The 120,765-nt window shown below is 35.1% G+C and overlaps 3 protein-coding genes, 1 long non-coding RNA gene and 2 pseudogenes across 4 annotated transcripts; 3 read left to right on the forward strand and 3 right to left on the reverse strand.

The window, feature by feature from the left end:
- The first annotated feature begins 5,045 nt into the window (after positions 1-5,045).
- On the forward strand, positions 5,046-34,370 carry LOC120169184 (putative disease resistance protein At1g50180). Its single transcript, XM_039177396.1, has 6 exons — positions 5,046-6,113; positions 8,250-10,063; positions 19,326-19,420; positions 19,493-19,571; positions 34,101-34,195; positions 34,268-34,370. Exons 1-6 carry the CDS (start codon positions 5,078-5,080, stop codon positions 34,368-34,370), a joined length of 3,222 nt encoding a protein of 1,073 aa, XP_039033327.1. The 5' UTR covers positions 5,046-5,077.
- A 24,660-nt stretch (positions 34,371-59,030) lies between these two features.
- LOC120169185 (probable disease resistance RPP8-like protein 4) lies at positions 59,031-72,552 on the forward strand. The gene is made up of 3 exons (XM_039177398.1): positions 59,031-59,092; positions 68,337-68,626; positions 70,706-72,552. Exons 1-3 carry the CDS (start codon positions 59,031-59,033, stop codon positions 72,550-72,552), a joined length of 2,199 nt encoding a protein of 732 aa, XP_039033329.1.
- Positions 72,553-75,690: 3,138 nt separating this feature from the next.
- LOC120169190 lies at positions 75,691-79,115 on the forward strand. Its single transcript, XR_005520641.1, has 6 exons — positions 75,691-75,838; positions 76,878-77,732; positions 77,907-78,262; positions 78,404-78,505; positions 78,595-78,762; positions 78,855-79,115. It is a non-coding gene; the product is annotated as an uncharacterized LOC120169190 (long non-coding RNA).
- Positions 79,116-80,508: 1,393 nt separating this feature from the next.
- On the reverse strand, positions 80,509-82,843 carry LOC120169189 (ras-related protein RABA1f). Its single transcript, XM_039177401.1, has 2 exons — positions 82,561-82,843; positions 80,509-81,234 (listed from the first exon to the last, which is right to left on the reverse strand). Exons 1-2 carry the CDS (start codon positions 82,779-82,781, stop codon positions 80,802-80,804), a joined length of 654 nt encoding a protein of 217 aa, XP_039033332.1. The 5' UTR covers positions 82,782-82,843; the 3' UTR covers positions 80,509-80,801.
- Positions 82,844-85,077: 2,234 nt separating this feature from the next.
- Positions 85,078-96,866, reverse strand: LOC120169186 (annotated as a pseudogene).
- A 17,536-nt stretch (positions 96,867-114,402) lies between these two features.
- On the reverse strand, positions 114,403-120,581 carry LOC120169207 (annotated as a pseudogene).
- Between the last annotated feature and the right edge of the window lie 184 nt (positions 120,582-120,765).

Here is a 120,765-nt window from a genome sequence, read left to right on the forward strand (position 1 = left end):
TTATCGTTTCCAACCCAACAAGATATCTACCCCTTATGCTTTATCTGAACATTAAAACCCTAACCGCATGATACCTAATTCAACCTAACCACATGATCTCTAGTTCGCATGCATTTGCTCAGAAAACGCAATTAAATAACTCAAAAAGCTTTTTCTTGTGTACCCTCCTCACGGGACTCCTAAGGTTCGGGTCAGGCTCGACCTAAGTTTGGGCTCTATGTTCACTATATGCTGGGTTAGGTTCTAAAGTATTAGGTTCTCGAATTATCCTTGCCGGTGCCCCTTTGGGCTGCCGAACCCTCAATCCTGGCCCATCACAGGCTTTAGTAGATCGAGTTCAATTTCGAGGGAACACACCTCCTTATGTCCATGCGGAGGTGAATACCATCACGAGGACCATAAGGCGTGAGCTCCAGGAGCGATCCACTATCCCATGCGGAGGTGAAAACCACACGAGGGAGTAGTCTCTCACTCCTACTTAAATAGGACAGAGCGGGGTTTTAGCTCATGTTATGCAAATGCAGCTGTGCAGTGTGTGAGGAAAAGCAAAAATAAAACAACACATATTCACTTAAACACTCAAAAGATCAAACTTCTTTAAACACGTAATTAATCTGAAACCATTAACAAACAGATCAGTACAACTATTTATTGGTTAATCAAATTCTGAACAAACACATTAAAACCAAATAGGGGATCAAAAACCAAATTAAAAAGAATTTCTAACTTTCATTTGCAAAGATAATTAATTAATCGACTATAGGCCTGACTCTCTAAAAGTCCCCAGCGGAGTCGCCAAGCTGTCGAAACGATTTTTTCTTCATGTGCGAGATTTTGGAAAACCGCATCATTTTTAATTATTCTCTTAAGATTACAATTTTTAATTAAAAACAATGTGATTTTAGAAAACCTCTCGTTTCAAAAAATTTGAGAATTCATTCACGATAAAAAACAGGTTCGAAGAGTCGCCACCAATCTTTGATTAGGGTGTGATTGGACACCCAAAAATGTTGTCATTTTAAATAAAAATTAATTTTAATTAAAATAACAAATTTAGGTTTGCGTTACAAGAGAATAGGTTCGGGAGTCGGTTACGCGTGAGGAAGGATTAGCACCCCCACAACGCCCTAAATCGGTACCTCGTCGATTAATTAATGTCTTTGCAATGAAATTTACAAATTCGATTTTAATTTGATTTATGATCCCCAACAAATAACAACACATGAATTCCACCATATTCAAAAGCAACAAGATTGATTAAGTTAAAATTACCAAGCTTTTAGAAAGATAAAGAATATTCGATTATTTACAAATATCGAGACCAGATCTTAAATAGTTATAACGACCTTTTCTCGATAAATTTAAATAGCCGAACATTTCTTTTTCTTCTATTCCCAAATTTTAAAGTGATGGATCATTTTTTAGGTGTCACTAATGGGATACACTTCTAGTTTAAAATCGTCAAAAGCGGATATCTAATCAGTTAAGACAACCCACTTAAAACAATTTTAAATTAAAAGAATATTACCCTTAATCAAATTATGTAATAGTGTCGAGTTATGTACATGGGAGTATCATGCAAATCATACCAAAATGATATCATGCCAGAATTAATTAAATAAATATTATGATAAAAAAACTATGTCATGTGATATACAAAAATTATATACATATATTTATTAATTATAATATACCATATATGTATATATATATATATATTACATTACTTATGAATTCATGAGATGCAAAATACGTAAATAAAACAATTGCAGTGGTACCCTACGTTTGTCGGTTGGTATTGGTGCAACTATGGCAACAAGGTCAACAGATAACATGGTAAAATAAATGTTTAGCAGACAATTCTTGACAACATAATATTAATAAATAAATAAATAATTAACTAAAGAGTGGAGAGCAAACATGCCACGCCAAATTATAAGTATCTCATGCATTCCAATAATTGAAATATATATATATACTAATCCATGTTACTAAATGATTTAGATAAATAAGACAGAAACAACACTGATCATAATACTGTTATATATAAATGTATACATGCACACAAACAGGTTAACACCAAATTATACTTTAAATATATATATACATATATATATATATATACATATATATATATATATATATATATATACACACAATATAGCATAGGCCTGCATGAAGCCCACCTAATCAAACGAAACTTTGCATACAAATATGTTTACAGGTACATAATGAGTTTAGCAAACTTATATAAAAATGATGTCGTGTAAAAATTAATTAAACCAATAATATAATTAAATATCATGCAATATTATTTTAATACAAACAATTACACGCATATTATATTTCCACATATTATACCCAACATATATATATAATGTAAACCAATACGACTAAAATGCAAAAAAAAAAAAATAATAATAAATAAATAACAAGTTAAAAATACAAACTTCAGAAAATAACCATTCTTGTTAAAATAGGGATTAAATTATATTAAACCAAACTTCACTACTGTAAATACAAACATAATAAGAATTAAAGTGTTCATGAAAACATTACCATATTGAATACCAACAACTGAAATAAATTACTATTATCATTATGGATTAAAACGAGAATAAACCTAATATCTACAGGACCAAAACATAACATACAATAACTTGGAGCTCTAGTGTATAAATAACAAAAATAAAGTAATCAACATTTATGACTAAAATTAAATAAACATGAAATACAAAGACCAAATTAAAATACAATAAATTAGATTTAAAGGACAAAACACCAATTAACCAAAATTACATGCTAAATACGTAAACCAACAACCACAAAAAAAACATAAACTAATGACTAAAAAGGAAACAATGACAAATGTGAAGATCAAATTATAAAATTGGAAACTTTAATTTAGTGACAAAAATTAAATGCATGCAACAATTGAAAACTAAATTAAAAAAAATTAATTGAGGACTAAAATATAATCTGCAAAAACTTGAAAACCAAATGTGCAAACTAAAGAAAACACATACACTAGCATTCAGGACTAAATCAAACTCGTATGAAATATAAATACCAAATTAAAAAATAGAAAAGACTCGATTCTAGGACTAGAATGAAAATATATGGCAAATGTGTAGTGACCTTAAAGCAATTAATCCTAAAAACTTAATATAAACTTACTTTAGACTAAACCTAACCCTCATTATACCATCTCCCTCAGCCGTTCTATCATGTTTACCCCTCCCCTATCTTTTCATTCTCTACTTCTCATATGTTTAAACTTTAATTTCTCTTCTTCAATAAGGGAACCAGAAAGACGATTAAAGGGACTCAACAAGACCCATACACGTTCGCACAACCCAGGTAATTAACAATCTCTCTCAAATTTTAATTTAAATACTAATAGCACAAAAAAAAAAAAAATGGAAAACACAAGAAATTGACGAAGGATACCTCGAAACAAAGATATGTAGTTCTCTTATTTTCCGATTTTCAGTAATGGGATTACACTGTCTTTGTTTTAGAGGAAGAAGACCCCCCTGTTTACAATGAATTCCCCAATCGTTCCTCTTTTTTCTCGAGTTGATTTCTGATTGTGGTTTTTGCTAACTCCTGTATTTTTTTTTTTGATGGCCTTCAGTCGCTGCCCCCCTTTTTGTTCCTCCGATTGTTCATTTTTATTCATTTCATTCCACCGAAAGCCCCTTGTCCTTTTGTTGATTTTCTTTGTGTTTGGTGAAGTTTTGATGGGTTTAGTTGGGATTAGTTGGAATTGACTTGGTGGCTGCTTGAACGTTCAGTGGATGATTACAGGTTCCACATGAGATGAATATGGCATGATTGGCGGTAGCTCATACGCATGGATAAGAGCAGCAATGAAGCACACATGCATCTCTGGTGGCTAGCGGGTCGATTCTGGATTCGGGTCTTGTAATTTGAGTTTGTAAATTGGGTCTGCAAATGTAAAATAATAAATATTAATAATAATAATAATAATAATAATAACAATATAATTAATATTTATAATATTTTTAAGCCCGGTCAAAAACGGGTGTCTACAATATCAATAATTAATTCAAAACAATCTCATCTTTATTACTTGTTTATTCATCTCATAAAAATAATTACTTAAAAAATCTTTTCATTTTTTAAAGTGATATTTGAAATTACCATCACTTCTAGATTTTTGCAAATAAATCACTCAAGTTTAATTTCAATTATTTAAAGAAAATCTATCTATTTAACTATATGAAATTCCATCTCAATAAGCCTTCCTTTTCCCAATTAAATAAGATTGGTTGTTCGTCTTCCTAGTTTTCACACCTGAATCAATATTCTTTATTTTTAAAAATATATTAAAAATAACTCTATTTCGTACGAATCAAATTATATCAGTGATTAAAGAAATATATGTTATTTCTAAAAATTTAAAAGTACTATATATTTTAGATTTTTTTATGTATTTTCTATTGAAAAATCTATTTTCGCTTCTTAAAAATTTATAACTTTATTCATTTCTAAAATTTTAAAAGTTCGCTCTTTAACATAAAATTTTGTGTTCGTCAATGTGATTAATGCTATTTTATGTGCATATTAATTGAATTCTTGCCGCCAGGAGTCTGAAACATTTGAGCTCGGATTTCCAATTGTTTTACGAAAATTGTTTTCTTTCCATAAACATTTTAAAGGTTTTTCTGAGCGTAGGTAAAGAGTTCACTATCATGGCTTGGTCATACGTGGCGTCTGCAATGACAACAACTATAACCTTAAATAATAGTATAGATCAATATTTTCTAATATTACCTCGTCACTATGTATTATTTTAATCCTAACTTTAAAAGGATAGTCCAAATATTTGAATTAAATAAATTTGTTCACTTTCAAAATTTTAAAAGTTCGTTTCTTAACATCAAATATTACATCCCTTCGTCACGTGAATACTTTGTGTATATTAATTGACCTTATTGCCGTTAAGAGTCTAAAACATTTTATCTCTGATTTCCAATTGTTTTACGATAATTGCTTCCTTTCCATAAACATTTTGAAGAAATTTCTGAGCACAGGAAAAGAGTTCACTATCATGGCTTGGTCAGCTGTGGCATCTGCAGTGACAACAATCGGCAAGCTGCTAACCGACGAAGCAGTCTACCTATGGGGCGTGGAAAAGCAAGTCGATCGTTTGCAAACTAAGCTCAAGTGGATGCAAAGCTTATTGCTGGAGGCCGATGTTAAACAGCATGACGACGAGAGGATTCGTCTTTTGGTTGCTGAAATCAGAGAGCTTGCCTATGATGCCGAGGATGTTATCGAGGATTTCGCTCTCAGGATTGGGTCCAAAAAGAAGGCTGGTCTTTCCGGTTGCATCAAAAGATCCGCCTGCCTCTTGAAAGATGGATGGACGCTCCACGAAACACGTTCAAAGATCGAGGAAATCTTTGAGAAAATACTCGACTTGATCGGACGATTACAAGTGTATGGCGTGAAGGGATTGAGGGATGGGGATGGGTCGAGTTCTTTCATTGCAAAGCAGGAGTTAAGGCGGCCTTATCCTCATATTATAGATCAAAATTATGTTGAGCGAAATGATGGTGACATAGAGAAATTGGTTTCAGAACTTGTCGAGGGAACTCAATTCAAGGTTGTTTCCATATGGGGAATGGGTGGTCTGGGGAAGACCACTCTTGCCAAGAAACTATATCATCACAGCCGAGTTACAAGCCATTTCGAGCACAGAGCTTTTGTATTTGTCTCTCAACAATTCCAAACTAGAAAAGTTTGGAAAGATATTATATCTGATTTGGGAGAATTGGGTGAAAATGACGGGAAGCTGACCGACGTGGCATTAGCAAGCAAGTTGTTTAACTTGTTGAAAGATGAAAAATGTTTGGTAATACTGGATGATGTTTGGAGCAGCGAGGCTTGGGATCGCCTCAAACCTGCGTTTCCAGTTGCAAGGGGCATTCATAGCAATAGTAAGATATTGCTCACCTCTCGAACAGAAACGATAGTTTCCCATGCAGATGCAGGCGTTTATTCGTATGAGTTGCCAATTTTGAACCCTCAAGAAAGTTGGGAATTGTTCGAAAAGATTGCGTTTCCTCCATCAGATTCTACAGGTACGTATGTGTACATTGCAAAGTTATTAACCATCATATACGCATATAACAACATTCTACTGTTGAAAAAGGCAAGTTGGCCACATGGCCAAAACAACTTTCGGTGCTATAATTAATGCACCGAAATTTTTGGTTGAATTTGGACAATGGTTAAATCTCATTTTAGTCATTATAATTTAGGGTATTTATAAATTAGTCCTTAAACTTCAACTATAAATATCCTAGCTCATCTAGTTTCAAAACCATCATAAAGCATTCTAGCTTTCTTCTAATACTAGAGAATTTAGAGAGTTTCTTGAGAGTTATTTTCTCCTTTTTATCAAGAGAGAATTATTATTATTTTCTCCTTGGTAGATCGAGAGAAGTTGTAATTCCTATTTTCTTATAGTGAAATTCTTCTACCGTTGCCCGTGGTTTTTACCCTATATTATTTAGGGGTTTTTCACGTAAATTTTGTGTCTCTTTTATCTTATTTTTTATTTTCTCAAATTATTAGTTACAATTTTGCTCTATCCGATAGTCGTCTTCCGCAACAATTGGTATCAGAGTCAGATTAGAGTGTGTAATATCTACTTATTGATGGCTATCGGATAGAGCAAAATCTACTATATACCTTATACTTATTTTTAGGTTGTTTCATTAGATTTTTTTGCAACAATTCAATTTATTTTTAAATAATACAATTTTTAACAAAATTAAACTTGAATAAACATGTCATTAGTGTAGATTAAATAAACAAGGCCTTATAAATTTAATATATTTTATATTATATTTTTTAAAAATAATATAAGTGATATTGTTATAAATAAGTAGTAATAATAAATTAAAATATTTTACATAGATACTTATACATAGATAAATTTTTTTGACAAATTTTATATATAATCCTAACCCTACCTAAACGGAAACACTCTTAGTGGGTCTAGAACTCATAAACTAAGAGAATATGAGGATCAAAGATGAACAACTTGATCAACCGACTAAATATGCTTGCTCCCGTAAATAAAAATTCTATATCATTAATCCTTGATATATATATATATATATATATATATATTATGCTTAGTTATTAAGTAGTTTATGCGACTATGTGTTCATGCAAAACAAACATATAAATTATAGCTTGATTTGGACATATTTTGCAATAATTTCAATATATTTTCTAGCTTCAAAGATATTTAACAATGATAACAAATACGCATAATTAATTGTTTGATTGGGATAATAATTAATCATATGAGAGTGTAATTAATTATACTTTATTATAATTATTATGTGGCGTTCAAATACATCATTAATATAAATTAAATAATATAAGTGATACTATTAGAAATAAGTTGTAATAATAGATTAAAACATATTATATAGATAATTATATCAGTAATCATTGAAGTATATATATACGACTATATGTTCAAGCAAGACAGACATATAAACTATGCTTGAAAATTCTTTTTTTGACATTTGCAATAATTTGAACATATTTTCTAGCTTCGAAGATATTTAACAATGATAAACATATAACTAATTGTTTGATTCATGTAATAAACTATGCCTTGGGTTTTGTTGAAACCAAAAAACAAAGTCTACTGTTTGCATGCTTAACGTATATAATATAAAGGAAAAAATCATAGATAAGTATTATTTTCTAAGAGATTATCCTGGAAACTAATCAACTTCGCTGCCGTTTAAAAAATATATATTTCTTTATCATTAAATAATTTTACATGCGTAGGAACTTCTTAATATCTCTTGATCATCTACTTTCTAATTCCTCCTATTATTTAAAGAAAATAAAACTATAGGTGGACCACTGTTATTCTAGGTGTTCAAAACAATGTTCATTCCAAATGTATTTATAGAGATTTTTACCTATGAAAATCTATATAAAAAAGATGTTCATTCCTGATTTTGAGGAGTAATCATTGAGCCCTTCATATTGTGCAGATAAAACGGTTTATGGTGAGATAAAGGAGTTGAGACAAGACAAGGGCAAACGACGTGCAGATGATACGGTTGATGGTGAGATAAAGGAGTTGAGACAAGACAAAGGCAAACGACGTGCAGATGATACGGTTGATGGTGAGATAAAGGAGTTGGGACAAGGCAAGGGTAAACAATGTGCTGATGATACAGATGATGATAAGAAAAAGGAGTTGGGAAAAGTAATGGTTGAACAATGTGGAGGGTTGCCATTAGCCATACTTGTGTTGGGAGGAATTTTGGCTACAAAAAGCTCATTGAATGAATGGGATAGAGTGAGTGAAAATGTTAAATCATACTTGAACAGAAGCAAAGTCCAAGGCCAAGGAACCATGGAAGTGTTAGCATTAAGCTATGATGATTTACCTGCCCATTTAAGATCATGTTTTCTTTATTTAAGCCATTTCCCAGAGGATTATCAGATAGAGGCAGAAAGATTGATTCAATTATGGGTTGCTGAAGGTATAGTTTCATCAACGGAAGAAGGGGACGGGGAGTGGGGAGTCGCAGAAGATGTGGCAGAGCATTACTTAACGGAGCTTGCGGAAAGGTGCATGATTCAAGTACGAGACAGAGACGTTGTAACCTCAAAGGTCGAAACAATTCAGATGCATGACCTAATAAGAGACCTTTGCTTGTCAAAAGCAAAAGAAGAGAACTTCGTCTTCATTGTAGATGAGTCAAATGCATTCTCGTTGTCCACAATTCGAAAGGTTCGCAGAGTTTCTATGCACGAGCTCTTTGAGACAAAGTACATTAGATGTCCAAATCTTCGATCACTTTCCTTCTTTAATACAAGTGAACTAGAAGAGTTATATGAGGTAGAAATCCCTTCGGCCTGTGTAGAAGGCCCATTCAGTCGGCTGCATTGTTTCTGGGATATTTTGTCTACATATATTCGTTTTCTAAAAGCTCGGGGATTTTGGGTACATATATTCATCAATTTGAAATTGCTCAGAGTTCTAAACTATGAAGGGAGGAAGACATATGTGGATTGCAAGTTAATCGGTGATATCGGGAATCTCATTCATTTAAGATTCTTGAGTCTAAAAGGACTCAAATTCACAAATTCAAAATTGCCATCATCTCTGGGAAACTTAAGATGCTTGCAAACCTTGGATTTACGACTGAATGAATTTTGTGATATCCACGTACCTGACGTGATATGGAGGATGGAGGAACTGAGACATCTATATCTCCCTATCATATGTGATGACACAACAAAGTTGAGATTGGATACTTTGGGAAACCTCCTCACATTAGTGAACTTCAACACCGAGAATTGTTATATGAAGGATCTTAGCTACATGACAAAGCTTAGAGAGTTGCTGATTCGAGGGGCCTTCAAGATTGAAGATTTTAACGAGGAGTTGAAAATACGAAGTAAACATCTTCACACCTTGATTATTAGCAATTGGGGAGAAATGATAGATCCAAGAAGTTTGACACACCTCCTCTCAAGCTGCGGTAGCATTTGTAAGTTGCTAATGGATGCGAAGATAAGAAAGTTGCCAGAGCACCACTACTTGTCTTCAAATCTCACTTACATATACTTGAGACGTTGCAAGCTTCAGGAAGATCCAATGCCAACACTAGAGAAGCTGCCTAACTTAAGGTTTCTTGTGTTCGGTGATGATTCTTTCAATGGAGAGCGAATGTGTTGCTCTGCAAAAGGTTTTCCTAAACTGGAGTCTTTGAGCCTTACTAGTCTTGGGAAGCTGGAGCAGTGGAAGGTGGATAAAGGAGCCATGCCTTGTCTTCGACGATTGATGATTGGACCCTGTAGAAAGCTAGAGATGCTTCCAGATGAATTGTGGTTCATTACAACCCTCCAAGAACTGGAGATTAGATCAATGCCATTGGAATTCCACGATAAAGTGGTGCAAGGAGGACAAGATTTAGACGGACTCCAAGATATTTCGTCATATTCAAGGACATACAAACGGCGATATACCACTAACTCGGAGGTAATTTCTAAATCTCTGTTATAGGAAATGCTCAATCCGTTTATATTTATTCACAGCTATATGCTTTGCACATTTAGATCCTAATTTGAAGCACATAATTCTTCTGGTAAGATTTAGCTTTTGTTCCTATCCTCTGTTTTAACTCCAATTAAGCAGTTATAGATGACACCTATGAGCTTAGACAAATTCTCATTGTCATTCTCATTCTTGTTAAGATCACTCAATTTTGTAAGTCTGAAATCAAATCTGAGTTTGGTTTTTTTTTCCCTTTTTTTAAAAAAATTTTCAGGGAGGAGACGGGTCGTGTATTTGGATTTGATCCATGGAAAAGGTAATCGTCTGTTTTCCAACCATTAAACATGATTCATAGCTGCTGCAACTTCAATTTTTCTTCTCAATATTTGAGTGTTTACTTTCCAAAACAAATCTGTATCTTTTTGTATTCTAAATCTTTAATGTTTTTCTTGACAATTGAATAAATTTTCTTCTGAAATTGACTTTTTCCCCCTTTGATGTTTTCTTCTTATTTTTCTACAGGGAAAGAAGGCATTATATGGAAAATTGTGGTCGTTTGTTTAAGAATTGGTGTGAGATTATTATTTTGTAAGATTGTGTTGTACGGTGTGGATTCTATTGCTTGTTGACATGAGATTGGTTTTCTGTTTCAGATTCGATTTGGGTGTTGTGGTGTGTTATTTTCAATTCCTTTGAGCTTTGGATTTGACTGTTTGAATTATAATTCATTGCTTGTAATAGAGCATGTTGCCTTGTCTGGTCTCATGAATTGGTTGAATGGTGTTTTGATATTGTACCTTGTTAGATCCCATTCATAATAAAGAGAGATTATTTTTTAATGAAGAGGAAATGTTAAATTAACATATCAGTCTCTAATGCGTGAGTTTAGTCATACGATTATATGTTTAATCTATACTATTAGTTAGCAATAATATATATATTTAATAAGAGTAATTTCAATAATAAAAGAGAGTGTTGTTCTCTTTGGAAGACTAGAGTTTTAACAGTTGTATATGTAAGATGTATGTGCATTATGACAAGTTAAGAAAATTTTTTGAATAAATATTCTCTTATAATCTATATATTTAATAAAAGGGAGTGACATCAATGATAAAAGAGAGTATTATTCTCTCTCGAGGATCCATAGTATTATTCTCTCTTGAGGATCCATATTCTAACAGTAGTCTTTGTAAATTGTGTGTACATTATCATAAATTAGGACAAATTTTAAACAAATATACTCTTTTAATTACTCCATACTACTAAGAAAATTATTGTGTTTATATTTAACTCAACTCTTGTTATTTAATTGTGATTAATGAAAATATATTTATTTCATCTTCACAATTTTCTAACTAGAAAAATATTATTGTTATTAAAAAAAACAAAGAACTATTTCACTCTCTTTTCATTTTCTCTCTCTCTTGTTATAAACGATTTTAATTCTTTCAGATTTCTGTCTCCCACTCTTTTTCTTTTCCCTGAATTTGTTTCAATTCGATTTGTATCTCTATTGTTTTGTTTCTTTTCCCTAAGTTTCTGTTTCATAAATTTTATTTTTAAATTGCTTAATATCTTTGTACCTTTTCTCCCGAATAGGTGCCTACAGTATTTTTGGACCATTCAGGTACCTAACGTTATAAACGTTAATACTTCGACCCACCGGTCGGATTTTGAGCGGAACCGGCTGGGGAACACAAGGGGAACGGTGGTGAGACTCAACGCTCGTCGGTTCGCCCAGAATTGCTAAAAAATTGGTCGACGATGTGTCTATAGGTGGCGTCTGAGCGACGAAAGGTGGCCGGACGGCAGCAAATTATGGCTGCAAAGGGAGGTCGACGGGGAGAGGGATTTGATTAAATTTTGGGGGGGGAATAATTTGAGTTTACCCAATCGGGTAATATATTATTTTTCACTGAGTCTAGAAAATGGGCAAATTTTGGTTAGTCCTTAAATTTTCCTTCACTTCCAAAAATGATCTGCTAGCTTTGCGATTTTACACTTTAATCCTCAATTTCTTCCAAAATATCACTTTAATTTATTACTTTATAATTTCTAAAACTTAACCCCTAAATTAAAGGTGTGATAATAACATCTTATAGTTAGGTGATCATTTGTATACTTTACCCTTTTTACTAATAAACCTCGTTCTAGATTCACCGCACCATATTTTAGTGAATCATTTTATTCCAGTAATCATAGCCTGATCTTTAACAAAACTTCAAAGCCCAGCTTTTTGTATTTTCGGTTCGATTTTTTCATTTCTATTTTCGTGTCCTAACTCTGTTTATTGAAGTTGAAATCTTTTTTTTTTCAAGAGAATTCTGTGTTTGTGTTCTAAATCACACCCAAATTTCAGACCAACGCTTTCTTCTTTTTGCGTCTTCAATTCCATACGCTGAGGAATTCTTTGAAACCATCTCCATCACACCATTTTCCAGATCTGAAAATTCAAGATTTATTGCTTTATTTACTTTAAAAATTCAATTGCATCTTCTTTTAAATTGCTTTCTGTTCCTTCTTATTAATCATTATTGTTATAATCTTCTTAAGTTTCCAAATTTTAAATGCCATTATCAACTACATAGGTGATTCTTCTATTGACAAAAGACGAAGAAGAGAAAACACGCTCGCACTGCTTCAGTTCAAATTTCATTCAAATTGTTGAAGCTTTTCTCCGATCTCTTTCAGTTCTGTTTCTGGTAACTTTAATTTTTATTTGTTTGTCATAGATCTAGTTGGATTTCGCTCCTTTCTTTCGTTCGTTACTTCCAAGGCACTGTTTTGACTAGATTCGGCTGCTTCCGACTGTAAATTTGGAAATATCTAGTTACATGCTTCGTAGTGTAGTTTCTACATACTACTGTTTTTTATTAATCTTTTAGATCTTATTTTGGCGTCTTTTTTAAAATTTCATTATATTACTTGATATCAAATTAAAAATCTTTTTAAGGATATTATAGTGTTTTACGCATTTTATCTTATAATTGCTAATAAACTTACTAGCAATAAATTAAAACCCTACTTAGTAACCAACTAGGCTTTTTAGTACCCTTCAATTCTCTAGCGTTTTATTGGTGCATCTGTTGTCTTCTTTGGATTCATTTTTCATAGTTTCTTATAGCTTCGACTATAGATGATTTCTTGAGGTCATGTCCTTCTTTTAGAGCCCATGGGGCGTATAGGGGGAGGGCTCAACAGAGTGGTGACAAGGAGACTAGACTTAGAGTTTGCTTGTTGAATGTAGGCGCATTAAATGCTAGGCTGCTGGAGCTGACCGACGCACTTAATAATATGAAAATAGATTTTGCATGTATTCAGGAGACTAGGTGGAAAGGGGCTCGCGCCAGAGAGTGTAATGGGTACAAGTTGTGGTATTCAGGCGTAGATAATGCTAGAAGTGGGGTGGGTATCTTGGTATCCTCTAGGCTCAAGGAAAATGTAGTTGAAGTTTTTAGATACCGGGATAGGATCATGATGGTTAAGGTTATTATAGGAGAGGAAGTGGTGAATGTCCTTTCAGTGTACGCCCCACATGTTGGCCTAGGGGAGGGGGAGAAACGTTGCTTCTGGGATCAGTTAGATGATGTACTTAGGAGCATTCCGGAGGACCAAAGAGTTTTCATAGGGGGAGACTTCAATGGCCATATAGGTAGTACAACCGACGGGTATAACGGTGTTCATGGGGGTTTCGGTTATGGTAGCATGAACGATGAGGGGCGTACGTTGCTTGAATTTGCTACTGCTCACGATTTGGTGGTCACTAACTCCTTATTTAATAAGAGAGATGCGAACTTGAATACGTTTCATAGCGGGGGACATTGTACCCAAATCGACTACATCTTGGTTCAAAATCGGGATCGATGGGCTTGCATTGACTGTAAGGTGTTCTCTGAAGAGGCATGTGCATCACAACAAATTGTTGGTTTTGGTGTTCCGCGTACCGCACGGGCGAAACGCTCATAGGAGGGCTAAACTAGGTAAACCTAGGATCCTTTGGAAGAAGTTACATGGAGCGACAACTGATGACTTTAGGAGTAAGGTTTTGTCTAATATAGGTTTTGGAATTACAAACTCAATAATGCAGATTGTTATGGAAAAATATGGCAAATTCCATCAGAGAGGTAGGCAAAAACACCTGGGGTTGTCGACAGGAAGCCAAGGAACATAAAGAATCGTGGTGGTGGAACGACGAAGTCCAAACTAAGGTGAAGACAAAGCAAACTTGCTTCAAAGAGTTTTTACAATGCAATGACGACGAAGAAAGGTCGAGAGCTAAACAAAGATACAAGGAGGCAAAGCGGGAAGCCAAGAAAATGGTGGCTAAAGCAAAAGATAAGGCATACGAGGAAATGTACAAGAGATTAGACACCAAGGAAGGACAAAACGACATCTTTAGGCTTGCAAAATCTAGGGAGAATAGGAAAAAGGATCTAGGTAGCATTAGATTTATTAAGGACAACAATGGTTTTTATAGCGAAAGATCATGATATTAAGAGGGTTTGGGGTAGTTACTTCTTTGGCTTATTTAATGACGGTGCCTCTCCCTGTAGAGATAGTACCGTTGATGGGTCATCCGACCATCATACTTCAGCCAATGACTGCCCTACAAGTAGGATTGGGTTTGAGGAAGTCAAAATGGCTCTTAGAAAGATGGGAAGGGACAAAGCTGTCGGTCCAGATCAAATTCCTATCACTGTGTGGTTGGCCCTAGGAGAAGAGGGAGTTAAGTGGTTGACTAATATCTTTAATATTATTTTAGAGACTGCCAAGATGCCAGAGGAGTGGAGAGAGTCCACGGTGATACCAATCTATAAGAATAAAGGAGATCCCCAACGTTGTGGTAACTACAGAGGTATTAAACTACTAAGCCATACCATGAAGCTATGGGAAAGGGTGATAGAGGCTAGGTTGAGACAAGTTACTAGGGTTTCGAAAAACCAATTTGGCTTTATGCCAGGCAGGTCTACCATGGAGGCGATTCATCTACTTCGACGACTTATGGAGAAATATAGGGAAAAGTCTAGAGATCTTCACATGGCGTTCATTGATCTTGAGAAGGCTTATGATAGCGTTCCCCGCGATACGATCTGGAAGACTTTGGAAACGAGACGGATCCCAACTATTTATATTCTGGGCGATTCGTGATATGTATTGTAGATCTACTACATACGTCAGGACTACAGTTGGCGACACCGAGGCATTCCCGGTGGAAATCGGACTCCACCAGGGGTCGGCTCTTAGCCCTTACATCTTCGCCTTGATTAGGACGACATCTATTGTGCGACACCCAGACGGTGTACCATGGTGTATGCTTTCGCTGACGACATTGTCTAGTTGCTGAAACAAAATCTGAGTTGAATAGTAGACTGGCTACCTGGAAGACTGCTTTGGAAGAAAAAGGTTTAAGGATCAATATTGATAAGACAGAGTATTTATGTTCAAACTTCGTAGGGACCAAAACGAAGATGTAGAAGTATGCATAAAGGACACGTCTCCCCTCAAAGATTGTTTCAAGTACCTAGGGTCTATGATACATAAAGATGGGGGTGTACATGATGACGTTACACACCGTATAAAGGCGGGATGGCTAAAGTGGAGGGTCGCTACTGGAGTTTTTTATGACAAGAAGGTGCCTCTAAAACTTAAGGGAAAATTTTATAGAATGGCAATAAGACCAGCACTGTTGTATGGATCAGAATGTTGGGCAACCAAGAAGGATCATGTAAGGAGGATAGAGGCCGCAGAAATGAGAATGCTTCGATGGACATGCGGTAGGACTCTGTGGGATATGACAACAAACTCTGCTATTAGGATGTCCTTGGGGGTGGTGCTTGTTTCCGAAAAATTGAGGGAAGGAAGACTACGGTAGTTTGGGCATGTCCTTAGGCGACTACCGTCAGATACGGTCAGGAGGGTAGAGTCGATTACAGTCGACGGTGCCAGAAGGAGAGGACGACCAAGGCGGAAGTGGGAAGACTGCTTGAGATGATTGATGGATTTAGCCCTTACCGAGGACATGACCTCTGATAGGAAAGTATGGAGACTTAAGACTAGGATAGTCGAGTAGTGTGGGTCACATCTCTAGGGTGTATCATCTCTGTCTTCTTTTAATGCCTTTGTAGTAATTTCCATGACTTCTACTTTTTATTCATTTTTGTTATTGGTATTTATGAAGGCTTAGAACTGGGCTTGCTATCGTTTGACCTCTGTGTATCATTCTCTCCACTTTTAATTTTAGTCGGGTCTTACGTATATGATATTAATGCCCATTACAGATGCGCATATGATATTAATGATATTAATAACTGCATATGATTACTGTTCAACTATGTATTTTTGTATTTATTTATACATGCATTGCATTTATCTATATTTTTAATTTTCTGACTGCCGGAGGTTCCACGGAAGCTACTCTCAACCTGGCGTTGGGGGCAGCCTACTACCCTACCTCCCCTTACCCCATTGCATATGAGAATTGGGTTTTGTTGTTGTTGTTGTATAGCCTGATCTTTATTGCCTGTTAGGCTGTTAATGCAGCTCACTAAGTTAATTGTTTAGTGTTCCCCTAATTTTCTAAGTGGCGCCTTTTCAATTAAATATCTTTCACATTTGATAAATTTTGAATTAAATATAAAATTTATATTGTATTGAAATATTAATTAATTAATTATGATTACCTAAAAATCATAAAATAAATTATTAATAAACTACAACTGTGTCCTTTACTAATACAACATAGACATGGTTGATGTCATCATATTTCTATAGCATGACCTTTATTATCTGTTAATCATCTCACTTGAGTTAATTAAATAAGACAAATGATTGTATCTCTTTTCTAAATAAATCGTTTTTATTTTCTTAGAGTGGGATTTGGAATCATCACCAATCTTATTTCTTATTTAGTATTTGATTTATTTTCAAATAAATCTTTGAATTTTTTGTTTTCAAATAAAATATATGTGTCATAACCATTTTTTTTATAAAACCTTTTTTATTATTTAAAAAACAATTATGACTTTTATTTTGGAAAATGGGTGATTTTGAATTGATTTGAATAAAATTGAAAAGAGTCGCCATCGACCTTTGGGTTAGGTAGGTCGAATACCTAAAAACGTCTTTTAAAACAATTTTAAGAAAAATCATTTTTTTTAAGACAAGATTCGGTCTGTGTTACCAAAGATTCATTTAAACGGATTCGGGAGTCGGTTACGGACGGGGGAAGGGTAACAGGGTAAACACCCCTCACAACGCCCAAATCGGTACTTAGTCGTTATATATCGTCGTAATAGAACTTAAAGTTTGAATCAGAAGTAAAAATGATCTATTTATTGAATATTGTTAAAATAGAAATACTTCACTTGGTAAGAAATCTCAAGATTGCAATCCCCATCGGGAAAGCTATCTCATCTATTTCATCTATAAATATATTCTATCTTTGAATTACTACCAATAATCGACAAGAGATAAAATATCATACTTAATTTATCTAAAACATGTATTGTTTAATATTAACATAGAGATCATTAATACAATAAAATTATAAAAATAGAATGATAAATCAATTATGATTATTTATTGAATATTACTTAAAATAATAGAAATACTTAACTTGGTGAGAAATCCCGAGATTTGCAATCCTCCATCGGGAAAGCTATCTCGTCTATTTTTCATCTATAAGTATATTCTATCTTTGAATTAACACCAAATTATATCGAGAGTATAAAGTAAATCATACTTTGTCATCTAAAACCTAATAGTTATTATTAAAAAATACATTACATATTGAACGTTATAAAATAATAAATAAAAGTATAAATATGAAATAAAATTTTAAAGTACTATTAAGTAAAGTGAACGTCTATAACATAAGTAAGCTTAACCATATCACACAATAACATAAATAATAGTGACTATTAACCAATATATATATATATATATCTCTATAATATTTCCTAATATTAACTCACTAAACACAAATATAAAGAAATATAATAAAGTAAAACAATAACATAAGTAAAAATAAATTATACATATATTTAGCAAAAGTATCTAAACAAACCTAAACAAAATGACCATAACCAAGCAAGTAAATAACCCATACAAAATTTTACACAGTGACTATAAATTGTATTCGAAAAAACTTAGGTTTTAATACGTAAATTAATACTTTCTATGTTATGAACAAACTAAAATAAACAATGAAACATACAATGCAATTCGGTTTTAGCCAAACAGAAAAGCAGTGAGCAAAATGTGAGCATTATAAACACAGAGTACAAATGTTGAAACTTACAAAACATTACTGCAAGGTGACCAATACATAAACATTACAAACTTGAGGTATAAACAAAATATAAAAATACAATAATGGCTACATCATAAACGTTCAAAACCTGGGAGCCCTTTTACACGTTTACCCTGATGAATTACAACCGAGTCCTCAACCTAACGGCGCCGTTTTGGACTCGGTTTATAAGGCTAAAACCCAAGACCCTTCCCCAGTGACATCTCTCATTTCTCACATCTCCTCCTCTCTCCAGAAAACAGAGAACCAAAGAGGCTCTCCACCTCTCTCCCTTATCCTCCGCCTCTCTCCGCGTGGAGAAAAAACAGAGGTCACAAAGCCCGTAAATCGGCGGCGAAAGCCCTAGAGAACCCCAAACCTTCCTTCTTCCCTCTCCTTCTAGAGACAGAGAGCCAAAAGGCTCTCGACCCTCACCTCTTCGCCTTCCTTCTCTCATCCTCAATCGGGGATTTAAACCCTAAACTCCCCGGCCACCGTAGATCGGTGGCCACGGGGAGTAATCTCATCTCTCTCACCTAAAAAATCCTAGGTGAATCATAACCCCAAAACCCACTGCACTCCAAACCCTAACTACCCTAGAAGAGGAAAAGGCTTTACCTTTAGGATGGTTCCTCACTGCTCGAAGATGGGTAAGGCTCGATTTTTTTTGCAGGTATCGTTCTTTTTTCCCTTTTCTTTCCTTCTATTTCTCTCTTTTTTTTTCTGTAAACCCGAATCTTCTCTCTGTATTTTCTTTTCGTTCCCTCTCTGGTTTCGTTCCCTTGATTTTTGTTGAGTATTTGGTGAGATGATGATACCTATGTAGGGCATGGCTTTTTATGATTTGGTGGATAGAAATCCCGAATATTTAGGGATTTATTGGTATTTTAATTTGGAGTTTAGATTTTGTGAGATTTGAACTGTATATGATATTTTCTTGATTGGTTTTGGCTGTAGATGACAATAGTGAAACAGTTGGGGTCAGACCGGAACAGTGATGGTGGCAGCGTCAGAGGAAGATGGAAAGCCAAGAGGCGGCTGGTGGCTGAGCTGTTAGGGCTCATAACTAGGGTTAGGGTTTCAGACCTAAATGGCCTTTGATCTGGACCATTGGATGGGTCCAGATCAGACGGTCTTGATGGTGCGGCGCTGAGGCAGAGAAGGGGTAACCCTAGCGGGTTTGGGTCGATTACTGGGCCGCAGGTCTGGGTGGTAGTTGGCTTGATGTACCTGCTGGGCTTCGGATTAGGCCTGCTGAGTTGGATAGCTAGTGGGCTCCAAATTTGGTCTTATAGTGGCCTACAAAAATGTAACCTGTATATTAATAATAATAATAATAATAATAATAATAATAAAATAAAGAAAAATAAATATAAAAGACCCGGACAAAAACGGGTGTCTACAGCTGCCCCTCTTTGCCATACTTGTGTTAACAAGAATAGGGCAAGACGACAAGACAACACGTTTTTGTCTGTTCTCCCCTTTTCTATAGAAATTGGATAATGCTGGTTGTTGGGGACGACACTGCTCATACATGATGAAGAGGTCTGGTCGTCTAAGGGAAACACGATTCCTACGTGATGAGGAAATCTGGTCAAGGGATGACACGGCTCATACGCGATGAAGAGTTCTGGTCATCTTTAAGAAGGGTGATAACTAGGTTCCTACGTAATGAGGCGGCTGATATCTAAGGTTGACACAGCTCCTACGTGATGAGGAAGTCTGGTCGTCTAAGGGTAGATGACATGGTTCATACATGATGAAGAACTCTGGCCATCTTTAGGAAGGGTGATAACTCGGTTCCTACGTGATGAGGACGGCTGGTTATCCTAATGTTGACTCTCCTACGTGTCGAGGAGATCTGGTCAGTTGATGTTGACTGATTCATTGCTTCAATAATGAAATAAATCTTGAAGATCCTGTAAAAATGGTCATATGCCATGATTTCATGTTATCAATATGCTCTAAGAATGATCTAATGCATGTTTAAAGAGTATGTTCAGTTCGATCCTGGCATTGAGAATCTCATACTCTTTGATCGGAACATGCGATATTTATGCGTTTATCCATGCCTGGTTACTTTCTTGACCTCTCATTAAATATTCTTTGACTTGGTCCCTCCGATCTACCTCGAGAGAGTTTATCTTGCATCTTTGATTCTTTGGTCATTGATTGATTTTCAGAGAAATTCATTCAGAATGGCCTCTCCTTGTTGCATGCCTTTAAATTGGGACTTCTTTGCTTGGGAAAAGTATGATTATGTTGAAACTGATTTCTTTGATTTAAACCCTTTTTTTTCAATGATTTGTTTAATGATTGATGGGAGCGTGCCTTTGTATGTGCTCTCTGCGAACACCTGTTTCAAAATCCCCATACTCTGACACTTTTCAGAGTAAGGCATAATAATCATAATTTGGTGAATATACAAGGACAATGAATCAAATTTGACAAGTTTCATGGAAAAGAGGCAATGAGAAATATAATCTTTTGGGGACAAGAAACAAGTAAGTACAAAGGAAGATCAAGGACAATATAGTGAATATCAAATGCTGAATCCTTTTACTTCTTCACCCCAATCTTTCTTGAAAGTTGACATGTGTTTCGAAGATTCAGATCGTACAAAAGATGTGTGAGCATGAGAGTCTTTCCCTGAACTGTCAGGCTTCCGAGGGAATCCGCCATTTCAACTTCTGGCTATTCGAGCCGTCCATTACGGATTTTCAACTCGAATCCTCCTTTGGTTTCAAGACGCCCATTTTGGGTTTTCATCTTGAACCCTCCTTTATTTAATTTTTTCTTTTTTTTTTGATTTTTTGATTTTTTTGATTTTTGATTTTTTTTTTTTTGATTTTTTTAAGTGTAATATCGTTTGACCGAATCGGAATTCACGGGATTAGGCAAATCTTCTCCATCCATTTCTGTAACACCAAAGCTCCTCCTGAGAATGCCTTTTTTTACAACATAGGGACCTTCCCAGTTCGGCATCCACTTCCCTCGAAAGTCTTTTTGCATAGGTAGGATCTTTTTTAGCACCATATCGCCTTCACGAAATTCTCGAGGTCTGACTTTCTTGTCATATGCTCGTATCATCCTTTTCTGGTACATTTGGCCATGGCAGATAGCTCTCAGCCTTTCTCCTCAATCAAATTAATTGATCAAACCTACTTTGTACCCAATCAGCCTCGTCGAGTTTCAACTCCCATCAACTCTCAAAGAAGTATTACACCTCAACAGGTAAAACTGCTTCCATCCCATATACCAAAGAGAATGGTGTTGCCCCAGTAGATGTGAACAGACGTGCGATAAGCAAGCAACGCAAAAGGTAATTTCTCATGCCAGTCTCTATATGTTTCAGTTGCTTTTGTGATGATCTTCTTGATGTTTTTATTCGCTGCCTCTACTGCCCCATTCATTTTTGGGCGATAAGGAGCCGAATTGTGATGTTTGATCTTTAACTTTTTGCAAACTTCCTTCATTAAATCGTTGTTCAAATTCAATGCATTATCTGTGATGATCCTTTCAGGGTGTTCTATCTAAATGATTCTCTTTTTAGAAATCTGCACACTGCTCCTTTTGTGACATTAGCATAAGAGGCAGCTTCAACCCATTTGGTGAAGTAGTCTATAGCCACTAAGATAAAACGATGTCCATTGGAGGCCTTCGGTGAAATTGCCCCATGACATCGATGCCCCACATTGAAAATGGCCAGGTGCGTTCATTACATGGAGTGGTGAAGGAGAACATGTATTTGGTTATCATGAATCTGGCATTTATTACATCTTCGAGCAAATCTGATCAATTTATCTCATCAAGGATAACCATTGCTATCTTCTTAAGGTTTTTCATTTCAGTTGCCTCCGCTGGGTAAGCCCGATACTTCACATACTGGAGAATATCATAATACCATGGGAGACTATCATCCTCTTCTTCCTCTATGCAACAATGAGCTGGATTTCTCTTATACTCATCCGAATAGGCATCATTCGAGATTGATCATCGCCTTAAACATAGCTGCCAACGTAGCCAAGGCATCTGCCATTGATTTTCTTCACGAGGAAGATAAGTAAAAGAATTTCTTCAAACTTTGATCAACTCCATCACCAAGTTCTTGTATTCTACTTAGAGTCTCGAGTCATCCATTCCCGCGAAGCTGATAAATAACCAGAGCAGAATCGCCGAATACTTCTAGGCTTTTAACTTTGCGCTCAATTGCAGCTTGAATACCCAAGATACATGCTTCATACTCTGCCATATTGTTAGTGCATTCAAAGGCGAGCCTACTAGTAAAGGATAATGATCTCCCTCAGGTGAAACTAGTATTGCCCCAAATTCCATGTCCCACAGCATTAGAAGCGCCATCGAAGTTCATTTTCCATGCTTCATTTTTCGAGTATCTTCTTCAGTAACAAATATAATCATCAAGTCCTCATTCGGAAAATCAATTTTACTGGCTCATAGTCTTCTAATGCTCTGCTTGCCAGGAAATCTGCAATAGCACTCCCTTTAACTGATTTCTGGTTCATGTAGACTATATCAAATTCGGACAAACAACATTGCCATCTCGCCATCCTTCCAGTTAGAGCCGTTGATTCCATCAGGTACTTTAACGGATCCAGTCTTGATATCAACCAGGGTATTATACACAAATATGTCTCAGCCTTAGTAGTCCATACTAAAGCAACACAGCTTTTCGATAGAGGAGTACGAGTCTCACAGTCAGTGAATTTCTTACTGAGATAGTAAATAGTTCTCTTCTTCCAGTTTCGTCGTGTTGGGCCAACACATCCCATTGACTTCTCAAAGACAGTCAAATATAAAATCAATGGTTGTTTGGGATTGGTGGCATCAAGACAGGAGCATTAATTAAGTAACCCTTAATTCTATCGAAGCATTCTTGGCAACTATCATCCCATTCTCCTGGGTTTCGCTTTCTCAGTAATCGGAATATTGGATCACATTTTCTCAGTCAACTGAGAGATGAATCTGGCAAATAATTTAACCTCCCCAGAAAACCTCGTACTCTTTTTGCGTTCTAGGGGGAGGTAATTCCAAATTGCTTTGACTTTATCAGGATCTATTTATCCCATTCTCATTGACTACAAATCCAATAACCCTGAAGTAGCTCCAAATGTACACTTGGTTGGGTTAAGCTTGAGCTGGTATTTTCTTAATCTTAAAAAAGCTTCCTTAAGACTTTTACATGTTCTTCTTCAGTTTGTGATTTAGCAATCATATCATCCACGTACACTTCTATCTCCTTGTGCATCATATCGTGGAACAACGTAACCATTGCTCTTTGATATGTTGCCCCGGCGTTCTTAAGTCCGAAGGGCATCACCTTGTAACAAAATGTACCCCATATTGTCACAAAAGTGTCTTTTCCATGTCTTCTGGGTCCATTAATTTGATGTAACCTGAGAAACCATCCATGAAAGAGAAAAGAGCTGACCAGCCGTATTGTCAACCAAAGTATCGATATGTGGGAGTGGAAAATTATCTTTGGGGCTCGCTCGATTGAGATCCCGGTAATCAAACACATCCGAACTTTGCCATCTTTCTTTGGAACGGGCATATGTTTTGCTACCCTTCAGGGTACTTGGCCACTTGTAAAAATCCAGCATCGAATTGTTTCTTCACTTCTTCCTTGATTTTTAATAGCATATCGGTCTCATTCTTCGAAGTTTTTGTTGAACAGGCTTGCATTCCGGCTTATTGTAGCTTGTGCATCACAATGTCAGTCTCCAACCCCGGCATATCTTGATAAGACCAAGCAAACAATCCCTATATTCTCGAAGAAGGCTTATAAGACCATCTCTTATTTTGGTGAGTGAAGTGCCAATTTTAACTTCCTTTATATCCTCTTTGTTCGCAATTTATTGTTTCAGTTATCTCTTTGTGGGGCAATATTTGTCTATCTTCTTGCTCCATCATTCTAACAAGCTCAGAGTTTAACTCACATTCCTCTTCATCTTTATAATCCTCAGATTCTTCGAGACACATGTCATTTTCAAAATTAATTTGTGGTTCAAAAGTATCATTACTTGAACAGTTGATATCTGAAGCCCTGCGAATCAAAAAGGAGTATTTGGCTGTGGACAAAAATTTTACTAATATTTATCAAGAAAATAATTATCAATAAAGAATAAAGAATACTCAAGAAATGAATAAAATACTTGCTAAGATTAGAATGAAAGAATAACACGTTTCATTAAAGCAATGACAATAACAATTTGTCTTTTACAAAAGCCCTATATATTTGGGTCAAAAGGAGACAGATTTGTTATTATGCATTACTTTGAAGAGTGCTTATAGAACACAGGGAGTTCTTCAACAGTGTAATTGTTCAAAACATAGCCAGGAGGACACAGACGGATTGATGCCAATGAGCATTCTCCAGTAGAATCATCTGTGATAACGTTGATGCTCAGGCTTCCAATAAATCTTCAACAAATTCTGTATCTTCAATATCCCATGACTGTTTCAGCGTGTCAATCACAAATCCTCCAAACAAAAGATTTGGAGAAGGCGGAATGAATGGGTCCCAAACAAGGTCTTCTCCCTTTACTCTTGCCTTCCTCCTTTCCTTAAGCTTTATGCATCTTTGACTTTATCATGGTACGTTGGTTGTATCCGAGACCAAAATAATTTTCTTTTAGAACTGGAGTGGCCCTCAGTGATGCCTTGCAGTTTCTTTCCAAGCTTTCCCTACCTTTGCTCCTCTAGCTAATGTCTCTTTTAATTGCACCTTTGTATTTTTTGAAAGATGAGGAATGGGATTCTTTTGCCTTCAGAGATAAAGTAGCATTAACAAATTCCAAGGACTGGAAAGAGGACTCTAGTGCATTTTCATCTACCCCTACATGGTGCATCTGTAGTGATAGAGGCAATGATGTCTTCTTCCGCTTTGATGGTCACCAGAGTCCCATCAACAATGAATCGGCGAGCTTTTGGTGAAGGGAGGAAGGGACTGCCCCAGCCATGTGAATCCGGGTCTCCCTAGCAAGCAACTATAACTCGGATGAATATCCATGACAACAAAATCTACTTCAATGTTGTAGGGCCAATTCTGAGAGGGATAATCATCTTCCCCATTATCTTGCGTTCTCCCATCAAATGCCTTACAGCATTGCCACAAACCCTTATTTGTGATACATCACAGGAAGTCTATTTAGTGGCGATTCCATAAACATTCAAGGCCGATCCGTTGTCAATTAACACCCTGAGACGATGACTCCTTTGCAATGAGCCGTAATGTGTAAAGCCTTGCCCCTGCCTTTTCCTTCTTCAGGCATTTCATCATATAAAATAAATGAATTATCTGCATTAATATGGTTTACCATCCTATCCACACGTTCCAAGCACTTTGATCAGAGTATTTCGATGTACTTCCGAATGTAACGTAGAGATAACATGAAATCCGTGCTGGGGTCTTATGAAGCTGTTCCACAATGTTATACTCGCTGGTTTCAAAAACTTTAAAAATTCCGAGCCTCCTCAATCTTAACAGGCTCATTCAATTTATCATCAGGATCTTTAATAACACATCTCTTGCTTTATCAGCCTTTCCAGGAGCATACATCTTCCACTCCTGGTGAAAAATCCAACTTCAGCAACCTCTTCCTCCTACTCTCAGGAGTATTAATTTGGCATGTATAGTCCCAGGGAACACTCTTGTTACTCTTGTAGGTAAAAGGCGCAGGGTTTTGATCACCACCCTAGATGTTATACTTCCACTGCTGGCCTTGTAATTTGGTTTCGATATTACCAGGACGGCTTTTTTAAATTCTTTCAGCTTCCTTGAATTTTCTTCAGAAGCACAGATATATCTTTCATTCTCACTCATTCTTTCTTCATAGAACTGCAACTCCTGCTTGTTCATTAATTCTTGGACTATTTGTCTGAATTCTTGACAGTCCTGATTTGATGACCATTTTCACTATGGTATTCACAAAGTTCTTTGTCTTTTCCGTTGAGCATTCATTTCTAGGGCTCAACAACCCTCTCTCTTCATTTGAGCATATACCCACTTCAGTGGTGTTCTTACTTCTTCAATTCTCTTTTAATTCTTGATTTTTCTCAATAGCGTTCTTGACAGTCCTGAATTTGATGACCATTTTCACTATGGTATTCACAAAAGTTCTTTGTCTTTTCCGTTGAGCATTCATTCTAGGGCTCAACAACCCTCTCTCCTTCATTTGAGCATATACCACTTCAGTGGTGTTCTTACTTCTTCAATTCTCCTTTTAATTCTCTGATTTTTCTCAAAGCGTTCACTCCCTGATTCTGATGATTTGGAAGCGGGTTTGCAGCAACACAGGGTGCTTCAGAATCATTAAAGGACACCACCTTTCTCTTGATCAGATCTTCAACACTCTTTTAAAAGCGAGACACTTTTCAATGTTATGTCCTCTGAGATTTGCATGATATTCGCATGTCTCATTTTGTTGAACCATTTTGGATAAGGTGGTTTAATTGGATCAATGAATTTTGGTGACACTACGTGAGCTTGGACTAATCCATGGAAGAGCTCACTGTAAGTCATTGGTATGGGTGAACGTCATCCTTTCATTGTTATGCTCGCGCTTAGTCTCTCCTTGGGATGAAGAAGAATTTCCCATCTTCGGCTTACTCACAGAGAAATTTACATTATTCACTCTCCTTCTTTCCTTTTCACATAGGGTTTCTTTGCAGGAGTTTGGCTACCGACAATCTGCCCCTTCTTAATGCTCTCTCGATCATCTCTCCGCACATCACGATATCAGAAGCTCTTAGTTGCCACTCCTAACATATGATCAATATAAGGAGATTTTAACGTATCTATAAACATGGTTATAAACTCCCTCTCAATAAGTGGTGGGTGCACTTGAGCAGCAATATCCCTCCAGCGCTGAGCGTATTGTCGGAAGGTCACGATGTCGGTAACATGTTGATATTGTTCTTTAAACGCATTGGCCAAATCCTTCCAAGACCCTATTTTAGCTCGGGTTAATTGGTTATACCATCTGACAGCTGACCCCGTCAAGCTGGCCTGGAAACAGTGAATTAATAGCCCATCATCCTCACAAATCCTGTCATTCTTCGACAAAACATGGTCAAGTGAGCAACAGGACAAGTTTTCCCATCATACTTTTCAAATTCCGGCATTTTGAACTTTGGTGGTAATACTAGGTCTGGCACAAGACTCAATTCCTCTGCATTCATTCCGTCTTGAGAACCTACTTTCCCATTTCTTTAAAAAACCCTTGCACCAGTCCTTTAAATGCTCTGGTACTTCCGTTTTAGGTTCTCCATTTCTCAGGATCTACATCAATATACTCATAAGGACTGTTTGAGGGTTAGTCGTGGCCATTTGAACCTTTACAGCTGAAGACCTGCAGGATGCTCAACTAGCTTTTCAGGTGAGATAACTAGTCCGGGGTAGACTCCTGCCTAGAAACTTCAACAGGGGCAGTGCTTGGTTCTTTAACTGTTTCAGTACGTAACCCAGACATCTTGGTCATCATCTCATTCATCATATTAGCCTGGCTTTGCAGGATTTGATCTATAATTGACTTTTGTGACTGATCCATCTTTGCCTGCCATTCTTGTTGTATTCTTAGTAAATCTTCTTGCATTTCTTTCTTTAATTGATCAAGCTTGGCATCCATGGCTCTACTTCGCGTGTGATAAGGATTGGAGTTTTTACTTGCCAGAATCGTCTGTCACATAACCCTTCAGAAATTAATTTTATTGTTCTTTTAAATTCGAATGCATATTATTGATAATGTGCTATAAATGATACATTTTATTGGTGATGCATTATAAATGATGAATTTACTTATGCATAATGAATGATGCAAGTATGAAATGCAAATAAAAGGCGTTGACCCAAGCAGTAACCATTTGGAAATACTTTCATTGGATAAAAAGTTTCACTCATTACAAAGGAGTTCTATTACATATAAGGCCTAGCCCTCAGACTCAGCTCTACAATTTCATTCATAATGGCGATGATCTCCCTTGTATATTCAGAAACCGGATTTGTGCGCAGTTGGATGATCTCCGCTCTATTGGCTAATTCGTTCATGTACCGAGCCACTTCACCCATTTGAGCAATAGCTTCCCCTATCATGCGCTCGCGTTCTTCTACCAAGGATCGATAATGCTCATATGTATTTTCCCATCCCTTATTGATGCGTTTGATTTCTTTTTCTAGATTGGTAATATGAATTCGACATTTCTGGAGTTCACCCTTCAATTCTCTGATTTCCTTCTGGAAAGATTTGTTTTCTTCGAGAGCAACTTTTAGGTCCATTGAAACGGGAGGAACTTGCACTTGCAGAAGGGATTGCTCAAGGTTCGATACATGACTTTTGAGCTCATCATTCATAGCTCGAGATTGGTTCATCTCTTGTTCGAATCTCATCTGTAATTCTCCCATTTCCCCCGTGAGCTCATCTACTTGCTGACTTTTTGTAGAGAATCTCTGCATCCACGATCCAATCTCTGCCTGCTTTCTATCGAGGATTCGATTCCATCCCTGTCTCTCAGACCACATCTCTTCTTTCTTTCGCTTTCTTTCTTCTTCGAGCTCTAAAATTCTTCGATCTTTGTCCTCAAAGTCCTCAATTATACTGTTCATCTCAGTTTTTAACCCCTGGACTTGATTCTTTTCTTCTTCTAATTCTTTCAGGCTGACTTCTTTTTCTTCATGGAGTTTTTGAGCTCTACGAGCCTCAGCTTTATACTGCTTTATCAATTCCTTTTTATCGGCCTCTAGCTCGCATACTTTTGCTTTTCCAGCTTCTATCTTCTTGATTTGACACTTGTTCTTAATTTCCAGACTTTTGATTCGCCGTCTTGCAGCCGCTAATTCTCTGGATCCAAGTTTCTTTCTCACTTGCTGCACCATTTGATAATCCTTTTTTAAGTCTTCTAAATCGGCTTCCACCTCTTCTTTCCGTTCTCTCATCATTATAAACTGTCTGGCATGAAATTCAGCCTCGATAGTCAACATGAAGTTTTCTCTCTCCATCTCTTCTATTTTCTTGGAATCTTTAGCCTTTTCCATTTCAAACTCAATTCTTTGGATTTCCAAATTCGAAGGGATATTTCTGATTTGTTCTTCTATCGACCTTGATCCCTCTCCAGATGTTAAAGGTATCTTATCATTTACCCTCTTGATTCTCCAGGCTTCATAATCGGGCGTCAAGATAATATCCGCTCCAACCACTTTAGTCCTGAAAGTCATCCTCCAAGAATCAGTCACATCTTTGATTTTCTTTCTATAATTGCCTTCCTTATAATCAAATTCAGCACCAGTCAACCCATGAGTCACAGAAACAAACTGTCGGGCACCGTACTGTCTCAATACCAATAAAGGAGCGCATCCCACTCCTCCCCACAGTCCCAATAATATAATCCAGTCCAAATCTCCACACTTGAACAAGATTTGCGTATGCATCAGCCACGGTGTTCGCCATGCTATGTTTTGACTCTGTAGATTCCGGAAGAAATCAATCAATTGATCTTTCTGAGATATTTCAGGCCACTCCTTCGTAAGGTACTCAGCAACAGGAGAATAATCTTTCAAAAAACGATTATAGTTGACTATTTCCTCCTTCCAGAAATGGCTTTTGATCCACACAGTAAGCAATTGAGCACAGCCCATAAAACGACCTCCCCCTAACCTTCTACATATATTCAAAGATCGGAAAGTTTCAGCAAGAATCGCATGGACTGGATTCACCTCTCTTCCTAACTTCTCAACCAAATCGACTACTGCTAGCTCGATCAGCCCCAAACATTTTGGAAAGATTACCAAACCATATATACCCAAAGCAAATACATCTCTACGCACGTTTTCATCTACATGTGCTTCAGCTATCTTTTGTAAGTGAGACCACGGCACTCCCTCACTTTCTCCCTTGCGTTGCAAGCGATCATTACCATTTGTCGCTTGTGCCCGAAATCTTTGCAAGCTTTGACTTAAAAGAAGGCCCTTTTATCGATCGGGAGTAAACTTTGTCTGCTTTAACGCTTGGCAAATTCAACAGAAATTGGTATTCCTCGAGGGTTGGAGTCATGTCCTCTCGGTTGAATGTGAAACAACTATAGGCCGGATTCCAAAACTGTATTATGCTTCGTATGAGAACCGGATCTACCTTCACGTATATCAGATGAAATATATCTCCATAAGTCTGCTGAAAAGCTTGCCTCTCAATAAGATTCCAACTTTCCCAAATTGCTTTCAATCCCTGAAGCTCATTCTGTTTTAAAGAAGCTGGTGTATAATCAGACAGATCCGACACGTAGTTCCCTGATAGACTATCTCCCTGCTCTTTCTGCTTGGCTTCGGACCAGTTCCTTACATCTGCTGGATTCACTTCTTTGTTTAGGAAACTCCTTTCCATCGTGAAAGTCTTTCCACTTTATCGATACTCACAGATCAATCGCCTTTTCTAATGATATGTCTATGCAGTATGAAAAAAAAACAAACAAAACAAACAAAACAGTTAGTCAAAACAATTGTATAAATTTAACATAAAAAGATATGTAAAACGGGAAATAAATCTACTCCATTTATGTATTATCTACCCGAATAATATTCCTCAAAAAGGGCCTACCCAAATATGCTTTCTACCCTCCTAAATTTATTTAATTAAATTCTAACTACACCTAAATTCTATTTCACATGCTTTAAAAGAATAACTCTATTCTACACACTCAAAAATAAATAAATAAAATAAAAATAAAAAGGTTAGAGTAGGTTTCTCCATTGTGTACGCCTATTTTAGGTACCTATTGACGGACAGAGGTTCAGTATGACTCTACCTAGTGTGACCGTTCTATGGTTCATTATATGCATGGTTTCGGCTCTTATCAGGAAAAAGGAACTCGAATTGTCCTTGATGTCGGTGCCCCCTTGGGCTACCAAACCCTCAATCCTCACCCATTACAGGTTTTCAAACGGACCGAGTTCAATTCGAGGGGATTCACTGCCTTATACCCATACGAGGAATAAATTCCTACGAAGGTATAAGGTATGTATCCCATGGGTTATTTGCTAAAACTCATACGAAGAATAAATTCTTACGAGAGTAAAGCAATCACCCTAACTAATTTGGATCGAAGCTCATGTCTAGAGCTCATGTTATGCTAATGAAAGTGATGTGTGTGAGGAGAAACAAACAAACCTTTGACTCAAAAACAGGGAAAATAAAAAAATAACAATTATGATTAAAATGTTAGTATATAAAAATAAAGAGATAAAATAATAAATAAAAATTCAATACATAGATCATAGTTTTACTAAAGATTCGAACTTATAATTTCCACCATAACGACCATATATAAGCGACCGACAGCCTGACTCTCTAGTGTCCCCAGCAGAGTCGCCAAGCTGTCATAACCATTTTTTTTATAAAACTTTTTTTATTATTTAAAAAACAATTATGACTTTTATTTTGGAAAATGGGTGATTTTGAATTGATTTGAATAAAATTGAAAAGAGTCGCCATCGACCTTTGGGTTAGGTAGGTCGAATACCTAAAAACGTCTTTTAAAACAATTTTAAGAAAAATCATTTTTTTAAAGACAAGATTCGGTCTGTGTTACCAAAGATTCATTTAAACGGATTCGGGAGTCGGTTACGTACGGGGAAGGGTAAACAGGGTAAACACCCCTCACAACGCCCAAAATCGGTACTTAGTCGCTTATATATCGTCGTAAATGATAGAACTTAAAGTTTGAATCAGAAGTAAAAATATGATCTATTTATTGAATATTTGTTAAAATAATAGAAATACTTCACTTGGTAAGAAATCTCAAGATTTGCAATCCTCCATCGGGAAAGCTATCTCATCTATTTCTCATCTATAAAGTATATTCTATCTTTGAATTACTACCAAATAATATCGACAAGAGTATAAAATAAATCATACTTAATTTATCTAAAACATGTATTGTTAATATTAACATAGAGATCATTAATACAATAAAAATTATAAAAAATAGAATGATAAATCAATTATGATTTATTTATTGAATATTACTTAAAATAATAGAAATACTTAACTTGGTGAGAAATCCCGAGATTTGCAATCCTCCATCGGGAAAGCTATCTCGTCTATTTTTCATCTATAAAGTATATTCTATCTTTGAATTAACACCAAATTATATCGAGATGAGTAAAGTAAATATACTTTGTTCATCTAAAACATATATAGTTAATTATTAAAAAATACATTAACATATTGAACGTTATAAAAATAATAAATAAAAGTAATAAATATGAAATAAAATTTTAAAGTACCTATTAAGTAAAGTGAACGTCTATAACATAAGTAAGCTTAACCATATCACACAATAATATAAATAATAGTGACTATTAACCAATATATATATATATCTATATAAATATTTCCTAATATTAACTCATACTAAACACAAATATTAAAGAAAATATAATAAATAAGTAAAAACAATAACATAAGTAAAAATAAATTATACATATATTTAGCAAAAGTATCTAAACAAACCTAAACAAAATGACCATAACCAAGCAAGTAAATAACCCATACAAAATTTACACAGTGACTATAAATTGTATTCGAAAAAAACTTAGGTTTTAAATACGTAAATTAATACTTTTCTATGTTATGAACAAATGACTAAAATAAAACAAATGAAACATACAATGCAAATTCGGTATTTAAGCCAAACAGAAAAGCAGTGAGCAAAATGTGAGCATTATAAACACAGAGTACAAATGTTGAAACTTACAAAACATTACTGCAAGGTGACCAATACATAAACATTACAAACTTGAGGTATAAAATACAAAATAAATAAAATACAATAAATGGCTACATCATAAACGTTCAAAACCTGGGAGCCCCTTTTACACAGTTTACCCATGATGAAATTACAACCGAGTCCTCAACCTAAACGGCGCCGTTTTGGACTCGGTTTATAAGGCTAAACCCAAGACCCTTCCCCAGTGACATCTCTCATTTCTCACATCTCCTCCTCTCTCCAGAAAACAGAGAACCAAAGAGGCTCTCCACCTCTCTACCTTATCCTCCGCCTCTCTCCGTCGTGGAGAAAAAAACAGAGGTCACAAACGCCGTAAATCGGCGGCGAAAGCCCTAGAGAACCCCAAACCTTTCCTTCTTCCCTCTCCTTCTAGAGACAGAGAGCCAAAATGGCTCTCGACCCTCACCTCTTCGCCTTCCTTCTCTCATCCTCAACCGGGGATTTAAACCCTAAACTCCCCGGCCACCGCAGATCGGTGGCCACGGGGAGTAACCTCATCTCTCTCACCTAAAAAATCCTAGGTGAATCATAACCCCAAAACCCACTACACTCCAAACCCTAACTACCCTAGAAGAGGAAAAGGCTTTACCTTTGGGATGGTTCCTCACTGCTCCAAAGAGATGGGTAAGGGCTCGGATTTTTTTTGCAGGTATCGTTCTTTTTCCCTTTTCTTTCCTTTCTATTTCTCTCTTTTTTTCTGTAAACCCGAATCTTCTCTCTGTATTTTCTTTTCGTTCCCTCTCTCTGGTTTCGTTCCCTTGATTTTTGTTGAGTATTTGGTGAGATGATGATACCTAGTGTAGGGCATGGCTTTTTCTGATTTGGTGGGATAGAAATCCTGAATATTTAGGGATTTATTGGTATTTTAATTTGGAGTTTAGATTTTGTGAGATTTGAACTGTATATGATATATTTTCTTGATTGGTTTTGCTGTAGATGACAATAGTGAAACAGTTGGGGTCAGACCGGAACAGTGATGGTGGCGGCGTCAGAGGAAGATGGAAAGCCAAGAGGCGGCTGGTGGCTGAGCTGTTAGGGCTCAGAACTAGGGTTAGGGTTTCAGACCTAAATGGCCTTTGATCTGGACCATTGGATGGGTCCAGATCAGACGGTCTTGATGGTGCGGCGCTGAGGCAGAGAAGGGGTAACCCTAGCGGGTTTGGGTCGATTGCTGGGCCGCAGGTCTGGGTTGGTAGTTGGGCTTGATGTACATGCTGGGCTTCGGGATTAGGCCTGCTGAGTTGGATAGCTAGTGGGCTCCAAATTTGGTCTTATAGTGGCCTACAAAAATGTAACCTGTATATTAATAATAATAATAATAATAATAATAATAATAATAATAATAATAAAATAAAAAAAATAAATATAAAAGACTCGGACAAAAACGGGTGTCTACAATATGTTTAAGAGTTGGTTGTATGTGAAGATTGTTATAGCATAATCAGAATGTACAAATATTGGTTCCTTTAAAATATTGTGTTATCTTTATTTTATTTTTAAATATTACAAAATTTAATTTATTTTAAAAAATATGATCACGTAAATGAATTCAAAATTTGTAAAGGATATGCTTCTATCACAAATAATTAATGGGATATCATTCTAATAAATTAGAAGACGCAGAACCTTATTAATTAACATAATAAAATGATATTGTCTTATATTTTTGTGAAGGATGCCTCATATCTTAAAGACTCAAATAATTAACGATATAATATTTCAGTAAATTAGGAAATCATCTCGTTAATTAACATAATAAAATGATATTATCTTTTATTTTAAAACTGATGATGAGAAATTTTATAAAGAATGACATCATATTTATAAATAACTAATGAAACAACATTCCAGGAAATTAGAATGCCACGTCGTTGATCATCGTGATATAACAATATTGTCTCAAATTTTGAAAGAAGTTTGTGAAATGTATATGTTTTGTAAAAAGAAAATTTTTATGACCCTCGTCGAGTATAGATGAGTACGGTTAACGATGAGTTTATTAAATTAATTTATAAAACATTAAATTATAAAATACTAAACATATAATTATAAATTAGTTAAAAATCTAAATGTAATTTAATTAAAATACAAAATTTATAAAACATTAGTACCGAAAGAGCAGCTCAATGATACTAATCCTTCATTGACTGTAACCGATTCCCGAATCCGACATATTTATGGTAAGAAGCAGATCAGGTAAGATAATGTCTGATCAACCTAAATGATCGATGGCGGCTTTAACATTTTTTCAAGTCGAAATCTAATTCTGAGTCCACCCAAAAGACGGTTGCGACACCTGTTAATATAAAAAAGGGTGTAAAGTATAGTAATGGTCAATGAACATTTCTGAAGCTTGCATTTAGGTCCCCCAACTTTTAAAACTTGCAATACAGTCCCCCAACATTTATTCCGTTTGCAATATGGTCCCCTCAACTTAAACCACCGTTATAAAATTAGGGTAAATTATATAAACGGTTATTGAACTTTTCAGACACTTGAATTTAGGTCCCCCAACTTTTAAAACTTGCAAAATAGTCCTCAATTTCATTCTAAACCCCAATTTCCAAAGTAATTCAATTTCATTCTAAACCCTAAATTCCAAAATAATTCAATTAAATTCAATTATGTCAGATTTATTATTATTTAATTTTATCTTATTTCATGTGATACGTATTTTTTTATATAAATATAATAGTATAATTCTTATCTGTTAACGAAATTTTTTAATTAAAAAAAGTAGTTAGGATATAGAAGAGGTTGAAAATAATTTGAATTTTAAATTTATAAAATGTTATTTTGACGTATAAATAAAAGTGTAAACTACTCGGTTGACAACTTAACTATCTAGCCCTTTTTACTTTTGTCATCGATCTTTTAAATTTATCAATCATACAACATAATTATTTAACTGTTTCAACTAAGCCACTAGTCGTTACCAATTGATAAAAATGATGATGTGGTAGTTAAAAGGAATTGACATTATTATACATTCAGTCTTTATTATTTATATAATCAATTTGGTCCTAAATTAAATAAAAATTTAATAAATTAATCATTTAATTAGGATCTGACACGTGTTAGCACATGATCATGACACGTGTCATTGGTGACACATGTCACCACCTAATTATTTATATGCTATCAATTGGTCCTAAATTAAATAAATTTAATAAATTAATCATTTAATCAGGATCTGACATGTGTTAACACATGATCATGATATGTGTTATTGGTGACACATGTCACCACCTAATTAGAAGAAAATTAAGTTACAAAGAAGTAAAATTTGGGTATTGGGCAAACTCAAACCTGAGTCACGCAAATAAAAGATACAGGGTGGAGCCACTAAGCTAACACCATCGTTTGTGTTAAGAGATATACAATAATACATATACTAATAGTATGACCAATGCCAGAAAAAAAAAAGAATAATGGAAAACGGAAATAATGAGATTTGAACTTCGGCAAAAAATTTGAAAGCAATAAATGATGGGAAAATATTATATTTTTTTACAATAAAAAATATTATATTTGATAAATTGTTTGATAGATTTAATATATTTTTTAAATATTAGTTGATACAATATTTTAAAAGAATAAATTTAAGATTTATATATTTTTAAACTAAATTTAATAATTATATTTTCATATTTATAATTCATGATTATATATAGTCTTAAGTTGAGTATTTCTAATATAATTAATAATTTTAATTTCTTATTAAAAATAAAATATTCAAAAAATATAAATGATCATACATTAATATATGAATATATTTTTTTATTTATACATCTAAATATAAATTTACATTTATATAAATATATTTTTATTCGTATATTGAAATATTTTGATTAAAATATAAACATATTTTAAATACTAGTTTATACAAGAAAAATAAAATATATCAAAAATATAAATGATTCATACATTTAAATATAAATTGAATCATTTATATTTTCTATACATCTATATTTAATAAGAAAATAAAATTATTGGGGGACTGTTTTGCAAGTTTTAAAAGTTGGGAGACCTAAATTCAAGTGTTTGAAAAGTTCAATGACCGTTTATATAATTTACCCTAATTTTCTAACAGTGGTTTAAGTTGAGGGACCATATTGCAAATGGAATAAATATTGGGGGACTGTATTGCAAGTTTTAAAAGTTGGGGGACCTAAATGCAAGCTTCAGAAATGTTCAATGACCATTACTATACTTTACCCTATATATTATTATAATCCTCACTTTAATGATTGTAGTCCAAATATTCTCCCTCCGCACACCATCACTACTAAAGGTACAATAATGTTTTTCTATTTCACATTATGCCTGAAAACAATAGCAGTGTTATTAAAATAAAATTTTATTATATTTTATTTAACATATTAACATTTAATTCTGACAACTGTTAATTTTATAACGAAAAACATTAGTGGAGCCGGTGTTAATTGTTTAGTTTTCCCTAATTTTCCAAGTGGCGCCTCTTCAATTAAATAAGACCCATGATGATTACTTTTTATAGTCTCCCCATTCTATTGATGATTACATAAAAATCATAAAATATACTATTAATAAACTACAGTCATGTCCATTACTAATTGTGCCCTTAATTATAACATTGCCTTTATTACCTGTTAATCCATCTCACTTGAGTTTATTGTTTAGTTTAACCACAATTTTTCAAACCTCACCATTGTTTTTTGGAAAATGTGGAAATAAACTACCTAACTAGAATTTAATGTCTGGAGGCGTTACTATCTAAAAACAAGAAATTTAACGATTCTACCAGAGGATCCAAGAAAACTCGGCACTCTATGATTTCAGAGTTGGTGATTTTGACAAGACTATCAGCCACTTTGTTTTCTTCACGACTAACATGATTAATTACTACCATCCAATATCTTTCCATTAACTCGAATATTTTTTGTAGTAGTGTGATGTTCACTTCCTTTTTTTTTTGTTTCCTTCGGAGTCTATTAGCCACCTCCATGCTATCCACTTCTACAATTACCTTCTTTTCTCCTATTCTCCATGCTTGTCGTAACTCGTAACCCTTCATACACTCCCCAAAGTTTTGCTTCCATGACTGAGCATATTCTGACAGAGCTAGAGAATCCTGTTATCCATTTACCATCCCAATTACACATGACTCCTCCACATGATGTGAAACTCGTGTTGTTGTTTCGCGCTCCATCCGTATTCAGTTTGCACCAGCCAACTTTGGGAGCTATCCATTTCTTTATTTTGTATTAAAATTTAAAGATAATTTAAACTAGTAGTGTACATCAGTATGCAATGTGTTTTGATAGGCGACGTGGGTTATATAATTTTCCTTGCACGAGAGGATTGTTATAGCACTCTAAAAGAACTCCAAATATTTTTTTTTTAAATTTCGTTTTATCTTTATTTTCTAAAATATATTTTTAAATTTAAATTATATTCAGAAATATGATCATGTGAGGGATTCAAATTCTGTGAAAAAAATTCCTGATATCACTAATAATTAATGTGATATCATTCGAATGAGTTAGAAAACTAAACTAAATTGAAAACTTTGAGGAATTTTTTTTTGCAAGTTACATTTTTCTATTTAACGTTATATATTTATTATAATCCTCACTTTAATAAAGCTAGTCCAAATATTCTTCCGCCAGACACCATCACTAATAAAGTTACAATGATGTTATTTATTTACGTTATGTCATTGAGTCAGTGTTTAAAAGTAATAGAAGTATTAGTAAACATCATTAAAATATAATTTTATCATAACTCAATCAGCGTGTTAATGTATAGCTCAGTTGAACGTTAATTTTTTAACGAGAAATGACAAATTTCAAACATATGAATACTCATATGATCATTTTATAATTTTTTAATAAACGAGAGACTCAACAAAATGACGACTTATAATTAATAGACTATTTTATATCTTTTAAATTTTTTTTTGAAATAAGGTACTTTGTTTTAAAGAGAGTAACAAAGTACATCACCTCAAGGCTCTCATTAAAAAAACCTCCCTACCCCTAAATGGAGGAAAAAGACCTTGAGTGGTAAAGAACAAATACACATAGAATAATAACAACATTCAGCCCATACTCACACCTTACCACAATCGCCAAACTATCACATAAAAAGCTAACACAGACAACCATACTCACTTGCTGAAATACCTTCCACACTTACTCGAAAAAACAGTATGGGCAAAACAAAAATTAAAACCAGCTATGACGAAACTAACATCCACCCACTGAAAAGTGGGCCAACATAAAACAGTATGGACACACTAATAAACTATCTCCGCACTACCTTAAAACCCGCAAAGGTCAGAGCACCAAACATCACACCTCAATGCAGAACTACCAGGAAACAAACAAAGATACCTTGAAGCCAGCAAAAGCAAAAGCAAAAGAATCCTCCAGCAACCCTTAATGATAACCGAGCAAATCTCAGTGGCCACCGAAGCCCACACCACTACCAGAGGCAAACAGGCGTCAGCAGAACGGATACAGAACTTGTAACTTCATGGCTAAAGAACATAACCCCACAAGAACCCTAAAATGATGAAAAATCAAAAGCACCACACTAACAATGAAATATCTATGAAAATAACCAGACAATAATATCTCCACCGAAGATCAACCTTGCAAACCACTCAAAAAACCTTGCAACAATACTCATCCGACAAGGGACCGGTGAGCTAACATTCGAAATACAGCCAAGGAACAAAGCACCCATATCACCTAAACTATACTGCTGATACGCTGAAACATAACACCAAAGCACAAGGCTTAACCACCCACTCAAGAACAGGCCACTAGACACCACCATCAACCAACCAGAACACGGTGAGATGAAGAGCTCCACCAGGAAATTGCTAGGCAACCGATACAGCTTAAGCCACTGAAAATAGACAAACACCGAAACAAACCTAAAAACCTATAGGACAGACTTAGAACTAAACTGCTCTAGCTCCACTTAAACACCACCAACCATCCTCAAGACCAAAGCCTTTACCCTCCCGAAACCCCTGATATTCACGCACCAACCTCAAAGAAATCTGGATAATCAAAACTTGAGAACCATTTGCGAAATCGACCCTAGATGCTACTCACCTACTCTTCTATAGAAAAACACGCACATAACCTCACCATAGACCCTTAAACTGCCAAGAACCTTACACAAGAAAGAAAGATAAGCCACAAACACCGAAGCAGAAACCAAAAGAGGGCCAAAACAGTCTCACTCATACAGAAAATTCTAAACGGACAATAGACTATAACACTATGGCATTACCACAAACAGCTTGTATACATAAATATCCATCACGACCTGACTCTCGAAAACAGATTAGAATCCCACTCAGAAATTCAAAAACTATGAAACTAATGTCAGAAGCAAGCCAGATCATAAACACGAAACAACAAACGAAAAAATCAGGATAAGACACAACTAGAAGAGAAAAGAACCTGACCAAACTAGAAGAGAACACCCATCCAAACGAATAGCAAATTTAGGGACAAATGCCAACGAAACCTAATCCCAAAAATACCAGAGCAGGGCCGATTAATCACTTGATCAAAGAACATAAGAGGATTCGACAGCACTGAGTTAGGCTTATAAAATCTAGAGAGGAGCGATCAAAGGAGAGCGTGAAATAGCAAAGACGAAGCTGGTGGAGGTGGCCACCGCCTCGCAAGGAAACGCTTGAGAGAGAACTTTTTTCTCGTGTAGTCGTGTAATGCAGATGATTTTTGAAGATATATAACTTTTAATTATCAAAAGAATTAATAAAAACGTCTTATAATCATGTGATAATTTGTATACTTTATCTTTTTTATTAATGCACCTTGTACTTGACTTATCGCACCATATTTTAGTGAATCATTTTATTTCTGTAATTGAAATGATTATCCAACTCAATTAATAGAGCACAAAGTTCTTAATTTTGAAGTCGTGGGATCGAGTTTCATGGAGGGCATTTTATAATTCGGAAGTCTCTTACGGAAGCTACTCTCAACCTAGTGTTGGGGACAACCTACTATCTTATCTCCACTTATCTTATTACATACGAGAACAATAGACAATCATTATTTTATTTCCGTAATTATAGCCGGATCTTCATTACCTGTTAGGCTGTTAATCCACCTCACCGAGTTAATTGTTTAGTCTTCCCCTAATTTTCCAAGTGGCGCATTTTTAATTAAATATCTTTCACATTTGATAAATTTTAAATTAAATATAAAATTTATATTGTATTGAAATATTAATTAATTAATTATGATTACCTAAAAATCATAAAATATATTATTAATAAACTACAATTGTGTCCGTTAATCCATCTCACTTGACTTAATTAAATAAGAGAAATGATTATATCTCTTTTCTAAAAAAATCGTTTTTATTTTCTTAGAGTGGGATTTGAAATCATCATCAATCTTATTTCTTATTTAGTCTCTGATTTATTTTCAAATAAATCTTTGAATTTTTTGTTTTGAATTGTGAAAAATCCTTTTTAGGTTCTAAAATACTTTTCTTTAAATTATTCGTATTTTTTAAAGATTAAGTTGCCAACGATTATTCTGATCATCATCTGTAAAATTATCCTTTTAAGATATATGTTTAAGAGTTGGTTGTATGTGAAGATTGTTACAGCATAATCAGAATGTACAAATATTGGTTCCTTTAAAATCTTGTGTTATCTTAAGGATTTTTGTGAAGGATGTCCTCATATCTTAAGGACTCAAACTTTGAAAGAAGTTTGTGAAATGTATATGTTTTTTAAAAGAAAAATTCTATGACACTCGTGTAATACCCTAATTTTGTCCGGGCAATTTAATTCATTTAAAGATGCTTGAGAATTAATTTGGAGGTAATCGTACTCAAATGAGAATTTAATTCAAATGATGAATGGAAGCTTGCATTTTGGGGACAACATGAAAATCAAGAAATCTTGATGCTTAATTGGATTGTAACATGTTTGTTTCATTTTGGAATTCAAGATTTAAATTGAAGCCCAAGCTAATCCGGAATCCAAATTAAATGTTTAGTCCAAAGTCCACATACAAGTCTAAAATAGATTACAAATATCTAGCCCGGTTACAAGGCCCAAGCTTAACCCGATCCGACCCGGATACAACACCCAACAGCAGACTCCTCCCACGTGCACCCAATGTGAAGCACTCATCCACTGCAACAGATCATGCCTCCCAAGGAAGCCCATGCTACTGCCAAGCACCACGCCCGTGAAGACTGAGACATGGCCTGGCTGCCCATGCTCCACAACGCCTAAGTGTCTCCCACGTGAAATGCATAACCGAGCGCCCACGTCAATATGAAGCAGCACTCCCACTGCGTCAGTTTGTGCCGATCACTCCACTTACAACCTGGAACACCCGGTTGAAACATCACGTTAGGCCAGTAACAACCCTCAGCAGAAACCACCACGAGCTCACCATTTCTGACCCGTGCCCGTGCCTTCACCATTTCCAACCCGGGCTTACCATCCACCCACGTGAAGCGCGACAGACAAGGCTCGGCACCCCGAGCAAACACCACCAACAGCTCATGCCCATACCCTGCAACGCCCATTACTCCATTAGCAGGGATACACATAATTAAAGAGGAAGCAGAAAACAAAAGCAATTCTCGAGGCCATCGGGGAGAGCGTTTTTCATCATCAACAAAAAGAAGGGAGCTTTAAAGGAAAAAAGAGGGGATTCATTACAAAAAGGAGGGGGAGACCAGAGAGGAAGGGCATTCGGAACAGGGGTAACCATTTCGAGCAGAAGGGGTCAGTGATCAATTGGAGAACAAGCAAAGAACATTAGAGCAGGGAAAGAAGGATACCAATAGAGAGCTCACGAACAGCAGAGCACGGAAAAAAAAAACCAACAAGGGAGAGGGGGTCATGAACAACGAGGAACGGCGGTGAACAACCAGAGAAAACACGCATCAATCATGGAGCTCATCATCAACCATTCGAGTATTAAGCAAAAAAACAGAGAGGGGAAATCCATTGTAGAGCAAGAAAAACAGTATTTGTGAATCAAATAATGTAACAGTGGTTTTTGCCCATATTTCTTCTGAAATCAAGCAATACAAACAAGACATCATTCCCTATTTTTGCTTATATCAACAACCCAACAGTAAAGCGAATCATTTTCAAGGTTAGGGAATTTCGGGTTACCTTTGTTCATGAGTATCTACGCCAAAGTCTTCGTCGGAGGAGGCCCTTGACAGCGTCGATCGAGGGTAGATGGCCAATAAACGGTAGTTGGGATCTGGTGCCTTGGTGGTTGTTGATGATGGCCAGATTTTGGGTTGAGGCTTGTACTTGCCGATTGATGGTCGTTTAGGCAGCGGCGTTAGAACCTGTTGGAGTCTCGCCCGAGTGTGGTTAGAAAAGGACGAGGCGTCGAACCATGATGGACGTGCGGTGGTCGGATGAAGTCGTGGGGCCATTGGTGACCCATCGACGGCGTTGAATTGAGCCTTCGTGGTTCTCGTTCGAAGAAGAGAAGCTTGAAGGAGAGAGTAGAAGCGGCAGGTCTTGTTTTGCTAAAGTGAAAGGGGAATCTGATTTTAGGGTAAGCATTTTACCCCAGCTCGCCAATCCCGTGACCAAAACGACGTCACTTTAGAGTGTTAAAACGACGGCGTTTAAGGGTGTATAAAGCGGCGGCGTTCCATCAGGGGTGAGGAGCTCCCGTTTCAGCGCCTGGACGGGTTATTTGTATCGTAAATCCTTCTGTTTTCCTTTAATGCATTTTAGTCCATATTTCATATTTTTTCCTTTCTAATTTCGCCTCATAACTTTCCGCGTGTTTCATTTTAGTCCAGTCTCATATTATGGTTATTTTCTTACCGTTTTTACATTGGATGTGTAATTTGGAAAACTTTCAATTTGGTCCTTTGTAGAACTTTGGTTATATTATATTTGCAGTACTTGGGAATGATTTTTTTTTGAAAGGATCTTGATGTTCATGTTCTTTACATTTTAGTCCTTGTCTAACATTTTATGCATGTTTATAGGGTTAATTTAGATTTATTTTAAATGTACGCTAATGTATATTATTTTGAGCATGTAATTCACATAGATGTCGGTGTAATTTATTTTTATAAGCATGTTAGCTTCATTTATTTTAATATCATGTTTAATTAATTTTTGCATTAACATCCTTTTTGCATAATTTGCATGATATCCTCATAAGCATGATCCGACACCATTACATAATCGGATTAAGGGTAATACTCTTTTAATTTAAAACTATCAGAATGGCTTCTCTTAACTTACTAGAGGGTCGTTTTGACGATTTTAAATTAAAAGTGTATCCCAACAGTGTCACCAAAATAATTGATTAATTACTTTAAAATTTGTGAGTGAAAGAAAAAGAAATATTCGGCTATTTAAATTATTTGAGATAAGATCGTTAGAACTCACCTAAAGATCTGGTCTCGATATTTTTAAATAATCGAATATCCTTTATCTTTCTAATGACTTGGTAATTTTAAATTAACATATTTTGTTGCTTTTCAATGTTACAAATTTGCATTTTTATTGTTTAAAGGGATCATTAATCAAATTAAACTCGAACTTGTGAAATTCGTTGCAAAGACATTAATTAATTGACTAGGTACCGATTTAGGGCGTTGTGGGGGTGCTAATCCTTCCCCACGCGTAACCGACTCCCGAACTCAGATTTTGATAACGCAGACCTTAATTTGTTGTTTTAATTAAAATTAATTTTTATTTAAAATGACAACGTTTTTGGGTGCCCAATCACACCCTAATCAAAGATTGGTGGCGACTCCTCGAACCTTATATTTTTATCATAAAGGAATTTCCAATTTTTTCGAAACGAGAGATTTTCTAAAATTGCATTGTTTTTAATTAAAAATTCAATTGAAAAGAAAATAATTAAAAATAACGCGCTTTTCCACACCGTTTAAAAATCGTTTCGACAGCTTGGCGACTCCGCTGGGGACTTTTTAGAGAGTCAGGCCTATAGTCGATTAATTAATTGTCTTTGCAAACGAAAGTTATAAGTTCGCTTTGATTTGTTCTTGATCCCTTGTTTGTTTGAATTGTTTTGTTTGCATCTTAATTTGTAATTTGGGTTAATGAATAAATAGTTGTACTAATGTGTGATCTACATGTTTCAGTTTTCTGACTTTCACTTTAGTCTATTGTTTCTCTTGGATCAAGGCAAAGGATTATGAGTTTCCCCACTGTTGTTGTAAACCTTCGATACTTAGAGCCTTCTAACTGTGCTCTGTCCCATTAAGTAGGGGTGAAAGCTACGCTTACGTGAGAAAAATTACTTTTCTCCGCATGGGCTTTAGCAAGTAACCTCTGGGGTACATGCCTTATGTTTACGAGTGAAACATTGAGTTTCCTCGCATGGACATAGGGAAATGTATCCTCTCGAATTGAACTTGATCCGTTTTAAGCCTATAATGGACGAGGATCGAGGGTCTGGCAAGCCTAAGGGGGCACCAGCAAAGGATAATTCGAGGACCCTTTTAGAAATACTGAAACTCTGCCCATCTTATGTTGAATCTCTGTCCGCAGACACAAAGGGGAAACTCATTCTAACTTTTCCCTCGAATTTATTTTTTTGCAAAAAGTATGCGAACTAGAGATCATGTGGTTAGGTTTATTTTTCAAACATGCATGTGAATTAGATACCATGCGGTTAGGATTTTTTATGAGTAACAAAACATGTGGGTAAATATCATGTTGGGTAGGATCTACTAAAGCATGATTCGGTAGATGCCATGTTGGGTAGATACCATGTGAATTAGGTTTAGGATGTATATATTTTCTATCTTCATGTTGTTTGACTATTCATTGTATATACTAACACAGTTTTATTTTTGTTTGTGTTTTATGTTTTATTTATTACCGCTGCATTGCATCATCATTCATGAAAAAAGGTGTTGATTCACAAGGTGGTCATAAAAGTAGAAGGCGGTCATAAAATGGACAAGAGCTTTCATATCAAGGAAGTGGATAACGCAGAAGTGAGGTCGTGGTCCGAGGAAACTCAGAGGAAGAAAGGCGATAGTTTGACTGAAGATTACATATCAGTACTACCAGAGGTTGCTCCGGTCAGTCTAAAGCAAAACGATTTGCAAGAGTTACGCGAAATTTGGGAAAGTTGGAATTCTGATGTGAAATACTCTTTCTGGCAAACGTATGGTGACATCGCCCTTCTGTTGTACGTGAAAGTAAACGAACCCCTAATCAAAGCTCTCGTCCAGTTTTGGAATCCCGCATATAGCTGCTTCACTTTCAACAAGGAAGACATGACTCCCACGTTAGAAGAATACACCTCCTTGTTTCATTTCGAGACGATACACTTGGACCGTGTCTACTCAAAGGCCTCAAGGACACAATCCTTTAAGAGCAAGCTCGCAAGGATTACTGGGATGGGAGAGAAGTGGGTTGCTGATCGAATCCAAAAGAAGGGAGAGTCCGATTGCTTCCCTTGGTCATGCCTCAAGGAGCTTATCGTCAAGCATAGCGATATCGAAAAGTGCATGGAGATGTTCGCCTTGGGAATTTATGGTTTGATGATTTTCCCGAAAGTTCTTTATCACGTGGAAGCCGCAGTGGTCGATTTATTCGAGTGTTTGGAAAGGAAGGTAAACCCTGTTCCTGCGGTTTTGGCTGAAACATTCAGAGCACTTAGCAGTTGCAGAAGAGCTGAGAGTAGCCGCTTCACCGGGTGTGTCCAGCTGCTTACTGTTTGGATACGCAGTCACTTCTGGAAAATTGACCGAGAGTATAGTCGACGGTTTTCTACGGCCTATTCACCCTTAAAAGATTTCCTCACTAAAGAGTGGCCAGAGCATCTCACCAGGAAAGATTGGGTTTCACTCTTCAGAAATTTACAGGAACATGATATAGTGTGGCGTGTCCCCTGGTTAGCTTTTGTGGATGTGTTGTACAAATGTGGGGATTTCGATTGGGTAACCCTATTAGGGTTATGGGGTGGAGTAGGTTATGCGCCACTGATGGTACTAAGGCAATTTGGGGCACGCCAATTCGTCGCAGCTACATCCGGTCTGAAGGCATCTGAATTTGTGTACTGTGGAGATCATTACAAGAAGACTGCTCGTGCAATGTCAGAGGCGTGGAAGTCAACCTTTAGAACTGATTTCATAGCGGCTGAGGTCATGCTGACACCAGATTACGTGGCATGGAGGGCGGTGCGAAAGAATGATATCCTTCCGTTGGCGGATCGTGACCAAACAATTCCTTTGGAAGTACAGTTTAAATACGTACCGTCTAAGTTGGAGATACTGAAGAGTGAATTCGAAGCGGAAATCGCCAGGAAGGAAGCAGAGTGTGAGGCCCTTAGACAAAAGAATTTCATGTTGGACATCGATAGGGGATTCTATAATACACAGTTTGAGCTTATGCGCAAGAGAAAGGATGAAGTGGAGGCCAATCTCACTAGTTTACAGAGCGATTACCAAAAAAATGAGTCGAGCACGGGCAATTGCTGGCCTCGGGAGAACTTCAGAGCATTGGCGGTTAGAGCTCCGGGCTGAGGGGGATCGTCGAGTTAGAGACGTCAGAGCCGAGAGAGAGCACCGAGTCAGAGAAGTAGAGACAGAGAAGAAGAAAAGAAATCAAGAACTGGAGTCCGAGAGAAGGTCCTGGGTTAGGGCACTGAAGAGCGAAAGGACAGAGGCTAAAGAGTTAAGACAAAGGTACACCTTGAGCAAGAAGCGAGAAGAAGAATTGCATGCTAATATTGAAGAACTCAGAATGAAGGCAAATAACATGCAACTTGAACTTGAGGTTAGAAAGCAAAGAATCGACGAGCTCGAAACTGAGAAGAGGCAAAGCAAAGAAGAAACTAAAATTAGAAAGGCAACATCGGGAGAGTGTGCTCCAAGGCAAACAGGATGAAGTATTCCTCTGGATACAGAGGTGCGGAGCAAAGAACGGACAGATAGAGGTACTCAATCAAGAGATGCATGAAATGGAATCAAGGCATGAGGAAGAGTTAGCTCGAGCCAAGGCAAAGAATGAAGAGTACAGTGCCTACGTTATGCAGCTTGAAAGTTCCTTATCTGCAGAAAACAGTCAGCGTTGCCCAGTGGATCAAAGGGTTAGCCTCGAGGAGAACGATGCTTTGCAAAAGAAGATTCATGATTTAGAGGCTGCCTTACGAAGCTGCCAGACACAAATCGCTGGTCTCGAGCGCACCGTCCAAGGCACCAGACTGCAATGGCAAAACTCAAACGATCACTTTAGAGACTGGAAGACAAACGTGAATCACGTGATCCGAGAGACCATGAATCAGTTAAGCGGCGTTGCGAGGCAGTTGGGAGAGATGGACCTCCAAGCAAAAGTCATCCAGAGCTATACCAATCCAGCATTAGGTGTAGGAGAGAGGGTCGATTGGCTTGTCAATCAGATAGTAGAGCTGAACATGAGAGCTAGGCCATTTCTGTAATGGACTTTTCTTGTAAAGATGATGCTTTTGTCCTAAATGAAAGTTGTTCTAAGACTGATCGCGTCTTATGAATCGATGCCTTTCTGCATGCATTTGCATTTTATTTGTAATTTAAGTTTTGTGTTGCATTTTTTATCACACTTTACATAATTTGCATTCATCCTCAAAGCATTAAAATTAACAATAAGGGATACATTACAGAATACTGGGAAATTTCAAGCATCACTATAACACAAGGAAGGCCATGGATGATAAGATTGCTCAAATAGAAAGAACTCAATTGCAGTTGCAAGATGATCTGAGAAAAATGCAAGAAGATATGCTTAAGGCTCAAGAGGATATGTTGTCTAAGTTGGCAAATATGCTGGGATGGAGAAATCCAGAGTACGGAAAGGCCCATGAGCAAACAAGTGAAGAACCACTTTACCCTCCAGGGTTCACCCCGGTACAGTCTCCGAATATCCAAGGAACATCTATCCATACCAAAGTACACATAAATCCTGACGGCATTGCAGTTAATCCGCAACCTGGATCTTGTTCGCATCCCGAAGAAAGCCCATATCACCAGGTCCCGGACCTCGATGAAGAAGCAAAGAAGAGCGAAAACAAGTTGTTGCAGGAGCAATATAAGCAGCTAGCAAATGAAGTACAAGCTATGAAAGAAGATACCAGCTTGTATGGTCTCGACGCTAAGGAACTGAGTTTAGTTCCTGATCTGGTCCTACATCCCAAGTTCAAAACCCCTGACTTCGAGAAATACGACGGTACCCAATGCCCTTCTGCCCATATCACAATGTTCTGTAGGAAAATGACTGGTTACGTAGGGGACGACCAGCTGTTGATCCACTGTTTCCAGGAAAGCTTAGTAGGCTCAGCATTGCGATGGTATAATCAACTAAGGAGAGTTGATGTCAGGACATGGAAAGACCTGGCCAAATCTTTTCTCGACCAGTATAAGCATGTGAAGGACGTCAGGCCTAACAAAATGGTGCTGCAAGCAATGGAGAAGAAGCATAATGAAAGTTTCAGACAATATGCTCAGAGGTGGAGAGAGGTAGCAGTACAAGTCCACCCACCGTTGGTAGAGGAGGAAACGAACCTACTTTTTGTTAATACCTTGAAGGCTCCATTTTTCTCACATTTTGTTGGTAATCATTCTCGAAGTTTTGCTGATATAGTTACGGCGGGAGAAATGATTGAAATGGCGATTAAAAGCGGGAAGCTTGAGGGAGGAGATTCCAGCAAGAAACAGCCGATGAGGAAGAAGGAAAACGAAGTCAACAAAATAAGGCAGTATGATTCCCATAATATCACAATGTCCCGACCACAGGGAACGGTAGCATCACCCCAAATTGACAATAGGCAAGGGGCAAGAGATCCAAGGAGAGAGAGGCCTCAATTTGACCCGATTCCTATGACTTATAAGGAGTTATTCCACGAATTATATGATCGACATGTAGTCTCACCTTATCATGTGGACCCTATACAACCCCCGTATCCCAAGTGGTATGATGCTAGTGCTAAGTGCGAATACCATGCAGGGGTTTCCGGACATTCTATTGAAAATTGTCCCGCTTTCAAAAAGGTCATCCAAGCTCTGAGAAGAAGAAACGTCATCAATTTTGGTGACAGTGAACAGCCAAACATAGCCCAGAATCCATTGTCAAACCATGCAGGAGCCGGGATTAATGCAGTCGCTGAAGAGAAAGGAAGAACGACTGTAAAAAATGTTAGGGAGGTGATGTCACCCATGTCATGGGTGTGGTGCCAAATGGTCAAGGTAGAACTATTAAAGACTAATCTGCCATGTGAACATTTCAACAATGAAGAGATGTGCCACTACCATAACTGCACAAAACACAGTATACAACAGTGTTCTGATTTCTTAGGGCTGGTACAAGAAATGATGGATAGTAAGGAAATCGAGTTCTTCAAAGAAGGGGCTGAGAAAGAAGAAGCGGAAGTTTACGCCTCTGAGGGATCATCCAAAGGGGTCTATAGTGCTAGTTGTCCCCTCGTCATTACTCCCAAGAATCGAGTGGCTGAGAAGGTAGCTCCAAAGGTGATTATTACACCTCCCTCTCCGTTCCCGTACAAAGACAATAAACAGGTACCCTGGAGATATACTTGTCAAATAGGAGAGGTGACAAAGCAACAGGAAGAGATAGATGAAGTGGGACACATGACCAGGAGTGGTAGATGTTATCACAAAGAACCTGAGAAAAAGATTGCTGTCGAGAAAGGAAAAAGTATCGATGTGCAAATAAGAGAAGATGAACCCATCGTCAATGAGCCAGTAACGGAGAATGAAGCGATGGAATTTTTAAAATTTTTGAAACATAGTGAATACAGTATTGTCGAGCAACTGCACAAGCTGCCTGCCCGTATTTCTGTCCTATCACTTCTTCTAAGTTCAGAGGCTCATCGCAATGCCCTGTTAAAAGTTTTAAACCAAACCTTTGTCCCGAAGGAGATACCCGCAGAAAAGCTGGACCGACTAGTTGCCAACATCCAGGCCGATAATTTTTTATCTTTTTCTGAGGACGAGATCCCTTCTGGGATGATTGGCAATCATAAGGCCCTACACATCACAGTTAGGTGCAAAGGACATGTTCTATCTAGAGTACTGATAGATAACGGTTCGGCGTTAAATGTGATGCCCTTGGTGACCCTGAAAAAATTACCAGTGGACAGCACCCTGATGAGAAGCTGTCAAAGTGTGGTTCGAGCTTTTGATGGAACGAAGAGAGAAGTTCTAGGCAAGATCGATATCCCTTTGACTATTGGCCCGGCGATATACGAAGTGGAGTTTCTTGTGATGGACATCATGCCTACATACAACTGTTTATTGGGAAGACCCTGGATTCATCAGGCCGGTGCGGTTCCGTCAACGTTGCACCAAAGGATAAAATTTGCAATTGATGGGAGGCTTATATGCATTCATGCTGAAGAAGACATTATTGCTTCGGTTTCTACTACTGCTCCATACGTTGAAGTGGAAGAGCAAACTGTTGAATGTTCTTTCAGATCGTTGGAATATGTCAATACCATGTTTGTGGCAGAAGGAAAGAAGATCACGAAGCCTAGATTGTCAAACTGCACCAAAATGGGGCTTAAGCTGACTCTTGGAAGAGGAGCAAAAACTGGCAAAGGGTTTGGATGTCGGTTGCAAGGACTGGTGGGCCCAATCTACCCTGTAACTAAAAGAGACAGGTTCGGTTTAGGGTATCAGCCGACTTTAAAAGAAAAACTGAGAAGCATCAAGAAGATTAAGGAATTGAGAAAGGCAAGATTGACTGGTGAAGACCCAAGCTGGGAGCCCATGACATTCCCGCCATTGAGCAGCATTTTCGTATCAGGAGGATGTATGTTTCAAGGGACTTTGGAAAGCGGTAAAGTGATAGTTGAGAATGCCTTGGAGGACTTGGGCATTAATGTCATAACCAATGAGGAGTTCAAAGAAATGAGAGCTACGGGCATTTACCCTGCGCCACTGGGCTTTGTGTTGAACAACTGGACTGCGGAGGAATTGCATGTAGTTTACAAATCTTTTGCAGAGTAATACACTAGAACTCTTCCCTATTGTTCATACCCTGGGACAGTAGGTGATTTGATGTAAAGGGTTAAGTTGTGTGTTTTTACTTGCTTTCAATAAAAGATGTGTTTTGTTAATTCCCGAATGGCAAACATTTCCTCATGCATTTTTGTTTGAATATACACATATATTATTTCTTTCTATTTGTTTATATGGGAAAAGATTCTCCCATATGTATATATGTATATATATCTTCTTTTTCGTTATCCTTTCAGGAACTCAGATATCAATAATACGAATGCTAATGACTCTGACCCGGAGATTGATTTCGAGATGCCCATATGTCAAGAGGAAATCGAAGGTTGTGATGATAATGAGGGATGTGAACCACCCTCAGAATTGCTAAAGATGGTGGAACAGGAAGATGAGCAGATTCTGCCTCACGAAGAGCTTACAGAGATCTTGAACCTGGGCACAGATGAGGATAGAAAGGAAATAAAGATTGGTACCACCCTGTCTGCTGAAGGAAGGCAAAGCTTGATAGAATTACTTCAAGAATTCAAGGATGTATTTGCTTGGTCGTACGAGGACATGCCAGGGCTGGATACAGAATTGGTTGTCCATAAATTACCGATAAAGCCTGATTGTAAGCCCGTACAACAGAAACTGAGAAGAATGAGACCCGAGATGCTGCTCAAGATTAAAGAAGAAGTGAAGAAACAATTTGACGCTCGGTTTCTCACAGTGGCCAAATATCCTGAGTGGGTAGCAAATATTGTCCCAGTACCAAAGAAGGATGGGAAGGTACGAATGTGTGTCGACTATAGAGATCTGAATAGAGCTAGTCCAAAGGATAATTTTCCTTTGCCACATATAGATACGTTAGTGGACAATACTGCTGGAAATTCCTTATTCTCATTTATGGATGGTTTCTCCGGCTATAATCAAATTAAAATGTACCCTAAAGATATGGAGAAAACAACGTTTGTCACTATGTGGGGGACGTTCTGTTATAAAGTCATGCCGTTCGGATTAAAGAATGCATGGGCAACCTATCAGAGGGCCATGGTGACGTTGTTTCATGACATGATGCATAAAGAAATTGAAGTCTATGTCGATGATATGATTGTCAAAGCCAAGACGGAGGAGGAACACATCAAGAATTTAAGGAAGCTCTTTCAAAGATTAAAGAAGTGCCAACTAAAACTTAACCCAAATAAATGTACTTTTGGGGTGATATCGGGAAAACTGTTGGGATTCGTAGTGAGCCGAAAGGGAATTGAAATAGATCCCGATAAAGTAAAAGCCATTCAAGATTTGCCAGCCCCAAGAACACAGAAAGAGGTTCGAGGATTTTTGGGGAGATTAAATTACATCGCTCGGTTTATCTCGCAGCTGACCGAAAAATGTGATCCCATATTCCGCCTTCTTCGTAAGAATGATTCAGGAGAATGGAGTGAGGATTGTCAAGAGGCTTTTGAGGCAGTAAAGAGATATCTTTCGAATACACCGACCCTAGCGCCACCTATCCCAGGAAAGCCTTTAATTCTTTACTTGTCCGTTTATGACAATTCAATGGGATGTGTGTTGGGGCAACATGATCAAACTGAGAAGAGGGAGAGGGCTATCTACTATCTCAGTAAGAAGTTCACTGAGTGTGAGGCCAGATACTCACCAATTGAAAAATTGTGTTGCGCTTTAGTGTGGGCTACCAGAAGACTTAGACAGTATATGTTGTATCATACTACCTGGCTCATATCTAAGCTGGACCCTTTAAAGTATCTAATGGGGGTACCTGCATTGTCTGGAAGGTTAGCCCGTTGGCAAATCCTGTTGTCCGAATTTGATATCCAATATGTAAGCCAGAAGGCAGTTAAAGGGAGCGCCATAGCAGAATTCATTGCGAGTAGGGCTTCAGAAAAATATGAACAGTTGAACTTCGATTTCCCGGATAAGGATTTAATGGCTATCTCGGAGGAAGAAACAATTGCTCTCACCGGTAAATACTGGAAGATGAACTTTTATGGTGCTTCAAACGCCTTGGGGCATGGGATTGGGGCAATCTTGGTCTCACCAAGTGAAGAGCATTATCCTTTTACCAGTCGGCTCAATTTTGATTGTACAAACAATATGGCAGAATATGAGGCTTGTGTTATGGGTCTTAGAGCAGCTATTGAACTCAACGCAAAAATGCTGAGGGTATATGGGGATTCAGCTTTGGTAATTTACCAGCTCAGAGGTGAATGGGAAACCAAGGATCCCAAACTTGTGGAATATCGTAAATTAGTTCTGGGACTTATTGAAGAATTTGAAGAAGTGACTTTCAATTACCTCCCCAGAGAAGAAAATCAAATGGCGGACGCCTTGGCTACTTTGGCAGCAGCCTTTAAGATGAACGAGCATTCAAATATGATGCCTATTGAGATGAAGGCTTATGAGTATCCAGCCCACTGCTTTAACATTGAAGAAGAAGATGATGAAGGACCTTGGTACTATGATATCTTCCAGTATATAAGATATCAAAGTTACCCCGAACAGGCAACTGAGAATGACAAAAGGACCATTAGAAGAATGGCAGCAGGGTATGTGCTTAATGGTGAGATCTTATATAAGAAAAGCATGGATCAGGTCTTATTAAGGTGTGTGGACACTAAAGAAGCGAAAATGATTCTTGAAGAAGTACATGAAGGAATATGTGGCACCCATGCTAATGGGCATGTAATGGCCAGACAGATTATGAGATTTGGGTATTATTGGTCAACTATGGAAACTGATTGCGTCAATTATGCCCGAAAGTGTCACAAGTGTCAGATTTATGGGGATAGAATGCACACCCCTCCTCATCCGTTGCACGTGATGACAGCTCCGTGGCCGTTTTCTATGTGGGGCATGAACGTTATTGGGCAAATCTTTCCGAAAGCGTCAAATGGTCATCGCTTCATTCTGGTAGCAATAGATTACTTCACCAAGTGGGTAGAAGCAGCTTCTTATGCAAGTGTTACCCAGTCAACGATATGTAGGTTCTTGAAGAAAGAAATCATCTGCAGATATGGCTTACCAGAGAGAATTATCTCTGACAATGCGTTGAACTTAAACAACAAGATGATGAAATCTGTATGTGATCAATTCAAAATAAAGCATCATAATTCCACGGTTTATCGCCCAAAGATGAATGGGGCAGTGGAGGCGGCTAATAAGAACATTAAGAGGCTTATAGAGAAGATGACTGAAACTTATAAAGATTGGCATGAGAAGTTGCCATTTGCTCTGTTTGCCTATCGGACTTCTGTACGGACGTCTACTGGGGCAACTCTGTTTTCTCTAGTTTATGGGATGGAAGCTGTCCTCCCTATTGAAGTGGAAATTCCCTCGCTCCGGGTTTTATCAGAGGTGAAGCTAAATGAGGCAGAATGGGTACAGGCCAGATATGACCAATTGAATCTGATTGAAGAAAAGAGATTGAAGGCTATTTGTCATGGTCAGATATACCAGAAGCGGATGATACGAGCACATGATAAGAAAGTTCGCTCTCGAGAAATCCACGAAGGAGATTTGGTGCTCAGGAGGATATTGCCCATTCAAAAAGATTTCCGAGGGAAATGGATGCCCAAGTGGGAAGGACCCTATGTTGTCAAGAAAGCTTTCTCTAGGGGAGCTCTGGTCTTAACTGAGATGGATGGGTCTGAATTACCTCATCTAGTGAATTCTGACACAGTTAAGAAGTATTTTGCTTGAAGAAAAAAGAAGAAGAAAAAATGAGTGAAAATGAAAAAATGAAAAAATAAAAAAATAAAAAATGAATGAAAAATGAAAAATGAGGGTTCAAGATGAAAACTCGAAAAAGGGCGTCTTGAAACCAAAGGAGGTCGAGTCGAAAACCCACAAAGGGCGATTTGAGTTTTAAATTCAGAGTTCGTGTATGGTGGAGGATCTGAATTGTTTTTGGGGAGTAGGAAGATCTCCTGACATGGGTAACGACAATGGCCATTGGGGTTGAGACCAAAGATCAATGAGTCTCGATGGGGACAACCAGAGGAGGAATTGAATGCACGTGAGATTCAATATTGGTTTATGGCATCCAATTATGGGAGATTTTGGGGTCCAGAAAGGGTTTCACACTCTTAGGTGTCATCACCATTTTGGAGGTCCTTTTGACAGAAGCTACACCCGAGTCATTCTGACGGCGTGCCAGTCCAAAAGCATTTGTGTTATTGATATTTGAAGACACCTATCCTTTGGTTCTTTTCCGATTAAAAGTTTGTCATGTAGTTGCCTAAAAATTCTTCGCATTTATATAAATAAAGAGATATTTTCCCTTCTTAATTTCCCTTTTACAAGCATCTAATTTTGAAAAAGTTAAAACGTATAGCTTAACTTGTGGTACATGAGATCATTTTGTATTATTATGCAAAAGGTTTTGGAAATGCAGGTATTCTGAAGCTAGTAATGGTTTTACCCATAAGCTTGTAGGGTTGCGAAAAGCTAAAACTTTGGAATTCATAGACAATCTTAGCCATTAATGGATGACCCAAGGATGTTGTCATTTATCAAGAAGATTGGTCAGGGGTACTGGCAGGCCTCAAGAAAGAAAGAAGTCAAAGTCTTGTCAAGCCAAAAGTTATAGTATTGAGAGTATCAACTGGGGTGAATGGGTGAAATGCTCTATGCCCAAAGCGAAACCGAGTTCCATTGAAATCAAAGGGGATAGTATTCTTTCGAAGAAGAAAGTGCATTAAATTGCATAATTGCATACATCGTAGGCATGAATAGGATCATGACATTGCATGATTATTTTAAATGTTTGCAGATTTCCCAACGATTATTGAAGATTGTTCGAGCCTCATACTCTCTGAAGAAATAGGGAGCAGACACGATTGTTGAAGATTGTTCGAGTCTCATACTCTCTGAAGAAATAGGGAGCAGACACGATTGTTGAAGATTGTTCGAGTTTCATACTCTTTAGAGAGAGAATGAGCGAACCCGTAAGAAGAAGATTTTTGAGTTCTATACTCCCTGAAGAAAGAGGGAGCGAACCCAGTTGAAGATGTTCGAGTTCTATACTCCCTAGAGAAAGGGGGAGCGAACCCGTTTGAAGAATATGTCTGAGTTCCATACTCCCTAGAGAAATAGGGAGCGAACCCATTTGTTGAAGATTGTGGGTCTTATACTCTCTGAAGGTATAGGGGGCAGACGCGATTGATGAAGATTGTGGGTCTTATACTCTCTGAAGATATAGGGGGCAGACACAATCGTTGAAGATCGTTCGAGTCTTATACTCTCTGAAGAAATAGGGGGCAGACGCGATTGATGAAGATTGTGGGTATTATACTCTCTGAAGATACAGGGGGCAGACACGATCGTTGAAGATTGTTCGAGTCTTATACTCTCTGAAGAAATAGGGGGCAGACGCGATTGATGAAGATTATGGGTCTTATACTCTCTGAAAATATAGGGGGCAGACACGATCGTTGAAGATTGTTCGAGTCTTATACTCTCTGAAGAAATAGAGGGTAGATGCGATTGATGAAGATTGTGGGTCTTATACTCTCTGAAGAAATAGGGGGCAGACACGATTGTTAAAGATTATTCGAGTTCCATACTCCTTGGAAGCAATAGGGAGCGAACCTATTTTTAGAAGATTCTTTTCAAGACTCACCCTAAAATAGCAGTGAAGCAAACCATCCATAAGACCTTCGGTCTTTTTCAGAATAGTGTTGGAGCGAACCATCAGACCATCAGATGTAGGAAGAAATCGAAGATTCTCGGATACGAAGAAGCAGAACAATCCATTAAAAGGGTTTGTGCAAGTGAGATGGAAGCAAAGGTAAAAAAAGAAGACTGAAGAAAGGAAAAATGATGTTGCAATTGGACTAAATTAGGTCATTATTTGTCTTTGCTACGTTCTTCTGGTCACAACAACGAGCAAAGAGGGGCAGCTGTAATACCCTAATTTTGTCCGGGCAATTTAATTCATTTAAAGATGCTTGAGAATTAATTTGGAGGTAATCGTGCTCAAATGAGAATTTAATTCAAATGATGAATGGAAGCTTGCATTTTGGGGACAACATGAAAATCAAGAAATCTTGATGCTTAATTGGATTGTAACATGTTTGTTTCATTTTGGAATTCAAGATTTAAATTGAAGCCCAAGCTAATCCGGAATCCAAATTAAATGTTTAGTCCAAAGTCCACATACAAGTCTAAAATAGATTACAAATATCTAGCCCGGTTACAAGGCCCAAGCTTAACCCGATCCGACCCGGATACAACACCCAACAGCAGACTCCTCCCACGTGCACCCAATGTGAAGCACTCATCCACTGCAACAGATCATGCCTCCCAAGGAAGCCCATGCTACTGCCAAGCACCACGCCCGTGAAGACTGAGACATGGCCTGGCTGCCCATGCTCCACAACGCCTAAGTGTCTCCCACGTGAAACGCATAACCGAGCGCCCACGTCAATATGAAGCAGCACTCCCACTGCGTCAGTTTGTGCCGATCACTCCACTTACAACCTGGAACACCCGGTTGAAACATCACGTTAGGCCAGTAACAACCCTCAGCAGAAACCATCACGAGCTCACCATTTCCAACCCGTGCCCGTGCCTTCACCATTTCCAACCCGGGCTTACCATCCACCCACGTGAAGCGCGACAGACAAGGCTCGGCACCCCGAGCAAACACCACCAACAGCTCATGCCCATACCCTGCAACGCCCATTACTTCATTAGCAGGGATACACATAATTAAAGAGGAAGCAGAAAACAAAAGCAATTCTCGAGGCCATCGGGGAGAGCGTTTTTCATCATCAACAAAAAGAAGGGAGCTTTAAAGGAAAAAAGAGGGGATTCATTACAAAAATGAGGGGGAGACCAGAGAGGAAGGGTATTCGGAACAGGGGTAACCATTTCGAGCAGAAGGGGTCAGTGATCAATTGGAGAACAAGCAAAGAACATTAGAGCAGGGAAAGAAGGATACCAATAGAGAGCTCACGAACAGCAGAGCACGGAAAAAAAAACCAACAAGGGAGAGGGGGTCATGAACAACGAGGAACGGCGGTGAACAACCAGAGAAAACACGCATCAATCAAGGAGCTCATCATCAACCATTCGAGTATTAAGCAAAAAAACAGAGAGGGGAAATCCATTGTAGAGCAAGAAAAACAGTATTTGTGAATCAAATAATGTAACAGTGGTTTTTGCCCATATTTCTTCTGAAATCAAGCAATACAAACAAGACATCATTCCCTATTTTTGCTTATATCAACAACCCAACAGTAAAGCGAATCATTTTCAAGGTTAGGGAATTTCGGGTTACCTTTGTTCATGAGTATCTACGCCAAAGTCTTCATCGGAGGAGGCCCTTGACAGCGTCGATCGAGGGTAGATGGCCAATAAACGGTAGTTGGGATCTGGTGTCCTTGGTGGTTGTTGATGATGGCCAGATTTTGGGTTGAGGCTTGTACTTGCCGATTGATGGTCGTTTAGGCAGCGGCGTTAGAACCTGTTGGAGTCTCGCCCGAGTGTGGTTAGAAAAGGACGAGGCGTCGAACCATGATGGACGTGCGGTGGCCGGATGAAGTCGTGGGGCCATTAGTGACCCATCGACGGTGTTGAATTGAGCCTTCGTGGTTCTCGTTCGAAGAAGAGAAGCTTGAAGGAGAGAGTAGAAGCGGCAGGTCTTGTTTTGCTAAAGTGAAAGGGGAATCTGATTTTAGGGTAAGCATTTTACCCCAGCGCCAATCCCGTGACCAAAACGACGTCGCTTTAGAGTGTTAAAACGACGGCGTTTAAGGGTGTATAAAGCGGCGTCGTTCCATCAGGGGTGAGGAGCTCCCGTTTCAGCGCCTGGACGGGTTATTTGTATCGTAAATCCTTCTGTTTTCCTTTAATGCATTTTAGTCCATATTTCATATTTTTTCCTTTCTAATTTCGCCTCATAACTTTCCGCGTGTTTCATTTTAGTCCAGTCTCATATTATGGTTATTTTCTTACCGTTTTTACATTGGATGTGTAATTTGGAAAACTTTCAATTTGGTCCTTTGTAGAACTTTGGTTATATTATATTTGCAGTACTTGGGAATGATTTTTTTTTTGAAAGGATCTTGTTGTTCATGTTCTTTACATTTTAGTCCTTGTCTAACATTTTATGCATGTTTATAGGGTTAATTTAGATTTCTTTTAAATGTATGCAAATGTATATTATTTTGAGCATGTAATTCACATAGATGTCGGTGTAATTTATTTTTATAAGCATGTTAGCTTCATTTATTTTAATATCATGTTTAATTAATTTTTGCATTAACATCCTTTTTGCATAATTTGCATGATATCCTCATAAGCATGATCCGACACCATTACATAATCGGATTAAGGGTAATACTCTTTTAATTTAAAACTATCAGAATGGCTTCTCTTAACTTACTAGAGGGTCGTTTTGACGATTTTAAATTAAAAGTGTATCCCAACAGTGTCACCAAAATAATTGATTAATTACTTTAAAATTTGTGAGTGAAAGAAAAAGAAATATTCGGCTATTTAAATTATTTGAGATAAGATCGTTAGAACTCACCTAAAGATCTGGTCTCGATATTTTTAAATAATCGAATATCCTTTATCTTTCTAATGACTTGGTAATTTTAAATTAACATATTTTGTTGCTTTTCAATGTTACAAATTTGCATTTTTATTGTTTAAAGGGATCATTAATCAAATTAAACTCGAACTTGTGAAATTCGTTGCAAAGACATTAATTAATTGACTAGGTACCGATTTAGGGCGTTGTGGGGGTGCTAATCCTTCCCCACGCGTAACCGACTCCCGAACTCAGATTTTGATAACGCAGACCTTAATTTGTTATTTTAATTAAAATTAATTTTTATTTAAAATGACAACGTTTTTGGGTGCCCAATCACACCCTAATCAAAGATTGGTGGCGACTCCTCGAACCTTATATTTTTATCATAAAGGAATTTCCAATTTTTTCGAAACGAGAGATTTTCTAAAATTGCATTGTTTTTAATTAAAAATTCAATTGAAAAGAAAATAATTAAAAATAACGCGCTTTTCCACACCGTTTAAAAATCGTTTCGATAACTCGCCGAGTGTAGATGAACACGTTTAACAATGAGTTCATTAAATTAATTTATAAAATATTAAATTATAAAATATTAAATGTATAATTATAAATTAATTTAAAACCTAAATGTAATTTAATTAAAATACAAAATTTATAAAATATTAGTTTTTAGGGTAAATTATACTATTGACCATCTAACTATTTACCCCTTTTACTTTAACCATCGATTTTTTAGTTTTGTCGATTGAGTCACTTAAACATTTAAATCTTGTCAATCAAGTCACCTGCCGCTAAATATTAATAGAGGAGATGAGATGATAGTTAATAAAATTTTCATAATTACACATTTAGTCCTCTTTACTTACACATCCTATTAATTTGGTCATAACTTTTAATTAATTCAATAAATTTAATCCTCAATTAGATGGTGACATGTGTCACTATGTGATTGGGTTTTTTTAAAATATTTTTATTTAATTTAATAAATTGTTCATCCAATCAAATGGTGCCATGTGTCACCAATTGAATGAATAGAAAATAAATTGAATCAATAACCGCTGCTGGTGAGATTTGAATCCAAGATATAAGGAGAGGAAGCAAACACCCCAACTACTAGGCTGCACCATTCAAATGACAAACCTATTACAACATAATATATATAGTTAATGGCAATAAAAAAAGGAAAATGGCCCAATAAGAACTCCAATATGGAATAATTGAATAATACAATAATATATATATATATATATATATAAACAAATATTAAAACTGATTAATAAGTGAATGTATTTTATTTATATTTTAAATTATTTTAATGAAAAAAAATAAAAATAATTTTAATATATTATAATTGAAATATAATGAAGAGTTTCATTGACTTAGAATTTTCCTCATAGTTAAGGGCTTATCGTACTAAGCATTTTGACTTATGCATTGACTTGTTTACATCCCAGATAATGTAATAATTTTATATTTTATTATTTATTCATTATATATTTGAAGAAAATTTTAGGGGAAACTTGATTTTATTGAATTATTTTATTTTAACATAGAGTTGTTAAAAAAGATTAGAATCCAATTCGATGTTATAATATTTAAAATATAAGATATGATACATTTCATTTTAATAAAATTAGAATAATGAAGACAATTTATTAATTTAAAATATGTAAAATGGTACATTTCAATTATAACATATTAAATTCACTTTTATTTTAATTTTTACATTAAATGTGATTTAAAATATAAATAAAACATATTCATTTATTAATTAATTATATTATTTGATTATATATTTTTATATTTTCATACTATTCAATTATTTCATGTCTGATGCTTAGTTTTTTGGCTTGCATCCCAGGTTCAAACCCTACTAGCTGCGGGTGTTGATTTACATTATTTTTCATTCATTCAATTGGTGACACTTAGCACCATTTGATTGGATGAGAAATTTATAAAATAAAAATATTAAAAACATCCAATTACACAGTGACACATGTCACTAACAGATTGAGGATTAAATTTATTGAATTAAATAAAAGTTAGACCAAATTAATAGAATATGTAAGTAATGAGGACTAAATGTGTAATTATGTAAATTTTATTTACTGCCACGTCATCTCCTCCGTTAATATTTAACGGCAGGTGACCTGATTGACAAGATTTAAATAGTTAGGTGACCTGATTAATAAAATTGAAAAATTGGTGGTTAAAGTAAAAAGGATAAATAGTTAGGTGGTCAATGGTATAGTTTTAGCTAAAAACTAATGTTATATAAATATTGTATTTTAATTAAATTACATTTAGATTTTTAACTAATTTATAATTATACGTTTTGTACTTTATAATTTAATGTTTATAAATTAATTTAACGATCCTCATCAGTGCTCGTCGAGATGACAATATCATCCTTTTAAAATGACACATAAAAAGGGTTTAAGCTACACATAATTTTTTTAAAATAATTAAATGAATACATAAATAATGCTAATAATTAAATACACAAATAAATAAATGAAACTAATTTTGAAGGAGTAAAAAATGAACAGTCAAAATAACGATTATGAGTACAATTGACGTTGAACGCTTGTATTCTTAGTGTTTTTTGTGATTGAACTCGAGATAATATTACGGTACAATTGATTTCAATTTAAATGTATTTCAACAATTATATACGATATACACATATATTTCCTCATTATTTTTCATGTGATATATATATATATTCTTACTAAAAATTTTGAGTTATTTGAGTTATTTTATAATTAAACTTCATTCGAATTTTTTTCGAATCAAATCAAATTTATAAAATCAAATCAAATAAAACAAATTATTTTTTAAAATGAAATTGAACTTTATTTACTCCCACCTCCAATCAAATAAATGTGATTTTTTTATAAATTTAATATAAAAATATAAAATAAAATAAATATATATTTTAAGAAATGAATACTTTAAACATAAAATGACACCCATTATTCATTTTCATCCACTTACTTTTTTATATAATTTCTAATTTTGACACTCAAAAGAAATTTCTAGCTCCCTCCCTAAAAAAAAGATAAGTTTTGAACATATGAATACTCGATGTTCATTTTGTAACTTTTAATAGTAAGAACTCAACATAACAACATGTCAACATCTTATAATGGAGAGATTATTTTGTAATTTTCCATAATTAAAAGACTTTACAAAAGAACGTTTTATAGTCAAGTGACCATTTGTGTACTTTACCCTTTTTACTAATACACCTCGTACTTGATTCACTGCACTATATTTATGTGAATCCAACTCACCGAGTTAATTGTTTAGTTTTCCCCTAATTTTCCAAGTGGCGCCTTTTCAATTAAATAAGACCCATGATGATCACTTTTTATAGTCTTCCCATCCTATTGATGATTACATAAAAATCATAAAATATACTACTAATAAACTACGATCATGTCCATTACTAATTGTTCCCTTAATTATAACATTGCCTTTTTACCTGTTAATCCATCTCACTTGAGTTAATTGTTTAGTTTAACCACAATTTTTCAAACCTCACATTTTTTTTTTGAAAAAGGAGGAAATAAATTACCTAACTATAACTTAATGCCCCGGAGGTGTTTCTATCTAAAAACAAGAAATTTAACAATTCTACCGGAGGATCCAGGAAAACTCGGTATTAATAAACACCATTAAAATATAATTTTATCATATCTTAATCAACGTGTTAACGTCTAGTTTAGACGAACGTTAAATTTTTAACGAAAAAAGACAAGTTTCGAACATATGAATACTCGGATGATCATTTTCTAACTTTTAATAATCGATGAACTCAACAAAACAACACCCTATAATCAAAAGACTATTTTGTAACTTTTAATAATCAAATGACCTAATAAAATAACGTCTTATAACAGCTCGTTCTTGATTCACCGCACCATATTTTAGTGAATCATTTTATTCCCGTAATTATAGCCTGATCTTTATTACCTGTTAGGCCGTTAATCCAGCTCAAGAAGTTAATTGTTTAGTCTTCCCCTAATTTTCCAAGTGGCGCATTTTTAATTAAATATCTTTCACATTTGATAAATTTTAAATTAAATATAAAATTTATATTGTATTGAAATATTAATTATTAATTATGATTACCTAAAAATCATAAAATATATTATTAATAAACTACAATTGTGTCTTTTACTAATATTTCTTTAAATTGTTCGTTTTTTTTGAAAATGAAGTTGCCAACGATTATTCTGATCATCATCTGTAAAATTATCCTTTTAAAATATATGTTTAAGAGTTGGTTGTATGTGAAGATTGTTATAGCATAATCAGAATGTACAAATATTGGTTCCTTTAAAATCTTGTGTCATCTTTGTTTAAAAAAATATTACGAAATTTAATTCATTTAAAAAATATTACGAAATTTAATTCATTTAAAAAATATATGATAATGTAAATGAATTCAAATTTTGTGAAGGATTTGCTTCTATCGCAAATAATTAATGGGATAGCATTCTGATAAATTAGAAGACGCACCTTATTAATTAACATAATAAAATGATATTGTCTTATATTTTGTAAAAGTGATTATGAGAATTTTTGTGAAGGATGTCCTCATATCTTAAAGACTCAAATAATTAACGATATAATATTTCAGTAAATTAGGAAATCATCTCGTTAATTATAACAATAAAATAATATTATATTTTATTTTAAAACTGATGATGAGAATGTTTATAAAGAATGACATCATATTATAAATAATTAACGAAATTACAGCATTCCAGGAAATTAGGATACCACGTCGTCGATCATCGTGATATAACAATTTTGTCTCAAATTTTGAAAGAAGTCTGTGAGATGTACATGTTTTTTAAAAGAAAAATTCTACGACGATGGTCGAGTATAGATGAGCACGGTTAACGATGAGTTTATTAAATTAATTTATAAAACGTTAAATTATAAAGTACTAAACATATAATTATAAATTAGTTAAAAAATATAATTGTAATTTAATTAAAATACAAAATTTATAAAAACATTAGTTTTTAGAGTAAATTATACCATTGACCACCTAACTATTTACCCTTTTACTTTAATCACCGATTTTTTAATTTTGACAATCGGGTCACTTAACTATTTAAATCTTGTCAATCAAACCACCTGCCATTAATATAAACAGAGGAGATGACGTGGCATTTAATAAATTTTGTATTATTACATATTTAGTCCTCATTACTTACACATCCTATTAATTTGGTCCTAACTTTTAATTAATTCAATAAATTTAATCCTCAATCAGATGATGACATGTGTCACTATGTGATTGGATTTTTTTAATATTTTTATTTAATTTAATAAATTTTCCATCCAATCAAATGGTGCCACGTGTCACCAATTGAATGAATAGAAAATAAATTGAATCAATAACCACTGCTTGTCACGCCCTCAGAGCCTTCAAGCCCAAACTGTCGGAAAATCAGAGTTAATGCATGACGGGTCGTGCGGCCTTAGACACTTCTTGGTCTTCTCTGCGACTAAGTAAGCCTTACCCAAGCTAATTGAGCATGCAAACTCACAAAGGTTGGAACCAAGCCCTCAAGGCTTCTAGGATTGCGGAAGCTTTAACACCAACGTGGCTACTCCAAGCCACCAAGGTCGGACTAATGTGTTGAAGTGCAAACACAAGCGTGGCTACTCATGGCCACCAAGAAAAAACAACAACACAAAGAGAACAAATAACAAAGAACTATGAAAGTATAGAGTAAATGCCTTAGAGGTTTTAACCCAACTACTGTGTGGGGTTTTAACCCAAGACATGAGGACAGGAAGCAAACACCCCAACTACTAGACTGCACCATTCAAATGACAAACCTATTACAACATAATATATATAGTTAATGGAAATAAAAAAGGGGAAAATGGCCTAATAAGAACTTCAACATGGAATAATTGAATAATACGATAATATATATATACAAATATTATAATTGATTAATATGTGAATGTATTTTATTTATATTTTAAATTATTTTAAAGAAAAAAAGAAATAATTTTAATATATTATAATTGAAATATAACGAAAAGCTTCATTGACTTTGAATTTTCCTGATAGTTGAGGGCTTATCATACTAAATATTTTAACTTATGCATTGACTTGTTTGCATCCCAGTTAATGTAAGAATTTTATATTTTATTATTTATTAATTATATATTTGAAGACAATTTTAAGGAAAACTTGGTTTTATTGAACTAGTTTGTTTTTAATATAGAGTTGTTAAATAAAATTATAATCCGATTCGATGTTATAATATTTTAAAATATAAGATATGATATATTTCCGTTCAATAAAATTAGAATAACGAAGACAATTTATTAATTTAAAATATGTAAAATGATACATTTCAATTATAACATATTAAATTCACTTTTATTTTAATTTTTATTTTAAATGTGATTTAGAATATAAATAAAAACATATTCATTTATTAATTAATTATATTATTTGTTTATATATTTTTTATATTTTCATACTATTCAATTATATCATGTTTGAGTCTTTATAAGGTCAATTATTTCATATTATAGTTTAGTGGTTAAGGTGCTTAGTGTGTTGGCTTGCATCCTAGGTTCAAACCCTATTAGTTGCAGTTATTGATTTAGATTATTTTTCATTCATTCAATTGGTGACACATGGCACAATTTGATTGAATGAAAATTTTATAAAATAAAAAATATTAAAAAACATCCAATCACACAGTAACACATGTCACCATCAAATTGATGATTAAATTTATTGAATAAATAAAAGTTATGACCAAATTAATAGAATATGTATGTAATGAGGACTAATTGGGTAATTATATAAATTTTATTAATTGATACGTCATCTCCTCCTTTAATATATAACGATAGATGACTTGTTTGACATAATTTAAATAGTTAGGTGACCTGATTAACAAAATTAAAAAATCGGTGGTTAAAGTAAAAGGGGTAAATAGTTAGGTAGTCAATGATATATTTTACCCTAAAAACTAATGTTTTATAAATATTGTATTTTAATTAAATTACATTTAGATTTTTAACTAATTTATAATTGTATGTTTAGTACTTTATAAATTAATTTAATGATGCTCATCATTAACGGTGCTCATTCGTACTCGTTGAGCGTGGTAACATCATCTTTTTCAAAATGACACATAAAAAGGGTTTAAGCAGCATCAATAATAATAATAACACATAATATTTTTTAAAATAATTAAATGAATACATAAATAATGCTAATAATTGAATACACAAATAAATAAATGAAACTAATTTTGAAGGAGTAAAAAAAATAAACAGGTCAAAATAACGACTATGATTACACATTGAACGCTTGTATTTCTAGTATTCATGCTCTAATTCGAGATAATATTATGGTACAATTAAATTTTAATTTAAATATCTTTCTATAATCGTATATGACATACATATATATTTCCTCATGATTTTTCATGTGATATATATATATATATACTTACTAAAAACTTTTGAGTTATTTGAGTTATTTGAGTTATTTAAATATCTGGTTTGGGAAAATTTGGTGAAAATGACAGGAAGCTGAACGACGAGGCATTAGCGAGCAAGTTGTTTGACTTGTTGAAACTTGAAAAGTGTTTGGTAATACTGGATGATGTTTGGAGCACCAAGGCTTGGGATCGCCTCAAACCTGCGTTTCCATCTGCAGCGGACCATAGCAATAGTAAGATATTGCTCTCCTCTCGAACAGAAACGATAATTTCCCATGCAGATGCAAGCGTTTATTTGTATAAGTTGCCAATTTTGAACCCTCAAGAAAGTTGGGAATTGTTCGAAAAGATTGCGTTTCCTCCATCAGATTCTACAGGTACGTATGTGTACATTGCAAAGTTATTTACCATCATATATGCATATAGCAACATTCTACTCTATACCTTAAACTTATTTTTTATGTTGTTTCATTAGATTTTTGACAACAAATCAATTTCTTTTTAAATAATATGTATTTGGAAAACTATAATATACTTGGATTTGAGTATAATTATACATGAGTGGCATGCTAGCTAATCATTGTAATTGAGCCCCAAATTGGCTGTAATTGAAGCTTTCAAATTATATTCTCCTATACTTAGAGAGTGATAATTGAAGGAAATATATTTTAATAATGATAATTTCTAAACATTTATTCATTTTTAATTAATAAATCTCACTTAATTGTGTGTAACTACATTTTATTAATTAAATATATCTTGAAAATTAAAATTAATTGTAATTAATTGAAAGTGCAATTAATGATACTTTCTTATAATTATACTACGACGTCCAAACATGTCATTAGTGCAGGTTAAATAAACAAGGCCTTATAAATTTAATATCTTTTATATTATATTTTTTAAAATAATATAAGTGATATTGTTAGAACTAAGTAGTAATAATAAATTAAAATATTTTACATAGATACTTATACATAGATAAATTATTTTGATAAATTTTATATCTAATCCTACTCCTACCTAAAGGGAAGCACTCCTAGTGGGTCTAGAACCCATAAACAAAGAGAATATGGGGAACAAAGATGAACAACTTAATCAACCTACTAAATATGTTTGCTCCCGTAAATAAAAAAATTATATCATTAATTCTTGATATATATATATATATATATATATATATATATATATATTATGCTTAGTTTCTTAAGTAGTTTATGCGACTATGTGTTCAAGCAAGACAAACAAATAAATTATACTTTGATTTGGACATTTTCTAGCTTCAAATATATTTTGCAATAATTAAAACAAATACGTATAATTAATTGTTTGATTGGGATAATAATTTTGATTAATATAAACATAAAACTTAGTCAAAATGGTTCATGTACCTCATTTAGGATTAGTTTGATCCAACATTTGCATCTCCAATTTTAATATTCCTTGGCTTGTAAATAAAAAAATAGAAATTTGGCTGTTTCTGCTTGCTTAACTTATTCAATATAAAGACAAAATTAATCATAATAATAATTATTCAATATAATAACATATAAACTATGCTTGAAAATTCTTTTGTTGACATTTGCAATAATTTGGACATATTTTCTAGATTGTAAGATATTTAACAATGATAACAAATGTATAATTAATTGTTTGATTGAGGTAATAAACTATGCCTTGGGTTTTGAAACGAAAAAACAAATTTGACTGTTTGCGTGCTTAACGTATATAATATAAAGACAAAAAAAAAGTAATATTTTCTAAGAGATTCTCCTGGCAACTAATCAACTTAGCTGCCATTTAAAATATATATATTTTCTTTATAATTAAATAATTGCACTTGGCCATAGTGTAGGAACTTCTTAATATCTCTGGATCATCTAATTAAAGAAAATAAAACTATAGGTGGACCACTATTATTTTAGGTTAGGCCTGCAAATGAACTGAACGTTCAGCGAACCGTTCATGAACCGTGCGGTGGGAAGTATTATTTTCTAAGACAAAGATAAGTATTATTTTCTAAGAGATTCTCCTGACAACTAATCAACTTAGCTGCCATTTAAAAAATATATATATTTTCTTTATCACTAAATAATTGCACTTGGCCATAGTGTAGGAACTTCTTAATATCTCTGGATCATCTACTTTCTAATTCCTCCTATTATTTAAAGAAAATAAAACTATAGGTGGACCACTATTATTGTAGGTGTTCAAAACAATGTTCATTCCAAATGTATTTATAGACATTTTACCTATGAAAATCTATATAAAAAAGATGTTCATTCCTGATTTTGAGTAGCAATCATTGAGCCCTTCGTATTGTGCAGATAAAACGGTTGATGGTGAGATAAAGGAGTTGAGACAAGATAAGGGCAAACGACGTGCAGATGATACGGTTGATGGTGAGATAAAGGAGTTGAGACAAGACAAGGGTAAACAATGTGCTGATGATACAGTTGATGATAAGAAAAAGAAGTTGGGAAAAGTAATGGTTGAACAATGTGGAGGGTTGCTATTAGCCATAGTTGTGTTGGGAGGAATTTTGGCTACAAAAAGCTCATTGAATGAATGGGATAGAGTGAGTGAAAATGTTAAATCATACTTGAACAGAAGCAAAGTCGAAGGCCAAGGAACTATGGAAGTGTTAGCATTAAGTTATGATGACTTACCTGCCCATTTAAGATCCTGTTTTCTTTATTTAAGTCATTTCCCAGAGGATTATGTGATACGTGTGTATAGACTAATTCAGTTATGGGTTGCTGAAGGTATAGTTTCATCAAAGGAAGAAGGAGACGGGGAGTGGGGAGTCGCAGAAGATGTGGCAGAGCATTACTTAGCGGAGCTTGCGGAAAGGTGCATGATTCAAGTACGAAGCAGAGACGTTGTAACCTCAAAGGTCGAAACAATTCAGATGCATGACCTAATAAGAGACCTTTGCCTGTCAAAGGCAAAAGAAGAGAACTTCGTCTTCATTGTAGATAAGTCAAATGCATTCTCGTTGTCCACAATTCGAAAGGTTCGCAGAGTTTCTATGCATGAGATCTTTGAGACAAAGTACAATAGATGTCCAAATCTTCGATCACTTTCCTTCTTTAATTCAAGGAAGCTAAGAGAGTTATTTTATGTAGAAACACCTTTGGCCTGTATAGTAGGTCCATTCAGTCCGCTGCGTTGTTTTTGGGATATTTGGGCTGCATATATTAGTTTTCTAAAAGCTCGGGGATTTTGGGTACATATATTCATCAATTTGAAATTGCTCAGAGTTCTAAACTATGAAGGAGAGCTGGCATTTATGAATTGCAAGTTAATCGGTGATATTGGGAATCTCATTCATTTAAGATTCTCTAGTCTAAACAGACTCATACTCGGTAAAAAATTGCCATCATCTCTGGGAAACTTAAGATGCTTGCAAACCTTGGATTTACGAACCGGTTCATATGCTTATCCCCACGTTCCTGATGTGTTATGGAGGATGGAACAACTAAGACATCTATATCTCCCTGACGAATGTGATACCAAAACAAAGTTGAGGTTGGATACTTTGAGAAACCTCCTCACACTAGAGAACTTCAACACCAAGAATTGTTATCTGAAGGATCTTGTCAACATGACAAAGCTTAGAGAGTTTGTGATTCAAGGGCCTTTCGAGATTGTAGATTTTAAAGAGAAGGCGTTGGACAAGAATCCACCCATAATCCGAAGTAAATATCTTCACACCTTGGCTATTACCAGTTGGAGTATAGATCCAAGACATTTGGCACACCTCCTCTCAAGCTGCGGTAGCATTTGTAAGTTGATAATATATGCGGTGATAAGTAAGTTGCCAGAGCACCACTACTTGTCTTCAAATCTTGCTTACATACTCTTGAGACGTTGCAAGCTTCAGGAAGATCCAATGCCAACACTAGAGAAGCTGCCTAACTTAAGGTTTCTTGAGTTCACTTCTAATTCTTTCATTGGAAATCAAATGTGTTGCTCTGCACAAGGTTTTCCTAAACTGGAGTCTTTGAGCCTTTGTGGTCTTGAGAAGCTGAAGCAGTGGAAGGTGGATAAAGGAGCCATGCCTTGTCTTCGACGATTGGAGATTGGATCCTGTGAAAAGTTAGAGATGCTTCCAGCTGAATTGAGGTTCATTACAACCCTACAAGAACTGGAGACTAAAAAAATGCCAAAGAAATTCCTTGATAAAGTGGTGCAAGGAGGACAAGATTCCGACAAAGTCCAAAATTTTTGGTCAAACTCCAGGACATACAAACGGCGATATACCACTAACTCAGAGGTAATTTCTAAATCTTTGTTATAGGAAATGCTCAATCCTTTTATATTTATTCACAGCTATATGCTTTGCACATTTAGATCCTAATTTGAAGCACAAAATTATTCCGGCAAGATCTACCTTCTGTTCTTATCCTCTGTTTTAATTCCAATTAAACAGTTATAATTCACAGCAATGAGCTTAGACAAATTCTCATTTTCATTCTCATTCTAGTTAAGATCACTCAATTTTGTAGGTCTGAAATCAAGAATCTGAGTTTTTTTTCCTCTTTCTTTTTAAAATAATTTCAGGGAGGAGACGGGTTGTGTATTTGGATTTGATCCATGGAAAAGGTAATCGTCTGTTTTCCAACCAGTTGTCTTAATAAAACATGATTCATAGTTGCTGCAACTTCAATTTTTCTTCTCAATATTTGACTTTTTCCTTTGCAAAACAAATCTGTATATTTTTTTATTCTAAATATTTAATGTTTTCTTTACAATTGAATATTTTTTAAAAAATAACTTTTTTTCCTTTCGATATTTTCTTCTTCTACAGGGAAAGAAGGCAATATATGGTAAATTGTGCTGTCATTTGTTTAATAATTGGTGTGAGATTAATATATTGTAAGATTGTGTTCTATGGTGTGGTACGTTATTTTCAATTCCTTTAAGCTTTAAGTTTGATTGTTTGAATTGTAATCCAAGAGAACATGTTGGCTTGTCTGGGGTGATGAATTGGTTGAATGGTGTTTTGATATTGCATCCTGTTGCATCCTATTAATAATAAAGAGATGTTATTTTTCTCTTTGTGGAAGTGGCAAAATTTAATATTATCTTCTTAAAAGAAATTGGATCAACATATTTTATATTCGAAATCAAATGCATATCATTTACAATATTTTTTTAATCTTCTATTATAAAATTTGACATAATGCATCAGTGTTAAATGTGCAATGCAGGCTGAAGTACATTACCAGCGTTAAATGTATCTTGGAATAATTTTATATCTTTCCTGGATTGAAGTTACTTTGTACATTATCAGGCTGAAGATTTACTTTGTTGGTACGTCTCTTTGTGAGTTGCAGAAGATTATATTAATGGTAATTTTAGTTGGTAATATTGGATTAATATTTTATCATAATTCTATTAATGAAGTCACTTGATTGACTTAAAATTATTTTATTGTATTTTATTGTTAAGCTTATTTAATATAGTGTATGAATCAATTGATCGCAATAGTTAATGGACTCGTTATTCTCCCTAGAGGTCGGGTTTGAGCATCGAGAGAGGTATGAGAATTCATAGTTAGTTGTTGAGAGTCTTTAAATAAATACTATCTTGTATTTACTGATGTATAAAAAATAGTAATAAAGGAAATATACACTATAGTAATCATGGAAATTTTGTTTTAATTTGTAAAAACTCTTTTTAGGTTCTAAAATACATTTCCTTAACTTCTTCATATTTTTTAAAAATGAAATTGACCATTCTGATGATTATCTATAAAATTATTCTTTTAAAGTTTTTTTTAAAATCATTTGAAAAAGACAATTCCGAATAGATGCGTTTAAAACTAAATAAAATAAATATGTTTAAAAATTATTTGCACGAAAGGATTGTTATAGCACACTCAGAACGTCCAAATATTAATTGTTTTAAAATTTCGTTTTATCTTTATTTTTTTTTAAATATTACTAAATTTAAATTATATTCAGAAATATGATCATGCGAATGAATTCAAATTCTGTGACGAGTTTCATGTTATCACAAATAATTAATGTGATATCATTCTAATGAGTTAGAAGAGCAAATTAAATTTAAAATGTTGTGATTTTTTATTTGGGTAAATTACACCATTCATCATTGAACTTCACTCTCTATCTTATTTCACTTATTGTACTTTTAATTTTTTAATTTACTTACTGAATTTTATATATATTGAATTTTTTAGGTCACATGGACTATTTTATTATTTTCTATATGGCATGTCATATTTTTATGAATATTTTAATACCAAATATGATTAAAATAAAAAGAAATTCAATAATACTAAATTATACCTTTAAATTTTAAAACCAAACCTTAAATTCCTAAATTATATCTTAAACCCTAAACCCCAAATTATAATTTCACCCACCCTCACTCTTGATAGGTTTACCCTCCCACCGACAGACGGTGGCTCACTCGTCATCCGAAAACAAATGTTGAATGACAACCTTGATGGAAGAAGAAGAAGTGCTGCCGTTGAGAGAAGTTGAGAGAAAAAGGTGTTGCCGTTGAGAGAAGAAGGTGTTGTCATGAGAGAAGAGAAGAAGGTGATGCCGTGAGAGTGCTAATTTTAATTTGGGAATTTAAGGTTTGAGTGTAAAAGTTAATATTTTTAAATTTATTTTTTTACTATAATTCTATATAATATTAAAATGTTAATAAAATAATAATCCATATCATCGTTGAGTAACCAAAAACATTCAATCTATAAAGTTTAGTGAGTAAATTAAAAAATATTAAAAACACAATGAGTGAAATAGGAGAAAGAGTAAAGTTCAATGATAAATGTTGTAATTTACTCATTTTATTTTTACTTTTAGAAAGCAAATACTTTTTATTTTTATTTTTGCAACTTACATTTATCTATTCAACATTATATATTATTATAATGGCTTAAATATAGAAAATGTGTCTAATATATGTCTGTTTTTCTAGTTTATTCGATTTTGCTAGTCTGAAATCAAGAATCTGAGTTTGTTTTTTTTCCTCTTTCTTTTTTTAAAAAAATTTTTGAGGAGACGGGTTGTTGTCAATCGGTGATTTCGACGGTTAATCAGTGACGAAGTATAACTAGGATGATGACAAAAACTATATTAGCGGTGGTGGTCGTGGCCGAAAAGAGCGACAATGGTAGGTTAGTGTTAGAATTTGAGAATTTTGAAGCTTTTGAGGCTTTTTATAATTTAAAAGAAATTAAGATTTTTTTATAAATATAAAAATATTTTTTAAATAAATTTCAAAATTATCAGGTTATGAAACATGTTATTTAACAGAGAAAATTAATAGTCGTTACGTTTCGAGCACCTAAATTAATTACGTTTGTAACGTTAAACACCTAGATGATATAAAAATACTGTAGACATCTGTTCGAAAAAAAAGTATGGTGTGGACACTTATTTGGATATTAAGCATTTTTAATTTGGTTTTCGAATCCCCATGGATATACATTGTCTGAATTTTGATTAATCCAAAGTAACAGAAGCAAAGCTCATCTTTTTCCTTTGATTCTTTCAGCTTCCTTCAAGAGAAGAGGTATTGCTCGTGATTTTGTTCATGAATATAAGGTACAGAAGAGATTTAAAACCCCCTTTTCTTATCCTTCTTTGAATTTGCATGCTGTTGATGATTGTTTGAGACATAGTGGGTATTTGATAATTTTGAAAATTTTGAAATTTGTGTGTAATTAGGAGATATTTGAAAAGTTTTTTTTCTTTCTAAAAACAAAGGTGGGGTTTGGTTTTGATAGTTTGTGTTGTGCTCCTTAAATTTGAGGATAATTATGAACAAAAATCTGAAATGTTTTTGCTTTGGCTTCTTTTTCTTCAATTGAATCAACATATTTAATATAGTTTTGCAATTCTGTTGAAGTTTTTGATGATGAATATGCCTATTTGGTAGTGAATAAGGTCTTTTTAGCATTTATTTTTCTGGGAAACCAAGGGTTTATGCTTCATTGTATGGTTGATGATTAGGTGGAAGGAGATGAATGATAGTCTCATATTTATAGGAATGTCAACCTTTGGAACTAATATTTTGAAGAAGAAAATGCTTGTTTCTGCATATTTTGATCTTTTTGAGTCTCTATTTCAGTAGTGGAAAATTAGATTTTACTTTCGGTAAATCTGAGGTTTAACGAATAGCATTGAGAGCACGAGATTACGTTTTAGGATGTCCTTGCCTTTACCTGGATGATGTATATATGTATAAGTATATATATACACTTTCTGGAAAAAAATGCTTTGTCTTTCTAGTGAAATAAGAGCATCTATTATGAATTTCAGGTAAATAGACAAGGTTTTATTAGATAGTAATTTGCTACTTATTTCTTAATTAAGTTTTTTAGTTTAATGAATGGGATAGGATGCTATTCCAGTTTTCAGATATGGTTTGAATATTTGCCTAATTTTCATTTACTGAATCAAAATATAGAGATTATTGTTTATACTTTTTTAGTTGCATTTTGTATTTTTATGTTTGAAGGAATGGATAAATGTTTGATGGCCAGTTAACTTTTTCTTTTCTTTCGTACATTAAACGTCAACTTTCGATTTGATTTTTTTAATTTCGGTTTGCGCTGAGTTTTCTTGTTCTTTGATTTTAGAGTGGGGAAGAATTACGGCTAGGATTTATTGGAACGACATGGGACGAAGAAACATGTTATGCCCAAGTGATATGATTTCATTTAGAAATGGATAAGCAAGGCCATGGATATCTCCATCATGAGCCCTGCACCTTTTTGGGTGGCATCGCAAACTACCCACCACCTGATATCCCGATGACAGTCATGGCTCCTGGGAACACAAGTAGTCTTGATACTCTTCCCTTACCAGAGCATTATGAAAACGGTATGTTCTATGAGATTCCTCAGTACCCTGTCCCTGGTGTTCAACATCGTCATCGTTCTCCAAACCTTGATCTTGGTATCGGAAGTGCATCCAACTTTTACATTCCGTGTGTGGCTACCTCATCATCTGTTGTTCCGTTAAATCACGGACCGATAGACCAGATGCCATCTTCCAGCAACTACGGTCTCCTTGGAGTTTCTGCTGATGAATATGCAAGGAATTGCCACTTCATGGATATAATGTTAGAGCCTCGTATAAGAGAAAGAATTCTGAAGGGATTCCAGGAAATTTTCAGCACTTTAATTCCTCGTCAAGCTCGAGTTCCTCAGTTACACCATTCGATACCAGGCTCCTTGATGGGATTGGCCCAGTTGATGCATCATCTTCCACTGTTCCTCCGTGTAGGGGAAACGACCTACCACCTATTATAGATGCAGGACCCCAAAGAAGTGTGAGGAACAGACTATGGGCAACTGCCATGGATCCTCTTTTGATGCATGGTGCGAACCATTTTTTCAAGGAAATTATGTGGGTCACTCCTTTCAGCCAACAATAACAGATGGAGGTGCCTCGGTTTGGACTCAAGCTCCTAGTGTTCCTTATATGCATGGTAGTTTCTCCAACCTTGTATTTCTCCTCCAAAATTGTTAGGAATTTCAATTTAAAATATATTTTTAAAGATATATATTTTCATTGAAGGTGGCTTCCATGTAACTGAGGTCATTTAGGATTAAGTTTTTAACAACGCACGTTGCCTTGGACACTTAACAAACTCGTATTTGTACAGGTTCTAATGCTGGACTTATTGAGACTAGGCATAGGACAAACTTCTCACATCCTTCCCTTGACCTTCGGAATCATAACTACTATCGCCCTGTTCCACCTACTGAAGGAGTAAGAAACCACGGCATTAATGGTCATCCACAAGTAGCAGCAGCTCCTCCTCATAGCTTTCCTGCAACTTATGCCTCACAGAGCACCTGAAATCCATCACAGGATGATTTGGAGATGGGGTGTGGGAATCGGGGACCCGTCCCACCTACCGGCTTTAGGATATATCATTCTCGATGAGAGGGTAGTGGTGTACCTGAGACAACTTTGAGATACCGAAATCTTCCTCATCTGAGAGTTCTTCCATCAGATGTAAGAGACTAATTTTCATTCATGCAAAGTTATTTCTCAACTTTTTGCGTCTATTGGCTTTTCCAAAACTATGAATAAATATATAACTGACATTTCTCGGTACTTTTCTGGTTTATAAATATGGTGATCGATTCGATGCAGGGAGTTGCTATGCTGGAGTTCCCAGAATTTTATGAAGAAGTCGGTAATGTCATCAATCATTATAGGGATATGCGGTTGGATATAGAGGACATGTCTTATGAGGTAAGTCAAAGTTCATTAATATTGTCCTTTCACGGGTTTGATTTTACCTTTACCGGCCATTTACTGGAAAATTTTCCAAATGACCACAGGAGCTACTTGCTCTGGGAGAACGGATTGGCAATGCGGACACTGGATTATCAGAGGAAACCATGACGAGAAAAATGAAAACAAGGACATATTCAACATTTGTAACTAATATTAACCTGGAAGAAGCGGCGCCCATCGATCAAGGACCCGATTCTTGCATCATTTGCCAGGTAATTCAGTGTTCTTTGCTGAAGACCTTTAAACTTGCTTTTATCAGTTATTCTTCAAGTTTGAAGCACACATTTTCTCTTCGAATTTGCAGGAGGATTACAAAAACCAAGAGAAAATCACAACTCTCGATTGCGGACACGAGTCTCATGCAGGTTGCTTAAGTCAGTGTTCGTGAAGAACGTATGCCCCATCTGCAAATCCGAGGCACTAACCACCAAGTCCAAGGATGTCTAAAACATGAAGAATGACTTAAACCCAGCAAAATGAATAAATTACATACAATGGTTGATGGCGGCAGAATCGATGGGAGAAAGCTCTCCGGGAAGCCTTATGGCTTAACTGTTTGCCATGAACTTGCAGATATCTAACAGTCAATCAATTATTGGTTGGCTCTGTAATTATTAAACAATTGTACAGACTCAATTTTTATGCAGTCTCATTATGTAATATTAACTTTCAGCTATAAAGAGTTTTCATTGTTTTTAATATTCTGAATTTGTTATATTTTTCTCCCTATGTTTCTGCTGTCTAAAGTTTGGATTTTCTTTCCGTATGAATCTCATTAGCTAAATTTATAAATAATTTTGTAAGTAATCATAGTTAAACGTGTGAGTATTTGATCTGATTAAGTCAAGTCAAAATTAGTATTCAATCGGATTGAATCGAGTCAGGATTTTGAGCTAGGTGATTTGATGAGTCCTATTATATAACTTAAAATTTTACTTGAATTTTTTTAAATTGAGTCGAATTGTACGAATCTCTATTTAAATTTAATTATAATTATTTTAAGGCTTAATACAAAAAAATGCCTAAACTATATTCTTTTTCTCATTTATGTGATTAAACTTTTTCATGTCAATCAAAGTGTTTAATGTTACAAACATTACTATTTTAAGTGTCCTGATCGTAATGGTCGTTAAAAAATTATGTTAAGTGATACATGTTATGTGTGTTTTTTTAAACTTTTACTTTAAAAAAACTTTAAAAATAGTATTATTTTTCAAAAAAAAATCCAAATTTTTTCTAAAATCTAAAAAAAAAAACTTAAAACTTTAAAAACTCTAATTCTAACCCTCCACTACCGTTTCTGGTCATTTCCGACCACCACCACCGGTGTCGATAGCCACCCTGTAATAGACCAAGATAGAAAGAGGAAGAAATAGAGAAGAATAAAAGACTAGAAGAAACAGAATAAGAATAATAAGGAAGAGAAGCAGAACGACAGAGAAGGAAATTCATTTCATTTCATATCATTCTTCCTTACTCTCATCCATCTTTAAACTAAAATACTAAAATCCCAAATAACATATTCAAATCCCTAAGTCAAATCCATTCGACCAGCCATTTGAGACACCTACTGCAATGGTGGTTGACCGTTCACCTACCCATCAACCGTTCACCGTTTGAAGTAGGGCTAGCCAAAAGCCTTTGCTATTTGGAATTTGCAGTGTTATTTAACGATTTTTTTAATGACTATTACGATCAAGACACTTAAAATAATAACGTTTATAACGATAAACATATAGATTGATAGAAAAATAATTGAGCCACCTAAATGAAAAAAAGTGTATAGTTTAGACACTTATTTTTATATTAAACCTATTTATAATGTTAGTAATTTAATTTAAACAGTTTTCTATAATCATACACAATATTAAATGTAATACTTGTATCATTCAAAGTTAAAGGGTTCGACTCAACTTTCACTCCACCTAAATCCAAAGGCACCTACGAAAGAATTAAGATAATAGCTCAATCAAATATTATCTTCCATCACTAATGAAGATCATTTAAAAAATACAAAATTAGATCTGTCTCAGAATAAATAAATAATAAAATAATAAAAGGACTACGTATTCTAAACCAATCAACTACAAGAAAACTATCAAAACTATGGAATGGAGGAAATTCGGACCACGTTTTCATCGTCTTGAACCTCAAATCTCAGGGAAACTCAAGGATTGTAGAGCAGTGAGGAAAGTTTTGTGCTTAAAGAGACGAAAAATGGAGGAAACTAGGACATCGAAACCATCCGACGCTAAGCAGAACAGCAGCCAGAGCTCTTGACAGCTGAAACATCATCCTTGCCTCCGACATTGATGGTTTGTCCCTTAGGCAATGTTGCAGGATCATCACCTACTTCAAGTGCTTTTCGGCTGACTACCCGGTATATTTGAGTTAGCACCTCAGTGAATGCATTATCGACATTCATTGACTCTAGAGCAGACGTCTCCATAAAGAATGTATTCTCTCTTTCAGCAAATGCAGTGGCATCCTCAGAGGAAACGGCACGCAAGTGCCGGAGGTCTGCCTTGTTACCAACAAGCATAATCACAATATTGGAATCCGTGTGACCCCGCAGTTCTTTCAACCATCTCTCAACATTCTCAAATGTGACACGTCGAGTGACATCATAGACAAGCAATGCACCAACAGCTCCACGATAGTATGCACTTGTAATTGCCCGGTATCTTCGAAAATACCATAACAATAAATCAACTCTCAGAAAGCTTATCAGAACAATCTATTTACAGGAGAAAGTGTGATTCAAATATAAAATCATTTCTATTTCCATTTTTCACTAATAACACCTCCACAGCATACACTTGACTCAATGGAACCAAACTCAGTTAGGAGCTTTATGTATAGCATACTATTGGAAATTCCAGCACCCTAAACATTTGAGTTCAAGAAGAGCTGACAAAGAATTTTCATTTCATTCCATAAAACTTATCGACTTGGTTTTTATTTAACTTAAAAGGCATTAGGTTTGTAAATGTAGAAAATGAAGTATGTATAAAGCTTTTACAATTAAAAATATCAATTAATGAGCTCTAGAGAAATGTAAAGATGCATTTTATTCAAATCCGAGCATCAAAGTTTACGGATAGAAAGAATCTGAAATAGACACTTTAACACTATCCTAAATTCATGGATCACATGAACTTTAACACTAGAACAAGGTCAATTTATAGAACTAATACAACAATAATTTTTTTTAAATGACAATCCTGCTAAAACAAACCACAAAAAAAGACATGATCCGGTAATCGGATACACAAAGGGTTTCCTCTTTGACAAATCTATATCCTAAAGACAGCTACAAATATAGTTCGACGGCTCAACTAGAACTACTAAGAGAATTTTCCCCAATTTTTTCATTCATGAATCTAGTTGTAACATATATGAATTTTCTCCGTCTCATTGGTTTGTAAACCAACTGAAATTTTGCATATAATCTAATAAAAGCAAATTTCCATGCCAAATTAAATCTGCAAACTGTTAATCAATAAAGTGCCTTTCACATAGGCTTAAACTTGTACCAATCTAAAAGCACAGCTTATTTTTATCAAGTAACTAAAATCCAAGTCCACATGCTTTAAAATTAATAAGAAAAAAAATACATGAATGAATGCATCTTATTCCCACATTTTCTTGGCAACCAAACAATCGGAAGAACAACACAAATTGCTCAATACCCTTTTCACCAAACCAATACACTAATCTAAGAATCATCTTCTTTTCCTCAAATCACTAAGAAATTATAAATGTACCCAAAAATCCAAATACAAGAATATACAAACAAAACAAATGAGAATATGAGAAATACGTGAGTGTAATTTTACTACATTTTCTCAGGCAACCTTATAGGACCCCCAGAAATCCAAAATTATAAACACCCATTCTACTAATTCAATGCACCAATAAGAAAAACACCTCATTTCCCTCGAATCTCTCAAAATTCAAAACCATTAGAAATAATAAAATTCAACAGAAAAATAAAGAAAAAGACTTACCTTTCTTGTCCAGCGGTGTCCCAAATCTGGGCCTTAACGACCTTATCATCGACTCGAATGCTTCGGGTGGCGAATTCAACTCCGATTGTGGACTTTGATTCAAGGCTAAACTCGTTCTTCGTAAACCTCGACAATAAATTCGATTTACCAACACCCGAATCTCCGATCAACACCACCTTGAATAAGTAATCGTAGTCGTCATCCGCTCTATAAGCCGCCATACTGGCCACCGGGTCGGGTTCTTTTATCGAACTTAAAATATATTTTGAGAAAATTGTATCAAATGGCATTAGAGATAGATTTTTAATTGGAAAAATAGAAAAATAAAAATGGAAGAAATATGGGTTAGATTAAGGAGGGGATAAAGGGTCGGGTCGGGTCGGGCAATTGGAACCGGTGATCGTCCTTTTTATGAGTTAGTGGGCCAATTCAAGGAAGTGGGATTTAGAAAATCACTGCGTAAATGTATATTGTGGTACCTAAGTTTCACTTCAATATTCAATTTGGTACTTAAGTCTGTTTGGTCTAATTAGTTATCTTAATTTATCTAAACTTTTTGTGGTCAAATTAGATACCCCAGCTTATATTTTTGGTTTAAATTAATACCTAAACTCAGTTTCATGGTTTAAATAAGTAATTTACTCCCAATATCAATTTGGAGTAAAAAGTTAAATTTATGTACTAATTTGAACTAAGAAACTAATTTTAAGTAATTAATTGGATAAAAACTGATACCAAATTGAACTTTGAAGTTGAATTCAAGTAATGAAAGGGTTGTTATTCTTATTAGGAACCTAGGTTCGAATAACTACGTCTAATAAATGTGTATTATCATTAGGGATGGGCATGGCCCGACCCGAAAAGTTTACATCCTTCACCCGACCCGACCCGACCCTAAAAATATATACCCTTCACCCGACTCTACTTTTTTGAGATAAAATCCGACCCGACCCGAAATAATAATAATATATTATTTTTATTCAATAAAACAGTGATTTAATTGAAAAATAATATATAGATGGGTATTATTGTAATTATTCCTAAATATATAAGGTAAAAAACATTTGGGGTCGGGTAGGGTATTTTCACCCTAAACCCGAATCTGACCCGAACATCACCTTTAAAAAATCGACTCGACCCGAACCCGAATTAAAAAAACAGACCCGATCGGGTCGAGTCGGTTGGAACCGTCGGGTTCGAGTATCATAACTATCCCTAATTATCATAGACTAAATTTTTTTTTAAAAATACAACTTTATAATTGCTCAAATTATTTAAAAAGTAAATAACTGAAATAAAACTAAAATAGTTCTACTGTGTCTTAGAAGTTTTTTTAATAAATAAAAAAGAAATAGATTAATAATCGATAAAATTCATTTTAATTAAAATAAATTAATGATATAACCTTCAAATATTTGTTTTTATTTTATTAATTTAATTTTAACCTAAGAAAATTAGTGGAGGAAACAACCGTCAAATATAATTTTAATTTGGGGTTGCTATTTTCATTTCCGTTGTTTAGCATCCTTAAATCTTAAACATGAATATTATAGACACGATCTTATATTTATTGATATTTTTCTTAAGAATTATTTTGATCAAAATTATCGGGCAAAATTTTTATAATAATACTTTTGAAAAAAAAAGAATTCGTTAAATAATTCATATCACAAATTATTTTTTCGAATAGAGTATTTGCTACAGCTTTAACATTGAAGAGAATGCGTCTTCGTCTAGTCCCTCGGAGACGCACAGTGGTACTTGCGACCACCACCTTGCAATTTCAAATGAAATTTCATTCCAATTCCAGCATGGAGCAGTAATTTCAAATGGAATTGCAAACGAGTATTAACAATTTTTTTATGTTTATTTAATAAACGCACGAATACAAACAAACAAACTTATTTATGAGTTCATTTATTGGCTCGTTCATTTATATTCATGAACAAACTCATTTACTTAGTTCTCCTTTCATTATTTTAAATATTGATGAAAGTAGAGACTATATTAAACACATAATAAAAGTTAAATTTAAATTACAAATTTTTAAGGAGTGTAAGGACTAATGACATAATTTTACTATTTTTTTTAGCTTGCAAAAGTAAAACTAAAAATCGAACATATAAACAAATGATAAACAAACACTAAACGAACATGTTGGTAAACGATAAACGAACATACTCGCAAAGGATAAATAAACGAACACGAACACCTTCAAAAATAAATAAACGAAAAAACACAACATTAAAAATTTAAATAAACACGAACCGAATATGGATACCTTCAAAAACAAACAAACGAACACGGATATAACTTTGTTCGTTCAAACTCGATTCATTAACACCCCTAAAAGAAATAATTAAAGATAATTGAGTAGTAATTCCACGTCAACTAAATTTAAATAAATAATTTCACCATAGAAAGTGTGCAAATAATATAATAAAATGAAGTATGAATACAGTTTGAATTCATCAAATTAAGCTTCGCCTAAATAAGAAAATAAAAACACTGCCAATGTTACAAACCCAACTGCTCCGTTTGATCCTCCCACAAAAAGCTCACGAAGGGGTCGAAAAGAGACTTGGGTTGGGGACCATCCCATTCCAATGATTCCCACCACTCCTCTGATTCTATCTCAATTGAAAGAGAAAGATTTGCAGATGCAGATGATGGGACATTATCAAGTTTGGGAAGATTAAGACCCATCCTCTTTAATTTTGGACAGTATACAATCTCAATTTCGTCAAGAGAATCACAAACCAGTACTCCACCAGCACTGCAAATGCTCTTCAATTCCGGTAGACCAAGCAACGACAATATCCGTAATTGTGGAAGATGAAACTCCGTGATAACCATTCCTCTTTTCTCCGGTTCAACTTCTGATGTTATTATTTCCTCCAATTGCATACACCCAACAACTCTAAGCTCTTGTAAATTTAGCGGCACACAGTTTGGGGAGAACAACTTTTTCATATTTCTGCAACTACATATTTGAAGAGATCTAAGAGATGAAAAGGAGGAAAGTGAGAAGAGGATAAACCTGGAGAAAAGCGGGTATTCTTCACTGCAATCAACATTGCAATACCCAATATTCAATCCCTCAATGTCACGTGGAAGCACAATCTGGTAGTTATAGATGTTACAACGGCTTACGACAATTTCTTTACTTGCCCTCCTAAGAAACATAGGAAATCCTACTGCTCCCACAGAGATTATGTATTCACGAGGCTCTTCTCGGCCACGACAAGCTTGGAGATACATATTTAAGTTGTGCCAGTCATAAAACCTCCCTTCAAGACTTCCCTGCAGTTTCTTCAATCCACCAACCTCCTTTCCATTTATCAGAGTTTCACCGACGATCAAGTCTTGAAGACAACAAAATCTTGAAAGTACTCCATTCGGGATTTCCTTGATCTTTGTTCCTCGAAGATTCAACTTCTTCAAAACTCCAAGATTTAACGAAGATGGAACATTCCCTAAATCTTTACAAGAAGCAAGCAACAATGAAGTGAGGTTCTTCAAATTTGACAAGGAATGCGGAAGACTCTTGATACGATTGAAGGAAAGATCAAGAATCTTGAGTTCATTCATATAATCGAAGAAGCTTTCTGGAATACTTTCTATATCACAACCAGACAACACCAATGTTGTGAGCCCGGGACACTTCGACAAGGAAATTGAAAGACACTCGATAGGATTTCCGGAAAGATCAAGAACCTTAAGTGCATCCATATGCTTGAAAAATCCTTCTGGAATACTCTCTATATCACAACCAGACAACAACAATGTTGTGAGCCTGGGGCACTTTGGGGTGACATTTCCAAGGGTATATATAACCGCCTATTCCTCATCAACGAAACTTTCTCTAGATTCATGCTCCATTCTTGCACATCTGGTGCCTTTTCTAACATCGTGCCGGCTATTACCAAGAATCGAGATTCTGCAATACGCAATGCCATGTCCCTTAAAAGATCATGCATCTTTACATGTCTTCCATTTCCTCTTTCAGTAAAAACTTCCAACAAACAATTGCTGATGAGTCTATTCATTATTGCACGACCATTGTCATACTCTGCCTGCATGCTATCCATTTCTTCCACTAGCCCTTCTCCGATCCAAAGTTGGATAAGATCTTCCTCTTCAATTTCCTCATCTTCTGGATATAATGCACAACTGAGGAAACAGTCTTGAAGTTTTGGATTTTTTAAACGATCATAACTAAATTGTAATTGTTGGAACACTTCTTCTTCGAATCCATTAACACTCTTTTTGGGTATCTTTAATTCTTCTCGTGCATTCCTCCATTCCGAGATGTCATAAATGCCCTTCATACAAGAAGCTATAGTAATTATTCCCAAGGGCAAACCTGCACAACGCTTAGCAATTGATCTTGCAATTGGTTCCACCCCTCGAATATTGAGAATATCACAGCCCGCCTTCTCTAAGAACAAATTCCATGCCTCTTCTTCCGTCAGAGGCTTCACTTTAATTTCTCTACAACCCATTTGTCGACACACATCGTCTTTTCTTGTTGTCAACACTAATTTAGCCCCATTTGACGGCTCAGGAATTCCTATTCTCTCAAGTGAAACCTTCGCCCATAGGTCATCCAAGATCATCACAAACCTACCATTCTGAGACAAATTTTCAAAGAGCTTCCCTGCCCTTGTAGTTTCATCTTCATCACCAGAAAATTCTTCACCAATTTTACTAGCAATGTCTGTCTGCAGTTTAGCAATACTCGTCTCGTAGGATACAGTGATCCAAATCACAGTATCGAATTTCCCTGTCTCTTTTAAGAGTTGGTTGTTTATAACCTTCATGATGCTTGTTTTCCCCACGCCACCCAAGCCCCAAACTCCAATCTTTGAACCCCATCATCCATCAAGCACTGCCAGATCTTTTCAACACAGGCCTTTACAGCTTCACCTGATAAATTTGTTGTCGATAAAACTTGTCCGATCCATTGAGGATTATCAACCACCAAACCTCCATGAAATCTGCCCTGTTGATTAATTAGTTCTTCAACTTCCTTTATACTCTTTGACACATCTTCTCTGTGAAATCCACGTGTAAAAGCATTGCTTTCACCAATTCTTTCCTCAAGGTCTTGCACTTCGCCATTGACTCTTTCAACATTTTCAAACCATATTTGGACTTCCACCTTGGGTTTCTTTCTCGGATGCAGCTCTGATCTCATTATAGATTCTGTGTCTTCCTTCAAACCATTCAATCCTTTTAATTTCCTTTTAAGGTCCTTCATATCCGGATCAACACTTTTATAATTGTCATACTGTTTACCTGCCACGTTCAGAACAAAGTCCATGGCTGCAAGTCACAAGCAATATGTTAGAAACTAAATAATAAGCATCATTAGGTGAATGTATCTAAACATGACTAAAAATATAACTTCATTTTATTCTAAAAATGTTTAAGAAACTATAAAGATGTAAATCAAGAAGTTTCGCCCTCTCACGAATAATCAAATCAAATTAAACAGAAATTTAAGAGAGTGAAATTTCAAAACTTCAAGGCATAAAATTAAATCATGAATAAAAACAAAAACTGAATTATAAGATACTTTTTGGGTACATGGCTGTCTATAAACAAAATTTAACAATAAATTTAAGGTATATTGACATAATGTATAATCAAATGTCTTTTTTATTCTTTATAGTTGACAAAAAATTTAATGAAAGATCCTATGAATAGACCTCAATAATTAAGGGGAGTTTTGTTCTCATTAAAGGTATTAGGTTCGAACAGTTGCGTTTATAAGTACGTGCATTGTCAATAATTAAAAAGGATTATGAACATCTTGTAATCACCCAGACTATATTTAAAAAATTAATGTTGGTTTATCTTTTTGTTATCAATCATTTATTACTACTAATACTATTTATCTGGCATTATCATTTACAATATTCAATCTTAATGAAATTGAAATTTGCTTTCATTCTTTGCTGTTATGTTTTCTTTTAATTTCTGATTATAAAAAAACTAATAATTTATTCTTAAATATTTCCGATATCGAAACAGCAAATTAACAATCTAATGCAAAAATTGATATAATTGTAAACTAAAAATAATGTTACAATAATTAAATAATTTATAAGGGTATTTTAAAATGATTTAACAAAATACTTTTAGTCCAATTAACCAAAATTATATTTAATTTACATTTTAATAAAAATCTATATATTTCTTTTAATGAAAAATTAAAATACTAAACGAAAACTAAAAGTTAAATTCTAACCATAAGGAAATGATCGTAAACAAGAAAAAGGAAAATTTAATTTTAAAATAATATAAAGGAAATAATTTTAATTAAACATTTTATGAGAGTATTTTAAAAGAATTCAAAAAATATTAACATTTTAGAACACAAATCCTAAATAATTTGTAGGTTAAACTATACTGGTGACCATTTAACTATTGTCAGATTTTATTTTGACCACCGATGTTTCGATTTAACTAGTCGGATCACTTAACTATTTAAATGCTTTAATTAAGTCACTATTCATTGACTTTTAATGGGAGAGGTGATGTGACAATTAAGAACTTGGTATAATTACATATTTAGTCCTTAATATTTATACATTTTATCAATTTGGTCATAATATAATTCAATTAAAATAAATTTAATCTCTAATTAGATGATGACTTGTGTCACTACCTGATTGAGAATATTTTCTTAAATTTTATTTATTTAATTCAATGAATTTTTCATCCAATAAGGTGGTCACCACCCTATTAAAGAGAGAAAATAAACGGGAGGAATGCATTAGGGGGCATCAAACCTAAGACATTCTAAAGCCAAGCACGCCTGAACCACTCCCATTTAGTTCTATATTACAACATTTTTTATATAACTTATTTCAATTAATGATGGGAAAAATGAAGTGAAAATGATATCAAGAAGATTCAAACCTGAGATTGTAAGCATGGATGAAACAATCATAACTACCAAGTCAAATCACATATTTAAAGAAAAGTTTTAGTATCTTTTATATATTCGTATTTTTACTCAAAAATTTATTTATCTCATAATATTGTTATTGATATAAAAATAAAAAATAAAAATATTCAGATGATATTTAACTTTTAATATTTTTATATTTTTAAACAAAGAGAAATAAGTTTAATATTTTATTTTCAAAACCAAATTCAATATTTTTTATATTTTGAAACAAAATTTATGAAAGAATTCATTTCATATAAAAATAAAAATATTTTTATATATTAAAAAATAAGTTTTATATTTTTAATATTTTAAAACAATTAAATTTAATGCAAGATTCAAAAATATATAAAAAAACATCGAATTCAGTTTTAAAATAAAATACTAAACTTATTTTATTTGTTTAAAAATATTAAAAATAAATAAATATCATTTGTTTAATGAATATAAAAAATACCAAAATTTTTCTTAAAATATGTGATTTGACTAAGTGGTTATGATTTTTTTTCATCTATGCTTACGGCTCCATATTTGAATCTCTATGTTAGCATTTTCATTTCACTATTATTTTTTTGTCATTAACGGGAATAAGTTATATAAAGGCTACTATGGTGTGTCAGTTTAATTCCTCCTTTAGTTTATCTCGTCTTTTATTTTTTTTTCTCTTTAATTCGGTGGTAACATGTGTCTTCATCTTGGCTAAAAAATTATTAGATTAAATAAATAAAAATTAAAAAAATATCATCTAATAAGGTAGTTCTAAATATGAAAAGGAATCAAATCTACGGCCGTTTATGAGCTTTGAAAAAAAAAACAGAATGTTGAAATTCCATAAATACCTCTTTTGAGAAGGTTGTTCGAAGACGATGATCGGAGAAAAGCAGCTGATGAAGAAAACGGCCAAATGAAGTTCCTTGGGTTGCAGAAGAGCCGCTATTCACTCACCTGAACTTAAACTAAGTTTCGCCTACAACACAGAGGAAAGCAGTGCGAAAGGTAACATGTATCATCATCTTATTTGATTAAAAATTTATTAACTTAAATAAATAAAAATTAAGAAAATATCATCTAATCAGGTAGTTCTAAATACAAAAAGGAATCTATTCTACAGCCGTTTATGAGCTTTGAGAAAAAAAGAATGGTTAAATTCCATAAATACCTCTTTTGAGAAGCTTGTTCGAAGACGATGATCTCGGAGAGAAGCAGCTGATGAAGAAAACGGCCAAATGAAGTTCCTTGGTTTGCAGAAGAGCCGCTATTCACTCACCTATATTTAAACTAAGCTTCACCTACAACACAGAGGAAATTTCTGGGAAAATATGAGGAAGCTCCGCTGCAACCACTTTAAAGAAAGGTAATGACGTTAATTTTAAGGAAATTAAATTAAAGCCTAGTTTTGTTGTTTATTGTATTCTTATATTTGGTTGTATGTGATATTGATATTTATTATGTGATATTGAAGATCGATGATATCAAATAAATCAAATGATCAATGAACTAACAAACGAACCCCGATGATATCAAATAAACTGTCGATGACGATGATGATCCTATTGAAGATCATCTAATACCAAAAATCTGGGACGTAATTGACGACGATGGAAATATGAGGTCGATTTGTACAGAGATCATCCCTGAGTGATAGAATTAAGAGCCAAATGGAAAGACAGATGAGCAGATGAGGGACATTATCTAATATCTGCCTGCTTCTTTTAATATTTTCAGTGGTCTCATCAGCTAAGGGTGAGCGTTCAATTGAGTCGAGTCAAAAATTTTAGAGTTATTTGAGTTGACGAGACTTATTTTATAATCCGAAGTTGACTTGAAATTTTTTCGAGTTGAGTAAAGTACATAGATGATCCCCAAACTATAATGTGTTGCTTTGTTAGTTTTTCGACTATTAAAAGTTACAAAATAGTCTTCCGACTATGTGAAATTATTTTGTTGAGTCTCTCGACTATTAAAAGTTATAAAATAATCATTTGACTAATCATATGTTCCAAACTCGTCATTTTTTGGTAAAAAATTAACGGTCGTCTGAGCTGGACGTTAATATGTTGATTGAGATATGATAGTCGTTTGATATTCTAGAATAGATTTTAGCATCTCTCAGTCAACATGTTAGCGTCCAACTCAGGTTGCTATCAATGTTTTAATGAAAAAATGATGAGTTTAAAATATATGAATAGTAGGGTGACAATTTTGTAACTTTTAATAGTAGAGAGACTAAACAAAAACTAACATCCTATAGTCGAAAGACTATTTTATAACATTTACTAATAGAGAGACTTAATAAAATAACACCATATAATTAAGGAAGAATATAACATATTTTAATTAAAAATAATTTTAGTTAATTCTCAATTACATTGATGTTACATGCAACATCAAAATCATGTGATTTTTAGCCATGTTAGAGGTCCAAATTGTGACTCGTTGATAGTGTCGCACATTATATATTTACTAACTCGAATTAAAACTTAAAATTTTTGTACGTATATGTCAGAATAATAGTGTGGCAGATGTTTTGATATGAGTAGTTTGGACCGGTTTTTATGTTAAAGGATGAATATATAGAATTTTAGAGGGGAATAAACTTAAAGAATTTTAGAAGACAAATATATTATCAATATAAAATACATAAAAATAATTAAAAATAATTTTTTTTAAAGATTTTAAGAGGGTAATTGTCTCCACCGGTTCTCCTCTATACATTCTGCATAGAATACAGATGCTGCTTTGTTGGACGATGCTCGTCGTGATCTACAGTGAACTATGGATGGCAAAAAAACTCGAACCCGACGGGGAAAACTGAAAGCCGAATTAAACGGGGACGAAGAAAAACCGTTTATGTTAAACGGGGATGGGGATGGGAAAAAACCGTTTATGTTAAACGGGGACGGGGAAGGGGACGGGTTTGATAATCCCCGCCCCGATTACCCGGCCCGATAAATATTAAAAATAATTATTTTATATATATATATATATATTAATAAATTTAATTTAAATTAAAAATATATATATAATATTTATATATTTAATTTAAATATATATACCCGGCCCGATATCCGTCCCGATACCCATTTAAATAACCATTTATGCTAAACGGGGATACCCGTTTCCCCGCGGTTTTCCCCGATTACCCGATGGGGATCCCCGTAGTTTTTTAAGCGGGGACGGGTACGGATTTTTTAAACGGAGACAGGGATGGGGGGACCAATACCCGGCCCGAACCTGACCCGTTGCCATCCCTACAGTGAACCCTGAAGCTGTGATTTAGCTTTAGTCTAGTTTTCTTTCTCTTTTAATAAAAAACATTTGATTTTTATTTTTGGCCACCATACTAATCACATGGTTGAATTTTTTATTAATTTATTTTATCCATTTAATAACTTATTTTACTAAATAAAAGATTAACGATAAAAAGGGAGTTTTGAAACTTTAAAAAATAATTTAAATCTTATTATGTATATGAATTTGATTATAATAATAATAATGTAAATTTCCAATCTTTTATAGATGAATAAGAAAACTTATTTTACTATTAAAAGATTCAACATTTAAAAATCTAATCAATTGAAATTTATATCAATATAAAATAAATTTAAATAAAATTTAAATCATTATAAATAAAAGAATAAAAGAATTAAAAATTAAAATCTTTTATGTTCTATAAAATATATATCATACCAGGAAAGAATAAAAAAATCAAACAAATAACTAAGAAAAATAAAAGATACAGTAAAACACCATCATAAAAAATTTGGGTTAGAGTTGCTAAATTTTTAATTCGATTTCCTTATAGTCATTACTACTAGAATATGCTTATGGGGATTCTTTTACCATAAAACCTTAATTATCTAAATTGCCAACAATTGTAATATTTTTGAGTTTCTCATGAATGAATAGTGATTGATCAATCTCAATCGTTTTAGTTCTATTTTGTAGATCAAATATCTATTTACGTTATGTTATTAAGTCAATGCTTGAAATATTATACTGACGAACCAAAACAACAATAATGTTAATAGACATTATTAAAATATAATTTTATCATATATCTGTCGTATTTTCAACATTGCAATGCCCAATATCCAATCCATCAATGTCACCTGGAAGCACAATCTGGTAGTTATAGATGTTACAATAGCTTACAACAATTTCTTTACTTACACTACCAAAGTTTAATTACAATAAAATTACGACGAAGGGGTCCAAAAGAGACTTGGGTTGGGGACCATCCCATTCCAATGATTCCCACCACTCCTTTGGTCTTATCCGAACTGAAAGAGAAAGATTTGCAGATGCAGATGGTGGGACATTATCAAATTTGGGAAGATTAAGACTCATCCTCTTTAATCTTGGACAGTCTACAATCTCAATTTGTAGAAGAGAATCACAAACCAGTACTCCTCCAGCACTGCAAATGCTCTTCAATTCCGGTAGATCCCCCAAACTCAATAGCCCTAATTGTGGAAGATGAAACTCCGTGATAACCATTCCTCTTTCCTCCGTTTCAACTTCTGATGTTATTATTTCCTCCAATTGCTTACACCCAACAACACTGAGCTCTTGTAAATTTGGCGGCACACAGTTTGGGGAGAACAACTTTTTCATATTCCCACAATCAAACAAATGAAGAGTTGTAAGAGATGAAAAGGAGGAAAGTGAGAAGCGGATAAACCTGGAGAAAAGCGGGTATTCTTCACTGCAATCAACATTGCATTCCTCAATAACCAATCCCTCAATGTCACGTGGAAGCACAATCTGGTAGTTATATTCAGAAAACGTATAAAAGTTTGCATCTCCCACGTAGATCATGTATTCACGAGGCTCTTCTCGGCCACGACAAGCTTCGAGATACGACAAGAGAATCACAAACCAGTACTCCACCAGCACTGCAAATGCTCTTCAATTCCGGTAGACCATTCAACAACAATTGTCGTAGTTGTGGAAGATGAAACTCCGTGATAACCATTCCTCTTTCCTCCGGTTCAACTTCTGATGTTATTATTTCCTCCAATTGCTTACACCCAACAACTCTAAGCTCTTGTAAATTTAGCGGCACACAGTTTGGGGAGAACAACTTTTTCATATTCCCACAATCATTTATATAAAGATATTTAAGAGATGAAAAGGAGGAAAGTGAGAAGAGGATAAACCTGGAGAAAAGCGGGTATTCTTCACTGCAATCAACATTGCAAAACCAGATACGCAATCCCTCAATGTCATGTGGAAGCACAATCTGGTAGTTATAGATGTTACGACCACTTGCAACAATAGCTTTTCTCACAACTTCAGAAAACTTAGGAAAGTCCATATCTCCCACAAAGATTCTGAATTGACGTGGTTGTTCTCGGCCACGACAAGCTTGGAGATACATATTTAAGTTGTGCAGGTCATAAAACCTCCCTTCAAGAGTTCCCTGCAGTTTCTTCAATCCACCAACCTCCTTTCCATTTATCAGAGTTTCACCGACGATCAAGTCTTGAAGACAACAGAGTCTTGAAAGTACTCCATTCGGGATCTCATTTAGGTTCTTTGACTGATCCAGATTTAGATGCTCGAGACTCACCAAATTTTCCATCCCATGAGGGATTTCTTTGATATTTGTTCCTCGAAGATCCAACTTCCTTAAAACTCCAAGATTTGACAACGATGGAACATTCCCTAAATCTTCACAACAATCAAGCAACAGTGAAGTGAGGTTCTTCAAATTTGATAAGGAATGCGGAAGACTCTTGATAGGATTCCAGGAAAGATCAAGAATCTTGAGTTCATTCATATCATCGAAGAAGCTTTCTGGAATACTTTCTATACAACAATCAGAGAACAACAATGTTGTGAGCCCGAGACACTTCGACAAGGAAATTGGAAGACTCTTGATAGGGTTGAAGGAAAGATCAAGAACCTTAAGTGCATCCATATGCTTGAAAAATCCTTCTGGAATACTTACTATATTGCACTGAGACAACAACAATGTTGTGAGCCTGGGACACTTTGGGGGTGACATTTCTAAAGGTATATGTAACCACTGATTCCCCATCAACGAAACTTTCTCTAGATTCATGCTCCATTCTTGCACATCTGGTACCTTTTTCAACATCAATCCAGCTTTTACCAAGAATCGAGATTTTGCAATACGCAATGCCATGTCCCTTAAAAGATCATGCATCTTTACAGTTCTTGCATGTTCTCCTTCAGTAAAAACTTCTAACAAACAATTGCTAATGAGTCTATTCATTATTGCACGACCATTGTCATACTCTGCCTGCATGCTATCCATTTCTTCCACAAGCCCTTCTGCGATCCAAAGTTGAATAAGACCTTCCTCCACAATTTCCTTGTCTTCTGGATATAATGCACAACTGAGGAAACAATCTTGAAGTTTTGGATTCTTTAAACGATCATAACTAAATTGTAATTGTTGGAACACTTCATCTTCGAATCCATTAACACTCTTTTTGCGTAGACTTAATTCTTTTAGTGCATTCCTCCATTCCGAGATGTCATCAATGCCCTTCAGACAAGAAGCTATAGTAATAATTCCCAAGGGCAAACCTGCACAACGTTTAGCAATTGATCTTGCAATTGGTTCCGCCCCTCGAATATTGAGAATATCACAACCCGCCTTCTCTAAGAACAACTCCCATGCCTCTTCTTCCATCAGAGGCTTCACTTTAATAACTCTACAACCCACTTGTCGACACACATCGGCTGATCTTGTTGTCAACACTAATTTAATCCCATTCAAGTACGACTCAGGAATTCCTATTCTCTCAAGGTAAACCTTCTCCCATAGGTCATCCAAGATCATCACAAACCTACTCTTTTGAGACAATGTTTCAAAGAGAATCCCTGCCCTCGTTGTTTCATCTTCATCACCGTAAAATTCTACTCCAATTTTACTAGCAATGTCTTTCTGCAGTTTAGAAATACTCATCTCCTTGGATACAGTGATCCAAATCACAGTATCGAATTTTTCGGTCTCTTTTAAGAGTTGGTTGTTTATAACCTTCATGATGCTTGTTTTCCCAACGCCACCCATCCCCCAAACTCCAATCTTTTGAACTTCGTCATCCATCAAGCAATGCCAGATATCTTCAACGCATACCTTTACAGCTTCACCTGATAAATTTGTTGTCGACAAAACTTGTCCGATCCATTGAGGATTGTCAACCACCAAACCTCCATGAAATTTACCGTGTTGAGTAATAAGTTCAGAAGCTTCCTTTATACTCTTTAACACATCTTCTCCGTGAAATCCACGTGTAAGAGCACTGCTTTCACCAATTCTTCCATCAAGGTCTTGTACGTCACCATTGATTCTTTCAACATTTTCCAACCATATCTGGACTTCAGCCTTGAGTTTCTTTCTTGGCTGCAGCTCTGTTCTAATAATAGATTCTGTATCTTCCTTAAGACCATTCAATTCCTTTAATTTCCTTTTAAGGTCCTTCATTCGCTGATCAAAGCTTCTATGATTGTCCAAGTGTTTATCTATCTTATTCAGGACAAAGTCCATGGCTGCAAATCACAAGCAATATGTTAGAAACTAAATAATAACGCATCATCAGGTGAATGTAAATAAAAATGACTAAAAAACAATTTCATTTAACCCAATTTTTTTAAGAAAATAATTATGTAAACAAATAAATTTTACCCTCTCATGAATAATCAAAATAAATTAATAGGGCATAGATATATAGAGTCGATCCCTTGAAATTAGCTTGTCATGGTTAATTTTTTAAACAAAAAGAAAAAGGATAACATTAAGAAATACTTGTTACGGTTTAAGTTGTTCGGAGATGATGACTGGGCCGAACCACAAATGAAAAGAAAAGCAGCCAAAAGGCGTTCCTTACTTGCTGATATGATGGCACACTGCTAGAAGAGAGGCACTCCAAAGGGTTCCTTCACGTGTAATTACAATCATGAAAAGGGAACTCTTTTGTTGCAGTTTATGAGGTTTGAAAGAACAATACAAAATGTGAAATGCAATATATACCTCTTCTAATTAACTTGAGAGGAAACGATGACCGGAGAGAAGCAGCCAAAAAGGTTCATTGTTAGCTGATAATATGAGCCACTCCCAAGGGTTCTCTTGAATCACCTACGCTTAAGCAACTTTCACCTACAACATACAAGGAAATCACACGCCCTGGGTCATTGGTATTTGCTATGTGATAATAAACTTGGTTTGGGTTAATTTATATTTTTATTAAACTAAGTTTATTTTGAAATAAATTATTTTTATAGTTAGGACAATGTTTAAAATTAAATATTTTTTTATTAAATAAAAGGGATTGTTCATGTATCAAAATTAAATTAATTTGAATCAACCAATTAATTGATCTAATAGGATGATGCACTATATCGCTTAAGCAGAGTCAGTGATTTGATTCTTGACTTTCGCGAATGGAGCTAAGTTGGGAGGCCATCCTCACTTTTGCAGTATTGATTTAAATTAGTCGATTAATAGATCGAATGCATATAGCTATACAAACAAAAAAATCAATTAGAGGTTGTTTTCCGTCTTTGAAAGTAGATGACCTTATGGAGAGATTTGGCTTTTGGTGTTTGCGCTCTGTTTTGAAAACTGGATCGGACCGGCCGATTCAACCGGGAACCGTTGCTTAGTCTGGTTCAATCTAATCCGGTTGAACCGCTATTAGTGAACCGGCCAGAACTGTTGAACCGTTCGAACTGGAACGGCTGAAAACCAGAAAAAACCGGGAAAAACCGGGATTTTTGTTTTTTTTAAAAAAAAATTAAACCAAACAACGTCGTTTGTTAAACGAGCCAAGTCGAACTTGAGTATTGCTGAGCTCGACTCGAACTTGAAAACTTTAAAAGTAAGCTCAACTCAACTCAAACTCACAAGCTAAAAATTATCAAGTTCAACTCAAACTCGAAATATAATATTAAAACTTGAACTCCAAAAAAATTTAGAAGCTCGATTGAAGCCTAAAATTCGAGCTTGATTGAAGTGAAAGAATAGTTCACTCAATGCTCACCAAAAGGCTCCATGATTTTGAATGCCAAATTTCCTCTATTATTTATAGAAGTTAGTTGTGATGCTCTTCTATGTTTCTTAGCAATGTGAGATTGTTTTGTTCTCATATTTTTACTCTTTAGACTTTTGGAATGCTCTTCTATGTTTCTTAGCCATGTGGGATTGTTTTTTAAAAAAAATAAACCAAACAATATCATTTTTTTATGATTTTTTAATCCCAAATTTATTTTTTAATTATAGTTATATAATTATATTTATTATTTAATATGTTTTACCTTAAATATTATGTTGTAGTTAATTTGAATCATTTTGTTTCACTTGATTTTATGGTTTTTAACTTATATGTTATGACTTGCTTTGAATATGATTTGTCATATAAAAAATTATTTTTTATTAAATATTTTTGGTATTTTTATTTAATTTTTTAAATAATTATGACATCGTCTGGTTCTTTCGACCGGTCTGGTTCTGAAAACCATGTGTTTGTGTTAAGATGTTGATCCATGGCCTCTCATGTGTTTGATGTTTCTCTTTTCGAGTTCCTGATGTGATATTGAGGTGGCTGTCGGAGTTTGCTAACAGCTTCTGTATTTTGGGAAGAGGTTCGGTGTTTGTCGCGGTTTATGTCTTTTATTCGTCTTTTTGCTTGTATTGAGAGTGTGGGTCTGTTCCAAAGGTATTCCTCTCTTTCTTCCTTCAGCTGTCCTGTGTTTGTTGTGCCTAGTTGGGTGTTCTCTGGAGTTGCTTCTAGATACGGTTCTTTTTCCGCTCCTGTTTTGTTGTTTCGCATTGTGTGTTCTTTGACGGCTCTTCGACCGGTGGTGAAGCGGTGAATACAACGTTATAGATGATGTCCTAGGTTGCAGGAGGTTTATGCAATAGCTTCTGGTTTGTTTTCTAGTTGTGGAAGTGAGGTGGTTGTCGTTAAGAGTGGGAGTTGTTTTTTTTGGATGTTCACCATCTTTTGAGGTTTTTTAGTGCTTTCATTGTTGAAATTTTGGTTGGTGGCGGAGCGTGTCTCACAGTCATAGATGGTATGTCGTAAGCTGTTGGTTTCGTTGTGGTTTGTGCAAATTTACTAGTCTCGAGTAAGGAGGTATGGGCACGTGTAGCTCTTGGCATTGGGCCAGAGGAATACTTTCGTTAGTGGTTTGTTTTGGCAGCTAGTTTCAGTGTTTGTGGTTCTTTGTGTTGCGTTAGAGGGGCAGCATGGTATGGGCATTAGTGGAGTTCAGCGTGGTTAGCGGTGCAAGTAGTGGGCCCTGGCATTAAGTTTGCATCCGTGCATGTTGTTTTTGCCTGAGGAACGTTATTGTTTTTAATGAAGACATCTAGTATGCGGCTAGTGGAATGTGAGGTAGAAAAGAGGGCAGATGCTTAAGAGATTTAGCTTGATTATTCATTTTTTATTTCTGTAGGGCATTTATTCCAGGTTTTCGATGCACGTGGTGGGTTTCAAGCGTTTTTAGAGCAGTTGCGAGGGCTTTTTAGTAAAAATATGCATGGTGGACTGGCGCAATCACTGCAGTCCAACCTGGTTTCGTGATTGGCAATAAGAGTGTTTACAATTGTTTCGCGTTCAATAGATAGTAGAAGATTTTGAGAAGACGAAAGTCGAGGCAAGATGTCAATAGGGGTGTGGCTGGTCATGGTGTTTCAGTGAAGAAGTCCGCTGCTGTTCGGATAGAGATAGAACATTGAAGTGAGGACATCGATTTACGTGGGTGAGGATCTCGACAAGATGTGTTCTTAAGATTTGAGCACTTTGTGCTCTAGGGTATTTTTAGTGGGTGAGGTTTCTGCATTAGTAGCAGGTTCGTGTTAGGGCAGAGCTTCTAGAGATCTTTTTCGCTGTTTAGCTATGGCCTCGTTGGTTTCGAGTGTTAGAGTTGTTCGTAATCTCGTTTCTTTGCTGGCTGGTTCGCGCTGTTTGGGCTCAGATCAAAGTTATTAACCTTTGATCGACATATGTTTAATTGTCTTGTCTCGGAGGTTGCATCAAGGTTTGTTCTTTGATTCAGTTGTGTGTAGTTCATCTTTATATTTCTTTCGGGGGTAGTGTGTAGCTACATTGTTGTAGTTTGTTTCGGGCTATTCTTATAGTGTAGTTCCCGGTTGTCGTTCTTTGTTGTTCCTGGGTTCATGTCGAATCTTCTTCCATCCTAAGGTACACTCTTTTTCCTCTAATTAAGACTAGAGAGGATTTTTAATGAGGTCATTGGAGTGGTGTACTTTGTGATTCTTAATACAAAGTAACCATTTTTCAAACAAAAAATTGTATTAACATCTTAGTGACTTGAGTTACGGACTCTTGATTTCATACATATTCGAATACAAACATGGAGATGTTCTTCCTAAAATATGAAAATAAAACTATTTTGTGGCGGTTGATGAGCTGTGAAAGAAGAATAAAAGTATTGGATAAATACCTCTTCTGACGAGACGATGACCGGAGAGAATCACCAGACGAAGAAAACTGGCAAATGAAGTTGGTTTGCTTGCAGACTGCTAGAAAAGAGCCAGTCCAAATGATTTTTCTATGCACCTAAACTTAAACAGAGAGGAAACTTGTGCGATAGGTAATGAAATATTTTTTTCTAGGAATATATGAGGAAACCACAGCTATTAGGAAGAGATGACGAAGCTTCGCTGCAACGACTTTAAGAAATGAAAACTGAAGTCAAACATAAAGAAAGATGTCACGCCCTTGGAACTTCGACGCCTCGGAACGTGCAGCCTTAGTCGCCTTCTTAGTGATTGCGGCTAAGTAAGCCTGAAAATATTCCAAGCAAGGATGCTTAGAACCTCGACGGAAGCTAGACAAGAGAACTAGCACAAGAAGAAAGATAAGAAAGCTTTGAGAGAAGAATGGTCTTATGATTTCTCAAAGTGAAGGAGTTAGTACAAATGAGGAGGGGAGGCCTCTATTTATAGCTAAAGCTTCCCTCAATGAACGGCTAAGATCTAATTACATTGACGGTCGAGATTGACTCATACCTACCAAAAACAAGTGGGCATTATCTATACATATTTAAATGCCACCTAAGTCTTTGTGGCTTCTAGAAGGTCCAAAACACCACTTGGGTTGCTCTTCATGGGCTAACCTCGGTTGTGGGCTCATGGTCCGTGACATTCTCCCCCACTCATTCAGGTGACGCCCTCGTCACTCGTCTGGCATGAAATTGATCTATTCGGGTTTTGAATTGCCAGAGTCCCTCGGCATGCTCCCAACTCCCTTCGCACTCGGGTTGTCCCTTCCACAAAACGAAGTACTCATGCCTCGGGCGGTGTCCTGGTCGTCTGATAACTCTCTCCGCCTGTATATCTTGGATCTCCTTGTCATAGGAGACCGCTACTCCAACTGGTGCTCGTTGTGACTTGCCTCGATCTGGATCCTCGATATCCTGATGGTACGATTTGAGCAGGCTAACATGGATGACATGATACGCTCGGATGGTTGGAGGCAACTCTAATTTGTAGGCCATGGTGCCTACCCGCTTCACGACTCGGAAAAGACCCTCGTATCTTCGTACAAGCCCCTTGTGCACGTCCGCATGGTGCAAAACGTTGGCTAACTTTGCAAGGACAAGGTCGCCAACTTCAAAGTTCACGTCCCTCCGCTTTCGGTCAGCCCACTTCTTGGTCTGCTTTCCCACCTTATGTAAACAAGCTCGGGCTAAGTCGTGTTGCTCGTGCCACTCTTTGGAAACATTGTGTGCTGATGGATTGGGCCCATCATATTTGGTAACAACCGTGTTGGGTGTCAACGGTTGTTGCCCGGTCACGATCTCGAACGGACTTTTGTTTGTCGCCTCACTCCGTTGCAAGTTGTAGGAAAATTGGGCCACATCCAACAGCTTTGGCCAGTCTCGTTGGTTGGAACTCACGTAATGCCTCAAATGGATCTCTAACAGAGCATTCACTCGCTCAGTTTGCCCATCGGTTTGTGGATGAATAGCAATGGAAAAGTTCAAGCTCGATCCCATCAGTTTGAACAACTCCGTCCAGAATCTCCCTGTGAACCGCGTGTCCCGGTCACTGATGATGGTTTTTGGCATCCCCCAATACTTCACCACATGCTTGAGGAAAAGTCGAGCCGCCTCCACGGCTGGACAGACTTTAGATGCCGGTATGAACGTCACATACTTTGAAAACCTGTCAACCCCAACCATTATACTTGAAAGTCCATCAGTTTTGGGCAAACCTATGATAAAATCCATGGAAATACTTTCCCATGGGCGCTCCGGAATGGGCAATGGTTGCAGCAATCCCGCTGGTTTCTTTGCCTCGATTTTGTCTTACTGGCACACAAGACAAGTCTTCATATAGGCCTGCACATCTTCAGCCATGTGCGGCCAATAGTATTGCTCCGAAAGTAGGGCCAAAGTTCGATCAACTCCCGGGTGTCCCACCCACTTGGAATCATGACATTTCTTCATGAGCTCCTTGCGTAACTTCCCATATCGAGGCACAAAGAGACGATGGCCTCAGTGGTAAAGCAATTCTCCTTCGAGCCAAAACTCCCGGGTTTTCCCCTCCTTGGCTCCCTCAATGATTCGTTCAGATACAAGATCATGGGGTAATCCTTCTTTGATCCTCTTGAGGAGAGTACCTTCCACAGTTTCGATGGCATACCTCCGGTTTAAGCCATCTGCAACACAATTCACCTTCCCTGGCTTGTACTCCAAGGAAAAGTAGAACTCGGCAAGAAACTCTTGCCAACGAGCTTGCTTGGGAGAAAGCTTCTTTTGGGTGAAGAAGTAACTGTTGGCAATATTGTCCGTGAACACCACGAACTTGGACCCGAGCAAGTAATGTCACCATATGCGCAAGCAGTGTACAACTGCTGTCATCTCCTTTTCATGAACCGAGTACCTCCTCTCGGTCTCATTGAGCTTCCGGCTTTCGTATGCAACCGAATGCCCCTCTTACATGAGGACTCCACCAATGGCAACATCGGATGCATCGGTGAAAACTACAAAAGGCTTGGTGTAGTCTGGCAACACCAACACAGGCTCACTCACCATGGCTTCTTTGATCTTTTCAAAAGCCCCTTGGCACTTCGTGCTCCATTCCCACACCTTATCCTTCTTGAGCAGCTCGGTCAATGGTGTGGCAATCTTGGAATAACCCTTCACGAATCGTCTGTAATAGTTGGTTAATCCCAAGAATACTCGTAACTCGGTCACCTTGGTGGGTGGATTCCACTCATCAATTGCTCGAATCTTATCTTTGTCCATCTGGAGCTTGCCTCCTCCAACGACATGGCCTAGAAATGGTACTTCCTTCTGGGCGAACGAGCAATTTTCCTCTTTAACATAGAGCTCGTTCTCTCGTAAGACTTGGAACACTCTTCTCAAGTGCTCGATGTGTTCCTCTAAGGTATTACTGTACACCACAATATCGTCAAGGTAAACTACAACGAAATGATCTAGAAAGGGTTGTAGTACCTTGTTCATCAATGTGCAGAAGGTGGTCGGGGCATTTGTGAGGCCAAAGGGCATCACAAGGTATTCGTAAGACCCGTACCTGGTCACACAGGCTGTCTTTGGTTCATCTCCTTCGGCTATCCTGACTTGGTAATAGTCCGATCGCAAATCTAGCTTGGTGAACCACCTTGCACCACCAAACTGATCGAACAAGTCCGCAATGAGGGGAATGGGATACTTGTTCTTTACTGTGAGCTTTTTTAAAGCTCGGTAATCTATGCACATCCGTAGAGAACCATCGTGCTTCTTTTGAAATAGCATTAGTACACCATAGGGGGACTTGGATGGTCGGATGTATCCGGCATCGAGGAGATCTTTCAATTGTTTGCGCATCTTCTCTAACTCGGGCGGAGCCATTTGGTAAGGGGCCCGAGTGGTTGGCTTTGCATTCTCCACCAGCTCAATCTTGTGATCCACCTCCCTCTTTGGAGGTAACTTCTTGGGTAACTCGGCAGGCATCACATCTTTGAATTCTGCCAAGACATGACTTACCTTGGCGGGAACTTCCTTGGTCGTGATTGGTTCGTCACACACCAAGGCAACTAAGAAGTTCGGTTCCTCTTTGCACACCGCCTTCGAGAATTCAATTGCAGATAACATCTTGGCCTCAATTCTGGGCCCTCGGCTCACAGGAATAATGCATTGTTTCTTTGGATCCAGGATGCACAAGCAATCGGCAAAAGGTACTGGGAAAGCATTTATTCGGTCCAAAAAACTTAACCCAAGAACAAAGTCGAAGTCATCGAGAGGGATTACCTTGATGGCTTCCTTTCCGGACCAACCTCTGATGGTTAGCTCGATTCCCTTTGCGACCCCCGCAATTGGAACTTATTCGGCATTCACGGTTTTGATGGATCCCGTTGCCTTTTCCATATGATGGCCAAGTCTCTTGGCAATTTGTTCAGACATGAACAATTCTGAGACATATGTGTCCACCAGTGCGCTCATCTTTTGGCATGCGACGGTGATGTCTACGTACATCAATCCCTTCTTCTTACGGCCCTTCTTGACCTCCATGGTGCTAAGAATGGAGCCAAGCTTGAGAGTCTCACTCTCTACCCCATCGTTTTCCTTGATGGCAGCAACTTTCACAAGTTGAGGACAATCTCGCTTCATGTGATTTCCTCCACAATTGAAGCAAGATAATTCACCTTTTTTCTCCCAAGGATTGGTGAGCTTTTTCGGTTGGTCGTGTTGCCTCCCATTACCCCCTGTTGGCTTATGGAAGCTTCCTTTGGCCTTTTCTCCCCTACTATTCCCTTTGAGCTTCGGCTTGGATTGGAGAGAGTTGGCCTTTTTTACTTCAAACAGGGCAATGGCCTCGGCTGCATCCAATGCCTTAGATAGTTCGGTCACTCCCCTCATCTGGATCTCCTTGTTGCCCAACGTTGTAGACCATCCATGAATGCAAAGTACCCTTCTGACTCGCCCAAGTCCGGGATTTGTATCTTGATCTCCGTGAAGTTTTTGACATACTCCAAGATGGAACGATCGTACCTCAATTGCTTTAGTTTTGCTCGAGCCTCGAGCACAGCATTTTTCGGATAGAAATGCTCCTTGAGTTCTATCACAAACTCTTCCCACGTTCCGATTGGATTTGTACTCTCGGAACACCTACGACGCCACCATAACATAGCAACATCATTAAGATAATTGGAAGCAACATTTACCTTGGTGGTATCATCCCCGATACCCGTGCCACTGAAGAATTGCTCCATGCCCCAAATGAAATTCTCCACATCTTGGGCATTTCGACTCCCCTTGTACTCCTTCGGCTTAGGGACGTCGATCCTGGGTCTTGGTGCTTGTGCCTCCCCAGTCACTCCATTCAATACGGCAGCCTTGTAGACGAGCAGCTCGCTCTTGAGTTCCTTTACCTCCCGTATTATTTCGGCCCTCGTGGCCAAGTACATGCTCTCGAGGCCTCGGGTATACTCATCCGTTGTCTCTGCCATACTGTTGACGAGCGTCTAAGTTTCTACGCGAAGTACATCATCCACAGACTCCAGACTCTCCAAGAGAGATTCAAACGAGTCTTGAGTCTCTTGGACTTCATTATATCGGTCTTCTAACCTGCTGACCCTTTACTCGAACGAGGCCACGATATCCTTCGAGCTCCCTCGTTTCTTTTCCACGGCAGCGCGAGTCTCCATCACTTCGCTTGTGGGACCTCATCTTGGTTTTGTTGTGCCATTTCTCGTAGAACTAGCTCTGATACCACTTGTCACGCCCTTGGAACTTCGACGCCTCGAAACGTACGGCCTTAGTCGCCTTCTTAGTGATTGCGGCTAAGTAAGCCTGAAAATATTCCAAGCAAGGATGCTTAGAACCTCGACGGAAGCTAGACAAGAGAACTAGCACAAGAAGAAAGATAAGAAAGCTTTGAGAGAAGAATGGTCTTATGATTTCTCAAAGTGAAGGAGTGAGTACAAATGAGGAGGGGAGGCCTCTATTTATAGCTAAAGCTTCCCTCAATGAACGGCTAAGATCTAATTACATTGACGGTCGAGATTGACTCATACCTACCAAAAATAAGTGGGCATTATCTATACATATTTAAATGCCACCTAAGTCTTTGTGGCTTCTAGAAGGTCCAAAACACCACTTGGGTTGCTCTTCATGGGCTAACCTCGGTTGTGGGCTCATGGTCCGTGACAAAGGGCACCACTTTCATCGAAGTTGATGTCACACTTAGGTAAATTAAAGTAATTATAATATCTAAATAAAGAATAAAGATGGTAATTAATATTAGATAGTACCTATCAACAATAAATTAGTATAGTGAAATGATGTATTAGATTTCTTAAGTAATATCATATGTTCATATCTACAGTATTCGATCTGAATTAGTCTATTAATAGATCGATTAGTAATGATTAATTAAAAAAAATAGATAGTCCCATAATTGACTTGTTTTTATTAGAAGACTGTTGTTTTCTGGGGCTGAATGGCATATAACATAGCTTTCATACAGCTCAATCCCTAAATTTTTTTTTAATTTGGCATTAAAATTTTCATTTTATATAATCCCACTTAAAATTTGTGTTTGAGCGTTAAAAATAGTCTTTCAAAAAGTTCATTTTTTTATTTAAAAATATAGTCTCTCAAGCCAAGCCAACAGTACTGACCAGATCTAAGCCACGACCAGACATGGATTCTTAGAGACAACTACTAAGCAGTAACAAATCTTTGTCTTAAAAATGAAAATTAAAAATGCAATAAAGAAAATATTCCAAATCTGAGTAAAACCCCTTTCTTTTCATACTTTCACACTCCCTAAGCTTCTTCACTTAACTCTCCAAAAGCCTCCCCTTTTCTCTCAGTCTGTCTGCAAATTCTCTTATTTTTTTCACATTTTGAAAGTCTTGCTCAACTCTAAGGAAGAAAGAAAGAAAAGAAAAGAAATGAGGGGTCCTTTGGTTGTTAACTCTAGCTTTGGGTTTAACCAAGGAAATCCATTGAGGTAAATTGAGATTGATGAATGAATGGAAGTTACAATTATATTTAACTTGTTCCAATTGGTGTTGTTCAATTGATTGGTGTCTTGACTTAAATGATTATTGTAGTATCTACCTTGCTTCCTCGAATGTGAGACTTGACAAGGAAAGGTAAATTGAATTTTTTGGCTGATTTGATTACATCATACTTAGGGACAAGCATGCGATAAGTGAGTGAGAATTTGACGAGTGTTCAAAATTAATAATATTTCCCTGTTAAATCTTCGATTTTATGGATTTATTGATGTTGATTTGGTTGTGGTATGCTTATTTTCGTTCATGATCTTACTTTTCAGGATTTGCAGTAAAAAGGGCACATTCAGCATTTTTTTTATTTGGTCACGACTGGAGACATGGGCATTACTCTGGCCATGACACGGTCTGACGTGACAGCTTCTAGAAGGTTCAGTCAGTGGAAGTTTTCTAGAAGATCTAGTTAGCACCTTCTGGAAGGTGGACGAACAGAGATATCTTAGCAGATTTATTTTTAATTTTAAAATTTGAATTTAGAAAACATTTGAAATTATCTTTAGGATTATTTTTTTCTTTTAATTTCTATGTTTACCTCTAGGGTTTTAGAGGCTATAAATATTCTCTTGGATAAGCTTAAACTCACAATTCAGAATTTACTCTTCTTCTTATTTCTAATTTTATAAAGTTCTCTCTTTTATTTTCAAGTTTTTATTTTTATTTTAAGTTTTATTTTTAAACATGCTAAGTCTAATTTTTGTCATGTTTAACTAATTTTTTCACCGGATGAAGAAAACCGGCAAATGAAGTTGGTTTGCTTGCAGACTATTAGAAAAGAGCCAGTCCAAATGATTTTTCTATGCACCTAAACTTAAACAGAGGAAATATGTGCTAAAGTTAATAAAATATATATATACTTTCAATTCCACTTTTAATAAAAAAATTATATTTTTTTCAATTTAATCACATAATTTTACATGATTTCTGCATTTATTCAATTGATCATGTATTTTAAGTACATTTTTTTAACCAAATTTAAACCACATGTTCTCCTACCACTATAGAATACCTATGTAACTTCGGTTTTTTTTTACTAAAAAATTACTCTCTTGTTTTAATTTAGTCTTTTATACTCCTATTAATCTTTTATCCTCAAAATAACTTCTTTGAAATATAATATTGTAAATATATTTTTATAATTTTAGATTGTATGTGATATATTAAATAACATTATAATGTGAAATGAATATGAAATATATATATATATGATTAGAAAAACTCAAAAAATTGAAATAAATTTGTACTATAATACTATAAATAATTATAATTAAATTTGTATAGAAATTCGTATCTATTCACTGTGGGATGGACCTTGATATTCGAACCAAAAAGCACTTTTTTAGAAGATCAACGGTTTACAAGAGAGGGAATATGTCAAGACAGAAAAAGGGTAGAGATATTTATAGAGGGAAGTTCTACAGTGCGACACCTTTAATATACAGTTAAAAAATGTGTTATCGGTTTTGTTATTATTTAAATAACAAAACTGGTAAAAAAATTACCTAAAATATTATTATTTCTATCTAAAACATCAATATTTTTTAACATATCCGGTAAAGTGCCTAACAATAACAAAACCAGTATAAAAAATAACAAAATCGATAGCGCTTTACCGGATATAACAAGCTCGGTAAAATACCCAATAATACAAAACCGATAGAAATAATAATGTTTTCGGTATTTTTTTACCGATTTTTTTATTTAAATAATAACAAAACCGATAGCACCTTTTTTAGTCGTATATTAAGGCTGTCGCACGTGATCATTTCCCAACTAAAGAGTAGATAATCTAAATAAAGAATAAAGATGGTTTAATTAATATTAGATAGTACCGACCAACATTAAATTAATCTAGTGAAATGATGTATTAAATTTTTTTAAGTAATATCATATGTTTAAATTTTGGCATTTGTAAATGAAGTGAATTGGGTTAGGAGGTTGTCATTGTTTTTACAGTATTCGATTTGAATTAATCTATTAATAGATGGAATAATAATTATTAATTCAAAAAAATATTAGATAGTCCCATAATTGACTTGTTTTTATTAGAAGACTGTTGTTTTCTGGGGGCTGAATGACATATAACATAGCTTTCATACAGCTCAATCCATAAATTGTTTTTTAATTTGGCATTAAAATTTTCATTTTATATAATCCCACTAAAAATTTGTGTTTGAGCATTAAAAATAGTCTTTCAAAAATTTTATTTATTTTTGTTTAAAAATATTGTCTCTCAAGCCAAGCCAACTATACTGTCCAGATCTAAGTCACGACCAGACATGGATTCTTAGAGACAACTACTAAGCAGTAACAAATCCTAAATAAAGAAAACTATTTAGTCAATCTCACTTTTGTCATGTTTAACTAATTTTCTCATAAGTCGAGAACTGAAGCGATACTCAATTCCAACATGTGAATTGAAAAACACCTTAATAACTTTGGAATATCTCTCTCAATCTCTGCGCTTAATTTCAAAATCAAACAGTTTTCAAAATCAAAGATTGACTTTGGTCAAGATGTTGTGATTAAATGTATGGGAGGAAGGGTCGACTTAGTGAAAGCACATTCGACTTCCTGGGAACACACTTGGCAAGATTGCCTTGCCAAGAGGAAATTGAGATCGGAATTAGTAGTTATTGAAACAACAATCCGAGTCAGTCTTCACAAACTTAAACGTTTATTGATCTACAATAATTGATGTTGATCAGATCAATTTTAGAAGCCGTAATCAAAGATTGCCTTGGTATTTGATATATAAAGAAGAGTCACGATGATGACCCTTGTAGACAAATTAACCGACGTGAATCCTTAAGGGAAAATCTAATTCGATGATCCGGAGAAAATTGAGTCAAAGCGAAGCTTGAGACTGTTTTTACCATATTCATTTTCAACCTTCAATTTTTATTCTCTTTATTTTTCTTCACTTTTTATTATTTAACCCTTTTACCAACCCCTTTTACTACTTATCGCTTGATTTAAGTCATTCAAACATAAATTTGAAATTTTCTAAGTCCTTGAGAATCGACCCTTACTTCTATTTACTACGTATTTCCTTTATTTATTAACTGAGAAAAAAGAAATTATTTTGACATCAAAACGACAGTTGTCACTCACCAACCATATTTACAGGTAACGAAACCCCATTACCTACGACCAACTTACCAGGGTTGCTACAATTCAAGTGATGAGCAAACTTGGTAGAATTTGGCGTGATATGGTGGGTTGCTCCTGAATCCACAACCCATTGTTCTTGCATAACAGCAGTAACATGTTCTTGAGATTGAACAATGGACTAGTTACTATCACGTGGTTTAGCCTCATTGCCACAACAACCACATCCCATGTTATCACCATCATATGTAGAATAATAGGTAGTTAACGAGCCACCCTTGTTCGAGGATTGATTATCAAAGGAAACACCAGGAAAATCTTGATCAAAGCGACGCCAACACTGACTGACCAAGTGCCTATTCTTACCACACAATTGGCATTGCACGGATAACAACAATAAACGACCGGTATTTTCTTGGAAGTCCTTAAAAGGAATGGGACTTCCACACGATGCCAAGGCATCACAAACTTCTTTCACACGGGTAAGATAAACCCTCATACTATCCTCCCCTTTCTTGAAAGACTGGAGCTTATAATGTAAGCTCATCACAGCAGTCGCAGATCGGTTTGCAAAGAATTGAAGCACTTTACTCCAACACTGACAGCAGTTTCAGCCCCAACAAAGTATGGCAGTAAGTGAGCATTCATTGTCGACAAAAGCCAAGACGCGACCGCATTATCCTGTGCTACGATCTCCTCATATTCATCGTTCAGAATCACAACACCATCATCATTGATAACAGTTTCTGGCGATGGCATCATTGTACCAGTCAGCATCCGCTCTAACCGATGACTCCTGACTGTAGGCAAAGCTTGCTACTTCCATAATAGGAAATTCATCTCATCAAGAACTACATTTACTCTTTTATTGGTAAAGGCTTTGGCATTTCTTGAGGAAAATTCCAACGACACAGCAACATACTCCAGGCTTTGAGCCATAACAAGAATAGAGCTATGCAGCGAAAGATTCAGAAAAAGAACCCCAGGAAAGCAGCGAATGATACCATCTTGTAAAGTAAGAACTTACAGAGAATATTGAAGAAAATATAACTACTTCATATATTCAAGAACCTGATACAACAAGACCTTATATACATTCCATGCACACGTGAACTATTAAGCTAACAACCCTAACTACTTAACAACCTAACTGAACCACATCCACGTGTGTACAGCAACAGTCAATACAAACTCAACACTTTTATATATGAATTGATCGCCATGACCATGAAAATTTCTTGGTCCTAAGCAATATATCTAGCAGGGATTCAAATAGCAGAACACAAATGTGATCGTGTCCGCTATTTCGAGGTCACGCCGCCGTCCGAAACTGATATTGCTGAGTTTAACGGTGGGTAATGGATTCATGCCAATAGCGGTCCGTTGCGCCCGCAATTTAACGGGGTAACCGTGGATAGCACCGGAATACTATTTCCGTTTTTCAACCGTTACTAAAAAATAAAATAAGAACATAAAAAATGGAATTTTCACCCAAAACGCAAAAATCAGTCCGGAAAAGACTCACCATCGGGGAAAAACGTAAAAAAACTGAAATTCTCACTCAAAAACTCTTAAACTCAAAAAAAAAAATAGAAAGCGCATCATCGCGCAAGACTCACCAGTCACCGGTCACCAAGGTAAAGATCAAATCGATAAGGGGACAAGTCGACAAAACAAAGCTGTTTTAAGGAAAATCTTAGGTCTGATGAGCTTCGCCGTCAGTGAAAAATAAGGTAGAGTGTATGCTCCTCAGCTCCTGTGAAAAACGAAATGTTAAACTTGAAAATGAGAAGACTTGGGATTTAAGACTTGGAGAAAATTATATTAGAATATTAAATAGCTTCTGGTAATTTCTTTTGTTTTTGTGTTTGATTTTTAATTCAAAAAACAATAAGTATATTGTTTTGGGCCGTCCACTCATATGTTCCATTTTTTTATTTTTTTTTATTTTTAAATAAATTCTTAAATATTTTAAGGGATATATTAATTTATCATCACTCCCCTCTTTTAGAATTTATAATTTAATCCTTACTTTAGAATATAAACTTTAATTTTTATTTAATTTAATCCTAAGTTTGTGTTCTCTAAATTTATACTTTTATTTTAATTCTATTCAATTTAGTTGTGTTCTATTCAATTTAGTCGTGTTGCGGCTTTAATTATTATACATCATAGTTTTATGTTTTTACTTTAATGATTGAACATCTTATTTCTTTTAAATATACAATAATGTATTCACAATATCATCAACTCTTCATTAATTATCTTATCCTATCATCGGGTTTTTAAAGTCTTCTATTTGGTAAAACAATATTATATATATGTCATTTTCGGTTAAAAACATTCTAAACATCATTAAAAATGACTAATTATAATTATTATATTTTACGATAAGTTGTGCGAAATTTAAAAAAATTTACAACCGCGACACCCGCAGTGACCGCGATGACATCCGTTATGTCCGCAACCGCGATAAACGCGATGCAACCGAAAACGCGGCCGCGAACTCTATTTAAATCCCTGATATCTAGTTCTCTTATGTTCCGAATGATATCGATATGCTGGTTGATATTATTTTTGCATATATATATGAACTAGATATAATTCTGAAGCTATTTTGTATATGTTGCTTGGAGTTATTGTACGCAATGTTCAAAGCTTCTCAAAGGCAGCTAATAGTTTTGAATAATATGCAGATAGATATATTGATTCAATTCTTAAATAAATGAATCCTTAACATTTAAACTTAATTAATGTGGAAATTGTGCAAATTATATATAAAATGAAAATAATTAAAGCAATCTATAATTAAATATTTTTTATTGATAAAGAACACAACATAATAATTAAGCACTAAATTGTTATGTCTAAGTGTGAATGCTGCAGCTGCGTAAGGGGGTGTCAGGAATTATTTTTCGCCGATAGATTTGTCACGGTTCATCTTCGCCATTTTAAAGTGAAAATCACAAATAAATTAGAATTCTAAATGGATAGAGTGTTCGATGAACTGTTCGTATAACGTTAATTTATTAAGCTAAATAAATGAGTATGAATAATTTTTATGTTTATTTAATAAACACACGAACACAAACAAACAAGCTCATTTATTGACTCGTTCATTTATGTTCATGAACAAGCTCATTTACTTAGTTCTCCTTTCTTTTTATTTTTATTTTTTACATTTTAAATATTGATGAAAGTAAAGACTAAATTAAACACATGGTGAAAGTTAAAATTTAAATTACGAATTTTTAAAGAGTATAAGGACTAGTGACATAATTTTATTATTTTTCTTTAACTTCAAATAAAAGGGCAAAACTAAAAAATCGAACATATAAATAGATGATAAACGAACATTTTAGAGAACGCTAAACGAACATGTTGATAAACGCAAAACGAATATATTCGCGAAGGATAAATAAACGAACACGAACACATTCAAAAATAAATAAACGAATAAAAACACAACATTAAAAAATTAAATGAACACGAACCGAACATGAACACCTTAAAAATAAACAAATGAATATGGACATAACTTTATTTGTTCAAGCTCGATTCATTGATACCGCTAAAATAAATAATTAAAGATAATTTAGTAATAATTCCACGTCAACTAAATTTAAATAAATAATTTCACCATAAAAAGTGTGCAAATAATATAATAAAATGAGGTATGAATACAGTTTGAATTCATAAAATTAAGCTTCGCTTAAATAAGAAAATAAAAACACTGCCAATGTTACAAACTCAACTGCTCCGTTTGATCCTCCCTTTACCTTTTACCTAAAGCTCACGAAGGGGTCGAAAAGAGACTTGGGTTGGGGACCATCCCATTCCACTGATTCCCACCACTTCTTTGGTCTTATCCGAACTGAAAGAGAAAGATTTGCAGATGCAGATGGTGGGACATTATCAAGTTTGGGAAGATTAAGGCCCATCCTCTTTAATTTTGGACAGTCTACAATCCCAATTATTCCAAGAGAATCACAAACCAGTACTCCACCAGCACTGCAAATGTTCTTCAATTCCGGTAGATCCCCCAAACTCAATAGCCCTAATTGTGGAAGATGAAACTCCGTGATAACCATTCCTCTTTCCTCCGTTTCAACTTCTGATGTTATTATTTCCTCCAATTGCTTACAACTTCTGACACTGAGCATTTGTAAATTTGGCGGCACACAGTTTGGGGAGAACAACTTTTTCATATTCCCACAATCATTTATATAAAGAGATTTAAGAGATGAAAAGGAGGAAAGTGAGAAGAGGATAAACCTGGAGAAAAGCGGGTATTCTTCACTGCAATTAACATTGCAATACTCCTGAACTGAAAGAGAAAGATTTGCAGATGCAGATGGTGGGACATTATCAAGTTTGGGAAGATTAAGACCCATCCTCTTTAATTTTGGACAGTATACAATCTGAAATACGACAAGAGAATCACAAACCAGTACTCCACCAGCACTGCAAATGCTCTTCAATTCCGGTAGACCATTCAACAACAATTGTCGTAGTTGTGGAAGATGAAACTCCGTGATAACCATTCCTCTTTCCTCCGGTTCAACTTCTGATGTTATTATTTCCTCCAATTGCTTACACCCACCAACTCTAAGCCTTTGTAAATTTGGCGGCACACAGTTTGGGGAGAACAACTTTTTCATATTCCCACAATCTTTTATATGAAGACATATAAGAGATGAAAAGGAGGAAAGTGAGAAGAGGATAAACCTGGAGAAAAGTGGGTATTCCTCACTGCAATCAACATTGCAATCCGTGATATGCAATCCCTCAATGTCACGTGGAAGCACAATCTGGTAGTTATAGATGTTACAACCCCTTGCAAAAAATTTTTTTCCTTCATTCTCAAAAAACGTATCAAAATCTATATCTCCCACGTAGATTGTGTATTTACGAGGCTCTTCTCGGCCACAAAAATCTTGGAGATACATATTTAAGTTGTGCCAGTCATAAAACCTCCCTTCAAGAGTTCCCTGCAGTTTCTTCAATCCACCCACCTCCTTTCCAATTATCAGAGTTTCACCGACGATCAAGTCTTGAAGACAACAGAGTCTTGAAAGTACTCCATCCGGGATTTCCTTGATCTTTGTTCCTCGAAGATCCAACTTCTTTAAAACTCCAAGATTTGACAACGATGGAACATTCCCTAAATCTTTACAATCAGCAAGCAACAATGAAGTGAGGTTCTTCAAATTTGATAAGGAATGCGGAAGACTCTTGATAGGATTGGAGGAAAGATCAAGAACCTTAAGTGCATCCATATAATGGAAGAAGCTTTCTGGAATACTTTCTATACGACAACGACACAACAACAATGTTGTGAGCCCGGGACACTTCGACAAGGAAATTGGAAGACTCTTGATAGGATTTCCGGAAAGATCAAGAACCTTAAGTGCATCCATATGCTTGAAAAATCCTTCTGGAATACTCTCTAAACAGCAACCAGACAACAACAATGTTGTGACCCTGGGGCACTTTGGGGGTGACATTTCCAAGGGTATACATAACCGCCAATTCCTCATCAACGAAACTTTCTCTAGATTCATGCTCCATTCTTGCACATCTGGTGCCTTTTCTAACATCATGCCGGCTTTTACCAAGAATCGAGATTTTGCAATACGCAATGCCATGTCCCTTAAAAGATCATGCATCTTTACACATCTTCTATTTCCTCTTTTAGTAAAACCTTCCAACAAACAATTGCTGATGAGTCTATTCATTATTGCACGACCATTGTCATACTCTGCCTGCATGCTATCCATTTCTTCCACTAGCCCTTCTCCGATCCAAAGTTGAATAAGACTTCGTTCTTCAATTTCCTCATCTTCTGGATATAATGCACAACTGAGGAAACAGTCTTGAAGTTTTGGATTCTTTAAACGATCATAACTAAATTGTAATTGTTGGAACACTTCATCTTCGAATCCATTAACACTCTTTTTGCGTAGACTTAATTCTTTTAGTGCATTCCTCCATTCTGAAATGTCATCAATGCCCTTCATACAAGAAGCTATAGTAATTACTCCCAAGGGCAAACCTGCACAATGCTTAGAAACTGATCTTGCAATTGGTTCCACCCCTCGAATATCACAGCGCGCCTTCTCTAAGAACAACTTCCATGCCTCTTCTTCCGTCAGAGGCTTCACTTTAATCATTCTACAACCCACTTGTCGACACACATCAGCTGATCTTGTTGTCAACACTAATTTACTCCCATTTGACGGCTCAGGAATTCCTATTCTCTCAAGTGAAACCTTCTCCCATAGGTCATCCAAGATCATCACAAATCTACTCTTCTGAGACAATGTTTCAAGGAGCATCCCTGCCCTTGTAGTTTCATCTCCACAACCAGAAAATTTGACTTCTATTTTACTTGCAATGTCTTCCTGCAGTTTAGCAATACTCATCTCTTTGGATACAGTGATCCAAATCACAATATTGAATTTCCCTGTCTCTTTTAAGAGTTGGTTGTTTATAACCTTCATGATGCTTGTTTTCCCCACGCCACCCATGCCCCAAACTCCAATCTTTGGAACCTCATCATCCATCAAGCAATGCCAGATCTCTTCAATACATACCTTTACAGCTTCACCTGATAACTTGTTGTCGATAAAACTTGTCCTATCCATTGAGGATTGTCAACCACCAAACCTCCATGAAACTTACCATGTTGAATAATAAGTTCTTCAACTTCCGTAATACTCTTCGAGACATCTTCTGTGTGAAATCCACGTGTAAGAGCACTACTTTCGCCGATTCTTCCATCAAGGACTTGCACTTCGCCATTGACTCTTTCAACATTTTCCAACCATATCTGGACTTCCGCCTTGAGTTTCTTTCTCGGCTGCAGCTCTGATCTCTTTATAGATTCTGTGTCTTCCTTCAAACCATTCAATTCCTCCAATTTCCTTTTAAGGTCCTTCCGATGTTGATCAAGGCTTCTATGATTGTCCAAGTGTTTATCTATCTTATTCAGAACAAAGTCCATGGCTGCAAGTCACAACCCATATGTTAGAAACTAAATAATAAGCATCATTAGGTAAATGTATCTAAACATGACTAAAAATATAACTTCATTTACTCTACAAAAATGTTTAAGAAATTATAAAGATTTAAATCAAGAAGTTTCACCCTCTCACGAATAATCAAATTAAATTAGCAGAAATTTAAGAGTGTGAAATTTCAAAATTTCAAGGAACAAATTAAATTATAAATAAAAATACAAAAAAAAACTGAATTATAAGATACTTTTTGGGTACATGGATGTCTATAAACAAAATTTAACAATAAATTTAAGGTATATTTACATAATGAATAATCAAATGTCTTTTTTTTCTTTATAGTTGACAAAAAATTTAATGAAAGATCCTATGAATCGACCTCAATAATTAAGGGGAGTATTGTTCTCATTAAAGGTATTGGATTCAAAAGCGTTGCCAATAATTAATGTTGGTTTATCTTTTTGTTATCAATCATTTATTACTACTAATACTATTTATCTGGCATTATCATTTACAATATTCAATCTTAATGATAATGAAACTTGTTTTCTTTCTTTGCTATTATGTTTTCTATAATTTCTGATTATAAAAATAAACTAATAATTCTTAAATATTTCCGATATCGAAAACATGCAAATTAACAATCTAATGCAAAATTGATATAATTGTAAACTAAAAGTGATGTTACAATAATTAAATAATTTATAAGGGTATTTTAAAATGATTTAACAAAAAACCTTTAGTCCAATTAATCAAAATTATATTTAATTTACATTTTAATAAAAATCTATATTTCTTTTAATGAAAAATTAAAATACTAAACGAAAACTAAAAGTTAAATTCTAACCATAAGGAAATTATCATTAACAAGAAAAGGATAATTTAATCTTAAAATAATATAAAGGAAATAATTTTAATTAAACATTTTATGAGAGTATTTTAAAGAATTAAAAAAAATATTAACATTTTAGAACACAAATCCTAAATAATTTGTAGAGTAAACTATACTGGTGACCATTTAACTATTATCAGATTTCATTTTGACCACCGATGTTTCGATTTAACCAATCGGATCACTTAACTATTAAATGCTTTAATTAAGTCACTATTCGTTGACTTTTAATGGGAGAGGTGATGTGACAATTAAGCTTGGTATAATTGCATATTTAGTCCTAAATATTTATACATTTTATCAATTTGGTCATAATATAATTCTATTAAATAAATTTTTCATCCAATACCACCTTATTAAAGAGAGAAATAAACGGGAGGAATGCATTAGGGGGCATCAAACCTAAGACATTCTAAAGCCAAGCACGCCTTAACCACTCAGCTAAGCCTCCCATTTGGTTCCATATTACAACATGTTTTATATAACTTATTTCAATTAATGATAGAAAAAATGAAGTGAAAATGATATCAAGAAGATTCAAACCTGAGATTGTAAGCATGGATGAAACAATCATAACTACCAAGTCAAATCACATATTTAAAGGAGATTTTTAGTATCTTTTATATTCGTATTTTACTCAAAAATTTATTTATCTCATAATATTGTTATTGATATAAAAATAAAAATAAAAATATTTAGATGATATTTAACTTTTAATATTTTAATATTTTAAACAGAAAAATAAAGCATGGATGAAACAATCATAACTACTAAGCCAAATCACATATTTAAAGAAAAGTTATAGTATCTTTTATATATTCGTATTTTTACTCAAAAATTTATTTATCTCATAATATTGTTATTGATATAAAAATAAAAAAATAAAAATATTCAGATGATATCTAACTTTTAATATTTTTATATTTTTAAACAAAGAAAAATAAGTTTAATATTTTATTTTCAAAACCAAATTCAATATTTTATACTTTTAAACAAAATTTATGAAAGAATTCATTTCATATAAAAATAAAAATATTTTTATATATTAAAAATAAGTTTTATATTTTCAATATTTTAAAACAATTAAATTTAATGCAAGATCAAAAATATATAAAAAAACATCGAATTCAGTTTAAAAATAAAATACTAAACTTATTTTATTTGTTTAAAATATTAAAAATAAATAATATCATTTTTTAATGAATATATAAAAATACCAAAAATTTTCTTAAAATATGTGATTTGAGTAAGTGGTTATGATTTTTTCATCTATGCTTACAGCTCCATATTTGAATCTCTCTGTTAGCATTTTTATTTCATTATTTTTTGTTATTAACGGGAATAAGTTATATAAAGGCTACTATGGTGTGTCAGTTTAATTCCTCCTTTAGTTTATCTCGTCTTTTTTTTTTTCTCTTTAATTCGGTGGTAACATGTGTCTTCATCTTGTTGACTAAAAAATTATTAGATTAAATAAATAAAAATTAAGAAAATATCCTCTAATAAAGTATTCTAAATATGAAAAGGAACCAAATCTACAGCCGTTTATGAGTTTTGAAGAAAAAAAAGGAATGTTGAAATCCCATAAATACCTCTTTTGAGAAGCTTGTTCGAAGACGGTGATCGGAGAGAAGCAGCTAGTGAAGAAAACGGCCAAATGAAGTTGCTGGTTTGCAGAAGAGCCGCTATCACTCACCTGAACTTAAACTAAGCTTCGCCTACAACACAGAGGAAAGCAGTGCGAAAGGTAACATGTATCATTATCTTATTTGATTAAAAATTTATTAACTTAAATAAATAAAATTAAGAAAATATCATCTAATCAGGTAGTTCTAAATACAAGAAGGAATCTATTCTACAGCCGTTTATGAGCTTTGAAAAAAACAGAATGCTGAAATTCCATAAATACCTCTTTTGAGAAGGTTGTTCGAAGACGATGATCGGAGAGAAGCAGCTGATGAAGAAAACGGCCAAATGAAGTTCCTTGGTTTGCAGAAGAGCCGCTATTCACTCACCTGAGCTTAAATAAGCTTCACTACAACACAGAGGAAAGCAGTGCGAAAGGTAATATCATCATCTTATTTGATTAAAAATTTATTAACTTAAATAAATAAAAATTAAGAAATATCATCTAATCAGGTAGTTCTAAATACAAAAAGGAATCTATTCTACAGCCGTTTATGAGCTTTG

This window comes from Hibiscus syriacus, unplaced genomic scaffold, assembly GCF_006381635.1.
Source record: "Hibiscus syriacus cultivar Baekdansim isolate YM2019G1 unplaced genomic scaffold, ASM638163v2 tig00111754_pilon, whole genome shotgun sequence".
Classification (NCBI taxonomy): Eukaryota; Viridiplantae; Streptophyta; class Magnoliopsida; order Malvales; family Malvaceae; genus Hibiscus; species Hibiscus syriacus.

Coding starts and splice junctions, on each gene's coding strand:
- LOC120169184 (XM_039177396.1), top strand. CDS start 5,078: ATGGCTTGGTCAGCTGTGGCATCTGCAGTGACAACAATCGGCAAGCTG. Junction 19,572..34,100: donor GGTCGATTACTGGGCCGCAG/GTCTGGGTGGTA, acceptor GTTTTGCTGTAG/ATGACAATAGTGAAACAGTT. Junction 34,196..34,267: donor AGGCGGCTGGTGGCTGAGCT/GTTAGGGCTCAG, acceptor GGATGGGTCCAG/ATCAGACGGTCTTGATGGTG.
- LOC120169189 (XM_039177401.1), bottom strand. CDS start 82,781: ATGGCGGCTTATAGAGCGGATGACGACTACGATTACTTATTCAAGGTG. Junction 81,235..82,560: donor GACACCGCTGGACAAGAAAG/GTAAGTCTTTTT, acceptor GTATTTTCGAAG/ATACCGGGCAATTACAAGTG.
- LOC120169185 (XM_039177398.1), top strand. CDS start 59,031: ATGAGGGGGAGACCAGAGAGGAAGGGTATTCGGAACAGGGGTAACCAT. Junction 59,093..68,336: donor AACCATTTCGAGCAGAAGGG/GTCAGTGATCAA, acceptor TGAAAATGACAG/GAAGCTGAACGACGAGGCAT. Junction 68,627..70,705: donor TCCTCCATCAGATTCTACAG/GTACGTATGTGT, acceptor CTGATGATACAG/TTGATGATAAGAAAAAGAAG.